The following is a 144,179-nucleotide window of genomic DNA, read 5'->3' on the forward strand; positions in this document are numbered from 1 at the left end:
GGAGTTAATGGCTAAGGCCATTCATTCCATTATGGCCTTGGTGTCTGAGAGCTGCTACAGGGCATGAAGCCAGCTTTCACTGAGACCACAGAGAGACTGGTTTGACCCCTCTGTCTGCTTGGTCAGCCATGACTCCTTAGGGTGTTTGATGTCAAGGCTGTGCTAATGTGGATTCAGAGTTTAGTGGCTTGCTTCATTCATTAATTCCTTAGTCCATCCATCCATCCATCTACCCACCATCCATCCATCCATCCATCCATCCATCCACCCACCATTCTTCCATCCACCCACCATCTATCCTTCTATCCATCCATTCATCCACCATCCATCCACCCATCCATCCACCCACCCATCCATCCATCCATCCATCTGTCCATCTATCCATTCATCCACCATCCATTCATCCACCATCCATCCACCCATCCACCCATCCATCCATCCACCCATCCATTCATCCATTCATCCACCATCCATCCATCCATCCATCCATCCATCCATCCATCCATTGTTTTCCCAATTCTTCTGTGTGTCCCTGTTTCCCCATTTGTGAGATAGAAATCCTCAGACTCCCACCTGGAAGAAATTCTCCCTCCTGGAGCATGTGAGCAGAAGCTTTTTAGCAACTCTGCCTGTCTCTGTGATAAGTTTCTATGCAAAGTGGCTTTTCTCCCCTACCCAGCTGAGGAGGGATCCAGAGGCTCAGGGCTTCCTGTCCCCTTCTCTGACACCATACATACATGGTGTTTGCTTCATCTCTCCCTCTCAGAATTAGTGAGCCTCGGCTGTGTTCTGGAGGTTGGGAACATGGCTTTGGAGGTCAGGTTGAACTTTTGTGGTTGTCATTTGGTCCACCTAGGCAACATAGAGCATGATCCCCTGTATAGTTACTTTTTTCTGTTGCTGTGATGAAACACCATTATCAAAATCGACTTATAGAAGAAAGCGCTTATTTTGGCTTATGGGCCTAAAGGTGGAGTCCACACAGGAAGGAGGCGTGGCAGGCAATAGGAGCAAGGAGCTAAGAGATCACATCTCCTCCAACCACATGCAGACAAGTCATGCAGGGCGTGCTTAGGGAGGACGGAAGTGAGATGAGCAATTGAAGATCCAGAAATGAACCCACACACCTACGGTCACTTGATCTTCGACAAAGGAGCCAAAAACATCCAGTGGGAAAAAAGATAGCCTTTTCAACAAATGGTGCTGGTTCAATTGGAGGTCAGCATACAGAAGAATGCGAATTGATCCATTCTTATCTCCATGTACTAAACTTCACTCCAAGTGGATCAAGGACCTCCATGTAAAACCAGACACACTGAAACTAATAGAAAAGAAACTGGGGAAGACCCTAGAGGACATGGGCACAGGGGAAAAGTTCCTGAACAGATCACCAATAGCTTATGCTCTAAGATCAAGAATTGACAAATGGGACCTCATAAAATTACAAAGTTTCTATAAGGCAAAGGACATTGTTAAAAGGACAAAATGGCAACCATCAAATTGGGAAAGGATATTCACCAACCCTACATCTGATAGAGGGCTAATATCCAATATATACAAAGAACTCAAGAAGTTAGACCCCAGGGAACCAAATAACCCTATTAAAAATGGGGTACAGATCTAAACAAAGAATTTTCACCTGAAGAAATTCGGATGGCGAGAGGCACCTTAAGAAGTGCTCAACATCATTAGTCATTAGGGAAATGCAAATCAAAACAACCCTGAGATTTCACCTTACACCAGTCAGAATGGCTAAGGTCAAAAACTCAGGAGACAGCAGGTGTTGGCGAGGATGTGGAGAAAGAGGAACACTTCTCCACTGCTGGTGGGGCTGTAATATGGTACAACCACTGTGGAAATCAGTCTGGAGGTTCCTCAGAAAACTGGACATGAAACTTCCAGAGGACCCTGCTATACCTCTCCTGGGCATATACCCAAAGGATTTCCCAGCATGCAATAAAGACACATGCTCCATTATGTTCATAGCAGCCTTATTTATAATAGCCAGAAGCTGGAAAGAACCCAGATGCCCCTCAAAGGAGGAATGGATACAGAAAATGTGGTATATTTACACAATGGAATACTACTCAGCAATTAGAAACAATGAATTCACAAAATTTTTAGGCAAGTGGTTTGATCTGGAAAATATCATCCTAAGTGAGGTAACCCAGTCACAAAAGAATACACATGGAATGCAATCTCTGATAAGTGGATATTAATTAGCCCAGAAGCCCTGAATACCCAAGGCACAAATCGCATAACAAATGACTCCCACGAAGAAGTATGGAGAAGGTCCTGATCCTGGAAAGGATTGATCTAGAATTGGAGGGGAATATAAGGACAGAGAATAAAAGGAGGTAGGTGATTGGAGAAGGGATGGAGAGAAGAAGGTTTATGGGACATATGGGGAGGGGGGATCCGGGAAAGGGGAAATCATTTGGAATGTAAACAAAGAATATAGAAAATAAAAATATTAAAAAAAAAGTGAGATGAGTTCTATGCTCTCTGTGTCTGTCCCTAGTAATGAACTTCCTCCAGCAAAGCTACGTCTCCTAAAGATTCCAGAACCTCCATGAACAGTAAGACCAACAAGGAACCAAGTTTAAGACCTGAGCTTATCGGGGATATTTCTCCTTCAAACCTCAAGACTCCCTCTCCTGGTCTTCCTTGCTCAAACACAGTAGTGAAGAGCCGATAGGAAATACACATCTGTATTCTCCCCAGATGCCAAGGCTACACCCAGGCTCCTGATGGCTTCTTGTCCAGAAGAGCCGCCCCTTCCTCCCCCATCCTGCCAAAGGAGACAGTTTGCTATCCTTTGCCCAGAATTGTTCTAATGGAACGAACTAGACATCTTTTTATTCCCTTAAGACTCGTTGACACTTGATTGATGGCCCAACCTATTATCCAGTTTGGCAAGTGCTGGACTTTTCTGTGTCTGTTGGGTCCATTTTTCCTGTGTGTTTCTCTGAGTTCAATTTGCTATTCATGTTCTTCAACGTTCCTCTCCTCGGTGACCTTTTTCCCCCCCGCTTGCTCTCTTAGCTCTTAAGACGTGTGTCAACAGATTCGGGTTGGTTGTAGGTTTGTCTATTCTCCTTGTATTTCCATTCGTTTTTATCTATCTGTTACTTGGTGCGTGGGAATTGGGAGTTTTTAAAGCTGGATGCACTGAAAATTTCATTGTGAAGTATTCCTCTCCCTTCCCAAAGTCCACTTCATCTAATAGCCACACCATACAGGGGCTTTGAAAACAAACACACATGCACCAACCAAACAATGTGTTGGCTGCATGATGAGCCTTCGTGGGTGTAGACCTTTGTCTTCCGTGGCTGCCTTCCTCAGCATAGTGGGGTCAGCCTTGTTTTTCACACTGAATCAGCCTCTGGGTCTGGAAGGTTTGCCTTTGACTGGTTCCCTGACTGGCTGGGTGGGTCACATGATCGGGTGCTTTCTGCAGGCCCCGACCATTCCTCCTTCCTTCATTGCCACTTACGGGTTGTATATTTTATTATTTATCTTCTACCAATGGCTCCAAAATTCAGATACCTTAATATTCTTTTAGTGCTTGCTCAGAATTTACTAAAGGTGGATCTGGATCAGTTATAGATCAGTTGAAGATCTAAGGCCATGTAAGGTCTATTTGTTTGCATGGCTTTATTATACGTTTTAATTAAGGCAGATTACACACACACACACACACACACACACACACACACACACACACACACACTTGCTGTTTATGTCTTTTCCTGATTCTCCCCCTGCTGCTTAGTTTTGGTCAGTCTGACAAAGCTAGATTCACCTGGGAAGAGGGGATGCAATTTAGAAAAATTACATCTATTAGATTGGACCAAGAACATTTTCATTTTTGTTTTTGTTTTCTTATTCTTAATCTTCCTTATCTGATTTATTTCTTAAAATGAAAATACGATTACATAATTTTTTTCCTCCAGCACCTCCCATGTCTCTCTCGTTCCCTTTCAAATTCATGGTATCTTTTCCTGTAATAGTTATTATGTAGTACATGTATATATATATATATAAAATATTGTATATGATTATATAGTGTATTATGCTATTATAATTATATATTATATATAATATACATGAAATATGTATATATCACACATGCATATTTATGTATAACCTGAGTCCATTTAGTATTGCTTGTATGTATATGATTTCAGGGATAACGATTTGATACTGGATAACCATTAAGGGGTTCATCTTTGGGAAAGACCAGTTATCCCACATGAAGCATTCCTTTGTGGGTTGTAGTTCTTTATCTAGGGGTGGGTCCCCTGTGAGATTTTTATGGAGCATTTTCTTGATTAGTGATTGATGTGGGAGGGTCCAGTCCACCTTGGGTGGGGCCATGCCTGGAGAGGTGTCCTGAGTTGTGTAAGAAAGCAGGCTGAGCAAGCCATGGAGAACAAGCTAGTAAGTAGCACCCCTCCATGCTCTCTGCTTCAGTTCCCGTCTCCAGGTTCCTGTCTTGTCTTCCTTCAGTGATGGACTGTGACCTGGAAGCATAAGATGAAATGAACCTTTTCTCCCCCAAGTTGCTTTGGTCAGAGTACTTAATTTCAGGACAGAACTAAACAAACCATCCACATTTCAGCTGGGATATTTATTTAATTTTATTTCTTTCTTTATTTTTTTAACTCTGACAGTGTACTTCCTTTAGTGAGATCTGTTGGTCATAAATTTTCTTTTACTTGAATAAAAATGTATTTAGCCTCAATTTCTTTCAAAATATTTTATTTGTTTATTTAGTGCATGTGTGTTGGGGTAGACATCTGTGCCACAGTCTCATGTGGAGATCAGAGGACAACTTGTGGAGTTGATTCTTTCCTTCCACCAAATACATCCTAGGGATTGAACTCAGGTCATCAGGTCTGGCAGTCGTGGTTTTACCTAATGAACCACCTCACTAGCCCCTAACCTTAATTTCTGAAGATAATCCAATGGGTGTAGCATTCTTGGTTGGCTGTATTTTCTCATTCATTGTACTTCAGTTTCTGTTGTTTTTGTTAAGATGTCAGTGGTCACTCTAAAAGATGTCCTTTGAAGATAACTCATATTTTTTTTCTGCTTAAACATAATGCCTACAGGATCTGGAGAAATGGCTCTTCAGTTAAAAGCACTGGCCATTCCTGCAGAGAGGACCTGGGTTTGATTCCCAGCACCTACATGGTGGCTTACACCATTTGTAACTCCAGTTCTACCCTCTTTTAGCCCCTGTGGAACCAGTCATGCAAGTGGTACTCAGACATACATGTAAGCAAAGTACTCACACCCATAAAAAATTAAAACCAAAAACTTTTTAAAAAATCCCTTTTGCATGATTATTAGCATTTTTTCTGTAATTCAGCTTGGTAGAGATAATTTATTTATACTGAGTTTGATAGGTTCTTGTCTCTGTGTATGGCTATCTTAAACTCTCAGCCAAGATTCCTTAGCCTAAATCTTTGATAATCACTCTCTGTTACCTTTTGGGACTCCAACTGCATGTATCTCACAAGCCTACTGATTCTTCTTACCACCATGTGGTATCCATAGTTTTCATTCTTCTGGACATTTCGTTTGGACTTACCTTCCATTTTACAAATTCTCTTTTCAGCTATGTTGAATCTGCTATGTTGAATGCATTGTTAGAAAAATGATAAAGTTAGTTTTTTTTCTAAGAACACTTGCTAGTAATGCCCGTCTCTCAAGTTCTGATTTTTTTCATAGTACAATTTTCTGCTTGGCCTGTTGTCCTGTTCTTCCACGTATTGATGTTGTAATCTTTTAATGTTGGTTGTAGGAATAAGTGGAGATTTATCTAGGACTGTTGACACTGACATCATCTCCTATCAGCCACTCTATAGATCTTGAGCTCTTCTCAGGTTCCTCTAGAGTTGCTTCTAGGTATAGATGTGATGGCATAAGAGCCCTGTTTCCTTCTGATGCGCTTGGTATTCAGCCCTTTGCTTGCTAGGGCCTTGCCAGCTGTCTTGGCCAGTGTACTGGCTAGTTTTGTGTGTCAACTTGACACAGGTTGGAGTTATCACAAAGAAAGGAGCTTCAGTTGGTGAAGTGCCTCCATGAGATCCAGCTGTGGGGCATTTTCTCAATTAGTGATCAAGTGGGGAGGGCCCCTTGTGGGTGGTACCACCTTTGGGCTGGTGCTCTTGGGTTCTATAAGAGAGCAGGCTGAGCAAGCCAGGGGAAGCAAGCCAGTAAGAAATATCTCTCCATGGCCTCTGCATCAGCTCCTGCTTCCGGACCTGCTTGAGTTCCAGTCCTGACTTCCTTTAGTGATGAACTGCAACATGGAAGTGTAAGCTCAATAAACCCTTTCCTCCCCAACTTGCTTCTTGGTCATGATGTTTGTGCAGGAATAGAAACTCTGACTAAGACAAATTGGTACCAGCGTAGTGGGGTATTCCTGTGACAACCTGACCATGTTTTGGGGAGGATTGTGGAAGGACTTTGGAACTTTGAGCTAGAAAAGCTGTGGAAAGTTCTGTAGGCGCATGGAAGACAATGTTATGAACAGTGCAGAAGATGGAGGCCTGGCTTGTGAAATTTCAGAGGGAAGATTAAAGACTCTTAAAGTTGCCATGCTTTGGTTGTGAAGATTCTGTGGTTTTGGTTAGCTGGGGCCGAAGAATCAGCTGTAAGTAACAAGATACCAGAACCAGTAAAGCAAACCTTTGTGTTACTGGGACTATTGATGCTGGTTAGCTGGAGCTAAGAAATTAGTGGCAATTAAGAAGAGACCAGCATCACTGACATGAAATCTTCTTGGAAGTGTTTTCTGAGAGCACAGAGAGTGTGTTCCAGAGATAGCCACAGTTGTATTTTGTGCTGTGGCTGGACTTGGTACTGTGTAAGCGTCACCCAGGTGGTCCTGGTTTTGAAGGCATGAAGGGGTCATGAAGAGCAGCTGAGGCTCTTGGCACAGTGAGAGGCCAAGGAAGGCCATTGGTGAAGGTGCAGCCTCAGTTGTAATTGATGGTCCAGGACTTGAAGGGGTCATGCATAGGAGCAGAGGCTTGTCACCATGAAGAGAGCCTATGAGAGGCTATTGGTGAAGCCTAATTACAGTGGAAGACAGCAGTGCTTTGGAGATGCCAGTACCATGAATGACCACCAAGAACAGCAGCAGCAGTGGAGTACAGGCAGCTGGAGCCTAGAAGACAAGCTGTGTGCTACAAAGGGCAGAGCTGGAGAAATGACCTATGCCCTTGGAGTAGCCTGGAAGATTGTGAGTTGGATCCCAGACATTGAACCATTGGAGTTTGAGTTTTGCTTTTGTTTGTGACTGCCCTGATATGTTTCCCTCTTGAAGGAAGAAAGTATTTTAGTGGAACCCACAGTTAAAAGACTTTGAATTTTTAAAAGACTTTGATTTTTAAAGATATTGGAGATTTTAAGGTGATTGAGCTTTTAATGTGTAAAGACTGTGGGACTTTTAAAGTAATTTAGATCTTGGGGATGAATAAGAAAGTAAGGGTTGAGGCTTAATAGTGATGTCTTTGTGTGTCAAGTTGACAAGGGGCCAATTGTACTGGCTAGTTTTGTGTGTCAACTTGACATAGGCTGGAGTTATCACAAAGAAACGAGCTTCAGTTGGTGAAGTGCCTCCATGAGATCCAGCTGTGGGGCATTTTCTCAATTAGTGATCAAGTGGGGAGGGCCCCTTGTGGGTGGTGCCATCCCTGGGCTGGTAGTCTTGGGTTCTATAAGAGAGCAGGCTGAGCAAGTCAGGGGAAGCAAGCCAGTAAGAAATATCCCTCCATGGCCTCTGCATCATCTCCTGCTTCCAGACCTGCTTGAGTTCCAGTCCTGACTTCCTTTAGTGATGAACTGCAACATGGAAGTGTAAGCTGAATAAACCCTTTCCTCCCCAACTTGCTTCTTGGTCATGATGTTTGTGCAGGAATAGAAACCCTGACTAAGACAGCCAGATATGGTGTGAAAGTTTGATTGAGCCTCCCAGGTTCTTCTCATACCAGCACAGGGCCCCTTGGGGAAAAGTCATCACACCACAAGAGACCTGGCCTCCATATTCCTGCATGTCCAGGGTTGGAAAATTTCACTATCTTACCATTTATCTAATGGCTTTTAAGAAGCTGTTTCTGACCAGACACCCTGATTGTGTTCCATGGGAGATATGGTCACAATACTACCCTGTCCTTACCAAAGAGGAAGGCATGACTAAGGTTGCCTTCTGTGTGTTTGCTGCTGGATGGACATTTGGCCTCTGCTTTCCATGCCTGAGTCCCACACTCCTTAGCTTCTGAGACAGGTCTGTCCAACCTTGACCTCAGTGAGAAAAAAGGGTGCCAGAGTGGGAGATGGCTCTCTCTTTCTTCCCTCTGCTGGAATTCCCATGTATAGTGTTTACCTGAGTGTAGGACTGAGGGCCAGCCAGAACCACCAAAGCTCCGAATGCTGTGGGGACAGGAGGAACTTACACAGGCAGGGCCCCTGCTTTGTGAAGCTTCTGCCACATGGAGGATGAGGATACCCTGAAGCTGTACCTCAGAGACTGAGAAACAGGGCAAGAGACAGAGATGGGATGTTGCTTAAACACATAAAAGAAGCTCCTGGGACAGGGAGCAAGGCAGACATGTGTAGGACCAGCTTACCAGGCTAGGAAGAATAGTGGCCCAGGGAATTACCAGGATCAGAAACACACTGGGATGAAGGGGTAAAGAGATGTCAGTTCTGGGTGTTGGTGAAGGATGATCCACTTCAGGTCAGGATACAAGCCAGGTGACACATGGGCCTGGAGGAGCCAGGAGGAGCCAGGAGGAGCCAGGAGGAGCCAGGAGGAGCCAGGAGGAGCCAGGAGGAGCCTGGTCTTTGGAGCACCAATATTCCAGGTATTCTACCTTGTCCTATCTTAGGGCTCAGGTTTGGTGAAGAGCTGCTGGCAATGCTTTCTAGTGGACCTCACAAACTCCCTCAAGTGCTGTGGGGTAATGCCTCACTGGTGACTAGAGATTTGCTACACATGAGTCCCTGGCCCTGAAATCTCCTGAGTTCAGCGATGGTCAGACAGCTGTTCTTTGCTTGGAGCCAGAACAGCTAGTGCATTCAGAAGTGGCTATCGCCAGTTATTCTGGGGACTTGGAGATGTGGCTGGGATTTAACTGTTCTCTGTTAACATCTCTGTGTGGCCGAGCCTTATCTGATCCCTGGATTTCAGCTTTGACAGAGATGCCTTCATCTTGCTGTGGGCTTGACATCCACCCCAGGGGCCAAGGACAACTCCCTACTAAGGCCTTCCTGCCTCATTTAGAGCCTTGGGATGAAGGTCTTAGTGCTATTGCTGTCAGGCTTTAGTTGTCAGCTCTGCTGGAGAGATGTGGTATGATGGCCTCATAGACAGAGACTTCTGTGGATCCAGCTGATGGCATACAAGAGACTAAGAGGTGGAGAAAAAGAACTTCAATTCTTTTTTCTCCTCCACCCTGGCTGTCCCAAGATTCAAACTCAGGGCTTTGGTCATGCTACAACAGTGTTCTGCCACTAATCCATAGCCCCAACCAAAGAGAACTTCTCTCCTGTGTGTAGAATGTGCCCTAAGAAAAATACAGGGGCTTTTTGGGGCTTCATGACATCCCTGACACCCCCTTATGATCAGAGGAATCTGGTAGGGGGGCATACATTGCTCAACTCGGACCTGTGTCTTTGAGCTGCTGTGTGGTCACAGGCGGTAGTAGCCACGCCTCTCTGTACCTTCTTGGGTGTGAGGAGCAGGGCAAAGCCTGTCTGGTTCATCCTTCTTGCCTCTGTCATTGACAGCACAAGTCATCAGCTTTTCTCTTCCATGCTCAGAAATGCAAAAATGTCAAAGACTCTTCTTAGTTCTTTGCTTACCTGGTGGGTTCCTTTTCTCTCTGTTATCAAGGGTGAGGAAGAAGGGCTCATGTACTGGTTGTGGAGGCTGGGCTGCTACTGAGCTGCTGAGCCCTGCTCTCAGCTTGGGTGTGATCAGCTCTGGTCCCTGCCCCAGGGGTGGATGTGCCAGGGAGGGTGGTGTCTTCCTCATAAGGTTCCTGGTCTGGTGATACCTTCAAGGTGCAGCATGTGAAAGAATCTGAAGGACTTGGGAAGACTAATATTTGGGTTCTGGGCTTAGGCCATCTTAAGACTGTTGGGTTTAGAGATAAAACAATAGAGTGAATGCCAGTATGGTCAACAGAGATGTCAATGTCCTGGCTCTGGAGTCTAAGAATCTGTCAGGTAAGGTGTCGATAAGAATGAAGGTTGTCAATAAATCAATGCCACTACCCTCGCCTTGATGGGGGTATATCCTGTATTAGACAAGTGTGTCCAGTGTCACAGGGCCCTACAGAAAGGAGGAAGGTTGAGGAGTCGGCCCCAGCTGGAAGGGGCAGCAACCTAAGGAACTTGGCTACCGTACGAAGCTAGAAAAGGCAGAAAAGGGGCCCTGGAATTTGGAAGGAACCTGAAAAGGAACATCGCTATGCATACCTTGACTTTTACTACTGTTAAGACTCTGGCCTCTTGACCATTGGCAATAGTTGATAGGGGATGGGGTGGGTAGAACACTGTATTCTGTGTTGTAGACAGGAAGCTGCACATATATGTTATTGGGTAGCTTAGCTATAGGATAACATACTGATAATGTTTTTTGGTTCACTCTTCAGCCTGATGTCCCTAGAGGAACATAAGACTGATATTAGTGGAAACCACCTAGACTAAGTGTTTTGGGATGCCTGAGCCTGGGTATAGAGAGAACGAGGGAAGAGAGACCAAGACAAGACAACCTGAAACTCAGAAACATGCCTGACACTTGAGTAGAGCCGCATGCCTCCTCTCCCTATAAAGCAGTGTTTCTCAGTTTCCCCGGTGCTGGGACCCTTTTACAGAGTTCCTCATGTTGAGGCAATCCCCTCTCCCCCCAAACATTGACTTATCTCATGGCTCCTTCACAATTTTCATTTTTACAACTATTTATTCATATTTGCTACCATTATGATTCATAATATAAATATTGGATAGGCAGAATATATATCTGATAGCCAAGCATGTGTGGGTCGCACCCCGAGGTTGAGAACCGCCGCAATGCCTGCAGCATCAAGGAAATGAGAGGCTGATTGTTTTCAGGGTGTCAATCCACTGCCTTCTCAGAGGACAGGTTTTCTGAATAGAGCCCAGCTTAAAGATCAATTCCTGGGCCTTCGAGATGGCTCAGGGAGTGCTATGTCTGCTGAGTTTGATCCCTGGTGATCACATGGTGGAAGGAGAAAACCAGCTTCTGAATCTTGTCCTCTACATTCCACAGATACACAATAGTGTGTACAACCCACCCGTCCTCATCCCCACGATAGCTAGCTAGCTAGCTAACTAACTAACTAAGCCCAGCAGACTGTGCCCCACACCCGCTCTGGCTTCATCCCTGCCCCACTGCTATGCTGTAGGGGCAGCCCTCACAGAAGTGGTTTTGGTCCCATCCTCCCGAGGTTCCTCCTTTCCAGCTGGAGTGCTGACAGGCTTGAACTTGCCCTGATCTTGGGCAGACAACCATATCTAAGAAGTCATTTTTGGGGCTCTGGAAATGGCTCAGTGGTTAAGAGCACTGACTGCTCTTCCCAAGGTCCTGAGTTCAAATCCCAGCAACCACATGGTGGCTCACAACCATCCATAACAAGATCTGATGCCCTCTTCTGGAGTGTCTGAAGACAGCTACAGTGTACTTACATATAATAAATAAATAAATCTTAAAAAAAAAAAAAAAAAAAAGAGGCACACTCCCAGATCAGTAACTTCATTTCTTTAAAAAAAAAAAAAAAAGGCATTTTTGTTTTCTTCTGTTGTTTGCGGGACTGGGGATGGATCCTAAGCTAAGTGAGGTGTTTCCCCAGCAACCTTTTATTTATTTTCCTTGCCACAGGCTAGGTGGGCTTCCTAGACGGTGCAGGATATCTGCCTTCCTTTCTCCCTTCCTCTCTGCACCTCTCAGTCCTTCTCTTTTCCATCCTTCTTTCCTTCCCCTCCTCAGGTGTAAGATCCACGCCCCCATGTCACAAACACAGGCACAGGCTGTGGCGCTCACTCCCCAGGGTCCCACGTCTCTCTGCAGCACCCTAGGGCTTCCTCCTGCTTAGTCCTTGGCCTGGCTGGTTCCACCCTCATTTGTCCCAGGTCTCAGGGGGACCCCTGTATCCCCTGGGAAAAGCCCCTTATCTCACTTTACAGATCCATGGAAATACATTGCTGTAAGTAATTCTGGACATTTTCTTTGCCTCCCTTGTACCTGAACAAAGACACAGAGTCCTGGTATTTTATTAATGAGCGTCTTGCACTAACAGTTGGGCAGATACTGTGCTATTCTAACCTGACTATGCTGGCCTGGCCTACTTCCCAGCCATGAGGGATTACCTGCCATCTTACCCTGGCTGTTCCTGGACCATCTGTCCTCTACTATGATGACCTCATGGTGAATCTCAATATCTCTCTGTCTCTCTGTCTCTCTGTCTCTCTCTCTCTCTCTCTCTCTCTCTCTTTCTCTCTCTTTCCACCTGAGGCCCCCTCATTGGGATCGGATGCTCTGCCTTATTCTTTCCTGACCAGCTATTGGTTGAATCAGTTCTTTATTAACCAATCAGAGGTGGTGGAGACCAATATTTACACAACATTATGACAGGAGATGTCTGACAACACCAACATCTGAACTGTAACCAGCTCTCTGGGCATAGTAATCAGCATCTGAGTACACAGTACCCAAAACCAACCCCAACACATTGCCTGGGCCCCTCAAGGTATGTTGTTGGGTATGAGCTCCCACCCTTTGATCTGTACCTGGGGCTGTCATGTTGTTTCCATGTATGTAGGTGACATTCTGGCTGCCCTAGGATGACTGTCTTCAGTGTCTTATGATTTGAGCCTTGAAAATAGGCTTTCTCTTTTTGAAGAGTTGATTTGGAACATCTTGGATGCTAGGATTGACTGGACTTGAGCAGCTGCTGGAGGATGAGGGCCTTTTCAGCCCCAGACATCCTCATCTGTCCTGCCTGCTGAGCTCTGCATGGGGGATCAGTTTGCTTTGCTAACCATGACTAATTTCCTACAGTGGCATTGCATTCTGAGGTGGCTTGGTCCTCACCGCTGCCTCCTGCCAAGCTATTGACAAGGCATGTTCTGTTTTTCTTGGCCCTGCCTCCTCCCCACCAAGCCACCATCGGGCTGCACGGAGACCTACAGGGAATGGTGATGACCCCATGCTTGGCATTCTAAGGCAAGCTGAGAGCTTTGATTACTTGCGCCCCATAAAGTGTTTCCAAGTAGCTCTTCCTATTCTGTTTGCCAGTGTGCTACCCCAAATCCTTACTGTAGCACATCTCATCTGTTCCTTCCCTGCAGTTTAGGGTTTAGGGATGTTATTGAAAGAGACCAAGAACCCAGGAGGCTCAGATATGCTGCTGGGAGACTGACCACTGGCCTCACCAAGTACCAGCCAGGACACTGTGGCTTGTGTCATGGTTGAATGAAGAGACTGTACAGACAAATGGACAGACAGGTACATGGACAGAAAGCATAGTCAAGCAAACTCCCAGCCCTTCACTCTCTCTGTAGCTGAGGCACTAATGTCTCTGCCCTCCCCTTGCAGTGTGTTGGCCATTTTAATGGCTGCTTTAAGGAAATCCAGGTATTTATTCCGTTCATGAATATAGGACTTCCTGCCCTCCATTCCCTGTCCCCTGTAGTGTGGCTTCTGTCAAGTCTGATGTGTACATGCCAGGCAAGGTCAGGTTCCAGAAGGTTCCCTGGGATGGAGGGGTAGAATGCAGTGTTTGCAGACAAGGGTCTGGCAGCCCCATATACCTGCCTCAGTGTGGTTGCTATGGAGATAAGGTGAGGAAAGGCCCCATGCTTTATATAAGAAGTATGGTCCTGGGGCGCGATTGGGAGACCTGGAGAATGGAACAAGAAAGGAGGGCTTCAAGCCAACCAACTAGGACAGTGAGCCACCCAAAGCCATATAAGTTTGTCCTTGGCCCTCTAGTGGCTCACTCTGAAATGATCCTGTCTCCAGGTCTCTTGGCGCCTGGAAGACTTTGGAATGGCCTCAAACACAGCTGAGTCACAAGTTATCAGCTAGTCCTGGGTCCTGGTGACCCAGAATCTGACTTTTCAGAGTGACTCTGAAAAGGTAAGGTGACTCCGTTGTCTCTGCGCTTCAGCCCCTGCTGGTCACATCCCAATAAACATGGCGAGCAAGCCAGTCCTGGTCTGGTGGTGCAGACCCATGGAGCTGGCCTCTTCCCTTTCATCACATGCCTGTCTCAATCCCAATGAGTGTTCTAAGCTGCTGCGACCGTGGGGTGGAATGTCTACGGCCTGTCTGTGCTTTATCTTCTCAAGTGCTTGGGAGCTCGTGGTGCAGTTGCATCTGTGTGCTGTGTGGGACCTGCGGGGTTTGCAGCATTGCTTCTGCTCAACAGCCACACCATGTTGTGAACACTCTCAGAAAGTTCCTGTATCCTCACTCCCCTCTTCTCAGCTTGTACTCCGTTAGGACTGCCTGGGAGCATCTCTAGACATGAGTTCTGCTGTCTGGGGTATTGCAGCCTCAGCTTCCTCTTAGCAGGGCTTAACTTAGGTCCTGAGGATCAGAAACAGTGCTTAACAGGATGGCCTCCCAGAAGAGGTGATGCCAACGCTCCCCCACCCCACCCTCATGGTCTGGATAGCTTTCTGGCTGGTTTGCCTGGAAACTCAATTCTTGAAGCTTGTCTATGGTTTGTCTAGGATAAAGCCAAATCTCGTGTGTGTGTGTGTGTGTGTGTGTGTGTGTGTGCGCGCGCGCGCGCGAGCGCTTGCCTGTGCACACTATGTACATGCGAGCATGCGTGTTTCTCTGATGTGTACATGTATGAGTGTGTGTATATGTGTGTGTCTGTGTCTGTGTGTGTGCCTTTCTCTTTGGGTGTACATACCTGTGTGTCTGTCTCTGTGTGTGTATGTATGTGAGTGCCTGTGTCTTTCTCAATGCATATGTATGTGCATGTCTGTGTGTCTGTGTATGTATGTATGTATGTATGCACATGTGCATATGTATGTGTGTCTGTGCCTGTTTCTGTGTATGTCTGGGTGTATAAGAGTATGGTGCCCTCATAGGTCAGAAGAGGGCATTAGATCCCCTGGAGCTGAAGTTACAGGTGTCTGACAGCCGCTCTCCATATGTGCTGGGAACCCAAATCTGCTCCTCTGAGGGAACAGCATCGTGTTCTCTTAACATCAAGCCACCTCTGTAGCCTCTGACCTTTTCTGTTTGAAAAGTCAGAAAACATTTACTCCAAGTACCAACTATCTTGAACCTCTGTTTCTTATCATCTGTAGGATGAAATTAAGGATGCCTAGCCTAGGGTCTGTGGGTGAGGACACACATGTAGAAGAGAGTGGTTCATGCTTCCAAGGGGGGCCTTGGCAACAGTGCTGTGACTCTCCCTCACTGGGCTATGTGTGACTTACAGTCAGTGCAACCAAGGGAATTGGTGTAAGCTGCTTCCCTGTGCTTCAGACGTGCAGTAGTGATGGACACTGTATAATGGAAGCACATAGCACAGCTCGGGAAACAATAGAAAGCTTTGTTTATCGGAAGTGGGTGGAGCCCTGTGCTGGTTAGTTCTTTTTGTTAGCTTGACATGTTAGTTATCTGCAAAGAGGAAACCTTAATTGATACCCCGCACCGCACTACACACACCAGATTGAATTCTAGGCAAGTCAGTGGGCATTTTCCTGATGAATGGTTGGCATGGGAAGATACCACCTGTGGGCGGGGCTATCTCTGGTCAAGTAGTCCTAGGCGCTATAAGAAAGCAGGCTGATTAAGCCTATACTCAGCATTCCTCCATGGCCTCTGTTTCAGTCCCTGCCTCTAGGTTACTGCCTTGATTGAGTTCTTGCCTTCCATCTGTGATGGACTGATTGGGACTTGTAAGGCTAAGTAACCCTTTCCTTTCTAACTTTGTTTTGGGTCCTAGTCTTTATCACAGAAATAGAAACCTGATTGAGCAGGTTTTAAATCAATCGAGGGGTGTGAGTTTTGAGGTAAGGTTTGTTCAGGATGAGGTAAGTCTGTCTGCAGGGAGAGGAGGAATGAGTTACAGTTGTTGTCCCTTTATAAATTGGGCCTTACAAAGGCTGTCATTTCCTTCTGCTGAATTTCTGATTTTAGGATGTTAACCTGTGAGATACTGAGTTCATATATTTACTAGTATGTGTAATCAAAATCATTTGGTCCTGGTAGACAAATATACCACCTCATGGCTATCTCAGGATGCCTGGGATTCCCACAAAAGATATACATATTGTACTGGCGGGTTTTGTGTGTCAACTTGACACAGGCTGGAGTTATCACAGAGAAAGGAGTTTCAGTTGGGGAAGTGCCTCCATCAGATCCAACTGTGAGGCATTTTCTCAATTAGTGATCAAGGGGGGAGGGCCCCTTGTGGGTGGTACCATCCCTGGGCTGGTAGTCTTGGGTTCTGTAAGAGAGCAGGCTGAGCAAGCCAGAGGAAGCAAGCCAGTAAGGAACATCCCTCCATGTCCTCTGCATCAGCTCCTGCTTCCTGACCTGCTTGAGTTCCAGTCCTGACTTTTGTGATGAACAACAATGCAGAAGTATAAGCTGAATAAACCCTTTCCTCCCCAACTTGCTTCTTGGTCATGATGTTTGTGCAGGAATATAAACCCTGACTGAGACAAATTGGTACCAGCGTAGTGGGGTAGTCTGTGACAACCTGACATGTTTTGGGGAGGACTGTGGAAGGACTTTGGAACTTTGAGCTAGAAAAGCCATTAGGATATTAAGAGCTCTGTGGAAAGTTCTGTAGGAGCTTGGAAGACAATGTTAAGAATAGTGCAGAAGATGGAGGCCTGGCTTGTAAAATTTCAGAGGGAAGGTTAAAGACTCTTAAAGGGGCATGTTTGGATTGTGAAGATTCTGTGGTTTTGGTTAGCTGGGGCTGAAGAATCAGCTGTAAGTAACAAGATACCAGAACCACTAAATCAAACCTTTGTGTTACTGGGACTATTGATGCTGGTTAGCTGGAGCTAAAAAAATTTAGTGGTGATTAAAAAGAAACCAGCATCACTGAGGTGAAATCTTCTGGTAAGTGTTTTCTGAGAGCACAGAGAGTGTGTTCGAGAGATAGCCACAGTTGTATTTTGTGCTGTGGCTGGACTTGGTACTATGTAAAAGTCACCCAGGTGGTACTGGTTTTGAAGGCATGAAGGGGTCATGAAGAGCAGCTGGGGCTCTTGGCACAGTGAGAGGCCACGGAAGGCCATTGGTGAAGATGCAGCCTCAGTTGTAATTGATGGTCCAGGACTTGAAGGGGTCATGCATAGGAACAGAGGCTTGTCACCATGAAGAGAGCCTATGAGAGGCTATTGGTGAAGCCTAATTACAGTGGAAGAAAGCAGTGTTTTGGAGATGCCAGTACCATGAATGACCACCAAGAACAGCAGCAGCAGTGGAGTACAGGCAGCTGGAGCCTAGAAGACAAGCTGTGTGCTACAAAGGGCAGAGCTGGAGAAGTAACCTCTGCCCTTGGAGGAGCCCGGAAGATTGTGAGTTGGATCCCAGACATTGAACCATTGGAGTTTGAGTTTTGCTTTTGGTTGTGACTGTGCCCTGATATGTTTCCCTCTTGAAGGAAGAAGGTATTTTAGTGGAGCCCACAGTTAAGAGACTTTGAATATTTAAAAGACTTTGAATTTTAAAGATATTGGAGATTTTAAAGTGATTCAACTTTTAATATGTAAAGACTATGGGACTTTTAAAGTAATTTAGATCTTAGGGATGAATAAGAAAGTAAGGGTTGAGGCTTAATAGTGATATGTTTGTGTGTCAAGCTGACAAGGGGTCAATTGTACTGGCTGGTTTTGTGTGTCAACTTGACACAGGCTGGAGTTATCACAGAGAAAGGAGTTTCAGTTGGGGAAGTGCCTCCATCAGATCCAACTGTGAGGCATTTTCTCAATTAGTGATCAAGTGGGGAGGGCCCCTTGTGGGTGGTACCATCCCTGGGCTGGTATTCTTGGGTTCTGTAAGAGAGCAGGCTGAGCAAGCCAGAGGAAGCAAGCCAGTAAGGAACATCCCTCGATGGCCTCTGCATCAGCTCCTGCTTCCTGACCTGCTTGAGTTCCAGTCTTGATTTCCTTTTGTGATGAACAGCAATGCAGAAGTGTAAGCTGAATAAACCCTTTCCTCCCCAACTTCCTTCTTGGTCATGATGTTTGTGCAGGAATAGAAACCCTGACTAAGACACACACACATACACACACACACACACACACGTGCGTGCGTGTGTGTGTGTGTGTGTGTGTGTGTGTGTGTGTGTGTATGTATATGTTTATATGTATGTATATGTGTATGTATAAGGCATTCCAGAGTCCAGAGCCCGGAGCTGTGGTGGGCACATCTGGAACTTTAGAATAACCATGATTCCATGTTGTTCCAACAAATCAATGGAATCCTGCTCACAGATGAAGTTCCTGCTTGTTATAAAGAAGATGTCAGGTAGTTTAAACAATGAATCAGCAGGAAATTACCGGATTATAAAATGTCATTAAAACCAGAGTTTATTGCCCATTCTTGTTCTTAAGGTGGTTATTCATTCAAAGCACAAGAGAGTCTCCACCTCCAGTCTTCAGAAATGAGTAGGGGAAGAGTAGGGGGCTCAGCCTTTGCTCTGCTCTCCTCTATGGGCTCATCATCCAAACATGAAGTGAGGTCTTGGTGTAAAAGCAGCATGGAATGTTGCTTTCTGCCTTCCACAAGCAGTTTCCTGGACGACTCATTGTTCCAGAGCAGAACAAACCTTACTCACCGAGCTCAGAAGGCGCATACACTCACTATGTGCTCTGGGTAGCTTTAGAGTGGACATCTTTCATCCCCATAGATACAGCAACACCTCAACATCTGTGGTGAAGCATTTGGTATTGGACCACTGCATCTCCAGAGTCATAACGGAGTCATGAGGGTCCACCTGTGGCCATCTTCCCCCATACCAGCCCTGGGAGCTATATCCCCATTTGGGCCAATCTCCCGGAAGCATGAGCATTAACCTGGTTAGTGATTAGCTTACTAATATTTAGCAGTTGCCAAAGGCTTCCTTTTGGGCTTGGGAGGACAGTTGCTCTGTCTGGACTCTCTTTGCATAGCCACTGACTTGTTAGCCTTGGCACTCGGACACAACATCTTCCTGAGTGGTCACCTGCGTCATTCTCAGTATGAAGTGTTTGTGGCTAAGGGCATGTTCTAGGACACACGTTTAAGTCCAGCAGCCAGTCCTGTTGGAGTCCAGGGGCTCCAGGGGTTACCATGCCATTTGTCATTAAGCTTTCCTGACCCACCTGCTGGTACAGTGACATCCATCAAGTGAATTGATCAAACTTCAGAGAGCAGGTCAGGAATGTTCCCTGACATGGCATTTGGTGGACTTAATTGTAATTAATGACCAAGTATCCCTTTAAGAATTCATAACTAATTTAAAGAGACATGTAGGGATGCAGAATCGGTTCAGCCATCTTTAAATGCTTCACGTGTAGCACCTAATTACCAGAAGTGCTTTTCCTCTGACATGTGATGGGAAGGAAGGTTGAAAGCTGCACCCGAAATATCTCAACCCACTCCCCACAAAGACGGGGAAGAGATGTGTTCCACCAGCACAGCAGAAGAGTTTCCAGCTGTCTGGCTGCTGGTCCTTCTGCTATCTGAGAGATGGCTTTGGGTTTGAGGATGTGGGATGAGGTGGAAAGGTTTTATCTGAAACACACCAGACATCTTATTCTAAAAAGGAATGAGACCATTTGATGGGCAGAAGAAGGAGGAGTCGTGACAGCACTCGAATGCTCTGCCAACAAGAAGTGTAAGCATCAAGAGGATGGGCAATGAAGACTGTAGTTCTGGGCCTTGTGGGTGAGGGATGTCCACAAATCCTGTGATAATCTCTGTTGGAGGCGTATGTATCTGTATCTCTTCTCATGAGCTCAGACCGTCTCTGCGATCATTACACTGTGGCTTTCTGACATAGTCCTTGACAGACTGGTAGCTTCTACTCACTGTGGTTTGAATGCAGGCTTTGGTCCAGAGCTCACACACTGTAGGCAGGTTCAGTTTACCCACATGGGAAGAATCGAGGACTGGCTAATAGGCCCTCTGAGCCCCCTGCCCACCAGCACAACCTGCCAGTCAGACAGTGCATGGTCAGAGAAGTACCTCATCTATTCTTACAGCTATGCTCACTGACCACAGGGGCCATTACTACCAGACCCTGCCCAGAGCACACATTGATACTCAAAGACAAAGGCAGCCAATAGCTTGAGTCAGGAGCTGGGTGGTGGTTTCTTATACAAGATCAGATGGACAGAAAAATCCTGAGATGAGCTGTGTAGGGAACTTTCTCCACTTAGCTGCATGGATTCATGATCAAGTAAAAATAAACAAACAGTTCTTATTTATTTAACAAAGATTCGTGTCTTCACCAAGGACATAGTTTGAAAGCAGTGCCGGGGGCTCCCCGGTGATTGACGGCTTGATAGCTCAGGCGAGCAGCAGGGATAAGAAGCTCCGTGCACATCCCAGTCTACCCACTGAAGAGACCAGTCATGGTGGGAGGCAGAGAAAGGAGATTTGATAAGCATAGGATACTGGTCCCAAGTGACCCTAAATTCATTTTGGGGTGCTGACCTGACAGGAAGCAGGAGTGGATGGGTTGGTGAGCAGAGGGAGGGGGGAATGGGATAGGGTGTTTTCAGAGAGGAAACCAGGAAAGGAAATAACATTTGAAATGTAAATAAAGAAAATGTCTAATAAAAAATATCTTTATCCACCAGACTTGTTATTTGTTCCTGGGATCTACCACGGCTGCAGGCTCAGGACAATGACCTGGGCGCCTTTCATGGGTCAAGAGCACAGTATTTGGAAAGCTGTCAGTCAGGTACCTAAAGGAGATAGATGAAACCCAAAGGCAGGGGCACCAGGCTATTAAAGTCTTAGTCGCTTTGGGGACCAAATGAAGAGTATATGCTTCTTAGCAATCACAGTTTCTAAGTGTCTTTTACAAGGGCTGTGCAAACCAGACACATGCTTTAGGACCTTCAATGCCTGCACAGGGTCTTCAGGTGTCCTAGTTAGGGTTTCTGTTGCTGTGATGAAACACCGTGACCAAAAGCAGATTAGGCAGTTCATTTGGTTTACACTTCTACATCATTGCCTATCATTAAAGTAAGGGCAGAAACTCAAACAGGGCAGGACCTGGAGTCAGGAACCGATTCAAAGGCCATGGAAGAGGGTGGCTTACTGGCTTGCCTACAGCCTGACCTTGTGAAGGCATTGTCTCAATGGAAGCTCCCTTCGTCTTGATGACTGCAGCTTATGTAAAGTTGACATAAAACTAGTCGGTATACGAGGGCAGACTGGAAGATCTGGAAAATATCATCCTAAGTGAGGTAACCCAGTCACAAAAGAATACACATGGAATGCAATCTCTGTTAAGTGGATATTAATTAGCCCAGAAGCCCTGAATACCCAAGGCACAAATCGCATAACAAATGACTCCCATGAAGAAGTATGGAGAAGGTCCTGATCCTGGAAAGGATTGATCTAGCATTGGAGGGGAACATAAGGACAGAGAAAAAAAGGAGGGAGGTGATTGGAGAATGGATGGAGAGAAGAAGGTTTATGGGACATATGGGGAAGGGGGGATCTGGGAAAGGGGAAATCATTTGGAATGTAAACAAAGAATATAGAAAATAAAAATATAAGGAAGGAAGGAAGGAAGGAAGGAAGGAAGGAAGGAAGGAAGGAAGGAAGGAAGAAAGAAAGAAAGAAAGAAAGAAAGAAAGAAAGAAAGAAAGAAAGAAAGAAAGAAAGAAAGAAAGAAAGAAAGAAAGAAAGGGGCTAGCTGGGTGGTGGTGGCGCATGCCTGTAATCCCAGCACTCTGGGAGGCAGAGGCAGGCGGATTTCTGAGTTCAAGGCCAGCCTGGTCTACAGAGTGAGTTCCAGGACAGCCAGGGCTATATAGAGAAACCCTGTCTCGAAAAAACCAAATAAAAAAAAAAAAAGAAAGAAAGAAAGGGGCTAGAGTTAGGGTTTCTGCAAAATGCTCTGGTGGGGGTTGGAGGCCTTGTCCAAACCATGGCAGCAAACAGAACAACAGCTGCTCGATGCAAGGAGTGGGCAAGTACAAGCTACCTTGGGCAGAGACTGTTTCTCTCAAGCATCAAGAGCCACAGGCTCTGGCCATTCTGGAAGCTAAATGCTTTGAAGGCTGAGTGTCTGTAGCATAACAAATATGGCAACTCAGCCTAGCCAGGTAACTAAGAAATCCCGTCTCAAAAACAAAGTGGACCTCTGAGCTCTACGCACGTACACCCGCATGCACAGACAAACACACACATGCATATTGCACACATATACATATGTGAGAAATGCATACTCACATATACAAATGTGTTTAATATACCTGATCTAGGGCATGCTCTAGCTTAGCCTGACCCATCTTCAACAGGGTCAGGGCAATCAGAGGTGACCGGGTCCTCTAGGTTAGAAAAATCACAGGCAGAATGCTCTAGCACAGTCATATGAAGAAGCACTGATTGGCTCATTAGATTGGTTCATTGACTTTTGCCTTGACAGAGGAAGCCCAGTCTATGTATGGGTGTGCTGTCATGCTGTGATGAAGCCATGGAATGCTAAGTGAGGCATTGCTGTACGTGGGGCCATCTGTAGGAGAAAGCTTTTAGGAATGAACTTTCATTCGGGGCCAGGAGGATGCCTGTGTTCTCGTGGTTGGTGCTACCACACCCAACAAACTCGCTGGCTTCAAGCAACACAACTCTAGTGTCCTCTGGAGACTGGAAGCATATGGGAAAGTATTAGCCAGGTTGCTCTCTCCTTCTGTGGGCTCTTAGGGTCTGCTCTTGATTCTCTTGTTTTTGTTCCTTGACCTGGAATAGAGATATCTCACTCCAATCTTTACTCTCGTGACCACGGGCCATCTGCTGGCTGGGAACCTCTCTCCTGGTTTTAGGATGACCTTATTTACAAGTTAGGTCGTGTGACGGGGGAGGGACTAGCAGTTATGAAATAGTGAGTCTCTTTGAGGTGACACCAGTCAACCTTGAAAAGGAAGGCCTTCGTTATTTCAGGAGTTCCTCCTGTAAGGAATTGGGGTGTCACAGGTATTTGTGCTGACCCTGTATCTCTTTGGTGTAGCTGGTTCTGTAGCCCGGTGCCGTCTTCTGTCCCTTGATGTCTTGTCTGAACTGTTGTCAGTGCTCTGATTGGTAATGGCTCCCACCTCAATCCCAGGGAGCTACTCTGTTCTCTTCCTGGAATCTTTATTTCTTTATCTAAATGGCACACGGGTCCCATCACAACCTGCTCCGGCCTTCTGGAAAAATAGCACACGTGGGATTCTACTTACCTCAGGCACTGGCCTAGTCATGCATGATCTCATCTGACAAACTCAGGTGGTGGGTTATCTGCTGTAGTAATGTCAGTGAGTGTCTGCTTGGAGAAGGGACCAGGGGCTCCGAGAGCTCAGGTGCCTTGGAAGTGGGGTATGTAGTATGGAAGCATTCCTTCCCGGGACATTCAGATAGCAACTCTAGGAGCCCAGATGCAGAAAGAGCCCCAGAACACTTCTGCATACAAACAGGCAACAGCTTGTCCAGGAAAGACCTCAGGGTACTAAAGTCCCCCAGACGCTAAGTTGTGCCTTTTCTGTCACATGCAATGCTCTCTCCAGCCGGTGACCATTGCTGGGTGTGGCCCTCTCCAAATCCCCACCTGAGCCTATCCATTCACATGCCCTTCAGTGACCTCCGTGGTGGCTTTGATCACTCAGCTGGTGACAAGAGCCATCTGTTGCTTTTTCAACCCCACTCCCCTCCCCCTTCCCCTCCCTTGCTCCCCCTCCATTCTTTCCTATGTCTTTCTTTCTTCATTTTTCTTATGTGCTTGTATAGTGTGCACGTTTACATGTTAATGGATGCACATGAGTTTGTGGGGACACATGCATGCGTGTTCAAATGTGCATGAAACCTGAGGTTAATGTTGAGAGTCTTTCTTCATCACTCTCTAGCTTGTTGAGGTCAGTTTAACTCATTTGTCTAGTCTGGCTATCTAGTCTAGTTTCTACTGGAATCATGGGTAGGCCACTAGGCCACCCAATATTTACACAAGGCTTGGGGTGTCTCAGGTCTTGTCCCCAGTCTTGTTTGGCAAGCTCTAACCATTGAGCAATTTCCTCGGCCCTCTTTCTCCATTCTTTCGCCCTCTGCCTCTGTAAGGTTGGGCTAGCTGTATTTCCCGGTCTTAACATGAAATATAAGCTCTTTCTTCAGAAACAAAATCTACTGTATTTATTGGATACTTAGGTGTATGCTTATTCATGAAGCATTGTTTAAAAAGTTGTAATTTATTGGGCTAATTATTTTTAAAATAAATGTTACTCTACTGAATATAATCATTAAAAATGCTTGGGACCTTGACTCTTTTGTTCAGTATTTTTAATTTCTGGAAATTCTGCGAAAACATAATTTTGCATATCTTTAGGAAACTTTAGCATGGTGGCTGTTGAAATAATGGAGTATTTGTTCTGGGGAAAAAAACCCTTGATTATCTTTTAAAATTGAGGTTTATTAGACAATTAATATATAACACACAAATAATATATGGGACTGGCCCAAGGAGTAATAATTAAGGATACAGCTGTGTGCACTGTGGCACCGAGGTAGCTCACTGCCCTGTGGAATGTTCTTGATTGCTCCCTCTCTCTAGGAGGGAGGAGCATTACTTCCAGGGAAGTGGTAACCACTGCTTTCTTGGCTATAATATGTAAACAACATTTGTAGCCTTGCATGGCTTTGGATTTATGCAGTGGGCAAACACTGAGTGAGTTCTGCCCTTGCCCCTCACCACTGGAGCAGTGTGTTGCAGAGACTGTGACCCTGAGAAGTGGGGTGTTAAGCATACAGAAAGTGGGGCCAATGGGGGACAACCCCCATGGAATGGGAAAAATGTTGCCCCTATTCCTGACTCTGACTCCCCCCCCCCCCCATGGCTAAGCCCAGCTGGAGATGCCCTCTGGTGATGTGGAGGTTGGGTTCCAGCAGCAAAGAGCTGGGCAGGTTGGGTCTGGGCAGTTGAGTGGACATACAGAACCCAGCAAGCATTTTTTCCGCCTTTACAAGCTGGGGCCAAAGGACTTCTCGGAGTGATTTTTACTGATTTCTGTTCTTGAGAGCAGACAAAGCTGGAGCTGCTTCTAGACCACAGCCACAGGGAAGGCTGCCAGGAGCTGTCTGGCTTCCGTTTGTGTGTGTCCAGTAGGCAGGTCCTGTATCTCAGGGCTTCCATGTTCAATGGAGTCTGCATTTCCTCTTTGGTGTGAAGTGCCCGCTGAATCTGTTGCATGTGTCCCTATGACTGTTTGTCTTTCCTTGTATGACCAAGTGACCTACCCACAATTCTATATTTTTATCTTAGTATAAATTGAAAATGTATGGCCGTGTTTATTTCTGCGGTATGAAGTGATGATTCTTGCACACTTATACAGTGTGCAGGAATCAAATTAGACGAATAGCCTGTCCCATACAGAAGAACAATGAATATTTTGTAGTGAGACTAGGTTCTCACTAGGTCCTCATAAGTTTTAAAATGTACATTGTATGTTGTTATTAATGGCATTCTCTATGCTGTGGACTATATTTCTAAAGCTCCCCTTCTTCCTGTAGAAGACATCTACCCTTTAGATATGCTCTCCCACCCAAGGTCCCTAGACTCTGGAAAGCACCAGTCTGCTCTCAGCTTCTGGAAGTGCTGACTGGGCTAGCATGGCACATGGGTAAGGGCAGGGAGCATTTGTCTTTTTGTCCTTGGTTATTTATTTCATTCAGCACAATATTATTCTCAATCACATTGTTGCAAATTCCAGAACTGACTGTACTGGCTGGTTTTGTGTGTCAACTTGGCACAAGCTGGAGTTATCACAGAGAAAGGAGCCTCCCTTGAGAAAATGCCTCCATGAGATCCAGCTGTAAGGCATTTTCTCAATTAGTGATCAATGGGGGAGGGCCCCTTGTGGGTAGTGCCATCTTTGGGCTGGTAGTCTTGGGTTTTATAAGAAAGCAAACTAAGCAAACCAGGGGAAGCAAGCCAGTAAGGAACATCCCTCCATGGCCTCTGCATCAGCTCCTGCTTCCTGACCTGCTTAAGTCCTGACTTCCTTTGGTGATGAACAGCAACGTTGAAGTGTAAGCTGAATAAACCCTATCCTCTCCAACTTGTTTCTTGGACATGATGTTTGAGCAGGAATAGAAACCCTGACTAAGACACTATCTTTTATTTCTCAGGCTGAATAATATCCCATTGTTTGTATGTATCGTTTTGTTTATTTGCTCTCCTGAGGATGGATATTTGGGCTGGTACTGTAACCTGGTGGTTGCAAATAGAACAGTGATGAACATGGAGGGGTAGACATCCTTTCAAAATATCAATCAAGATCTCAGAGTAAAGGACTGTTAAATGAGGTTTTCCTGGAGAGATCTGTACAAATATCTACTCATCCTGGAGAGGAAACAGACTGAATCAAAGTAATGAGTCCACCAGTGTTCAACATTGTGAGCGGTGAGTTTACTGGGGTATAGGATCACTAAACGGCATATGTATCACTGAAAGCCCACCACAGCCTGGATTCCCTTTAGGCAGCTCCACAGTTTAGGGAATTACCCTCTGCAGAAGTCTTTATCGCTTATATACCCGTTGGGAAGGAGGGGCCTGTGAGCATGATAAATTTCAGGAACTTTTTAAGACTTACGAATTGTTTTCTTCTTGAATCTTAAGGAGACTTCCTTTAGAATTTTTGAGTTTTAAGGGGTTTTCCCTTGGGATGGAATTGTTTTATATAATATTTTATTAACTGAATTTCCTAGAATATATTTTGATTGTATTGGCTCTTGCTTTTCTGCTAACTTCTACCACATCTGTCACTGTCCCCCACCCACTCCTTTCTACGTGTGTGTCTTTTTTTTTTTTTCTGTTTTATAACCCACTGCATCCAAGTTGTGCTGGTTATATATGCAAGTGTGTGGGGGGCCATCCACGGAAACGTGTTTGACCTATCAAGGGATACATCCTTAAATGAAACTCTCTTCTTCTCCTAAGAAGCCATCCGTAGCTACTCAGGGAGGTGGGCTCATGAGTACCTACCTGCTCTGTGCTGGAATATGAAGTGGCTTAATCTTTTGCAGGCAGCCAGAGCTGCTGTGATTCCTGAGTGCAGCCCTGTAATTCCCAGAAGCCACTGCTTCATTCCAGTCCACCCTGACCTCTGGCTCTTACAATCTCTCTGCCTCCTTTTCATGATGGTTTGTAAGCCTGGGGGACACAGGTGTGATGTAGATGTCCTATTTGTGGCTAAGGACTTTATTGAAACTTATTCTCTGAACTTTGATTAGTAGTGAGTTTTTGCATTAACCACCATGTACTGCAGAAACTTCTCCAAGGAGGTAGAATAGCTGTAAGACTCTAGATCAGGGATACAAATTTAAACAGCAATTTGATACTGTGTTTTTTTTATCAGAACAATAGCAGTACCTTCTCCTGTGGAGTCTATGATCTCAAACCCTGGGGTTTGGGCTTAATTTTCAATGTCAAGTATGTGTTTCTTCTGGGGAAGGGGTCTTACATAAAATCAGAAGTTGGTTACTCCCATAACATTGATGCCACTACTACACAAGTGAGTCTACTTTGCCACACCAGTCAGTGTAGATGAAATGTTTTTATTTGGAGGAGATTATTATACAGGGACCCAGGAGTAAATTTGTTGGGTTTTGTAGTAATTAAATTTTAGATTTTGAGTTTCTCAGCTTGGGGGGAGTCTAATTTATACTCTCACTGATAGGTTATTTCTTCACTGGTGAAATGAGCCCATTCGAGACAGATTAGATTATATTAAACACAGGTTTATAGGGTAGCTGCTCTAGGGCAAGTGAGTTCACTGGCTCCAAGGAAGGAGGCCATGAAAGTTGCCATGGGGTGGGAGGAGAGAAAGAGAGAAAGGACACACCGAGAGAGAGAGATAGAGAGAGAGAGAGAGAGAGAGAGAGAGAGAGAGAGAGAGAGAGAGAGAGAGAGAAACAGAGAGAGAGAGAGAGAGAGAGAGAGAGAGAGAGAGAGAGAAAGGACGAGAAAGAGGAGGAGTCCAAAAGGAAACACTCATCAACAGTATACAGAAGTTTCTATTTCCTAGGCATGTTTTTATGTTTCTCCTTCTGGATAGAAGCAGTTCTAATAGGGGAAATAGTATCTTACTATAATTTAATATGCATTTTTTCATTAATGATGCAGAATACATGGTTTTACTGCAACTATTGGTAATTTTTATATCTTCTTTTAAGTTCTGTCTATGCCAGTCTTTTGCCTGTTATATCTGGTTTTTGTTTTTCTTAATATCTAGTTGAGTTCCTTATGTATTTTGGAGACCCACCCCTTATCAACATACAGCTTGCAAACACTTTCTCTCAACCCATAGGTCATCCCCTCAGAGTATCAACTTCTTTCTTCTGTGAAGAAGCTTTTCATCTTGGTGTTCCCTATCGGTCGGTTGGTCTAGGTGTTGCTTTTGAGGCTTGTGTGCTCTTGGGGTCAGATCCCCCCCCCCCAAATCATTGCTCAGAGCGAAATTGTTTGACTTTCCCTTTATGTTTCCTCCAATATTTTTATACCTCTTAGCTTTCCACTTAAATTTTCAATCCATTTTTGCGTTGACCTTGTATAGGATATCAGATAAGGTTCGGTTTTGCTCTTTTGTATTGGGACCGTCCAGTTTTCCCAGCACCATTATTAAAAAAGGCCATTCTTTCTGCACTGTGCATTACTTTTAACGTGTGTGCATATGGAGTTAGAGGACGACTCGTAGGAGATGGTTCTCTCCTTCCAGTGCATGGACCTCAGCTACTGATGTCAGGTTGTCGGGCTTGGCAGAGGCATCTTTCCGCGCTGAGCCATCTTGCTGTTCTCCCTCCATTGTGTATATTTGTATTCCTAGCACTTACATTTTTTTATTGGTGGGGGAAACCATTTATTCTGCTCCACTGGTCAGAGTGTATTCTTTCTATAATTGCTTTATTGATTCAATGATTATATCATTGCAGTGTAGTTTAAAATCAGGTAAACCGATGCCTTCTGCTTTATCCTTTTATTGATTATGATCGTCTTGCCTAGCATGTCTTTGTTTTCATATGAATTTTAAGTTTGTTTCAGCTTTTATGAAAAATAATACCGGAATTTTGATGGCAACTACACTGAAGCTATAAATTGTTTTGGGTAGTGTGAATGTTTTAGCAATATTAATTTTTCTACTCTGATAGCTTATGACACCTTTCCATTTGCTTTTCCAAATTTCTTTCACTAATGTCCTATAGTTCACAATGCACCTTGGTTAACCTTATTCCTCATTTTATTTGCTGTGTATATCATAAGTGGTGCTGTCCTCTTTATTTTTTAATACTTCATTGTCAATATATAGAAATTCTACTGTTTATGTGTTTACCATACTTTCCTGGTATAGGCATTTTTATTATAAACTTTCCTTTTATATTTGATTTTGTTAGACCTAGTACTTTCTTGGTAGGCCATATTCCTCCTGTTGTAGCTTTATTGTTTTATACTATTGATATTAAAAAAGATAGTTGACATTAAATGAGTCATTATAAATTGGTTCGGTGACTTTTTTGTGATACATCCTGGGAAATGTTCTGTCTGCTCCTGAGATGTATATACTGTTATTGGATGGAATTGTCTGTATATATCTGTTCATTTGTTGATCTAAAAACCTCTTCTTCCCCAAAATTTACTTATTCAGTGAGTATTAGAGTTCCCTACTATGTTTCTATCCTGTTCTGTCCCTTCCTTAATATTTGCTTTATACATTTAATTGCTATTGGTAGCTGCATATGTATTTATAACTATTGCAGTTTCTTGATGAGTTGACGTCTTCCTTGGCCTTTCTTTATAGTTCTTTACTAAGTCTATTTTTTTTTTGTTTTGTTCTTTGTTTTAGACTTTGGAGTAGCTACCTTTGTTTGTTTGTTTGTTTGTTTGTTTGTTTCCTTGTTTGGAAAGCATTCTCCATCTTTTTAACTTCAATCTATGCATAAAAGACTAAAAGCTATATGTTAAATAAGTCTCTGTAGACAGCACAGAGTTGGATCTGTTCAGTCATGGCTTACTTTTTTCATTGGGGGAAATCAGTCCATTTGCATCCAAAGCTGCTTGTGATATGGGAGCACTTCCGACTGTCACCTGTTTTCTAGTATAGTCTTTGTTTCTTCCTCTCTATCCCGTTGTTTTTTCTTGTGGCTTGGTGGTTTTCCTGCTGGCATGGTTTGGTTCATTTCTCATTTTGTTTTATGTTTAGACTAATTGTTTATTCGTTGTAGTCACCACAATTCTTACATGGAATGTTTTATAAAAACATATTTTAAAACTTTTAAAAAGTGTATTTGTATTTGTGTACTTCTGTGCCATGTGAGTGCAGGTGACCACGAAATGTAGGAAGGAGTATCAGGTGCCCTGGAACTGGAATTATGGGTAGTTGTCAGCTACATGATGTGGGTGATGGGGACTGAATCAGTATCTGCTGCAAGAGCATCACACAGTTTTAATTGCTAAGCTATATTTTGAGGCCCTAAAAACACATTTTAACAACTTACGTTGGAATGAATTTAGCTTGAACTATGTAAGGCAACTCTATTCTCTTACCCCCTCCCCATGCGTTTTATGTTTTTGATACTGGAATTTATACAACACGTGTCCACCCCTGGACAACTTATCCATCCAGAATATTCCTAATAGGTTTGCCTTTTTGTCTTTTCCTCCTCATACTTGGAATAACACCACATCACACACCTACAACCCTAGAACATTCTGAATAGGGCTCTGTTTCCCACCATCTCTAAGTTTTGTGAATTTGTGTGTTTTATGTCAGCAATCACAAGGTTTTGTTTCCAGCTTCAGGAATTTCCCTCAGCCCTTCCAGAGACTCAGGCCTGGTGGTGGTGAGCTGCCTTAGCCTGTGCTCATCTGTGAATGTTGCCTTTCTGCACTATTTTGAAAGATAGCTTTGTTAGGTCAAGTATCCTTGGCTAGTAGATTTTCTTTTTTTATCATTTTGAATACTTGAGTTTATTCTCTCTTGCCCTACAGGGTTCCTGCTGAGAAATTTACCTGTGTTCAAATTATCAATGAAACTTTCTATGTAATGCTTTTTATATATTTTTGCTCTTTAGAATTTTGTCTTTGATTTTATGTTTTTGTGAGTGAGCTTCTCTTTAACTGAATTTGTTAAAAAATTTCTGTGCATCCCACACTTGGATGCATGCATTTGGCCCCCAAATTAGGGTACAGTTTAGCCATCGCTTGTTTAAATGTTCTCTCTCTCTCTCTCTCTCTCTCTCTCTCTCTCTCTCTCTCTCTCTTTCTCTCCCTCCCTCCCGCCCTCCCCCCCTCTCTCCCTCCCTCCCTCTCTGAATGTTAGATCTCTTGAGAGTTTCCATTATTAGACTAGATTTCCCATTTTTGTTCATTCCATTGTCTTTTTCTTTCTCCGATTGTACACTTGCAACTAATATATTGTAGAAGGCAGAAACTTACAGATAGTATTAGGAAAACCAGGATGGCTAAACATGCAGGCAATTTCCTTCAATGGAAGAAACTGAGACCTGTTTTTCACCCAGAAGGCTGTGAGTGCATGTGTGCACTCATAATTTTTGATACTCTGAAAAGCCAGCCTTCATAGAATCCCCCCCCAAAATTCTGAGCATGGTCTCTCAGACAATAGAACTCAAGCTCACGAAAGTTTCCAGGAACTTTGCAAAAAGGTTTGCTATTATGTTTATTCCTTCCTAGGTCTAGAGCATTGTCTCTCAGACAACAGTACTCATTCTTATGCTTATTGCAAACCCTTCCTTCCTAGCCCTTGTCCTGAGCACTATTTATCAGTCAATAGAATCAACTCTTGTGAAAGATGTCACAAGTACTTTGCTGAAGAGTTGTACTTTGAAAAGGAGCTGCCACGTAGCTGAACCTAAAGTCTTGTCATGTGGAAACTTCCTTCAAAGCTTTACCATGTTTAAGTGTATAAGAAATAAATCACTTGGCACCAGACTCCAGAAGTTTTGGCTCAGCCCTGATAACTTGAGTTGAACTCCCAAGTTTCCTTCTCTCATCACCCAGATCTTTTCCCCTGCAAGGCCTGCAATGTATCTTTAGACTACTGAGTCCTTGTTTTTGCTTGGTTCAATTGGCTGTTAAATCAAGTTGTCCATCAACCGATGAGTGGGTAATGAAATTAATATATATATTCATTTATTATTTATATCACTTAATTTTTTGTTCAACTACTCTTTTAAAGTATATGTTTACTTATTATATTCTCTCTGCATGTGCATATGTGTGTGTGTGTATGTGTGTGTGTGTGTGTGTGTGTGTGTGTGTGTATCAGAGGACAACTGTAGCAGTTGTTCTTTCTCTCCTTCCACTGTGTAAGTCCTGGAGATTGAGGTTATGCTTGGTGGCAACACACCTTCACCTGCTGAACAATCTCACTGGCCCTTCATTCCAAGTCTCTTGCTTATTGAGAATTTTAAGGAGAATTATTATTTTTTGGTCAGATATTTCACAGGCTTCTATTCTTTTAGGACACACTGCTGGAACTCTGCAGTAGCTTTCAGAGATGTTGTAATTCCCCAATTCTCTGCATTCCCCTTTGTTACTGTGTTGCTGTTTTTGGATCTGAGCAGATACATAAAATCCAAGTATTTGACAGGGACACACTCTCATGGTTATGTCTAGTTGTTGGTTCTGGAAGGACCATCTGGTGACCACCGCACAGACGGATCTCTCTGTGAGCTCTTAGTTGGCTGGGCTGTTCCTTTTGCCCTGATGCTGGGTGGAGCTGCTTGCTGGGTTCCATTGTCTGCCAGTGCTGACTGGGTTCTACTGCACTAGGGCTGGTGACTGAGCCATGGAATGGCTTCCTGGTCTGAGGTTTTCAGCTATTTGGTATCTGCACTTGAGCAGGATTGCAGCCTGTACAGTGATCGTAGCTGGAGTCACTGATTGGGAAGAAGCAGAGGCAATGGTACTCAGAGATGCCGGGTTGAGGTAGCCTTCTTGTCATCATAGAGCCATGAGGAGAGTTTTTAGTTTAGTTGAGAAGCTGTTAGGCTTTTGGCTTAAGCAGAGCTAGCTTGATATGCCTTCAAAATACACAGTAGTAGAATCCTTGCTAGAATAGGGTTGGTTGGATCAGGCCTGAGCCTGAGTATGGAGACTAAGCCATGAAGGTAGATGAACTTCCCACCACACTTTTGAGGGCAGCAGGCTTTATGGATGCCATGAAGGTGACTCATATGTAAATGGTAGCACTCTTGGGTAGGCACGGTTGAATCACTGATAATCAGTGATGTTCCTCTGACCTCTGAGTTCTGACCTCTGTCTCCTTTCTTGTCCTTATCTGACCCTAAGACATTTACCACAGCCTTCAGCATTGCCCCTGAGGTAAGGCAGATAGGTATGTATATTGGCAGGTTAGCCCTCTGCCTCTCCATAGAAACTAGAGCCAGGAAATCATCTCTGTTGGATACTATGATGACCTAGGGAAGGTGAAAGGTTGTCATTGTGGAAACAATGCCTTTCTTCTTTTAATTCAGTTTTCATTGAGTACTACTGACTGCACAAGTCTCACATGTTTGCTTCTGAGTATAAAAAATGATGTTATAATCGTGTATGATTGCAAGTTGGATCTTTTGTGGATGTGGGAGTTGGAATGTGAGCCTTCTCACTACCATCTTGCTGACCTCAACAGCCTCTATTTCAACAGCCTTTATTTCATTTTACTTTTTGAGTTGGTCTCATGGATCCAAAGCTGGCCTTGAACTTGCTATGAAGCTGAGGATGACCTTGAACTTCTGATCCTCCAGCCTCAACCTCCTGAGTGATGGCATATCACCACACCTGGTTTTATTAAGCATTGCTGGGGGTTGAACTCAGGGCTTCATGTATACTAGGCAAACACTCTACCATCTGAGCCACACTCCAGCCCTGACCCCTACATTGTGTCCCAAGCACCTTGGAAGTACCTGATCCTTATTTAGCTATTCTAGACGTGACAGTGAACAAAAGTGACAGTAACCTGGTCCTTGTGGAGCTCACACTCTGCTGGAGACAATGATTAACATAAACAGCGTGCTAGAAAATGAAGAGTTATAATTGCATTAGAAAGATTATAATTATATATGTGTGTCTCTTAATTATATTGGAAGTGTTATTGAGAGAATTAAAGGGAAGAGGGGATGTGTGGGCGTGGCAGATTGTAATACTGCTGTTGAGGGGGACTGTGCAGAGGTAGGAAGGTGCATGTGTCTACTACTTGAGTTCAGAAACTCGCCCTGTTTCTGGGCCATTGTTGTCCCTCTACATGGCTCCCTTGTCACCTCTTTCAACACTTCTCCAAGGTCACCATTTCAAGGCTGGGGAGATGCTCAGTCAGTGAAACGCCTGCTGCATAGCATGAGCACCTGCACCTGGGTCCACAGTGCCCATGGCTGAGATTGGGATTATGGCACCTACCTGTGCCTCCTGTGTTGACAGGTGGATCCCTGGCGCTCATTGGTTAGCTAGTCAAGCCTATCAGTGAGCTCCTGGTCCAGTGAGAGAGCCTGGCTTAAAAGGTAAGGTGGCCAGCTAGTGAGAAAGCACACCACACACACACAGAGGTACACACACACACACACACACACAGAGGCATACAGACACACACACAGAGGCACCATCACAGACACACACACAGAGGCACACAGACACACACAGAGGCACACAGACAGAGGCACTCCCACACACAGAGGCACACAGACATACATAGAGGCACATACACCACACACACAGAGGCACAGAGAGAGAGAGAGAGAGAGAGAGAGAGAGAGAGAGAGAGAGAGAGAGAGAGAGAGAGGGAGTTAATTAGTATCTTCAGTGATTTGCTTGGAAGTAAGTTGGCCAGCTAATGAGAAAGCACACACACACACACACACACACACACACACACAAACACACACACACATATGCACACACAAAACTGGCATTGGTTAATTAGTATCTTCAGTGATTTGCTTGGAAGAAAGTTGGCCAGCTAACGGAACACACACACACACACACACACACACACACACATGCACACACAAAGCTGGCATTGGTTAATCAGTATCTTCAGTGATTTGCTTGGCTCTGAAGAAGGTGTCTACTTTCTGGTCATGAATTGAACCTGTTGGTGTAGTTGGGTGCTCCTTCCCGGCTTCTGTTGGATACACACTGCCTTTAACCTTTCTCATCTCCTAATAGAAGCAGTCAACGCTTTAACCTTCCTAATGTATCAACTTACTGGAAGCTCATAAGTCTTGAGATTTCATTATTTACAATTTTTCTTATTTACTTCATAATCCTTTTATTTTACCCATGATTAATTTAGAAGCATATTTAAAAAGATTTTCCAAATATATGCAGTCTCTCTTGTCATTATTTTCTGCTTTGCTTGGTGTTTCCTGAAAATTGGTCCATATTACCATCCTATAGAGTGCATTAGGATTGTTTTATGGTTTAGTGTCTGCTAATTAAAAAAAATTCAACATATTCTTGGAAATAATGTGTAATCTGTTGTTTTTATTTTTACTTTATGTAGTGGTTAAACTTGTCAAATTGGTTGTAATGGAAGTATCTGGCGAGTAGCACACACTTAACTCCAGTGTGTCTGAAAGGGGTTTACCAGAGCAGTTAGCTCATGAGGATTCTGGCTTAAGACATGAATCTCTATTCTACTGATGGAGTCAAAATTTTCATACACTATTGGGAGGTGGTATGGGAGGAAGGTGGAGATTACTTGAAGGAGTGGGTCTTGGGTGCCAGCCTTCAAAGGGATATATTTTTTCAACTTCTTTCTGTCTTGATCTAATTTCCTGGCTCCCAGAGACTAGCAGCTTTTCTTGTCCTCTATTCCTCCCAAGATGCTTCTGCCTCCCAGAGCCTGAAAACCGTGGAGCTAACCCACCTAGGACTAAACTGAGAGCCAACATAATCTCTCCAGTTTTAAGTTGTTTCTTGCAGGGATTTGTCAAGTCCTATTCTGACTGACAGGCCAGGAAAGCTCACCGAATGTGCTGTCCCAGTATCCAGGTGTTTACTAACTTTCCTCTTCTTCCTTTCTTAGTAACGACATGAGGTTTCCTCCTATGACTGAATACATTTTGTTAGCTTTAGTTTTATGTAACTGGAAGCTCTTACTGGCTAACTGGCTCTTTCTTGGCATTGTACCGTATATTGCCGCATTTAGCCTTGTACCACTTTACAGTGACAGTTTTGTGTATATTTTCCTCTAAATCCAGTTCCCTTTGATTCGTATTTTATCCACATTGTGTTTTCCTCTGGTCCTTCCTACAGTGAGAACTTTTATAAGGTTTCTCACGAAAGTCAATCTAATATATATCTCATATAAATCCTTGTCTTTCAATGGGTGATTTTGGACTAATCATCTTAATATAATAAATAAGTCTGGATTCACATTTATCGGGTGTGGTGATTTGAATGAGAATGTGCTCCACAGGCTCAGACATTTGAACATGTCCTCCCTGGTTGGTAGCACTGTTATAGGAGACCATGAAGCCTTCCTGGAGGAAGTATGTTCCACTGGGGTGAGCTCTGGGAGGATACAGTCCCACCTTATTTCCAGCTCGGAGTTATAGATGTGAGCTCTCAGATCTCTGCACCGGCTGCCTACTGTCAGGCCTCCCTAGCCATTTTAGATGCTAGCTCTCCTGAAGTGTAAACTTAAATAAACCCTTTGCCTCGATCAGGGTACTTCATGACAGCAACTGAGAAGTAAGCACTATACTTTGCTTTTATATCATATTTCTTTCCTGGTTTTCCATTTTCCCTTTATTGTCTTTGTATTTATCGAGGTTAGTTTTATTTTATTTTTTTCTGCATTCATTTTTACTACTGCTTTGGAATGTTTTGCCCTTCATATGTATTTTAGTTGTTACCTTAGAATTTTTATTTCATCTTTTTGTAATAAGTTCTGGATGTGCAGTCTAAACTAACTTGAAACTTGTCGCCCTCCTGTCCCAGCTTTTCATGTGCTGGGATTATAGATATATACCAGCACACCTAGCTAGAACATTTTTTTTTTTGATATAAGATCTCACTCTATAATCCAAGCTGGCCTGGAACTCATAATGATCCTCCTGCCTCAGCTTTCTGCCTGCTAGGATTATAGGTGTGAGCTACTATTTCGAGTTAGAGCTGGTGAGATGGCTTAGTGGTTAAGAGCGCTGATTGCTCTTCCAGAGGTTCTGAGTTTAATTCCCAGCAACCATATGATGGCTCATACCCATCTATAATGGGATCTGACGTCCTCTTCTGGTATGCATGTGTGCATGCAGAGACAATACATAAAAACTACCCCAGCTAGAATGTTTTGCTCATAGGAAGATCTCACTCTATAATCCAAACTGGCCTGGAACTCACACACACACACACACACACACACACACACACACACACACACACACTAACAAATAGTGGAAAAAAAATAGACCATGAATTTGAAGGAGAGCAGGGCTGGGTTTATAAGAGGTTTGAAAGAGAAAAGGGAAGAGGACGAAATGTAATTAGACTATAATCTCAAAATAAAATATGAAAAGCTCCATTTGTAATTAGCTTACAGAATGTTAATTTGGTTTCCATTCTTTTCTAGCTGTAGTTTGGGTAACTATCCTGACCCTGGGTGATTTCCTGTCTCCCTGCCCCATCCCTTCTTATGTCTTTAACCCCCAATATTTCCCATCCCATCTCTTTTCATATTTTAAGTGTTCTGTTAACCCCTTCTATTTCATTCTTAAACACAACAAAATCAAAAGCATTTTCTTTCTTCCCAGAACTATTGAGGATGTTGTAGTATTTGGCTCCCAGAATTCAGGTCTTATATGCACAGTCTTGTCCATTTTATTATATTTGATCAGTTTTTAACATTCACCTTTGAACCTCCCTAGTTACATTGTTGCTGTTCCCCATGTAGTCACAAGATGGTTTGGGGGAGGATGTCCACCGTAGGCTTGGAGATTTACCCACCTGGTCCTCAGTTGGCAATGCTGTTTAGGGAGGTCCTCACCCGGGTAAGTATGCCACTGGGCTTTGAGAGTTTATATAATTGTATCATTTCTAGTTTGCTATCTCTGGGTCATGCTTTCAGTTCAGGATGTGAGCCCCCAGCTTCCTGCTCCTCCTACCGCCCTGGCTAGTTTATTGTCAATTCAACACATACAAGAGTTATTTGGGAGGAAGGATGCTCTATTGAGATTCTGTCAATAAGTAAGACTGCCTGTAGGCAAGTCTGTAGTACGTTTTCTTCTTAGTGACTACTGTGAGAAGAGACTGGCCTGCTGTGGGCAGTGCTATCCCTGGGCTGGGTGCTATTAGAAAGCAGGCTGAGTACGCAAGCCTTTAAGCAGCACTCCCCCACTGCCTTGACCCTCCCCAGCCTCTGCTTCAATTTCCACTGTGACTTCCCCCCATGATGGAAATGTGTGGAAATGCAAACTGGAATAAGCCCTTTCCTCCGCAGTTGTCTTTGGTTGTGGTATTTCATCACGGCAATAGAAATCCAGCTAAGACCACAGCCACCCTGCTGCTTTCTCTACAGTCGTGGACTTCCCCCACACCTACCCCCAGAACCAGGCACCCAAAGAACTCTTCATTCTGTGATTTGCTGGTCCTGGTGTTTTAGGAACACAAGGGAGAAGTAACTAGGTTTTCTGCAGCCCGGCTTTGCCAAACCTCAGTTGTTTACCATCATTTTTTGCTCGCAGGTGCCTTTTGTATTTTTCTGACTCCTTCGTGTGGTTTTACTTCTGTCTGAGGTAAATTCCTTAGAATTGCCTGTTGACATGCTGATGGATGGAAAACTATCCTATTAGGCGTCTTCATATCTAGGATGCTGGTGCTGCGGCTTCGGTGAGGATGATAGCTTTTCTCTGCGCTCAGCCCTGCTTGCTGCAAGCTGGGCACTTTTCCTTGGTCTCTGCCTTCACTGCAGAGAAACAGCTCTCTCCCTCACCTTTGCCCCTTTCCGGTGAGACTTGTTTTCTCCCTCATTGCATTTACTAGCTTCTCTGTGTGAACTTCTTCTGCAGTTTAACCATGACCCATCTGCCTGGATGTCTTTCTTTCTCATTTCTCTCCTTTCTTTGTTTGTTTCCCTTCCTTCCTTCCTTCCTTCCTTCCTTCCTTCCTTCCTTCCTTCCTTCCCTTTCCTTTCCTTTCTTTCCTTTTCTTCCTCTTCCTCTTCTCCTTCTTGCTTGTTTTCTGGTTATCTGACCAATCTGCCTCCCTTTGAGCTCGGAAAATTCTTTTTTATTTATTTTATTTTTTATTCAATATATTTTTATTTACATTTCAAATGATTTCTCCTTTTCAGGCCCCCCACTCCCTGAAAGTCACATAAGCCCCCCTTCCCTCCCCCTGTTCTCCCATCCACCCCTTCCCACTTCCCTGTTTTGGTTTTGCCCTACACTGAGTCTTTCCAGAACCAGGGACTACTCCTCCGTTCTTGTACCTCATTTGATGTGTGGATTATGTTTTGGGTATTCCCAATTATCTAGGCTAATATCTACTTATTAGTGAGTGCATACCATGATTGATCTTAGCAAATACCTAATGAAGCTGTTTGTGTTTGCCATTGTGCTGGCTAGTGCTTTGCCGAGATTTGACACAACCTTGAATCATCTGGGAAGAGAGAACTGCTGTTGGGAGAATGCCCCCATAAGACTGTCCTGTAGGCAAGCCTGTGGGGACATTTTCATGACTGGTAATTGATATGAAACATTCCAGGCCACTGTGGGTGGCGCCACCCCTGGGCAGGGGTCCTATAAGGAAGCAGGCTAAGCAAGACAGGAAGAGTGAGCCAGGAAACAGTGTTCTTCCATCGCCTCTGCTTCGGTCTCTGTCTCCAGGCTCCTGCTTGGAATTCTCCCTCCAGATGGACTTAGAAGAGGTAGGAAAGGTGTGATAAACCCTTCCTCCCTAAGTTGCTTTTGCTCATCGTGTTTTATCACACTGATAGAAACTTCACGTAAGACAATTGCTTTTCTTTTTAAATGAATTAGGTAATTGTGTAAGTGTAAGTGTGAGTGTGGGTGTGCCCCAGTGCATGTATAACAGTTGGAGAGTGACTTTGAGGAGTCTGTTTGTTATGAAATACAAGGTGGTGAGGGCGTACCTGGTGGACCCAGAGGAATTACGCTGTGCAGCAGGTCTGGTATAAAGGAGTTTATTTGGGGGAAGAGAGGGGAGTGAAGACCTGGAGAAGGATTAGAGGCAGACGAGTGGACATGTAGACAGACAGACAGATGGGAGCAGAGCCACGAGGGCAGAGAAGATGGGAGACAGAGAAGGACAGAAAGGGGGAGAGAGAAACCAGCTGGGAATACCTGGTAACAGAGAGAGAGAGAGAGAGAGAGAGAGAGAGAGAGAGAGAGAGCTCTGTAGTGGTGAACAGGCATTCTATACACAGCCCACACCTGACACAGCAGGTAACAGTGGCCGATGATGACAAAAGCTGTTGCTAGGTCCATGGGAGAAGCTTAAGGGACTCTCCTGTAAGCTAACACTGTTCTCTCCAGTTTGGTTTTGTTGTGTACTCCAGGCTTAGCTGGCCTATGAGTATGCGGTGCTTCTGTCTCTACCTCCCATCCCACTGTAGATATGCTGGACTTATAGTACCATCTCATCAAACTTGTTTTGCAACATAGATTCAGGAACTCAACTGTACTGGCTGGTTTTTTGTGCTTCAACTTGACACAGGCTGGAGTTATTACACAGAAAGGAGCTTCAGTTGGGGAAGTGCCTTCATGAGATCCAGCTGTGGGGCATCTTCTCAATTAGTGATCAACAGGGGAGGGCTCCTAGTGGGTGGTGCTATCCCTGGGCTGGTAGTCTTGGGTTCTATAAGAGAGCAGGCTAAGCAAGCCAAGGGAAGCAAGTCAGTAAATAACCTCCCTCCATGGCCTTTGTATTAGCTCCTGCTTCCTGACCTGCTTGAGTTCCAGTCCTGACTTCCTTTGGTCATGAACAGCAGTGTGGAAGTGTAAGCTGAATAAACCCTTTCCTCCCCAACTTGCTTTTTGGTCATGATTTTTGGGCAGGAATAGAAACCCTGACTAAGACATCAACCCAGGCTAACAAGCCTACGTGGCTGAAGCCCTAACTTCAGAGTCATCTCAGGCCTCAGTCATGACAAAATACTTGACAAGACATACCTTAAGGGAGGAATGATTTTCTTCCTTTTCTCTTTCTTCAGATTCCAACATGGTGGTGGGAAAGCACAGTGGCTGGAGCAGGAGGCATCTGGTAACATCATGTCCAGACTCAGGGAACAGGAAGTAGGGTAAAACTATAAACCTTCAAAGCCCTCCTCCAAGGATATGTATGTATGTATGTATGTATGTATACTTTCTTGAGCAAGGCTCCGCCTCCTAATGATTCCACAACCTTCCCAAACAGCACCAGCAGCTGGAGCCCAGCAGTATCTCCTATATCTTAACTCTTTGTAGAAGTGGACTAGAGTTCCCCACCAGCTCCGCATTCTTTTCTTCTAAGTTGTCTGTCTTGTATGGAAGTTCCATCCATCCATCCACCCATCCACCCATCTATCCATCTATCCACCCATCAATCCATCCATCCACCCATCCATCCTTGTATCCATGTGGCATAACTCACTTCAGTTCAGTGCTCTGTGTACCACCTGCTAAAACCCATCACTGAGTTTTTAATTTTTTTAAATAATACTTGTTTTAGCTAGGATTTTACTGCTGTGAACCGACACCATGATCAAGGTAAGTCTTATAAAGGGCAACATGTAATTGGGGCTGGCTTATGGGTTCCAAAGTTCAGTCCCTTATCGTCAGGGCGGGAGCATGGCAGCATCCAGGTAGGCATGGTGCAGGTGGTGCTGAGGGTTCTACATCTTCATTTGAAGCTCATTAGCTGAATACTGGCTTCCAGGCAGCTAGGATGAGGATTTTAAAGCCCACACCCAAAGTGACACACCTACTCCAACAGGGCCACACCTACTCCAATAGGGACAGGGCTTCTAATAGTGCTATCCCCTGGGTTGAGCATATAAAAACCATCACAATACTTTTATTGATTCTTTAAGAACTTTATACAGTGTATTTTAATCTTATTTAGCCTTCCCTAACTCCTCCCAGATTATTTCCACCTCCCTGTCCACCCAACCCCATGCTCTTCTATGTTTTCTCCCCTTTCTCCACTGAATCTAACTTATATTTTCTAAATACTTTTGATAATGGGGCAGGCCCCAGAGAATGGTTGACCTACAAGGATCCACACCCTTAAAGAAGACTGGCTTTCCTTCTTCCAGCTTCTACCCAGTGTTAACAACTTTGTAGCTTGGGGTGGACTTTAGGCTCCACTTCATGTTGGGATTTTGTTTGGCTTGAGTGTAAGCAGGTCTTGTGTATGCTGTCCCAAGCACTATAAATTCATATGTGTGACTGCCCCATCCCCATGTTTTCCAAACACCATTTTGTTATAGTTTCCTACCACTTCTGGCTCTTAGATCTTTCTACCAGGTGGGGAATAACAGAAATGTCCCATTTAGGGCTGAGAAGTCCACGATCTCAGTCTCTGCACCTTGATCAGTCATGGCTATTCGTGTTAATTACAATTTGCTACTGAGAACATCTGTATGATGGCATCATTAGGAGCCAGTGACAAGGCTTTTCTTTCTTTCTTTCTTTCTTTCTTTCTTTCTTTCTTTCTTTCTTTCTTTCTTTCTTTCTTTCTTTCTTTCTTTCTTTTGTTTTTTCTTTCTTTCTTTCTTTCTTTCTTTTTGCTTTTATTTCTTGAATTTCTATTTTGTTTCTTATCAAATCTACAGCACCATTTTTAAAAAAAATAGTTTCTCACACTATATATATTCCAAATTTTTGTTTCAGAGAACACATCTCTGTCACCTGCCTTACATTTTTAGCTTGTTTTATTGTATTTGCTAAGACCTCGCGATGGGGTTCTTCTGGGCTGGCTGTCTCACAGGCAGCCAGGTTTTGTGTGATCTTCCTTGATCACAGTTCATCATTATAACTTGATATTTGAGAGTGACTTGAGACCTGGGCAGAGGTGTGCTGCTGAAGTAAATTCTCTTTACATTAGAGTCAACTTGGGGTTTTGGGTCATCACTGGCTCTAAAATAGTTTTATAGTTTTCCCAATCCTATTAACATGATGGGTATGAATGCAAGAAAACAAAACAAAACAAAAACAAAAACAAAACCCAAAATCAACCAACAACAAAACTGCACAAGAACCAGCTTGGGATTTCAAATCATTACAGGAGGGCATTTTTTTTTTGTTGTTTTTGTTTTCTGTGCTTGGCAACTTAGCAGCAAGTCCAAAGAGATAAATGAGTGACTTTATTGCACTTTTTACTTAAGTCTTTGTGTTTCCAGGTCACCCACATACTGAGGGGTAGCTCTTTGAAGCCCAACTCATGTAACATTGTCTTATGACATGTTCTTTGAAGTGACTATGTCTTAGCATCTGTGTTTGGGTTTGGGTAACACTCAGGCTAAAAGGTCAAGGCCTTTGAGGGTTGGCAGATGGCCAGCCTCACTTCAGGGCTCCTTTCTCTTTCTGAAATGCACTCACACACTGGGTTGGTCGGCTTCTGTTGTCATGATAATATATCCAAGACAATCAGCTTATAAAGAAGAGAGATTTATTTTGGCTCAAAGTTTTCCAGCTTCTCATTGTGTCAGTTGGTTCTCTCTGGCTTTGGGACTGAGGGGAGATGGAACAAAATTGCCACTACCAAAGAGTCAAAGAAAAAGAAGGGGCCGAGGTCCTGTTACCTACTTCAAAGTCCCTCAGTGCCCTAACTTCTACCTGATGCCATCCCAAAGTCTCTTGTCTGATCGTGAATAGCTGTCCATGACTGCAACAAAATGCAACTTTTGTTGCAAGAGACTCCAACTTCCAATTGTCCAAGAGAAACAACTTCAAATGAGGAAAGGTTGATTTAGTTCATGGTTTCAGAGTTTTCAGGTCAAAGGTCACTTGGTCCAGTGGCCTTTATGACTGTGGTGAGGAAGAATGTAATGGTGGGTGTGTGGATATAGGAAAGGTCCTCCTCACACGGTGGTCAAGAACCAAAGAGAAATGGTGGAGAAAACAAGAGTCTCTTCAAGGTTGTGCTCCAGTGACCCACTTGCTGAGATTCACTTCCTAGAGTTTCCAGAGCCTGCCAATAGCACCACTGGCAGGGAATCAAGCCTTCTACACAAGGGCCCATGGGGCGGGGTGGGAGGGGGTACTCAAGATGCAAACTGTAGCGTGCAGGTCAAGTGGGCCCATAAGCTGAGGACTGGATGTTCTTTAGGGGCCACCTGGGGGAGCTTACACTTAAGGCAGAGGAAGACAATGAAAGCTTAGAAGCAAAGAGAATCTTCAGCAGATGCCCAAAGAGAGAATTCGCCTGGAAGAGGCTGGAACATCTGGCAGGTAGATCAGAGATGAGCCCTGCCCTCCTCGGGACTCTTACAGCAGGCTCTGAGCAATGCCGACCCAGGATCTCTGTGTCACAGGAAGCCTCCGTTCTAAATCCAGGAAGCTCACTACACTGTGGCACCTGGGTACTATGGCTGCAGGGTCCTTGCAGCTGAACTCAGGCTAGAATAGATTCTTCTTATCCAGAGGTGCACACCAGTTGTTTGTACCCATCCTTCCAAATCTTCAGCTCACGGCTCCACCCTGTTCTTCATAGCAGCCAGGTCATGGTGAAGGCTGATGCAGAAAGGGGACATGTACATAAAATGGAGAACCACAACATTATATGTATATACGTGTGTGTGTGTGTGTGTGTGTGTATGTGTATACGTGTATGTATGTATATATGTATATATAATATATATAATATATTTTATATATATATAGAGAGAGAGAGAGTAAATGCTCAAATGCACAAGTGTGTGGGTGTATGTGTGTGTGTAGAGAGGGAGACAGAGACAGAGACAGAGAGACAGATAGAGAAGCAGAAAGACAGAGAGACAGAGAGAGGACTTAATTTTGTGAATTAACTTACACAGTGTGGGCACCAGCAAGGCAAGTTCAAGTGTGAGACCCCAGGACACAGGGTCAGGTCTGGGACTTGAAAAGCTGCTGTTTTAGCTTAAGTTCCATCTGTAACACATGCCCTTCTGACTGGGGGATGACAGCTTTTGTTCTCATGAGGCCTTTTACTGATTGGATAAGCCCCACCCACAACATGGAACATAAAGGGACCTTCACTCTAAGTCCATCTTTATATATCAATCCTATATAAACACTGTCTGTATAGAAACACCCAGAAAAATGCCTGAGAAAATACCACAGCCCTCTTAACTCATGAAATGAATTCTCATGTTCTTGGCCCATATTTATGTTTGTAGTTGGGGTAGCAGAATAATTGCAGCTCACTGTTCATGTCCCTCAGATAGTAGTGATGGGGCCACACCGAGGCGTCTAATGGTCATGATTATTTCAGCTCTTTTATCTCAGTAAGTAGAACGCCCTTATGGACAGGCTCTCTGTCAACTCTGGGTGAGGACCTGCACAATGGTGTTAAATATAAATGCAGTCTTGGAACAGGCGACCTGGGCTTCCAGGTGCTGTGAGGTCCCTGTGCTCCTGGGCTCACTGTGCACAGGCTTGCTGAACCCAGCGTCTATACAGCAGTTCAGCCCAGCCTAAAGGGAGAAGTTTGTTTGGGGTTAGGCAGGAGCCCGAGAGCCCAAAGGGAGGACCTAGGCTCATATCTTTTTCTGCTTCTGATACCCAACTTCCACCCCCACCCTTATGCACTGCTGACTACACTGCTGGCTCCGTGTTGTGACAGGGGTCACAGTTGTGGACACAACTGCTTCTTGTGTTCCTTGTTCTCGTTCCCAGATGTCTAGATGGACATTGGGTGAGTGGATGTGAATTCATGATCATGTGGCCTTGAAAAGATGTGAAGTCACCCTAGTTTCACTCATGCCTGTTTCTACTTGTCAAGCAAATAGGAGAGGAGCCATGGGCCCTAGACAGTGCTCTTGTGCACAATAACTGGCCTGTCACCCTCTGCTTCCTGCAATTTACAGCGTGGCCCAGGTTTCTAAACGTTATCCTTCTGCTTTTCCTGCCTTCCCTCGGGAACTTTCATAGGGCTGGAACCCTCTGTTCTTGGCACCTGTTAGAATCCTGCTGTGCTCTCCAAAGTGAATGTAGTCACCTGGGAACTGTCCCTATGGAGTGTTTCTGGCTCTGGTGATATCCTGCATGCCCTCAAGGATGACAAGTTACTGCTTTCTGTCTGGTGACCCCAAGTATGGAACTGTACATCTGGCTCTCTTTTCCAGTCAGGGTCAGCTGTGCTGTGCTCACATAGCTGAGTAAGAGTGGGTTAATACTGTGTCCTATGCCCCATGGAAAGAGATAGCCACCTTCATCTGGATGTTCCTTCCCTCTGAGGATGGGCTAACAGGGATGAAGGAGGCCTGGAAACGCTCTCCAGGGTGCTGAGTACTGGAAACGCTCTCCTGGGTTCTGATCACTGGAAACGCTCTCCAGGGTGCTGAGCACTGGGTCTTTCTGCTGCCTTCCCTGTACTGTGACTGCAATTTGGGAAAGATGTTTATTTGTCTCATATCCAAGAAACGGAATCTTCTCTATATTTATGGGTACAATGTCCTCTCAGGTTGTTCAAAAAAGCAGGTTTTAGACCATTAACTTTTTAATTTTACCTTTTATTGGAGTTTAAATAACAAGGTGAGTGAGGCGCCCAATGCAGGCTGATTATGAAGCAGTAAAAGGTGTTAGAGTACTCCTGGGGCAGGCAAGACAGAGCGAGAAGACAGTCTGGCTATGGCGGCTCCTGGCACCAGCCTTTAACTAACCCTTTTTTATAAAGGGAATAACTTGTCAATAAAAAACGAAGAGAAATCAGCATTACAGACATGGCAGAGCTGTAAGCTGGCCTGTGCCTGGTGACCAGGTACTGTTAGAGATTCCCCAAAGTGGCAGTTGGATTTTGGGGCACATAGTTAGCTTCTAGCAGGTGTATCCCAGGCCTCTTGATGGTACTCAATGCAGCTCTGTGACTACATGGGATGCAGAGAGAACCCTAGACAGTGTGCGGCATGTAGATCCTGATTGTAGGTCCCTCTAGGTGCCCAACCTGGGTTCCTTTAGTCTAATGGGAATGAGCTATCATAGTGGTATCCTGACAGACAAATCAGGCAGTAAGAGTAGGGTTGCCTTGATGATAAAAATCTGCAAAGGTGAGATACCATTTGGAACATGGTTTGGGCTGGGGGAATGGCTGGGTCGGTAAAGAGGGTGCATTACAAGGAGGAGTGCTTGAGTTTGGTATCAAGAATCCGCATAAAAAGCCAAGTGTGCAACTGTAATCCCAGCACTGAGGAGGCAGAGATGAGGATCCTTGGGGTTCACTGGTAAACCAGATTAGTCTACTTGGCAAGCCCCAGGCCAATGAGTGACCCTATCCCCAAAAGAAGTGGACAACACCTGATGAATAACACCTATCTATCCATTCATCCATCTATTCATCCATCCATCCTCTGTCCATCTATCCATTCATCAATCCATCCATTCATCTATTCATCCATATATATATTCATACACTCACCCACAATCCATATATCTACTAGTTCATCCATTTAACTATTTAACTATCCATCCGTCTATTCATCCATCCACTTACCCACACAAATATCCATCCACTTATTCATCTATCCACTAATCTATACATATACCCATCCATCCATCCACCCACCCACCCATCCATCCATCCATCCATCCATCCATTTATGTCTTCGTCCACCCATCCATCCAATCATTTACCTATCCATTTACTAATTTGTCCTTCTTTAACACGTATTTGCTAGTTCTATTGTGGTCATTGCTATCCATGAATTACAAAGATAAATAGTGATTCTGCTATTTGAATAAGTAACCTCAATAAGATAAATGATCCTGGCCAGCTTTAACCTGGGTAATAACTGGGTGAGTTTGTGTGGTTAGGACCCACTGAACTCCTTGCATGCCTATGGAGCCATTTGAGCTATTTGCATGCCCATGGAGCCTTTCCTCAAGCTCTTGGTCTCCTGGATAAGTCTCATGCCATGTGAGACAGAGGTGTGTTTTAGGAGGAGAAAATTAGAAGGTGAAACTGTGGTGACTTTCAGTGACCTTTGGAAGGAAAGACGGGAAGATAAGGAGGGGCAAAGGAAAGACAAACGGAGAATGAAGATTTCTCAGTCTGGGATAATATGAGGAATAGACAGGCAGATATACAGAACACGCGGACAGCAAGAATGTCACAGTTAATAGTGTCCAGTAGATAATGTCATTACAATGTGTAAGCATGACCACAAAGGGGACTCTGAGAGCCAGAGGATGGTAGAGGGATACCAGTTCTGCAACTGACAATGATTTAGGATCCAAGACCTTTGAGGAGTGAGAGCAAGTGGCCAGAAAAGAAGGCTGGTTTTGTGTGTCAACTTGACACAGGCTGGAGTTATCACAGAGAAAGGAGTGTCAGTTGGGGAAGTGCCTCCATGAGATCCAGCTGTAAGACATTTTCTCCATTAGTGATCAAGGGGGGGGGGGTCCCCTTGTGGGTGGTACCATCTCTGGGCTGGTATTCTTGGGTTCTATAAGAGAGCAGGCTGAGCAAGCCAGAGGAAGCAAGTCAGTAAGTAACATCCCCCCATGCCCTCTGCATCAGCTCCTGCTTCCTGACCTGCTTGAGTTCCAGTCCTGACTTCCTTTAGTGATGAACAGCAATGTGGAGATGTAAGTTGAATAAACCTTTTCTTCCCCAGTTTGCTTCTTGGTCATGATATTTGTACAGGAATAGAAACCCTGACTAAGACAACAGTCAAGGGAGGGGCGAGCAACTTCCTCAAGGAAGGGTGGAAGACAGAGCATTCAGGCACCCAACATCCCAAACTTGTGTGCTTTGTGGAGGAGAAGCACGGTTTCAGGAGGGATGAGAAAAGATGCTTCCTGCTCTCCTTCCTTCTCAGACTGGAGAGGTCACACAGACTTTCTTGTATGGAGACAGGAAAGCAAGGTGTGGTGGGGGCTGCATCCTGCAGGGGTGAGCCTTAGTGCTTCAGGTGTGCAGGGTGGTATCCCATTGGGAAGGGAAAGATCAGCTGTGTAGACACAGCTTCCTGAGTGGCCTGTAGACACTAAGGATCTTTGGAAGCGTCTAGGTCATCAAGCCAGCAAGCTCTGAGTCTAAAACATCACTTGCTTGAAGATGGGGCGGGGTTGTAAGCCTGGATTTACCAGTATCGAGGCAAAGCCATTGAGCTTTGTCATCTAAAATTGGAAAATGCTCCCTCTTTTCTGGAACTGTCACAGGTATTTTTAAAAAAAAAACAACCACCTTTTACTTGGTGTTTGTAACTAATTTTTGCTAGTTTCTGTTCTGTGACCAGGTTTCTTCATGCACTATAGAGTGTGCTACAATAGCGCACATTTTGGCTGTTATGGGAGTTAAATGAGTTCCCGTTTTCATCTGGTAAGTGGCATTCAACAGTCTATAAAGTTAGCCCTCATTGTTCTAAATCAGACTCCTGTTTATTAAAGAAAACATGCCCCCCCAACAGAACCACTCCAAACCCACTGTTTATCTTAGCACAGTCTCTCCAAACTGTACTTACTAAATTAGCAGCTATGGGTTTTAAAAAGAAATGCATGTGTGCACATGCATGCAGGTAAATGTCTGAATCCTTTATGATAGTTGTGCTCAATGTAATTGAAATGAAATTGGAGTTGATTCAATTATTGGCATTTAGAAAACTAAATTTTTCCCGATACATGCGTGTTACGTGGGAATCTAAAAGAAGCCGAAAACTCCAGTAAGTGATTAGCTCATTATGTAGACTAATTGCTTTTACAGTTATAAATAAATTCCAAACATCACAGCTCTAAAGCACACACCTGTGCACTAATTGCTTTTCTGAGAGCAGTTTCCATGGCTGCGGAGCAGACATCCCGCCACCCACAGATCGGATGGTGCAGGTGGATACTGGAACTTGGTGATCCTGCCAGCCATCAGCACCGGTGCCAGCCGTCAGCACCGCGTGCCTCTGGACAGCTCCACCCTGGGAGGCTCTACTAACTCGGAATTCCAGAAGAATAGTAATTGGGTTTGAAAAGGGTTTTCAGTACTGAGAGCATTAGCTTCAGAGACTTCAAGATCATCTCTAGTGCCCCACAGCGGGTAAAGCTGCAATCTGGAGCTGGTGCCCTGGCTCATTTGAGCCCACATCCTTAGCTCTCCTTCCAAGGCAATTGGTGGAAACAATGCCTTCTTGGGAACACTTTCAAAAGAAACTAATGACCAGAACTCTGGATGCTTTAGTTAAATATGTGCATTTTAAAAAGCCTACTTCTGCCTGGAATTTGCATAATGGTTCTTTCCCATAGGCCAGAGTTACCTTTCACTCTGTTTAATAGACTCAATGCTGCCTTATTAACAAGCATATGCAGAAAGATGACCTCAGGAGGCTCCTTCCCCCAGCATGCCTCCTTCCCTGATTGCCCACCTGTGACCTCAGCGGCCCTGCCAGCTTCTAATGGAGTGGAAGCCAGTCTTCCACCTGGTGTCTGAAGGGAGCCTCATTGCCTGATGACGCCCAGGGCTGGAAGAAGATTCTGAGTGACATGAGAATGACCTTCCTTCATGAACCTCCGGTGCACCAACCCTTCTGTCAGGATTTGGCAAAGTAGGACATTCAACCCCATTTGTGCTGCTGTAACAGAATGCCCAAGAGCAGGAAAGTTATAAAGAACAAGAAGTTATTTCTCACAGCCCTTCTGGCTTGGAAGAACAAGATCAAGGTGCCAACAGGTTGTTTGGTGAGCACTTCATTTCAGAGAGGGAGGACCACTGTGCCCTCCTGGGCAGTAAGTGGACTGAACAATGCAGAAAGTCTCTTTTTATAGGGTTCTAAAACCACTATCCCTCGTACCCTCAACTCTTCACTCTGTTATGCTTACAGACAGCAGCCTAGCATGGCTGTCCTCTGAGAGGCTCTACCCAGCAGCTGACTGAAACAGATACAGGTACCCACAGTCAAACATTGGACAGAGGTCCGGGGACCCTTATAGAAGAGTTGGGGGAAAGGACTGAAGGCCCTGAACGGAATGGGAACACCATAGGAAGACCAACAGTGTCAACTAATCTGGACCCCTGGGAGCTCCTAGAGGCTGAGCCACCACTAAAGAGCATACATGGACCTGACACATATGTAGCAGAGGGCTGCCTTGTCTGGCCTCAGTGGGAGAGGATGTGCCTAATCCCGTAGAGACTTGATGCACCAGGATGGGGGGATACCTGAGGGGTGGATACCCTCTCAGAGGCAAAGTGGAAGGATAATGGGAGGAAGGACTATGGGGGAGGGACCTGGATGGGGAGGTAGCATTTGGGATGTAAACACATAAACTAATTTTTCACTGTCCAGCAGCCCCCGAATTTCAAGGGACCCACATATTGGATCATTCCTATGTTTTTCCTTTTATTTTGAAACATCTTTAAACTTACAAAATAAGTGGCAAAAATATTGGTGCCCGTCCCTTGGAGCTCCTCCTCAAGTGTCCCCATTGTCTCAGTAGTGTCCTCACCCGAGATCACATGCTTCTTGTCACATTCATTCTGATCCTCCTTAGTATTTTCCTGGAAGCTTGGCAGGTTTGACGAAGACAGGCCAGGCATGTTGCAGGTGCTCCATCCATCCTCGTGATTGGACCCAGAGCCTGTGTCTTCAGTCAGAGCATTCCACACAGTACTCTAGTGTCTACAGTGGTTGTCACCTTCTCTTGAGTGTCATGTGAGCCTGGACTCTCCTATTGTCAGGGATGTTGACTGCCATCACTGTTTGACTGTGTTGTGTTCTTTAAAAAAAGAAAAAGAAGTCAGGGCTATGTTTGGTAGAGGCTGGGGATGGTGTGGGGGAAGGGCGTACCTCAGGCAGGCCCATGCTGAGGTATCCTTTCCTCCTGAGGTATTAGGGAATGGGGAGGGGAGTTGAGGGAGGGGAGAGGGGGGGAAGGGGAGGGGAGGGGAGAAGGGAGGGGAGGGCAGAGAGGGGGGAGGGAGAGAAGTAGAGGCCTGCCATTAGCATGTAGATAGAGACAGGGATGGAAATGCCATGGATAGAGACAGGGGAGAGGAATCAGGAGAGAAAGGACAGAAGGGGAAGAGGGAAGACAGCAAGAGAAGAGAAGGGAAAGGAAGGGAAGAGAAGGCAAGAGAGTGAGGAGGGGGCCAGCAGCCTCTTTTATAGTGAGTCAGGCATACCTGGCAGTTGCTAGGTAACTATGGGGCAGAACCTAGATGAAATGACAATGCACTGGATCCCTCATGTAACGAGCGTGTAACTGAGTGGTGTAAATATATTCCACGGTCTTAGTGGCCTGTGTGTTCTAGGGGTGACAGATGTTTGGCATGGAGTCTTTAGACTGTGACTGGAAGCTGGTCCTTTCCTCTCTCTCCTCACAGAGGTCCTTCAAGCTTTCCCTCTGTCCCAGTGAACTTTGACTGTCATACTGACACAATCTAGAATCATGTGAGAACGGAGTCTGAGTGAGGGATGACCCGGCTTAGATTGTCCCGTGGTTGTATCTGGAGAGATCGTCTTGATTGATGAGTGATGCCGAGGGGCCCACCCCACTGTAGGAAGTACTGTTCCCTGAAAGGCTGGGCCTGGACTGCATACAAAAGCCAGCTGACGAAGGTCTAGCAACAGGCCCAAAGTGGGATCCAGCTCAAGGGGAGCTCCCAAGGCCTCTATTACTGAGGATGTAGAGCACTCACAAAAAGAGACCTAGCATGACTGCACTCCAGAAGTCCCATCAAGCAGCTGAAAGAGTCAGATGCAGAAAATGGCACCCAACCAATAGACAGAAGCAGTTGACCCCTGTTGTTGAATTAGGGAAGGCTGAAAGAAGCTGAGGAGAAGGGCGACCCTGTAGGAGGACCAGCAGTCTCAATTAATCTGGACCCCTGAGATCTCTCAAACACTGGACCACCAAACAGGCAACATACAGCTGGTGCTGATATGAGGCCCCCAACACACCAACAGCAGAGGACTGCCCATCCTCTGGGTCCATTCAGAGATGATGCACCTAATCCTCAAGAGACTGGAGGCCCCAGGGAGTTTAGAGGTCAGGTGGGGTGGGGGTGGGGACATCCACATAGAGACGGGGTAGGGAGGAGATATGGGATGTGGAACAGGCAGAGGATGGATGGGGGTGGGGGGAATAAAATATGGAGTGTAAAAAAGATAATTAATTAATTAATTATAAAAAAAACCAAGCTGGTTGAACATGAGCTTGTGAGCAAGCAGCAAGGAGGAATCCTCCATGGTTTCCGCTTCAAGTTCCTGCCATGGCGCCCTGTAATGATGAACTGTGACCCGGAAGTATAAACTGAAACAATCGCTTTCCTCTCCTAAGCTGCCTTTGGCAAGTGTATTGCCACAGAAGGAGCCACAGAGTTCCACATCTGGATTGGCACGCAGCAGGAAGAGTGAGACACTGGGCCTAATTTGAACATTTGAAACCACAAAGCTCACCACTGGAGACACACTTCCTCCAACAAGACCACACCTACTCCAGTGAGGCCACACCTCCTAATCCTTGTCGGGTAGCTCCACTCCCTAATGACCAAGCATTCATATATATAAGCCTATGGTAGCCCTTTCCATTCAGACCACCATGCACATAACAATAAAATAAGAAAAATCTAAGGATGGTATCCTTGGGTGGTATCCCCTGAGTGCTGGGACCTCTTGGCTATAGTTGCTTCCCAGGGAACATATCCAAAGGAACAGATAGCAGGGGTGGGGGTGGGGTGGAGGGGTGTGACCCAGCCTCAGGTACTATTTCCACTGTACTTTGGTGTGTGAGGATGGCTCACAGACCCGCCTTAGGCTGTAGAGTTCCTCAGTCAGCGTGAAGCGCAGGAGGAGGGGCGGTCCTAAGAACAGCTTTAGAAAATAGCCTCTGTTCATTTTCTAAAACTGAGTTTTTCCCTTCTAAGAAATTTCTTTAAAAAAAAATTCTACAGATCTTAATTCCTCAGCGGCATATGTTCGCTGCACACAGTGCTGGGTTTTATGAGGACGTTCCCTTGGACGTCTCTGATGCACTTTGACCGCATTCTGCATGCGCCTTGGCCACGGCTTCTAGTGTTCCAAGCTTCCCTTCCACTGAACCCTATCCCCGTGTTTCTCACACATGGAAATATTCATCTCTGGATGTTCAATTTGGGGCACTTTTTGGTTTCCATCTTCCAGGAACATATGGAATTAATGTCTTGAACATATGGGATGCAGCTACAATGGCTCTTAATGTCCCTTCCTGACAATTCTGCTTTCAGTAGCATTCCGAGTTCGCCTAGCTGTTTCTTCATCCCGAGCTGTATCTCTTCTCTTACTCGCATGCCTCGTAATTACTGGCTGCGTGCCACGCTTGGTGTATGTTGCCTCCTTTGATGCTAAATGTTTTGTATCCTAGAACACACTTGTGGGCTCTTTTTTTTTTTCCTTCATTCTTGGATGAAGTTAAGTTACTTGAACCAATTTGGTCCCTTTAGGTCTTACTGGCAAGACTTGTTAGGTGGCAGAGTAGCTCCGTCCAGAGCTAATGGTTCTTGACTGCTGAGGGAGAGTCTTCCCAGTGTGGACTGGGCAGGTCTGTGCCTGTGTCCATGTAAGTGGAGACCAGCGAGTTCCTGTAACTGGACCTGGAAACTCTACATCCTGGGTCCGAATCAGTGACTGCTTCCTTGGTCTTGCATGGTCCTTTCCTGACCTCAATTTTCCTTACTCAGGTGTCCATTAGTATTCAGCTGAATAGCCCTGACTCTCTAGAATCTTCCTTGGAGGCTCCTCCTTGTGCTATCTATTGGGCTCTAGCTGTCTTTGTTTTCTCCCAGTCTTATCACCCACCAAAGGGAAGCAGAGATCCTTTGTCTTTTTGATGTGTCTGCATCTTTTTTGAGAAATCCTTCCTAGAGCACAGAGTGGGAGAGCTCAGTGGTGATGATGGGCAGTTGTGTGTGTGTATGTGTGTGTGTGTGTGTACGGTACCATGGAGATTTGTTAACACAAACTCTAAGTGTGCATCTCTGAGTTATGTGTAACAGCAGTTCAGGCCTCAGTGGCATTGGCTACAGACACTAGCTGGAGGTAGAGCTGAAGATTTCATACCCTACCTCAACTGACTGTATGACCTGCCCTGATAGCCACATGTCTGCAGAAGCCTCAGTTTACCCATGTGTTAAATGCTGACAGTGAGGCCAGCTGAAAGCTCTTCTTGGGGAAGAGGCTAGACCAGCTGGACGTCACAGATTTTCCTCCACCAATGTTCCCACTCTCAGGTATGAATGAGACTGTCTTCACCCCAGGTCACTTAACAATGGCGGTTCTGCTTGTCCCTTTAACAACTTCCTTCCTCCGACAATTCAGGCATCATTGTCGTGTTTGCTTTCCTGTCTTGCCCCCAGCAGGGCAGGAAGCACAGTGGTCCAGACAACAGAAGGATCCTTGCACCCCTGGTGATGGCTGCAGCTGCTTGTCTCAGGTTGCACTTGCCTGGAACACCCCCTCACTGGCTGACAGAGGCTCCCTGCCTGTCAGAGGTGCCTAACCTCTTGCTCCCAATGAGGCTCTTAGTCTCACTGCCTTTCAGTGTTAGCAGGCATCTTCAGCTTCCTTCCTTCCTTCCTTCCTTCCTTCCTTCCTTCCTTCCTTCCTTCCTTCCTTCCTTCCTTCCTTTCTTATAGTAATATATTTTTTATTTACTTTATATCCCATAGTCCCCCCCTCCTCTCTTCCCAGTCTTCCTCCACTTCTACATTCCTTCCCCATTATCCCCTTCCTTCTCTGGGGAGGAGGGGAAGCTCCCCTTGGGTACCAGCCAGCCCTGGGACACCTAGACCCAGCAGGACTAAGCACTCCCTCTCCTGCCTAGGCCTATCCAAGCAATGCAGATAGGGGAAGGGGTTCCAATGGCAGGCGACAGAGTCAGAGACAGCCCTTGCTCCTACTCTCAGGGGACCCACATGAAGACAGAGCTGCACTTCTGCTACAAATGTGTAGGGGGCCTAGGTGCAGCCCCTGTGTGCTCTTTGGTTGGTGGTTCAGTCCTTGTAGGCCCAGGTTAGTTGACTCTGGAGGTCTTCCTGTGGTGAGTGAGCAGAAGGGGGTCAAAGCAGCTTTGTTTTCATCCCCAACTTGGGAACATAAAGGGGTCATGTCGCCAGCAAGTAGCAGAATCAAGGGCAGTTCTGACTTTGGGGCTTCCCGAACTGTCCAGTGTGGATACATACTAGCAGGAAGCCCGTGAAGAGGATAGATAGTCAGTCCTGGAGGCTTGAGTGGATCTCTGCAGCTGCTAAAGGGGCAAGCAGGACTTGGAAGATCAGGAGTACTTTAGAAATATAAAGCTCTGTAAATAGCTGTAAGGAGCTGCTTCCATAATCTCCCATTTTCCATTGTATTGCAAATTCTTGTACACTTTCTTGCTCTCTGGGAAAGATGAAGGCCGCCTGTTTAATAACCATACTATTAGCAAGTTATCAAGTATTTGATTGCGTTTTACAGAAAGCACCTCAGTGGCTGAGGGACCATTTCGCATCTGCCTTTTCTGCTCAGACTCAGCAATTCCAGCCCCGCGGCCCGAGTTCCTCGGTGTAAAATTGTCTGTGTATGGTGGTTGAGGGAAATTATGTTTTACAGGGAGGAAAAGAGCATCCAGTTTACAGATGTCTTGAGTAACACAGAGAACAGGAACGACTCTTCCTGGCCTCGAGTGTGGATGGATTTAGCAGCAGTCAACAGAATTCCTCAATGCATGTCAGATGGAGGTAGCTTCTCCATAAAAGGCCTCGGTGGGATCTGTGGCTTATTTGCTGTTGTGTGGAATTTGGGGTGTGTGCCCTTCTCCCCTCACCCTCCTGAAGTGTTTCCCAGTCCTTCCTAGAACAGCAAGACCACCTCATCCCTTTCCCTACCCCTTCTCTCCCCTCTCCTCCTCTTCTACAAATGCTAGACTCCTGGTGCCCTGGGTGTGTCCGACATTTTGAACCGCTTAACTGGTACGTGTGGGTCAAATAATGTTCCCTAGCTTAATGTGCATTATGGATGAGGAAACATGAAGGCTGAGGAAATCAGCATAATGATTAATGTAGGAAAGCCCATGAGACGGTAAAGGCCCTTGCTGCCTAACCTGATGAACTGCGTTCCATCCTGGGACTCACATGGTGGAAGGAGAGAAGTAATTTCTGCAAGTTATCTTCTGAACACCACACACAGTAACACACACACAATTACACACAGAGTTATTCACACGCAATTGCATGCAGAGTTTTATACACACAATTGCATGCAGAGTTTTACACAGACACATAATTACATAGTTTTACATACACACATACACACACACATACCACCACACCACACCATACCTCTTTCAGGGATCCCTCAGCCATTGTGCCCCAGAAAGGATGTCAAGTCCATGAGAGTGTGCATGTGGGTCACACACATACAGAGTGAGTAAATAAATGTGATAATAAATTAATGTAACTAGATTAACATATGAAATGAACCAGTTGACAGAGAAAGACTGAGAAGTCCTCACCTCCTGAGCTTCATACAGCAAACAGAACATGTTCAAGAAAAGCCTAAGATATGTAAATTTGGAGTCGGTGGGGGTGGGGGGGTAGGGGGATGGGGGGTGCTAAATAGATGACCTATTAGGTGGCACAGGGCTCCTGGCCTGAGTGTAGGTGGATTTAGCTGCTGCGGTCGACAGAACACAGAACACCACAATGTGCCTTGGAAGCCCTGTTTCTCCTCAGTTCACTTGCCCTCCCCCATCTTCAGGATGCTCCTTTAATGAATTATCTCTATTTCTGTTCCTAACCATGTGACCCTGGTACAGTTCTTGGTCTTGAGAGATAGCAACTTGGAGATAAACACCGTGTGCCTGAGACACCTCTGGCCTCTCAACTACACCTATGGCCATCAGAAGCCTTGCGGTATGGTCTTTGTACTTGAGTCAGCTGAGAAGAAGCCATCTTGGATTTAAGTCCAATGAATAGCCTCAATGCAAGGAGAGAGACAAGGACAGAGAATCTGGAGAACTAGCCATGGGAAGATAGAAGGCTGACATACTGATCAGGCCTGGGACTCCGAGCTGCTGGAGACAAACCTGGACAAATTCTTTCTCCATTTACTGTTAACTTTTTCCAGCCTCCTGCCCAGGAAGTCCTGGGAGAAGGGAGGTTGGGGATCCAATCATTTGGATTTTGGTCCTTTGTTATGTAACCCTCAGAAGACCAGTGCAGCCAATGACTTCAAAGGACCTTCTGGTCAGAGCTCTACCCTCCTCTGGCCCTTTCCTGTCATGGTCACCCAGGCTGGCTGTGTTGGGCCTCAGGACACCACATTCACAGTGAATTATCACCCGGCTTGACCCAAGGGATCCCTCAGCCATAGTGACCCAGAAAGGATGACTGATCTACTTGCAGTTGTGTCCAGTTTACATCTTGAACTAAACACAGGGACTGAGCCTAAGTGACTCCATGTATGATACTTTCAAGAAATCTTAGAATTAGTCCCATGGACACAGGGGACAAACTGACTCTCAGAGTTCTGCTGAGAACCTTTCAAAGACCCTATTGGCCTAGGGACAAGATCTTTCCTTCCTATCACTGCCTTCCAGGCTCTAGGGAACAGACTCCACCTTGTTCTCTGATATCACCCCTAGACCCCCATGGCAGTCCTAGGAGACTGCATCTACTTGTCATAGATCCTGTATCTGTCTGTGACCTTGGGACCCTTTCTGCTTGGAGCGCACTAATCTGATCCAGGAACTATTGTACAGGCAGACTCAGGGAGGCTGCGTCTGAGCTCATAAGAAGGCTCCATGTAAGCTCATTGGTGTGAAGTACCGGTTCAAACAAGTGTCACTGTACATAGCATCTGTATATAGGGGTCATGTTAAAGTAAGTCAGATTAAGTTCCTCCCTTCATGACCCAGCTATCTACTGCTGGGGAGAGACAAGCATACAGGTGTATCTTGACTACAAAGGCAGACACCACATTGAATGGGCAGGTGCCACCCAAAGCTGAGTCCTTAGGCTCTGGGTGAGCCTACCTGAGCTTATAAGCTATAAGATCAATTCACTTTAAGCTGCCTCCCTACAGAGACCTTTCCCCCAGGCCTGTGGCCTCAGCCATTTCCTGGCTCTGTTTTTCTGACTCAGCCTTGAACTCTCCATCCTGTGCTCCTGCGGGCTCTGCTCTGTCTGTTTCTCTACAGGAGCAATTTTCACTTATGTGGTATAGAGTATCCTTATGGATCTTTAACTTTACAAGGGTTAAGGCTATGTTTTCTAGAGACAGCGACATGGGGTGGGAACACACTACACTGGTCCACTGTGGGTGGACAGAGACAGTCAGGGAAGCCTCTGCCGCCAGGGAAGCAATCTTCCCTGGGTGGGGCTTCTCTCCAGCACTCTGGGCTGAGTCCTTCTTCAGTGAGTCAAGAAGACATCATGATGATGCCTTTATCCCAGGATCATGTAGATGTCTCCCCTCCAAAAAAAAAAAAATGACTTCAATATGTCTACATCAAGATGTGCATAGGGCTCAGGCAGAAGGCGTACGTAGGGCTTGTTTTCTGGAAGGGATCCTGAGCCTGGGAACTGACGGCAGCTTCCTCCTGTGGTTTACTCTTCCTGCCTCGCTTATGAAATCAATGTATCTCCTTATGATAATATGTAATCAAAATTCAATGAATAAAGTAGTGAACTCTCCCAATAAAAAGCAATGTCTGCATCAGCAGAACCCACAAGCCGACACCGGCGGTGGCTCCGCGCGCTCCCCAGGGATGGTTAAACAGTACCGACGCTGCTGCCAAATGCTAGCAGAGCCGTGAGCTGGTGTTTCCGCTGAGCCCAGACTAGTCCATCCTGATGGCTCGCTGGCTGGTTTCATTTTGATGGCTTCAGCTTTTGCTGGGTAACCCCATAAAGAAGTCTCTTAAAATGCATCTTTGAAATTCTGGCGCTGTCGTCTCCAATAAAAGCCGTAGAAGGGAAATTTCAATAAGATAACTCAAGAACATTTAATTTTCTGCTCCTCTGGATTTGCTATCTTATTACAGCCATTCAGTTAGCTAATAAATGTCCAATCCTGTCCAATCTTCATAGCGAGGAGAGAGGCTGGGATTTAAATAATTGGATGGAATGTCTAGGGGGCAGCTTTTAGCTGAGGCTGCCAACAGAATTGGTGGGTGCGCTGTCCGAGTTGATTCTAGAAGCTGCCTCATTTTGTCCTGGTCTGTCAGTGTCCTTCTTGCCCCTGGTCACCTCTTCTACTCTTACTATAAGCCCCAGAGGCCTGTTCAGAAGGGTTGGGGACAGGAGCAGAGGCAATTAGAGTCCTGATTTCATTTTGAGAAGAGGGGACATGTCCTGGCTATGGGCTGAGTGGCTTCTGATGGCCAGCCTTCCCAGAAAGGCCTCACAGCTCATCACAGTGACAATCATACCATGTCTCACTAGGTCCATTGGCTATGGAGTCTGGCTGAGCTGTGACTGCCCATCTGGTAAGGAGACTCTACTCTCAAAGACAGCAAACTGGTTAGATCTTAGGGTGCGATTTTCCTAGGAGTCCGAGGACGCCAGCTGTGTATCAACTGATCTTTGGAGCTATGGTGGGGTCTGGATTTGATCACGCCTTTGCACTAAGAATGACCTTACTCAGAAGCCTCTCTGAAGGGCCTCTCTTGAGGTTACCCATACCTATGCTGTCAGCCTTGGCCAATCAGAGGTCTCCTGAAGTCTCTGATGGTGCTGATGGTCCTCGGGTGGTGCTGGCTTCTTGTCAAGGGTCCAAGGACAGAAGCATGATGTGGTCACCTGTCTGAGGTCTCCAAATGGTCCTCTGAGGTTGCCTAGAGACGCTGTGCCTCTGTAATGCTCAGTAATGTCAGAGTCGTGGCAGCAGGGAAAGGAAGGGCAAGGCTCTTACACTGGTGGAGTGACAGGCAAGCATCAAAACATTTTTTGTGGACTGCTGTTCACGCATGTTGTGACCAGGGTCATCTTGAAATCAAAGCAGCCATAGTGGCCTGCCTGAGACCTTCCTAAGAGTGTCCTACTGACATTCTCTCGTGGAAGGAGGAAGACTCAGGAGATGCCCCATCCTACCTTTTGAAGACCTGTGAGTTGTTGTTAGTTGTTGGGTAGGGTGTGGGAGACTTTTCTTTGGTGGTATAGTGCCTACAAGTGGCCTGAGATCCTGTGGTTAATCCCAATTAAACTCACTGTTCACTAATCTAGATCACTTCTTTGGTCTTTTACTCTCTCTCTCTCTCTCTCTCTCTCTCTCTCTCTCTGAAGTAGATAGAAATTGACTTTCTAAGGAAAGCCACACAAAGCTTCCTCATGGCTAAAATGCTAAGACCAGCTAGAGAGGGAATCTCATAACCAGGGCCTTGGTCCTGGAGGTGTGATAGGAGTTCACTGGTGTTGCCATGGAGAGAGCTTGTTCCAGAGAATGGTTGAGTGGGATTCATGTGCGCCTAGGACAAGACAGCACTGGGTAGTGGCTGGGAGGTGAGTCTGGAAATAGGCAGAGAGTTTGAAACAGATAACCTGGGGCCAGGTGAAGGGAAGACAGAGGAGCTGTTAACTATGAACAAGAGGCGTGTGCACTTGTGTAGGGCACGTGGACCAAGCCACAAGAGGAACCGGAGTGGAACTGGAGAAGTTCAAACCCTGGAAATCTCAAAACTTGAGACCAGCAGGAGCGAAACTAGCTTCCTCCATGTTTCAGTGTCTCGGAACACCTAAGCAGGCAACTCCCAACCAGGTACTCAGTCACATCTCTAGCACCTGGAATGCCTCTCCATGCTAATGAGGCAGCTCAGAACCTTAGCCTTCAGCCAATGATCTTTCCCCTCCTTGGATATTCCCATGCTCCTCCCCAAAACTATATAACCCTTGGTTCATCCTAATAAAGTATACCTGTTCAAACCCACCTCAATAAAGAAATATGAACAAGCTAAGACAGCTGCTTCATTAAAGATTGTAGAAGGCCTTCACCTAAAAGAGTAGTAACACTCAGATTCTCAGAGAAAGCCTTCTCTCTCCCCACCGCACCTCCCAACTACACTGGGATCCTGCCTGTTCCAGACTCCTCTTCACTGTCTTCCAGCTTGGTTGGCAGGGCCATCTGACATCCAGGAGGGAAGAGACAGACTGAGGACACCACCCATTCCAGACTTTTCCCTGTTCTCTCTGAGCCAGTGAAGGACAGCCCACAGAACTCATAACCACACATTTGAAGGTGTCTCCAGGACTCATGGTATTGGACACATTGACTGCCAACCTTGGCTCTCTCAGGAGTGCCACTGGAAGGGAGGGCTCTAGCCTTCAGGCTAAGGGTGTCCCTTAGACTTACAAAACCTTATACCCCAAAGATCCTAGTAGCAGATCCTGTGACTCTGACTTTAAACAGTGGAGGGGAGTGTTAAGACCTGATGATTCAAAGGGTCTGGGGATGTGGAGGTGCCCTGCAGACTAGTTGAGTCAACCTTACCACAGGACTTCTGAGGACAGAAAGCAGAGGGATGTCAGGCTTCATAGTGCAGCAGAAGCTGTGGTGGTGTGAATGGGAATGACTCCCATCGACTCATTTGTTTAAATGCTTGACCCATGGGAAGTGACACTTTTAGGAAGTATGGCCTTGTTGGAGTAGGTATGGCCTTGTTGGAGGAAGTGTGTCACTGGGGGATGGGGGGAGCTTTGAGCTATTCTATGTTCAAGATCTGCCTGGTGGGGAACACAGTCTCCTTCTACCCCCTGAGGGTCAAGATGTAGAACTCTCACTCCTCCAGCACCGTGTGTCTGCCTGCAAGCTGCCATACTTCCCGCCATGATAATAATGGACTGAACTTCTGAAACGGCAAGTCAGCCCCAATTAAATGTTTTCTTTTACAAGAGTTGCTCTTGCCAACCGAATCCAAGAACACATCAAAACGATCATCCACCATGATCAAGTAGGCTTTATCCCGGGAATGCAGGGTTGGTTCAATATACGGAAATCCATCAATACAATCCACTACATAAACAAACTCAAAGAACAAAACCACATGGTCATTTCATTGGATGCTGAAAAAGCATTTGACAAAATTCAGCATCCCTTCATGCTTAAAGTCTTGGAGAGAACAGGAATTCAAGGCCCATACCTAAACATAGTAAAAGCAATATACAGCAAACCGGTAGCCAGCATCAAACTAAATGGAGAGAAACTTGAAGCAATCCCACTGAAATCAGGGACCAGACAAGGCTGCCCCCTTTCTCCTTATCTTTTCAATATTGTACTTGAGGTACTAGCTCGGGCAATTCGACAACATAAGGAGGTCAAAGGGATACAAATTGGAAAGGAAGAAGTCAAACTATCATTATTTGCAGACGACATGATCGTCTACCTAAGTGACCCAAAGAACTCCACTAGAGAGCTCCTACAGCTGATAAACAACTTCAGCAAAGTGGCAGGTTATAAAATCAACTCAAGCAAATCAGTGGCCTTCCTATACTCAAAGGATAAGCAGGCTGAGAAAGAAATTAGGGAAATGACCCCCTTCACAATAGCCACAAACAATATAAAGTATCTTGGGGTGACTCTTACCAAACATGTGAAAGATCTGTATGACAAGAACTTCAAGACTCTGAAGAAGGAAATGGAAGAAGACCTCAAAAAATGGGAAAACCTCCCATGCTCATGGATCGGTAGAATCAATATAGTTAAAATGGCCATTTTGCCTAAAGCACTATACAGATTCAATGCAATACCCATCAAAATCCCAACTCAATTCTTCACAGAGTTAGAAAGAGCAATTATCAAATTCATCTGGAACAACAAAAAACCCAGGATAGCTAAAACTATTCTCAGCAACAAAAGAAAATCTGGGGGAATCAGTATCCCTGACCTCAAGCAATACTACAGAGCAATAGTGTTAAAAACTGCATGGTATTGGTACAGTGACAGGCAGGAGGATCAATGGAACAGGATTGAAGATCCAGAAATGAACCCACACACCTATGGCCACTTGATCCTCGACAAAGAGGCTGAAAACATCCAATGGAAAAAAGATAGCCTTTTCAACAAATGGTGCTGGTTCAACTGGAGGTCAGCATGCAGAAGAATGCGAATTGATCCATCCTTGTCTCCTTGTACTAAGCTCAAATCCAAATGGATCAAGGACCTCCACATAAAGCCAGACACTCTGAAGCTAATAGAAAAGAAATTGGGGAAGACCCTTGAGGACATCGGTACAGGGAGAAAGTTTCTGAACAGAACACCAATAGCGTATGCTCTAAGAGCAAGAATTGACAAATGGGACCTCATAAAATTACAAAGTTTCTGTAAGGCAAAGGACACCATCAAGAGGACAAATCGGCAACCAACAAATTGGGAAAAGATCTTCACCAATCCTACATCAGATAGAGGGCTAATATCCAATATATATAAAGAACTCAAGAAGTTAGACTCCAGAAAACCAAACAACCCTATTAAAAAATGGGGTACAGAGTTAAACAAAGAATTCTCACCTGAAGAACTTCGGATGGCGGAGAAACATCTTAAAAAATGCTCAACTTCATTAGTCATTAGGGAAATGCAAATCAAAACAACCCTAAGATTTCATCTTACACCAGTCAGAATGGCTAAGATTAAAAATTCAGGAGACATCAGGTGTTGGAGAGGGTGTGGAGAAAGAGAAACACTCCTCCACTGCTGGTGGGGTTGCAAATTGGTACAACCACTCTGGAAATCAGTCTGGCGGTTCCTCCGAAAACTGGGTACCTTACTTCCAGAAGATCCTGCTATACCACTCCTGGGCATATACCCAGAAGACTCCCCACCATGTAATAAGGATACATGTTCTACTATGTTCATAGCAGCCCTATTTGTAATTGCCAGATGCTGGAAAGAACCCAGGTATCCCTCAACAGAAGAGTGGATGCAAAAAATGTGGTATATCTACACAATGGAGTACTATTCAGCCATTAGAAACAATGAATTTATGAAATTCTTAGGCAAATGGATGGAGCTAGAGAATATCATACTAAGTGAGGTAACCCAGACTCAAAAGGTGAATCATGGTATGTACTCACTAATAAGTGGATATTAACCTAGAAAACTGGAATACCCAAAACATAATCCACACATCAAATGAGGTACAAGAAGAAAGGAGGAGTGGCCCCTGGTTCTGGAAAGACTCAGTGAAACAGTATTCAGCAAAACCAGAACGGGGAAGTGGGAAGGGGTGGGTGAGAGGACAGGGGAAGAGAAGGGGGTTTGCGGGACTTTCGGGGAGTGGGGGGGCTAGAAAAGGGGAAATCATTTGAAATGTAAATAAATTATATCGAATAAAAAAAAATTAAAAAAAAAAAAAGAGTTGCCATTGGAAAAGGGGGGGGGGATCGTCTGGAGAGATGGCTCAGCAGGTTAAGAGCACCGACTGCTCTTCCAGAGGTCCTGAGTTCAATTCCCAGCAACCACAAAAATGGTGGCTCACAACCATCTGCAATGTGGTCTGATGCCCTCTTCTGGTGTGTCTGAAGAGAGCAATGGTGGTATACTCATATGCACTAAATAAATAAATAAATGGAACTGTAGGGAAAATTAAAAAAAACAAAACAAAACAAAACAAAAAAACAAAAAACAAAGAAAGAGTTGCAATGGTCATGGTGTCTCCAAGAGAAGTCTGTATGAAGACTTAAACCATGGGCTTGAAAGTGGAGGAGGGGCTGTGAACCTGAGAAGGCTAGGAGCCAGCTCATAGTCTTGACAGGGAAATGGACCCCAGAGGGAGACAGCCTTGTCTACATGTCTTCTGTAGCATGGGGATTCTGACTTTGACATGAGGTTTTTCAGGCATAGAAGGGAACAATGTGTATCTTTAACGTGTTTAGTGTGCGCCTTTGTGATAATGGAGCTTATGATGAAAAGGATTCATATACTCTGGTGTTTTTGAGGAGAGATATGGGGAACCAGCTAGGTAGAGTGGAGTTGTCCTTATCACTTGGAATTCCAAGTCTTACATGTTCCTTCAGGAGCTCAATCAGAGCTGAGGCAGGTGACTTTGAAGTGGAACACGTGCCCAGGGTGTGGACCTGTAGGTTCCCTGCAGCTGGGAGGTCTGTTCAGGATGGGAACAGGACGATTACTTCTGGATGCTCAGGTAGGAAATGGGGAGGGGGGATGGGAGGTAACAGAGAAGCACTGGAAGCCAGTTCTGAAGCAGTCACAGTTTCCTTCATTGGGACTCCTGGGGCTCTGTGTTCCCAGTACTAGCTGTAGGCTCAGTGCCACTGACCAGTGTGAGTGTGTGTGTGTGTGTGCGCGCACGCGCACCTGCAGCATCTGTTTTGAATGTGACTGGCAAGTTTGCTTCTCTCCTAGCACTGAGAACTTTTGGTCATTTGAAACCCCATTTTACAAATAGGGAAACTGAGACTCAGAGTGGTGACCCGACCTTGGCTGTTGTGGCTAATGTCTCAAGGGCTAGAACTCACATCTGTGTAAGCTCGTCCAGTCTTCATAGTGAACTCACGCCATTTCCAGGAAATCGATGTGTCCCAGGAAGCCCCTGCAGGGAATAAGATGCGAAACTGACTGCTATATGTTTTTGTTCTTGGTCAGGCTTTTCAATAACCAAGTACATAATCAGCTGATGCATTAAACAAAAATCAATGCATTTGTGCTCTGCGAAGATGCTTAATGCTCTGCCACAGCCCCTGCTATCTGTTTGGGCCAGGAGAGAGATGGCTTTATTTCCCTCATAACTCTTGGTAGCACAATCCCATTGTTTACTTTGTGACACAACGGGCTGTCATTAATCACCCAGGGAGAGAGAGAGATGGGAGCCCAGCCACTGGCTGGCTCACTGGCTTGCTTGAGAGTTGGCTTTGACGGGTGATGCTCCTGGGCTGAGGGACCTCTTCCTTTGTGCGGAGTCTGAGGACAGGGGAAGGGGAAGAATTTCCATGCCTGCTGCCTCCTCACCCTTGGCTCTGCAGGTCCCTATCCTCACTCAGCCCTAGAGCAGAATCTCTCGAAGTTCTAATGGGTAACTTCAAGCTTTCCTTACGGGAAGTTTCAGGCTTTGCCGGGCTTGTCCTGGGGAAGCCGATACCATTAATTTGCAATCGTCTCAAGTGTGGTGGAGACATTACTGCTAATTGGCAATAAGAAATGCTAAATGGAGCAAAGTTTCATATTAATGAGCCGTTTATCAATACTAATCGGACTGGTGGCCTCCTTCGATCACTTGATTGACGCTGGCTGATTTATACTCACCCCCTGCCTCGCCAGCTGATCCAGCTGCTCGCTGCTCTTCTTGCCAGCTGCCCTTGGATGGCCTGAACATCCCCTCCCTTCTCCCCTGTTTATCTTTTGAAATCTCTAGCTACACTGTTGCCATGAACAGAATGAGTTGGCCCCTTCAACTACATTCACGCTTCCTAATGAAAACTCGTACATAATAGAGGTTGGACGTGGTCACTCAAGGTATAAAACACCACCAAGATGGGCACCAGGCCTCTCCTGGCACAGCCTGTCTGGAAAGCCGAAGCCCTTAGGGCACCAGATGGAGGTGTGCAACCTTGCATTTGATTTTGGTTAGATTCCTCCCAGCCAGCTTCTAGCTGGGGACATCCTTAGCCATCACTGTGATCCTGGGCATGTCAGGTGGCATACCATGGCCATAATAACTTATCACAAGCGGGATGGCTTTCAGTAGCTGAAATTTATTTGCTGTCAAGCCTCTGAGACTGCAGGCTCTCCATCATGGTGTCTCAAGGTCTTGTTCTCTCCACAAATGCTGGGAGAATCTCCTCCTCATGGCTCCCCAGTCAGGATGGTCTGTAGACTCAAGATATGTCTCTGCTGGTCTTCACCTGGCCTCCTAATGTTTCTGGGCTCTTCTTATCTACCTCTGTTAAGGATGCTTGGTATTGGGTTTAAGACCTCTTAGATGGTCCAGGGACCTCATGTCAAAGTCTCTAATTCAGTAACAGCTGCAAATACCCCCTTTCCAAATAATATCATGTCTACTGGGGCATGGGTATAGCTTCTGAGGGGTTACTATCTAACCCACTGCAAGAGGGAAACCAGTGAATGATTTATGCCCCCCATTACTGGAGAGGTAAGTCAGGCTTCAAGAGCAATACCTCGTTGCTACTTCATCTATGGAACTTTCTAGAAGGCTCATAACCCAGTCAAGTACTAGTCCATCCATTCAGTCAACATTGGTATCTATGATCAACTTTAAAAGATATATGTGAACAGTGCGGCTGGGCAGGGTCTTTAAGGGGGAACACAAGAGTTATGCTAGATCATAGATCTCCAATGGCCAGTGCTGGGGATGCCATGTACACCTTAACAGTCTAGTGCATGCTGGACTCTTCCATGTTGAAGAAGCTCTCTCTCCCCTCCCAGTTTTAACAGAGGAAGGACAGATGCCAGGGATGGCTCAGAAAGTGTTTAGCTGCTTGGCAATGTGTTTGGGTCTTAGCAACGCTGCCAGACGGGGATTTAGAAGCAGAAGGGGCTGCACACCCGGCCCAGCCACTTGTCGCCTGTGCATTGAACTGCGATGATTTTGTAATTTGGATGTAATTCCCACATCCATCAAATGAGACTCCAGCCCTCCTCCCTCTTGCCCCAGCTGGCTGTGAGGCAGGAAATTCACAGAGAATCAGTAGGCCATGGCCCCCAGCTGGGAGCCTGGTGTACATGCAACAGATGTTCAGTAGATGTTAGCTGTCTTCTTGTGCAGAAGAAGGCTGTGGAGGAAGGGTGCTGGTCTGTGGGTACTGGATGACCTGGAGTGGAACCAAGGGTGCTGTTGTACAGGTGCTATATGATCTGGAAATGATCCAGAGGCTCAGTGGACAAAAGGCAGACATAGATTTCTGGACAAGGCTTCCCTGGTATACTGGCTGGTTTTGTGTGTCAACTTGACAGAAGTTAGAGTCACCAGAGAGGAAGGATCCTCAGTTAAGGAAATGCCTCCATGAAATCCAGCCATAGGGCATTTTCTTAATGATCACTAGCTAGTGATCATTGATGGAGGGGCCAGTCCATTGTGGGTGGTGCCATCCCTGGGCTGGTAGTCCTGGGTTGTATAAGAAGGCAGGTTGATCAGGCTGGGGCCAGCAAGTCAGTATGCAGTACCCCTCTATGGCCTCTGCATCAGCTCCTGCCTCCAGGTTCCAGCCCTGCTTGAGCTCCTGTCCTGACTTCCTCCAGTGATGGACTATAATCTGGAAGTGTAAGCTGAATTAACCCTTTCCTCCCCAACTCGCTTTTTGGTCATGGTGGTTTTGTCCAGACAATAGAAACCCTAAGACATATCAAGAGGGACCTTGTTTCTCTGTGAATCTGGGCTGGCCTTGGCTGCTCTGCTCAGTAGGGTAGGGTGGGTAAGAAAGCATCTGTTCTAGACCTAGTCTGTAATTGACTGGCAGTTAAAATTGGTTTCCTGGCAAGTTAGACTAACCAGAGACCAGCATGCTGGAAAGAACCCTTGCTAGACAGCTGGAGATAGGAGATCCAGTAAATAACCGAGGTACAGGATACGACTCCTTAAACTTAAGACATCAGGCCCATTGTGAACTTTGCTTTGCTCAGTCCCAGCTGAAACCCAGGCCTGACAGGGCAGAGGTGAATTCTGCCTGTTGGGCCCCTCTCCAATCCCTGCCCCACAGAGTCAGGGGAGGAAAAAAAATGGCGTTGTTTGGTATTGCTGCTTGAAGAAGCTGTGTCATCCAGCAGTTTGTGCACAGAACCAGGAGTTGCTCATAACTCAGGGGCAAATAAGTAAGTAAATAAAAAAGTAAATAAATAAATGCATCTCCCTTTCTGTTCCTTTCAGAGCAGTCAGCTCTGGCTTATTATCAGTAACCATGACTTACACTGTGAACTGCATTGTGGCTAGCTACGGCAGAGTAAATGACTTGAGCTGACATATAAGGGGTAACTCGTGTGCCAGGCTGCAGGGGCATGAGGGCTAAGCAACCCCACAGCCTTCTGCATGGGGTTACACTCTGCCTGCTCATACAGAGAGCAGCGATGGCAATAGCCAACTCTTCTCACTCCTACCCTTCAGCTCTGCATCTTGATGTGACATTTTCCTCTGATGGACAATTTCCATGGAAGAATCATCCCGGGCTCATCTCCTCACCCTTCATTGATGTCTCCATTCAGATCCGCTTTTTGGGTGCTGCCTGAGTCAGGCTAAGGGCCTAAATGTAGGATTAGTATGTGTGCACTATCGTGTATGTGTGTGTGTGTGTGGTGTTGCACATATGTGTTATATGTGCTTGCTTAGGGTGTGTGCAAATAATTCATGGTGGTGTGTTTACGTATTTGGAGAGATTGTGAGTACCTGCATTTGTACCATGGGACAGGGAGAGTAAAGCTAGGCTTTAGTCACACCAGGCTAACATGTAGGAGAGACAGGAAGAGCAGAGGGGCCTTGGGTTGGACAGCAGTGAAGAGGGTAGACTAGCCAGGCCTTCATCTCTGCCCCAAGGGGATCAGTGAGTATGTGTACAGTCAGGTCTTGCTTAGAAGGCGTTGTAGGTTCCCCTGGTAAAATGAGATGCCACGTGGATGTCAGTAAGGGTCAGAGGAAGCCACACAGCCACCTGTGCCCACTGTGTCTTTAAGTTGCTGTCATCTCCCGCAATCATGTACTGTTTGGAGTTTCTTCTCTGGAGCTTTCAAATTCACCATCTCAATTGAGCATGTTTTATGTGTGCAGACTGTAATCAACATCATTTGCCATCATCGGAAGGCGTATTAAAGAAATATCCCCCAGCCCAGCAGAGGCAGAGCTGGATGTACAAAGATTCTTTCTCATCACACACCTGGCCAGGGTTTCCACAGATAGCAGAGAAAGGATGAACGGGTGTGCTTCTTTCTCTCATCATACAGAATGACGACCAATTCAGGGCATTCCCCTGCTGCTGGGTTGGAAAGCAGTCGTGTTGAGAGAAGGGGGGGGGGGGTAGCAGGTGTGGAAAGTGTGGGTGCCCACCTGAAATGGTTTCAACAAGGGCATCACAGGAGGAGGGATATTCTGTGAAAATTCAAATCAGTGGTGGTAAGAGGTGAAAGATAAGACAGAGAAGTAACCACGGGGAGGAGATGGAATGGTGGGGAGACATTTGTGCTGAGGCATCCTTGAGGATGGGGAGGAGAATCCTGCCTACCATCTCTATCCAGGCTGCCAGCTGGAGCCAAGCACTGCTTTGCCTTCCTCCTCATTCTCTCTGGATCTTTCCATTGTCTCAGACTTGGGAGGGGATGAGAATGCCTGTCTCTTTACCATCGGCACGAGGAGGAGGCAGGTGCTGAGCATCTCAGAGTGGAAGAGATTTTAATCTGGCTTGAATTGGCTCATTTCATCTGCCGGGAAATAACTTGCCAAATTCCACTGGGCCAGCCTCCCTAGTCTGCTCTCTTGTGGTTCCCCTACTTTCCCCTAAGCCTCTGGATCTCATGGATGAGAAGGCCACCTTGGGAAACAGTGGGACTCAGCAAAGCTGGATACAAGGCCCAACATATCGCTGCGGCACCACATCCTAGATACCTGAAACTTCTCTCCCTTCTCAGTACCAGGTGGAGGAGGCCACACCTAGACATCCCTGCCCAACTCCTTGCAATCTGAGAACATCAGGTACTTGGCAAGGTGGACTCTGTAGATGTGAGGAAGTTAAGGACCCTCTTACAGGGGCAGTGTCTTCATTATCAAGTTCAGCCCAATGGGGCCACAAGTCTCCCTTACAGGTGGGACAGTTGCCTGAAGGAAAGAAGCAGAGGTCAGAGTCATGTGATCTCTACCTTGCCGATGAATGAGGCCAACAACTCAGTCACTGTTCTCTCTCCGAGGTTGGCAGGTGCTGGGCACATTCACAGGAGGCCTTGGTATGTCCATGTTGAATGAATGCCCACTGTAGTCTGAAAATGTCCATGTATTAGTGAGGTTTCTCTAGAGGAACAAAATCAACAGGATCAATACATGTTACTTAATGAGAAGGGGGTCTGGAGGTATGGCTTGGCAGATAGGATCACATAGTGCTTTTTCAGAGGACCCGAATTCAGTTCTCAGTGCCCACATCAGGTGGCTTACAAACACCTCTAACTCCAGCTGATCTGTCGCCCTCTTCTGGCCCTTGCAGGTACCTGCACTCACGTGCACATTCCACCCTCCCCTACATACAAGTAACTACAAATAAAAGTAAAGCTTTAAAGGGGGATTGACTAGACTGGCCTACACAGAAAGGAATAGATAGTCCAACAATGACCACCTGTACCCTAGAGAGGCTAAGAACCAGGTAGCTGCCAGTCTTTTGATTTTGAACTTCCTACCCTCAGATTCAGTGGTTAGCTCTTGGATTTTCATGGGCCTCCTGGTCTCCTGTTCCATTGCAGCATCAAAAAAAAAGGGGGGGCAGGACATTGATCTGGCCAAGAGCTCTGTCCTGGAGATGACAAATCCTAGAGGATAGTGCTCAGGGGTGTGAGTCTTATAGTTTGACCTATTGAAACTGTCCAGAACCCAGAGGTTGCCAGAGGTTTGGACCTGCATGGACCTTCAAGGCACTACTGGCAATAAAAGTATGAAACACAGTCATGGCTATTATCCTAGCAGAGCCTCCAGAAGACAGAGGGACAGTTAGACTGCCCTTAGGTTCCCTTTATAGGCCTTCTGTTCTCACCCTAGATACTGCTCCTTTCTACCTCTGGCTTTGAGGCTGGTTGACTGCTGGGCCATGGGAGGATCTTATTCAGGTACCTGGCAGGAGAAGTCAGTAAAATGGGCAGGGTCAACCCATTCCTCCCCTTCTCTCAGTTTGTGTCCCTCCTAGCCATGAGGGGCAGCAACAGTAAGCTGCTGGAGTCCAGGAAATAAATCTGAGCTGGAGCACAGAGAGCCCAGAAAGGAGAACTCAGCATCAGCATGTATGGAGGAGGTGATGCTCTTAAGACAAATGGATTGCAGGAGCGGGAGAAAGCAGAGATTGCAGGGATGGAGAGATGCAGGCTTAAACACTGAGGGATGTGGGGAGGCCTGGCCTATGGCCATTGTATGCTGTGTGCTTCTCAACAGCCCGCAGGCTGCCTTACAGGCCTGGTGCGGGAATGCTATCCAAGTCATTTGCAGGGCAAACTAACTCATTGCTGGGGCTTAAATAAATACCAGTGCTTGAGGTGCGAAGCAAAAGCTTCATCTTCCCCTCAGAGGCTTGCAAGACAGGCAGTGTACCCTAGCCCTGTTTGCTCCTTAAGGGACAGGACAAGTCAGTTTCTAGGTCCCATTTGTGATGTCTTATTTCCCGGGTCTTCAGGCTGAACTGTGGAGAGGCAACGCTCAGACAAAAGATCTAGACTGGCAAGTCTGAACCCAGAATTAGGGCTCTATGGTGGAACAGCCCTAACACCTTCCCCAAGAAAGCTCACTCCCTGACCCTTAGACAATTTATATTCCAGCCACTGACCAAATGGGAATCTGGATAATTCATACTCAGCTCTCAGCCACCCTCCTTGGGGACCCTCCCCCAGCATCCCCTGTTAGGGTTTAGTTGGTATAGCTTTGATATCCATCCATCATCATAGTGACCTTGGGGGGCCCTTGCCTTCCAGGGGCCCTCGAGCCCTAGGGGCTGTTGGGCAACGTGATAGGGTGCCTCTGGCCTCTGTTAGGGATGCCCAGCCTCTCTGGAGTTAACCCCATGTTTTCCACATGAGCAGGTGGCACAGATACTCTCCATCTCCCCCAAGATCCATTCCCTACAGTGATTTCGCCAAGCTGGTTCCTCTAACTTCCGACTCAGCTCTGCCCATGGAAAGTCCTGGGAGGACAGAATAAGAACAAATGGTGGTGGGGTCCTCCCGTGTGGGCTGGGATTGTAGTTCTTTCCTGGCATAACTCTCTGCTTCTTTCTACAATTACAAGAGTTCTTGCTTCAGTTTTGGCCCTACCCATCTAGAGGCATGGAGCTGCCTACTGCGGCTGGGACCTGTGGAGTTTCTTCGGGTCTCCATGGTTTCTATAGGTAATCTTTTGCCCCACGCTCTCCAGTTACTCCCCAGTGCTGCTTCCTGCTGGCAGAACCCTCCCTACCTGGACCCCACTTTTCTTATCCCTTCTCATTGCTCTGGGACTTTAGCCTCCTCTGGCCCATCACCCATCAATGGGTCCACTGGCCATGGAGCCTTTCCTGCCTGTGTCCATTCTTTGGCTCAACTGTCTATTGTCTCCAGTAATGGTGTTCACTGTCTCTGCCCTAACTGACTTCACTGGGATGAAGTCATTTTCCAACTTGGTCCCAGAGTCACATGCCTGCTAGTGTTGTATTCATTAAATGCTAGAAAATTATCACAGTTCTTGCTGACTGCAGGTCTCCCTGGCTCACCTTCCCTTGGAAGCATCTACATACAACCACATTAGAGATTCTGAGAAGGCCTCTCAGGAAGTTGCTGTGGACTCTGTTTGGACCTTCTGTTCCCTAAGTGCCCCTCCATTTAGAGGTTTCCCACATTCTCATCTCACTGAGAATACCTAACGTGACAGATGGATGCTAGCCTGGGGCCACCCATCCATAGTCTGTTCTCAGTGTTTCCCTGCAGGGAAGCTCCTCCCTCCTGGACCAGCTGCTCAGCAGTTTTCTCTTCACTGGAGTTGAAGCAGCTTCTCTTCTTATTGAGGTGCCTTTCCCAGGCCACCAGAGTGGGATGAACCCACTTTTTAGATCAAGATGGCCTTAGTCTGGGCAGGCAGTTGCCAGGCTCCCTCCATCTTTTCTTTCATCTTACAGAGACTGTGAGGGGTGAATTCAGCCTTTACTGAGGTGCAGACCCATCGGTGAGATCCATATGCCCTCCTCTGAGAACTCATAGGTTCCAGGAGAGCGACACTCAGCATCCAAGACTCTGAATCAGGCTGTGGGGATAGAGAGGTGAAAAACATTGCCTTCCCTTTGGGACAGTGAAAGCAGCTGGCAACCAGCCCCATGAAGTCTTCTTTCCCAGTCTTTGAACTCTTCAGGGAGGAGGAGGAGGAACAGAAGGAGGAGGAGGGAGGGAGGGAGGGAGAGAGAGAGGGAGAGAGAGAGAGAGAGAGAGAGAGAGAGAGAGAGAGAGAGAGAGAGGACTCCACCTCTCTTCTCCCCCAATAAGGTTGTACAATGGAGCTACTTCTCTAGGGAGATTTGGGTTTATACTGCTGTGTTAAAACACCATGACCAAAAGCAACTTGGGGAGAACAGGGTTTGTCTAACCCTACAGCTTTTAAGTCCATCACTGTGAGAAACCAGGATAGAAACTTGGAGGCCAGGAACTGATGTAGAGGTCATGGAGGAGTGCTGCTTACTGGCTTGCTCCTCATGGCTTGCTCAGCCCATTTTCTTATAGCACTAGGTACCACCAGCCCAGGGGTGGCCCTATCCACAGGGAGCTGGGCCCTCCCACATACACCTTCAATCAAGAAAATGAATTACAGACTTGCCCATAGGTCAACCAGATGGCACGTTCTAGATTCCCAAATGACACTGGCTTTTGCCAAGTTGACAAAAAACAAAACAACAACAACAACAACAACAACAAAAAAAACATAGCTAGCAAGAGGTGGGATGCTGTCTTGGAGATTTGTGTCAAGACGGGAGATCTGACATCAGGGACCTGTCTAGAGACTTCAGAAACAGCAGGAAATGAATGAATGAAGAATTCATATCTGTCATGAAAGTTGCTAGGTTCCTGTCTGGTCCCCATCATGGACCATGCAGTGACAGAAGTACAGCAAGTGGTGGACTTCCAAGCTGGAATTCAAGTGTCAAGTCTTGGTCTCCTAGCTACAGATCACAACAGCCCTGATCACACCATAACTCTCAAAAGTTTTCTACTCTTTAGTGGGGTCTTATACCCTTTCTTCCTGTTGGTCCTCAAGTCCAACACTGCCCCACAGCCAGGGCCCTATGAACTACTGTTAAGACTTAGCACATTTCATTGCTGTAGGGATGGAGTAACAGCCTTGACTACTTGAGTGCTACTCACTGAAGAGTGTTTAGCAAGGTGCTCACTCACACACATACCGCCATCTCATGTCCTAGTTTAGCCTCTCTGATCAGAATGTCTGAGATTGCTGTAGCTCCTAATTACCTACCACAGCCTAGTCTGTGGTAGGGTCCTACTGGTCAAGTGGTTCTAACTGGAAACCTCTCAGGATTTCTTTTCTGCTTCCTCTGCACATGCCTGGTAGCTCATTAACTGCCCAAATAACTTACATACTGGACTGATACATCTCACATTTAGGCTACCCAAGATGTCTGGAGCCACAATTCCAGTCAGCTAGTACAGAGCCGAGAGGCACCAATCTCTTTGGCTAACAGGAGGCCATGACTACACACTGGTTTCTCAGGTGCCACCCAAGATGGCAATGCTGGTGGGAGGGCTACTTTGAGTCACGACACCATATGTTTGCCTGGACTCCCTCAGTCTTCAGTTTCATGTGACAGAGTGGTTCTGAGTCACTGTGTGTGGGAGGACCCTGCTGGGCCAAATTTTCGCTGGTTCTGGTCCGGTCTCCCTTTGGCATAATTGGTCACGAGCCTTCTTTCCAGGCCAGTGCCAAGTAGCGCTTTGCAGAATGGATAATCAATTTCAATAATAAGTTAAATGGGTTTGCTTTTGTTCCCAGAAAAACCCTGCTGGGAGAGGGATTTTTTAAAAAGACTCCCTGGTTGAGTTTTACTTCTGAACTTGGGCCTCCAGCAGCTTCTGAGCTAATTGAGTGGAAGACATGAATAAACATGGGTGGGGTGTGGTTCTTCACACCCACACAGACGCCAGGGCTAAAGACTCTCTGGCTGCCTTCAGGGAGTCTCCCTCCCAGCAGGAGTTCCAGCAAACACTGCTATAACAGGGACCGGTCACTGCTCTCCACATCTGTTCAGGGGTCATCTCTGAGCCAGTTGCTTCTAGAAGGGTGATACATGGGTACGGGACACACTGGCACACACACACACATACCTCTGAGTATTTATTAGCTGCTTTTTGTGTTGGTGGCACATAACACCCTAAGAAGGAATTATTTGGGTCCTCAGTTTCAGAAAGTGCAACCTGTCACTGGAAAGGGATGGCATCAGAAGTGTGCAGCAGATGAGGCAACAGAGAAAGACCTTCAAAATCCCACCCGTGGTGACTTCTGCCACGCAGGCCCTGCCTTCTAATGGCTCTGTAGCCTTCAAAACGCCACACAAGCTGGATCTAGATGCTCAGACATTAGTCTTAAGGAGACATTTCTGATTAAGCCATAACATCATTTAACTGCACACTGAAAAGCCAAGATGAGAAACCTGTTGCATTCTGGGACAGACCCAGGGCTCTGCTGTGTTTGTGAGGTGCCAGATTTTATGTCTCGTGAGTGGTGTGTCCTTTGTTCCTGGTGTTTAAGCTTATAACAGAACGTGGTCTATAGTGTTCGATCAGTGAGTGTTTGCCTATTGGATGAATGATGGGCAAACAAAGTTAAGCTTCTCCGTATCATTTGGTGCTTCAGTTTGAGGATGGACATCCCCAGGGATGCTGGCCAGATGTGCCAGGGCCAAGCTGGACAAGGGGTTCACTTGTAGGTTTGTCAGTACGCTTGTGGCATACCTCACAGACTCGATGCATGAACATCAATCAGGTGCCAGTCAGGGACCCTTTCACGAGGACCTTCAGTTCTCTGTGACCACACGACAGAAGCCCGAGCTGCTCTTTGATAATTCCTCAAAGCACTTATAAGCATCTTTGCAGTGTGACATCTGAGAACTCCTGGCGCTGTAACCAGGGGACCTTTCTTTGGCTGAAAACGAGATCAAGACGTTGTTTTGCATGTAGGGCCATTCTGTATCGAAGCTCTGTGGCTAAAGACAGTGTGCACACATAGCCGACAAGCTGCTAGGTCTGTGAGGACTGTGTAGGGATGAGGGGGGGAGATTTGTCCCCTGTGTCTGATCACCCCAGTAAGTGGAAAGGCAGGGAAAAACAACCATATTGCTTGGAGTTTATTCTCTCTGCTTTTCTTTGAGTGCCAAGGAAATAGAGTTGAGATGATATAAATGTGCACAGTATGACTCCCCACAGATGCTCCATTGACTAGCTAGGGTAGCCAGAATATTACTTGTTGAATATGGAAGACTTTAACATTTAGAAATACAGCTAACCAGCTCACGCACCAACTTACTAACTAACCAATGCACATACCTACCAATGAACTAACCAACATATCCAACTGACTTACCAACCCATGCATCAACTAGTCCAACCAGTCACCAATTTACCAACTAACAAACCCACCCACCAACTTATTAACCAAAATGACCATAAACCAACTCATCCAACCAACTAATTAACCTACCACCACTGACTAAGTCATCCACCAACAAAGTAACTCTTATTAGTTAATTCACCCACAAACTAACTACCTAACTTACAAGTTTACCAGCTAACAAATCTACCTACAAACTAACCAACTTACCTACCCATCCACTAACTTACAAAGTAATCAAACCACCTTCTTACCAAATGACTAACTTATCCATTCACCAAAGTACTAATTAACCCCCTTTTCCCCAACTAACCAATCCACCTAGGGAGGTCAGGTCCTCATAGGGCAACCTTCCTCTAGTTTAACACACAGCCAGCTGACTAGGGCAGAGTTACACTGCCGGCTCCTTCTTGCTGTGTAAACTAATCTGATTATACAGTTGCTAGACAGACACACTGACATGCTGCTCACTTGAGGAAGGAATTCTGTAGAGTGCATTACTGCAGCATGGAGGCTGTCAGGTCACCTTACAGTTCAGCCACCATGTCTGGGCTGCTGATTCAGACACATCTCCCATAGGGCAGGTCAGAGGAAGACTTCAATAGTATGTGCCTCACAAGTTCACAGGCCCATGGGTTTTAGCCCCTTATACCTTTCAAACAGTTCCTTGGACAGAAGCAACATGGAGGGATCTTGTGACAATGGATGTGGAATTTTAACACACCAACAACACTATGAACAGGGCAGGGCAAATTCTCATGGTAAGCACCCACTTTGCATGACTTTGGCGAAGGGCTTGGGTGCAGTCCAATGCCCCCAAATGGACCAGATATGTGGCACCAGATGAAGGAGTTGGTGTTGGCTGTTGCTCATGAGCTAAAGGTTTTGAGCAGTGGCCTACCTAAGAACAGCTCCATCCTGGCTTCTAAGACCTTTCCCTTCCTCCCCGGCTAGCAAGCACAGGTGTAGCAGAGGCAGATACCAGCAAAGCCTGTGGGTCCCAAAGACCACCTCCTAGGGACAGTAGAGGGACCCATGTGTTTTCACTCTGGGAGGTTCATCTGTAGCTTTCTCCTCTCTTTGCTCGGGACTCCTAAAGGACCTCAGCCAGTCACCAGTCACCAGGCACCCACTAGCTCCTTGCAGACCTTGATTATGCTGTTTGAAGCGTTGCCCATAAGAGCAGGGAGTCGGTCTGCCATTCACCCTCCCTCTGATGGTGCTCTGAGTGGCCTGTAGGCACACCATGAAGTCTCCCTGAGCTTGTATAGGGTTCAGCGAAGGACCTTCGTAGGGCAACTTCACATTTTCCTCAGTGGACTCTGAGAATTCTTGGCAAGGCCATTGGCTTCATGATGAATGCGTCCTCAGTACTCGGGAACCTGTCCTTTCAAATCTGACTGTTCATTCAACCATGCCCATCCCACATCCCAGCCTGGCCCCTCCATGCTGAAAATAGGATAGGATGGCATAGCTGTGTATGGTAGGGGCCCTGAAAGAGCTGGGGAGAGCAACAGGTATTGGTACTAAGAGGTGCAGCTGTGGTGTGTCTGTTGGTAGTCAATGGTCCCATCTCACCTTTTCTGCCCTTGCCATCTTTTTTAGCCACTCTCCATGTGGCTGGCTTTTGGTCTTATCTTTGTAATGCCCCCAACTACCATCCACCCACCCCTACTATCACAGTCTGTGTCTGCTTGGACCATCAACATTGCTGATGTATCTCTGCTGTCTTGTCCTTGCAATCATCCTTACCAACCTGCCATAGGAGCCTTCAGTCATATATGACCACACCTTGCTCATAAGAGCATCCTCTGCCTCCATGTGTCCTCCAGGCTGTTGGAGATTTGGGTACCGCTGCCTAGCTTTGCTACCTCTCCTCTCTGGCTGCTTCTTTCAGTATGGTTCTGCTGCACACAAAGCTGCCCAACCCCTCTGATGGCTGCTTCCTGCCTGTGTCACCGCGAGTCATGATCCTTGCTGCCCAGCCCTGACTTGCCCTCACTCCATTTGAAGAGTCTCTTGAAAAATCCCACACAGAGATAATAATCAACCCACTCTATTGTTCCTCTATGCTGCTACCCCTGGGGTCCCCACAGCATCACTTAGGTACAGTGTCTTGTTTACAGTGGAGTGCATCTTGTGAAGAGCCTGGTTCTAAAGTTGCCCGAGAGCTGAAATCACCAGTAATCAGAATTACCCCAAACGCCCTTGAAGTACTTCAAAAGCCATATGTGAGACTTGGTGTCGATAAATACACACACACACACACACACACACACACACACACACGTGTATGTGTATTTGTATGTGCATATGTATATGGCTATGTATATGTGTATAGGCACATGTGAGTGTATATATTTGTGCACATGTGTATGCATGTGTATATGTACAAGTATGTGACTGTGTCTTTCTTTTTACACCTGAGGATTCCAAGGTGTGCCTGTACCTGAGGGCTTTGCCATCTGAGTATCACCAGCCCATGCAGATCTTATCAGTTCAGACCAGAGCTTATGTGTTCAATATTCCTAAGATCCTTTTGGATCACTAGAAGCTGGGACTGACACAGCATCTCTCTTCAGGTCCTTTTAAGTGGGCAGCCTTTACATCCTTTTCTGACTTGTGTGGCCCGGTGGGTGGATGTACTTTGCATAACTATCTGGTTTTGCCTAGGACCACTGTGTAGATCGCAGCCAACCCAGAGACCCCTCTGCTATCCAGTCCTGGAATGCTGGTTTGGCTTCAGGTGTATGGTATCTCTTGCCGTCTTTCAGGCTAGAATATGCTTGCAGCTTTAGCTATCACACATTCTGTGTTATCCTGGTCAGCTTTTCCTGATGTCTGTCTGTGTATGTATGTGTGTGTGTGTGTGTGTGTGTGTGTGTGTGCAGTAGAGGGGGTGGGGCTCATTCTATAGAGCACATGGCTGTGTGTGTATAGGCGCCCATCCTCTCTTGGCGCTCTAAGCTCTACACGAGCAGCAAGTGTTTATGTCTCAGCTGCCATCATAGCCTTTTGGACTCCACACAGTGCCTGCCATTCAGGGGACCCTGTTCCTGTTTGCCAATAGACGAAATAAATGAAAATTTTCAAAGAAAGTTGTTGGTGGGTTGGAGCACCCACGGAGGACACTGGCTGCGTCTGTACCCTCTGAACCTGCTTATGCCTCTCTTCCCGTCAGGAGAGCACTCACGGAGTTGGCTTTTGCAGGGGTGGGGTGATGAAGGTCACTCACGCCTCTATAGTCATAGGCTTGTTTGGGGACACATTTAGGGAGCCACTCTGGACTTTTCTTCCTGGTCATTTCCAGGGTGGCCAGAACAAGGGATGAATGGGCCCCTGTTGTAGAAGCCCAAGGAGATGTTTGAGAATGAGAGTGCTGGGGGTGGGTGGGACGGGAGAGGATGCCCGGGATGGAGGGCTTCCTGAACAGAGCATCACCAAGCTGAGTGGTCCAAACTCTGTAAGCTCCCCAGATGGCCGTGGGCCCTGGGGAGAGAGACTGGGTGCTAAAGCTAGGAACCACACACAGGCTGGGCTGGGCACTGCTGTGTCTAGCCTGTATGTGTGTGTGCATTTCCACCTACAGCCACTGTTTTCCTGTGGGTCCTCTCTGGTCTGTAAACAAGTGATTCTCCTATGGGACACTCTGTGCTCAGGGAACGAGTCACTTCTCAGTCCATGTTCTGGATGCTCCAGATGTTTCTGGAACTTTCCAGGTTGGCACTCACTCCCGGTACCCTTGGGTCTCTAAGATCTGCAACATGGAGTGCATCCATGGGCTCTAGCTTAACTCAGGCCTTTGGAAATGGGCGTCCCTGTGCATGTACCCAGCAGGGTTTTCTATTCCACTGAGACATGTATTACATCTAAGTGTGCATGCCCTTGAGACACGAGGTTCTTGCTTTTCAGTATTGTTTTTGCTGGTGTGTTTTTCCCACTAGTTTTACCTTTTCTTCCCATCCTTATGAAAGGATCCACGCTTTATTTATTTTGCTCAAATCCATATGAGAAATGCTAGGCTCAGTCCACCCACTGCCCCTCCCCTGCTCCCAGGGCTCTTGGGACTCGTTTCAAATCCCCTGAGTAAAGGAAGGATACCCACAGTCTTCTTTCAGATCTTTCCCATAGTGCATCACTCTCTCACAGGCAGGGGAGGAAGCCAGGAGAGCGTGAGGTAATGGAGCTTGCACACAATTTATTAACTCTGACTTGTAAATTAAAACACCCAGTGGTACAAATTAGGGCTGAATGGAGAGCAAATGAGACTCTGCCTCTTCTCTCCTGGCCTGGGGTGGAGCTTCAGCCTGTCTAAGTCAGCGTGTGAGCCTTCCCAGGACTGCGCATGTGGTTCAGGGCTTGCTGGCATCCCTGAGCTCTGAGTCTCATGAGAAGAGACCATGAGGTCTGCAGGGCTACCTGCCTAGAAACACTGTGACACCTGGCATGTGTGGCCCACTTCATCCCAGAGAGGGTAGGCTGAAGACAGACTCCCCCTGGTCCTCTGTCCTCTTTCCCTTCCGAGACTCAGCTCAGACTTCAGCCGGGAGGACTGCTTCTGCATGTTCACCAGCTACTTGTGAAATCATGTTCTGGATGGCTGGAGCCTTGGACCAGGTACATTTGTGTCTGGAGTATCTCGAAGTCTGAGTAGTTGCTGGCACCACCATGGGGTGGCAAGGCAGGAGGCCAGGACTCTATTAGCAGGCAGGCGCTCTGGAGCAGAGTTGGTATCTCTATCAAGCTCCCCTGGGGTCCCCTTGCCTGCTGCCCTTGATGAGTTTAAATCACACCAATCAATTCTGGCCCCAGAGGCCCCAGAGGGAGGCCGTGACAGAGCGGTAATCACTCCTTGACCTGGACTGCAGCTGTTAGGGCTCTGTTAACCCAGGACAGAGGATTTGACTTTGCACCAGGAGACTGCTCATCTTAGCTAGCTTTCCTTCTCAATAATTGGTGGGGTCAGGGGAGTGGGGAATATGGTCCCTGCTACACCCCAGTTTCTTTGATCACCTCTCATTCCCTTGCTTGCCTTCTGGAGCCCACATGCTGGGGCTCTGGTCTTATCTCACAGTCCTAATACTCCACAGATGGAAAGACTTCAGGCTTCGTGACGTGGGGAGCAAGCTTGAGCACAGGCCTCTGTATATAGCCAACACTGAGCCCTGCTGTAGGCTAATGATGGCTCCTGAGTTGTCTCAGAGATACTCCTGTCTGGTGGGATGGTGGGAGGGGCCATGATAAAATGTGATCTCTAATTGCAGAGTGACTGAAGCCCAATGAGAACGGAGAGAGGATGGCACTGGGCTGGCAGACAAGGCAAGTCAGACGCTGAAGGAGAGGGTTCTGGAGAGCACAGTAACTAGCTGCTTTCTCCCATACCTGGAGGGACCACCCAGGATGCTCTGCTCTTCCCCCCCTTCTCATCTCTGCCCACATAGTTTTTGATGACATGGAGCTTGTAGACTGCCACCCTATAGCCACAGTTAGGGACAAGGTCATGGTATCTCCGGGCCACCTCTACCATTCAATCATTCTGCATGATGCTCAGTACATACTTCCTCCTGCCTCTGCACACTGTTTAGAAGTTCAACTGGGTCTCTGAGGTTCCTTGAACATAGGCTTAGCCTCATATGTAGTTTTCTGGTGGAACAGAGAGACCTGAACCACCATTCACTCTGTGTACTCAGTATGTCAAGGGATCAGCGGACTGTTTGTTCCCGTAAATGGAGTGGACACTGTAGTGTTAGGCCTGTAGCAGATGGACCTCAGGGACCCACCATCATCATTATAAAGGGGTCTGAATGGAGTGCTTCTGTTTCTTCTGAAGGCTGAGTATTTTAGTGGTGGTGGGAGTAAGGGATGGGCGTGGAGCTGAAACTGACTGGTGCTGAAAACAGCTGGAGCTGGCTTGAGATGGAGTTGGCTTGAGCTGAATAGAGCTGGTTGGGGCTGGAGCTGACTGGAACTGGCTGGAGCTGGCTGGAGCTGGCTGGAACTGGGCGGAGCTGACTGGAACTGGGTGAGGCTGGCTGGAGCTAGCTGGGGCTGGTTAGAACTGGAGCTGGCTGGGACTGGGTGGGGCTGACTGGGGCTGGCTGGGGCTGGCTGGGGCTGGCTGGGGCTGGCTGGGGCTGGCTGGGGCTGGCTGGGGCTGGCTGAGGCTGACTGGAGCTGGAGCTGGAGCTGGAACTAGAGCTGGGTGGAACTAGCTGGAGCTGGCTAGAACTGGCTAGAGCTGGCTAGAGCTGGCTGGAACTGGAATTGGCTGGGAATGTGTGGGGCTGGCTGGAGCTGGCTGGAACTGGAATTGGCTGGGACTGGGTGGGGCTGGGTGGAGCTGGCTGGGACTGGCTGGAACTGGAGCTGGCTGGGACTGGCTGGGGCTGGTTGGAGCTGGCTGGAGCTCAAACTAGAGCTGCCTGATGCTGGAGTTGGCCAGAGCCATTCCAGGAGTGGCTGGTTAAACACCTGAGAGATTTAGTAACTGCCAATGTCCACCCATGAGCTAGAAACAAGAGATGGTGGGGCCTTGCCCTGTTTACCCCAAAGATGTTTCATGATCCATCCCTACTCTCTCTCTATAGAGTCTCGGTCTTGGCATCCTCTGTGCACCAATGTGGTGTTTGAAAAGCTCATGACTTGTAGTTGTGTCTCCTGTCCATGTCCATGTTTCCCTGGCCATATCATCTGCCTGCAGTGGCCCTTGGAGGGAGAGCAGGTAGGAACAATCTTGTCATTAGCTAAGTCTTGCCCAGTGAGTCAGTCCTTGGGGGTGTGATAACATGCCAAACAGAGGTCAACACACTGACCATCCTTCCCATTTCCAGGCACAGTGGTCTCTGGTGGCTTACAGGGCCTGGGTTTGAATCCATTTTTCCACTTTGAGTCCTGGCTCAATCGGAGATTGCCCGGAGTACCCAGCCTTGTGGCAGGCTCAGCCCCTCTCCTACCTCAGGCAGCTTGGCTATCTGTGATTTTCATATAGAAGCTGTGTCTCCTTAGCTTCTAGAGCCATTTGGGATGTGGCATGCATCTGCTTTTTCATCTTTACAATGTCCCCAGCTTGGAAGCCTGGGCTGGGCACTGAGAGGCTTCTCGGCATGCTGATGGAATCCACAGTGACTGTGTGCCTGTCTGGAATCAGTGACTGTGTGACTGTCACAGCTGGTATGAGGCACTGCATACTGTGTATATATATTCATGTCTATCATCACATGTGGTCAGCTCTCCCCCTGTGTGATGTCACTGTCCTCTTGTGTATGGTCACATCATCCCTATGACATCACATCACTTAAGCATTGTCACGAGTACCTTACTCCCAAGTTACTCTCGTGCCATCTGTGTTGATACCCGATGTATCCCCAGGGAGGGCTTTGGCTTGGGTCACTGTGCCTGGCATTTTTCCATCATGACTAGTTTATATTCTCACCCTGAGGTTTAGCCAAAAAAAAAAAAAAAAAAAAAAAAAAAATTGAATCAATTGTTTTTAATTATGTCCATCTTGTATCGTTTAGGTTACAGGCACCGTTCAATATTGCTTTACAGTCCAGCAGCCGTGGGAACATTGCTCAATATCCCGATGTGGAATACCAGAGTTTTCTTTCTGTTTAACTCATAAACTAGTCTAAAAAGTGCCATATTTTTCTGCTTCGATTGCTGTCCTCTCCCTTTACAGCCCTGCTCATTGCGCTGGCCACAGAGCAGGGCTTTGAAAAATGCTAATGATGGGGTTTAGTTTACTACCCAAGGGCCTTCTGAACAACAGCAGCCAGCCAGTGGGAGGGGTGACACGGAGCCCTGGGTAGGTGGGCAGGAAGGCAAGAGGGCCTTCTCTACCCTCCTCTGGCCACTTGGGGCGCCTCTCTGAGCTATTGCTATTGCTCTCCTGCAGGGAAAGAGCAGGCAAAGGGGGCTGGACGCTAGCACCCAACTCTCTTCTAGAGAAGGCATGGGCCAGTACTAATGGTGGGACAAGCAGGGACACAGGCCAGTTTAGATTTTTCCTGGCCAGCTGAGTTCTCTGAGTTCAGGTCTCACCATTTATAAAGTGAGCCAAATAGGTTGAGCTTGCAGGGATTTGGGGGGTGGGAGGGAGGAAGTGAACTCTGGTCTGTTTCTTACTTCATGTGGATCTGCTTGGAGCCTCAGAGGACATCAGTAGACAACCAGAATCCACTAGGTGCTGTGCGTACTCTGAGATGCCACCTCAGGGCATTGCATGAGTGCTCTGTTTCCTGAGGTACATAAATGCCTTCCGCCCTGCACACAGTTTGTGGAGAAGAAAGAGAGGCCGTTGCTGAGGGAGACAGAACCCTACAGACCCCCTTGACAGGATGGCCTATCTGCCTTCTGAGTCTTTTTCATCCCTCACTTTAGGACCGGTGTATTGCCTACCTTCCAACCCTTCTGTGACTCACTCTCAGCTCTAAAGACACATACTCAAACTCCCAGGGCTTGAAATTCAGCCACCCGAGGATGTGGTCTGGACTGGAGGCACAGGGTCTCTGGGACAGAAGATCTGGCACTGGAAATCCTCTCTGCCAACAGCCTTGACTACCCCCAGAGCCTGACCAACCAGACCCTCATTTTAGGGAAGAAAAATGCCTGGCTGTGTGTAAAAAGGCCCAGCAGACCCCCCACTGCAAGAGCCAGGCTGTTCAAAGAAAAAAGATGCTTCCTGAGGGCTCCAGGCGTGCTGACGAGCTAAAAACCCAGCACTGCAGATATATGCTTTTCAATAAGTACTGATATTGGGTACAGGACAGAGAAAATAATCCATTTCACCCTGCAGGAGCAGCCAGCAGGAGAGCGCCCTTCTCTTATTTATTTATTTCCTTTGGAAAGGAGGTTGCGTGTGTGGGAGGATGCATTTGCAACCTGCCTGATCCTCCCAGCACTGCAAGCCCAAGGTGGTGCTCAAGGTGAGTCCACTCCCACACTTTCAGTTGGGCACGGGCAATGGCAGGAGTGGTACTGATGGTACTGGGGAACTCCGAGGGATGGGGGTCTGCATTCTGGATCTGTGGAGCCCTCAGCTCAGGCTGGAGGGAGAAATGAACCTGCCACGAAGACCACTGTGTCTTGAGTCCTTTGTGGTTCTCCAGGTGGGCATCTGGAGGTCTCTGGGCTCCTCAGACACTGGAATCCCTTGAGCAGCTGCAGAAATCGGGGGTAGTATGGATAGAGATGATTGGAGGCTTACAAGAGTTGGAGCCTGCCTCCTCGTCTGTGCCCAGGTCTTTCAATAAAACCTCGAGCAGAAACGAGCCTCCTTTCTCAGCTTTAGCACCACTGGCGCTGTTAATGGCAATGCCAAAGAAGGAGCCACCTCCTGTGGCCAGAACTCAACCATAGCAAGATCTCAAAGATGTCCCTATAACCAGTTCTGCTGTGAAGTGGGGTCCCCCTCTGCTGAAGAAAGTGGGTCAGGATTCAGGAGGGTCACCCAACCTACCTAAGGTGACCTCTGGCCAGGATTCATCCTGACCCCAGGCTGACAGATTCATACATCAAAACAGTCTCAGGTTCTTGTTTTGTTTTGTTTTGTTTTGTTTGTTTTAAACTTAAGGACATCCTAAGGCTGTCCCCTAGCTATCAGCTAAGGTGTCGTGACTTCATGCTTCCTGGTTTCTGACCATGTGACGAATGTTATAGAGACACTTTCTCTCCTGTGTCTCCTACACTGGCACCCCCTCCCCTCTGCTTCTAACTGTTCTATTTCAGATGCTCTAACTTGCTTCTTTGTTGGAGAAGCTTTGCCTAAACCTCTCCTGCTACACCTTCATGCTTTAACGTGAGTTAGCCTATCCCACTCCATGCCTCCAGCATCCGTTGCTTCTCTGGTCCTCTGAGGCAGGGATCTGTTTTGGCCCAGTGTATTAGTTAACTTTTCCATGGTTGTGATTCAAGATCTGAGGGGAGCGATTTAAAGAAGCGCAGCTATACTGATGTATTGGCTGCTCATTCTTTTAGACATTCTAGTCCACAGCAGTTCCATTTTTTTTCTATGTTGGTGTCTTAGATAGAGTTTAACTGCTGTGAACAGACACCATGACCAAGGCAACTCTTATAAGGACAACATTTTGATTGGGGCTGGCTTACAGTCTCAGAGATTCAGTCCATTATCATCAAGGCGGGAGCATGGCAGTGTCCAGGCAGGCATGGTGCAGGAGGAGCTGAGAGATTTATATCTTCATCTGCAGGCCTCTAGGAGAATACTGGCTTCCAGGCAACTAGGACGAGGGTCTTAAAGCCCACACCCACAGTGACACACCTGTTCCAACAAGATCAAATCTCCTAATAGTGCCACTCCCTAGCCTGAGCATATACAAACCTTCACAGTTGGGTTTGGATGGAAGTGTGCAAAAGAGTGAGAAAGAAGTTGTTTGCTATGTGTTGTTCAGGAAGAAAAGAGTAGGTAGGAAAGTGGACATAGGAAAAAGAGACTGTTTGCAGATACTCCCCCATGACCGACCCACTTCTTCCAGCTTGGCCCCACCTCCCCTATTTTAGCACTTTCCAAAATAATACCACCAGCTGGGACCAAGCCTTTAACCCAAGAACACGTGGGGAGGTCATTTCATCATCCAACTGTAAGGTTCAGCTCCTGGTCCCCAAGCCATCCTGACCATCTCATAGCATCGAATGCTTCCAGCCCATTTCCTTTCCCCCAGGTCTTAATAACTCCTGCATTATTCAAAAACCAAGTCCAAAGTCACTTCTTAGATGCAAGACAAACTCTTGTTGTGAGCCTAACTTTTCTGTAAAACAAAAATTAATGATACACATCTAAGACACAATGAGAAGAGCAAATATCCCCATGCTTAAGGAGAGCAAATATCTCCGTCCTTAAAGGGAGGACTCAGAGACTGGAAAAGAAAGGTTGAAGCAAAGTAACAGAATAGATCTGAAATTCTGGAGCTTCGTAGTGAGTTGAGGTGACCCACCTCTGCCACCTTGCAGACTGTAGTTCGCAGGGCTCTCTCCTGGACTGACTCTGCTTGGTGCCTACAGCTCTCCCTACGAGATGTTCCTAGCGTCCCCAACATCCTAGGGTCCCCTCTGTAGCCCATGCTTCACTGTCCCAGCTTCGCCACTATCCCCTTCCTTGACTTTAGGTATATGATCCTGTCACACGTCTGCCCCCTACCCCAGCTTCTTCCTTGATATCTGGCTGGAAGTCTTTATGTTCCCATGACTCTTACATTTTCTGTGCCTGTAAAACCTTGGAAATCCTCAAGTTCTGCCACCAGCGTAGATAGTAGTCAGGCCCTTTGGGCTAAAGCTGCCTTACAGTTCAGTGCCTCATGGCTAAGTACAGTATAAGGAATCCTGAGAACTGTACTGCTTGTGTCAGTAGCATGTCCCCACACTCACTTCTTAAGGGGAAGTCTATATACCATTATACACAGACACACACAGACACAAAGACACAGACACAAACATACACAGACACACATATATAGACACACACAGACACACATACACACAGACACATACACTCAGACACACACACATAAAGACATACATACACACACACACACACACACACACACAAACACACAAGTCTGTATACCTATGATAGTCCTGAGATGTCCTCAGGGCATCTTTCCTGTTGTCCTGGTTGCAAGTATTTGGATTTATGTATTCATTCTTCTGTATGTGTATGCATGTTCACATATATATGCCAGAGGTTGACCTTTGTGTCATTACTAAGGAAACAATTGTAAATTATTTTGTTATGCACATGGGTATTTTGCCTGCATGTATGTCTACCATCTGTATGCCTGGTGCCTAGGGAGGATATCAGATATCCTGAAACTGGAGCTACCGATGGTTTTCTGCTGCCATGTGGGTGCTGGAAATCGAACCCAGGTCCCCTGGAAGAGCAAGCAACAAGAGCTTTGGACTGTTGGACAGAACCAACCATTTAGCCCTTGATCCCAATTTCAAAACCCTCTTGATTTTTGCTCCTGATTCTCATCGTCAACCTGGCTGAAAGCATCCAGTAGCATTCATGCCATAGCCTGGGCTTCCTTGAGATCATTTTCATCCTCCACAGGCATAAATGAAAGTGTAGACAAGCTTTTGACACCTTGCAATACACGAAGCCTCTATTCCAGTTCCTAACAGGTTTTGCTTCCTTTTGGATCTCCAGGAGCTCAGTCTTTACTACCCATATTTTTACTAGCAGTCGGTTCTTCTCCACTCCCACGACAATTCCTCACTGAACTATGCTTGCAACACTTTAGAATTTCCCTAGCCTATAATCTTTAGCCTGATTTCAGGGATGTGACTTTGTCACAAGTTTTCTGCCATTTCCTGTAAATCATTTCCAGAGACATCCTCATCATATTGCCAGACAAGAACAACCCCACTTCTGATACTATTCTCTCTCTCTCTCTCTCTCTCTCTCTCTCTCTCTCTCTCTCTCTCTCTCTCTCTCTCTCTTCTCTCTCCCTATCTCTCTCTCTCTCTCTCTCTCTCTCTCTCTCTCTCTCTCTCTCTCTCTCTCTCTCTCTCTCTCTCTCTCTCTCTCCTCTCTCTCTCTCTGTATATATGTGTGTATTTGCTAGCTTTATCAGGTTCTGGTTTTCTTTTTCAAATTTCTGAAAGGAACACTGCGAGGGAGGAAGGCTTTATTCTAGCTCATTCTTTCAGAGATATCAACCCTTTTTCAGCTAGCTCCATTGTGTCTAAGCCATGGTAAGTCAGAACAACATGGCAGAAGGGTATGGCGGTCAGAAAGCACTGTGTTCAGGCATCTGGTACTGACAAGCCCATGTATTCATAGCCAAAGATGGAGCCTGTTTTCTGTTCGAGCTTATGACAGACCTTGGTGACCTCCACGTGGTACTGGCTTTATAGGCACAAAATTATAATTATGGGGTCATGAAAGCTTCTGTTCAGATGCTAAAAGAAAGGAGGCCAGAGAGTGTATGACAGGGTCAGATCCCTAAAAGCAGCACCCAAGAGTGTTGTGTGTAAAGTCTTGGTGGGTGAATACATCAAGGATGCTGCCAGTTACCAATTCCTCTAGGAAGGCCCCACCTCTTAGAATTTCCTGTTTTTCCCCAAATAGCACAAACCTCGGTGTGTGTTGTGTGTGTGTATGTGTGTGAGGTGGGGGGGGGGGGGGAACTTCATGTTCAAAGTAGAGCGCCCAGCCCACATTCTCTATACAACCGTCAAGACTGATGAAATAGCTAAGGACTTTCAATGGCTATTATAAGTTACTGTGTCAATGCTTTGTGTATTAGATTTTATTGCCTCTTATGGTGGGAGACAGAGAAACCAAGGCACAGAGGAGCAACATCAGGGGCTCTGGGTACAAAGAACAGAAGCTTTTGATCTCTGGCATCCTAGTCAGCAAATGTCCCGAGGAAGCAGCTGAGGTGGTAGCGAGGTGCATGAGGACGAGCACATGAGTTGCCTTGGTCCCTGCCACAGATCATCGGTCTCATCCCCCTCCTCCCACCCAAAGCCCTTGTGCTGTGTGTTCAGGGGCTTCTCAGCCCCCCTCACGCATCTCCGCTTCCTTTCCCCCACCTTGTAAAATTTGTCATTTGCTATTAAATGTTGTTTATAGTGTTTTTGCAAGGATAAAAATTTTTTATTTTTATGCAGTAAAATAGAAAAAAAATCTATCAATCTTCCCTTTATGGTTGTTTGTGGATGGTGTGTGTGGGAGGGGCTGGGCTGCGGAGGCTGGGAGGTCCTTCTCTACTCCCTTCCCCCACTGTAGGGTCTGCCCACTTCTGCCCCACCTGCACATGTCATTGACCAGTGAGGTGGGGGAGTGGGCCAGGAGTGGGGTGCTCTGCAGCCCTACTGTGGCCCTCAAAACTCAGTTGATGCCTACCTGTACAATGAACCAAATCTTGGGGCAAGGGGCCTTCCTGTTACTCCTCTCCCTCCTCCCCCTCCTCTTCCTCTTCCTTCCTTTTTCCTCTTCCTCCCCTTCTTCTTCCTACTCCCTCCCTCCTCACCCTTTCTCCCCCTTCTCCCCATGTTTAGGTCATGTATGTAAGCAGGTACATGCATACAGAGGCCCAATGTTGATGTTAGGTATGTTACTTGTCTTTCTCTACCTTACTTTTTGAGACTGGATCTCTTCCTGAACCCAGAGCTCACCGTCTTGGTTAGACTTTCTGACCATCAAGCACCTAAGACCCATTTGTCTCTATCTCCCCAGTGCAGGGACTGCAGGCTGGTAATGCCACACCTAGTTCTTTCATGGGGTGTTGGGGATCTGAACTCAGGTCCTCATGCTTGCTCGGTAAGAGCCTTACCCTTTACCTTTGCCTTTGGTTCTTGCTTGAGTTCTGAATGGTTCTCATTAGCACTAAGTGGTGTGCCCTCTCCTGGCTCTGGAAATGGAGTGAATAAACAGAAATCCATTGGTCTTAGCCACAGGCACGAATGGGCAGACTCTTGTGTTGGTCTATGTCTTTACTCTTGAATGGAGCAAATGTGGGGCTCTGGGCAGAATGAGTATTTCTTTAGGACCCCACTTCACAGGGGTGAGTCTCTCTTCCAACCCCTTTGCATTCCCTGCTAGCCCATCTCAGGATAAAGCCCAGCTAGGTCCTTTCACTCCCTTCTCTGCTTCTCCCCAGCATCTGTCACCCTGACGTCTGCGTGGGTTTTGCAATCAGTATCTCATGCTTTTATGAGCTGTGTGTGTGTTCAGCGATCATAACGCTGCTTTGAGTGTTTAAAGTCTACCGATATGGCGTCATATTTTACTGGCTTTTTAATTTTTTTACTGGTATTCTGAGGTCTAGAAATCATAGTAACGACTTCATATTTCACCCGGTAACTGCTCGAAATGTACCTACTCCTTTGTTGAGTGACATTTGAGGAGACGTTCCAATGGCGGTGCAGAACGGCAGGGCAGTTTCCTGACATGCTTCTGGTGTAGACTAGGATGGCTGCTCTGGGGTGCTGCTGGGAGGGGAGCATCACATCACAGGGGTCCTATGAGGACTCTGCCAATGTGCATTGTGCTCCTCCACTTATTCCTTATTGGTAGATTGTGTCCCTGAAGTTACACCCCTCACTGATCTTCAGTGTGAAACTACTGTGGTCTCCTACCCATTACCCTGGTCCCTAGTATATGAAGCCTCATTTATAATCTCACAGGCCATTGGTGGTTCACCTGCAGAGATTCTCCCCATTGTGTTCATTCTGTATTTTATGATTAGATATTGTGCTCTTTCCCACTGATTTGGAAGAAATCTTTGCATATCATTGGATATCAATGTTGAATCTGTGACATTTGTTTCAAGTTATTTTTAAAAAAGATTTATTAATTTATTTATGTATATGAATAATCTATCTGGACATATACCTGCATGCCAGAAGAGGGCATCAGACCCCATTACGGATGGTTATGAGCCACCATGTGGTTGCTGTGAATTGAACTCCGGACCTCTGGAAGAGCAGCCAATGCTCTTAACCTCTGAATGATCTCTCCTACCCTGGTTTCAAGTTCCTTTTAAATTTTATATTTATTTTTAATCTACATATTCAAGTGTTTTGATTATACACGTCAATGTGTCATGTGCATGCCCAATGCCTGAGGAAGGAGAAGAGGGCATTTGCTTCCCTGTAACTAGAGTTACAGTTGATGGCCACCATGTGGGTGCTGGCAATTAAACCCAAGTCCTCTCTCAAGACCCTCCATTTTTTAAAAGATTAAAAAAAAAAGGATATGTATATATGCACGTCTGTAGATGGATATGTGCATGTGAGTGTGCGTATCTTCAGAGGCCAGAAGAGGCAGTAATGAGCTGCCAGCCACGGATGCTGGGAAGCAAACTTAGGATTTCTGTAAAAGCAGCAAGCACTCCTAACCACTGAGCTGTGTTTCCAGGCTCCAAGTTTTAACTTTCAAGCTCATGGCTGGTATATTTTTCTGTGAAACACTCACAGTACAACCTTTCCATCAGACTGGTTTTTCTCATGAGACGTATTCATGATATGTCTCATGAGACGTATGGTGGGCACATTCCTATCAGGAGGACATACCACCTGTAACGGGAGGTGGGGGTGGGGGGAGGCCTTTCCTAATTTGTTTCCACACTAAAATTCTGACAGCAGCTCTCTCCAAGTGGGTCAGACACCTTGGCCACAGGTGAGTTCCACCCATGGCAAGGTTCTAAGGACTCTGAGTGAGCATGCACCAGCTTGCTTTAACTACTGAGGCTTTGTGGTGACTGTCTGCAGGAACTGCATGCATCACAGAGTTGGTGTGTGCTCTTTCTACAGAATTTTACACATTGGCGGGCGCTTGCGGGATCTGTGCTCAATTTTTTAAAAATAAGGCGATCACACCGGACTCTAACATCCGTTCAGATACTGTCTTCTCCCTGCATCTAGCAGACTTGCACTTCAGATCATTTCCAACGCCTATTGTTTTTTTTACCTATGTTATTTATTGATTTTTAATTGTATACATGTATGTAATAAATTTTGACAAATTCCTACTCCCCTCTACTTCCCCCCTAGGATCCCCAGTATAGTAGTTTGAAAGAGAAAGGTCCCCCATGTGTTCTGGTGTTTTAACACTTGGGCCCCTGTTGGTGGCGCTAGAGGAGGATTAGGAAGCACAGCCTCGCTGGAGGAAGCTCATCACTAGGGCGGGGTTTGAGCACCTATAGCATCATCTTGCTTCCTGTTTGTTCTCCTTGCTTGAGATGTGAGCTGTCAGCACCTTGCTCCAGTTCCCACGTCTGCTGCTTGCTGCCAAACGTCCTTGTCGTGATGGACTCTCCCACTAGAAGTGTAACCCAACTGTACTTTTCCTTTTATAGGTTGCCTTGATCACGATGTTTTATCACAGCAACAGAAAAGTAACTTATGTCCTCCTTGACTTCACGTCTTCTTCCTCCTCTTCCTGTGCCTTGTCCTCTTCCTCCTCCCCTCTGCTGCCTCCTCCTCCTCCTCATCACCATCATTACCTCCAAGTTCACTTAGCTCCAACTGTATACATGTAAATATATGGGACAATCCAATGGGACAAGGACCAGTGGCCACATTTTAAAGAGAAGGGACTCCCTTAGCAAATATCAACTGTCAGTGGCTCTTTTGCTGAGGTGGGGCTTCGGGCATCCCTCCCCAGTTCATGCTGGAATCGTGACTGGCTTGATCTTGAATGGGTCCTGGTGCAGGCAGCTGCTATGTTGCCATTTTGAAATGGGAAACGCCATTGTTTATGGAAAAACCCCATTTTGATCTACTTGGCTTCCATTTCTTTTTCCCTTCAGCCCCCCTCTATGGTCCTGACTGGTGTCATACAGTTTACCTTGCATGTCCTCCTGTAGAGCTCTCCTGAGTCCTGTACATCTGCCATGCTTCCTGCCTGGGTGATAATCAACTGAACCTCTGAACCTGTGAGCCAGCTCCAAATAAATGTTGTCCTTTTTAAGAGTGTCCTTGGTCATGGAGTCTCTTCACAGTAATGAAATCTTAAGACAAGTCCTAATAAGAATTCTGACCTATTGTATTAGTCTACCACGTGGGAAGGTGAGGTGGTGGGGTTGTGAGGCAGTTGGTTGCGCTGTATTTGCAGTTGGGAAGAGAGAGATGAGTGCTGTGTTCAGGCTCAGTTTTCTCTTTCCTTGTAATTCTCCCCAGGACCTCAGCCTGTGGATGTTGCCACCTATGCTCACAGTCAACCCTAGAAACACCCTCCTAGACTCAGCCAGAGCTGTTCTGGGTGCTGTTTAATACATTCAGGCTGACCATGGCCATCTGCCATCACACACACCATTACTTTGCAACACCTTCGTGTTGCTTGCTAGCGGTTCTACCCTGGCACCAGGTGGGGCTTGAAGAGCATAAGCATGCCCTTGGCTCACCATGGCATCCTGCCCACAGCATGTTTCCTGGTCCTTCTCAGGATCTGCAAACACGACAAAGGCACAGGGCACAGTAGTAGAAGGATCTTGCCCACGGCCATGCTAGAGTGCTGCCGTTGCCATAACCTTAATGCCTCGCTTTGCAAAGCACTTTAAAAAGTGTTCTCATTTTCTTTTCATTATGGTAAAACATATATAACGAAACATACCATTTTATCCACCTTTAAGGGCACCATTATGGGTACTAAGCATATTCATGAGGTTCTGTAGACCTCACTAGCACCCATCTTCAGAGCCTTTATACCCTGCAAAACTGAAACCCCACTTATTAAACAACTATTTCCTCCTCTTCCTTGTACCTCTTGGCAGCCACTAGCTACTTGTTACTGCTATGGATTTGTGTATTCTAGAGACCTCACACAGGTCAAATCATTCAGTGCTTGTCCCTGGTTTATTTTGCTCAGTATAGTTTCAAAGCTTATCCATCTACAGGGTAGTGTGTGTCAGACTACATTTCTTTTACTTAAATAGCCATTAATGTTCCAACCAGTTTTGCTAGGTATTGATCTGTGGGTGAGCATGTGTGGTGCTTCTTCCTGCTTATGTAACTGGGTTGCCTGGAACCTTCCTGTGCCGCAGATCACAGAGTTTCCAAAAATGGTGTCTGCCCTTGTTTCCACTGGACAGTGGAGATCTCTGATTCTTGGGGACTGTGCTGATATGTTTCAAGGTGATAGAGAGCAAACTGGAATGACTGCTGGAGACCCAACAAGACCTTTACTGCCTGGACTCAGGGATTCAGTCTGGCGTCTGCATAATGGCTTCCCTGGTTCTAGAACAGTCCCCTGAAAATGGTAGCTATTCCATGAAGATCTGTAGACAGAGTGACTGACCAAGCTGTGACAAGCTCCTGACATCTTGTTCTGGAAACTTCTGTAATTGCTGTGCCTTGGGTGTGTGTTTGTTGATGGAGGTCTTTGGCTATTCCCTTGATGGAGTTATGTAGCCAAGACAATGATTATCATCCGTGAACTCTAGCTGTGAGTCCAGGGACTGACCAGAGGCACCTTGCCCAGGTCCTCAGGTAGACACTGCCTTCCTGCAGTGTGGCTACATGTGGACTGGAGGTCACACCTTTGTACTGCTCTGAGGATAAACACCTGAGCTCGCAGAGTTCTTCTTGCAGATGGATGTTGGGATGTTCCTCCCTTAGACAACGGCTTATTAAACTAAGCTTGGGAAAGGTGATAGGCTTGGGTCAGACTTTGTATTCACCCCCCCCTTGGAGAGGCTAAAGAGGCCTGGTGGTTTCCATGGCAACCAACAACTGCCTTCATGGGTCTTAAATGCTAGGATGAGTAGAGACAGAGGCACACCAGGCCATCACTGGCCTGCCATCTGCCTCAGGTGGGAGCAATTGCTTTTTCCTCATGGCTTCCCTGTTCCACTTGCCTGTTCATCAGTCAAAACAAGGTAACTCCAGCCAGACCACTGCCTCTCACACAGGAGGGGCGGCTCCCCTCAGGCTTGCTGGCTTGATTACCATGTTTGTTCAGGCTCAGAATGGAGGGAGAATTTTCACATGGCAGAAGGCCCTCCCTGTAAGCCAGAAAAGTGGAGAGCTGAAGTCAGAGAAAAGTCTGAGGAGCCCCTCCCACCTGTCTCCTGCTGCCTCCTTCCTCCAGTGGGCCCTCTCCTCCACTCTTCCTTCTGACCCCTCTCCCCTGTCACCCCATTTCTCCCTGTGACCCCCTCCTCCATCTCTCCTTCTGACCCCTCCCTCCCTCTGACTCATCTTTCCCTCGGCCGCTCTCTCCCTAGGATGCCATCTCTCCCTGTGACCCTTGCTCCCTGTAAGCCCTCCCTTCCGGTGACTCCTCCCTCCTTGTGACCCCTCCCCGACCCCTCCCTGTGACTCCTCCCTACCCACCTTTTTGCCCAGCCCTGATCCAGCTCCCTGCATGACTCATTGATAGGATTCACCCTGCTCTGCTTCTCTAGGCAAGGTCCACAATGCATACAAACATCAATGCATCCCATCGTACCCCGCGGGTACACTGAGCATGCGCTGCTCTTCTTACGCTAACCATTACACTGTTCTGTGCTTTGTACTTCCTGTTCTGAGTGTGGCCCACTTCCTGTTCTAGTGGGGTTTCTCTTCCTGTCCCTGATTCTTTTCAATCAGGTATTTGAGTGCTAGGGATGTCCAAACCTTGCTCCTCTTCCTCCTACCGTCTGCCTGTCACCTGCCTCCCAGCATACTTTCTGTGTTGTGTCCTCCGGTTCAACTCCCTTTTGTCTTGCTCCTCAAATACACTAAGATTATCCCTAGTTCCATACTGATAAATTTTTTGCCAGAAAGTTCTCCCTAAAGATTGGCTCTCGTGAAATAGTCAGCCATCAGGCAATGTCAACTGTTCCTGTCAGCCAGCTCCTGTGGCTCTCCATCGCCCTCCCCAGCTCAGAGCCACGGGCAGTTTCTGAGCCACACCGTGAGTCTGATCTGCCCTGAGAAGCTCTATAAATAGCGAGGACATTTTGCATTTCAAGATTTACATGGGAAGAAAAAAAAAATAAAAGAAGTAGAACGACCCAATAATTTTTTTTTCATATTGGTTCCTTATTACAGTGATAATACTTTGGATATATTGGGCTTAAAGAACTATATTTTGAAATTAATTTCACCCAAAGAGTGTAAAGTTTCAGTTAGTCTGAGGAATGGGTTCTAGACATCTATTCTGCACCTAGTGACTGTATTATAAAATGTCTTGAAATGCATCTGAAAATTGCTCAGAGCACAGACTTTTAAGTACTCTTACCATGAAGATGGCAAGATGCAAAGTTATGGATATGCTAATTATCATGGTTCATCATTCCACGGTGCATGCACACATACATCAAAACCTCACATAGGGTGCTGTAAATAGATACAATCTTTATCTGTCAATTAAAAAAATAAATACATTCAAAAGATTAATTATATCAGTTACCTTTTGCTGCTCATAATGTAGCTACTGTAAGATTTAAAGGTTCTCCGGGGAGAACCTTACATCTGTGGCTTGCCATGCCTGTACCTGGAAGGTAGCTCTACAGTCTGGCATCTACTGAGCCAGACTGTTCATGGCTAGTCCACATTGAGACAGGCTGAATGAAGAGATTAGACTCTGAATTTCAAGATTTGCTTTGAAAAAGTATTACAGAAAGTAGACTAGCTTGTCAGTAATGGGACCTGATAATACCTTGACTGTTCAGATGGTATGAAGGGACAAGTCCACACAGAGGCGGGCTGGTTCAAACCCCATGACCACAGCAATTATTGGTTTAGCTCATACATCTTAATGACCTTTCTTCTCTGTTCATCACCCTCACTGAGCTCTGAAAGAGCCTTCTAGTCATCATACATTGGCTCACGCTATCTCTATCAATGGAGTATCAGCTCTGGGAATGCTGGCCATGGTCTGTCTGTATTGCTCAGCCTGGCCCCAAGCCTGTCTCAAGATCAGCATGCAGCAAGGGCCTAAGCAATGCACACTGATTGAATGAATGAGTGAATGAATGAATGAGGGAAGGAAGCTGAGCTGCAGGCCAGTGGGACACTTTCACCCATTCTGCTGAAAAGAAGCTGCTGGTCCTGGTAGTTAGTACTTCATGCTTATAATGCCAGGACTTTGAAAGATTAGGGAGAAGGATGGCTAGGAGTTCGAGGCTAGCCTGTGCTACACAGTAAGCTCTGTCTCAAGAAAAGAAATAGCAATTGGTTTGTGAATAGGGTGGCCATAGGTTGAATACAGGACCAAAACAGGAACGTGTCCATCGGGCAGAATCTCTGAACATTTATAGGACGGAAGGCTCCTAGATTCTGTGGCCTCATGCCTGGGACATCACACGATCTCAGAAAGACAATGGGGCTGCTGGGCTTGGGCTTGGGATACTAGGACATATGGTCCTTCTGGTCAGCCTCACTTGCTGCTTAGAGCCCCAGAGGGACAGACCTGGCTGTGAGCATGGGAATGAACCTGGGCGTCTGAGGATGGCTTGTTCAGTCTGCTCTCCCATTCATATCTGAACTCCTGAGCTCCACTAAGTTTGTGGGCTCTGTTTGGGGGCATGAACCTACCCGGCAGGATCCTGGAACCCAGCGCCTCTCTGGAGAGCCTGAAGCCTGGTCTGTTTAGTTTTGCTATAGTGAAACACGGGAGACAGCTATGGCTGCGTTAACTCATGGTTCTGGGGGCAGAACATCCTGGTGGCATATGTAGGCTCTGGTGGAGGTCTGACTTGATCACATCAGTTCATGGATAATAACAATGATTAGTGTGTATGATGGGCCACTGGAAGCCAGAGGAGCTGGGTCTCAACAATCTACTTCAAGGGCATACCCTTCCTTCCTTCCTTCCTCCCTTCCTTCCTTTCTTCCTTCCTTCCTTCCTTCCTTCCTTCCTTCCTTTTTTAATTTCTTTTTTATTTTTCTTTTTTACACACAAACATACTTGGCAGGCATTCGTATGCACAGCACGAATGTGCAGGACAGAGGGCAACTTGAAGCAGTTGGCTCCTTTCTTTCACTGTATGGGTCCAGGGGGTTGAACTCAGATGGTCAGGCTTGGTAGCAAGGACCTCTAAGCCGTGCGTCATCTCCTGGGCCCCCAAAGGCACACCTCGTTAACTCCAGGACTTTATTCTGCCCATAGCACCATTCAGTCTTCAACATGCTAGACACCTGGAGACTCCCTTCAACCGCATTCACACAACAATGCTGACCAACCCAGGCCTCCTGAGTCCCTGCCTAGCTAGAGGAAGGATCCCTAGTCCATGGAATGTAAGCCCCATCTTCATTTTGTAGAGAGAGGACTTGAGACAGGGGAGAGGGGTGTCTCAGGGAGGCAAGATGGTAGAGTACTTTGGAAAAATGTGAGTCAGAGTGGTAATAAGGCAGACAGGGAGGCTGTGGTCCATCCTCGGTGTGGTCTGATGGGTCTTGAGGGGGAGGGGGACTGTGGACCACGCTTCTCTCCTTGACCAAACTTCTTTCATGTCCTCTAGACAACTAGGCTTGACCCTTGACCTCGGATTGGCAGACTGTATTCTGCCCGTGTGCTGCTCCAGCTGCCTCACAGTGCGTAGCTGTCACATTCTCTCCTGTCACGGGAGCCCTGATATTGATCGCCATGGTTCCATCTTCAGCAAATAACCCAGAGTGAATTTTCTATTACAGTGTCAAGGGGCTAGGGATTGTAGAAAGAAGTGCAAGACCACATATGATTCTCTCAAAACCCATGTGCCCAACCTTGTACCAAATGTACGGAAGCTTCAGGAAGAAGCAGAGTCCAGGCCCCTTTAGGGACACCCTGATTACTTTAATAGGCTAGTTGAGTTCTATGTACCTACAAGCTTTCTGTCTGTAGGACCGACTGCTGTTTGTCTGTGACATAAGACAGCAACCAGCTTCGTTTTCTTATAACTACAATTTACCTCAGCTCACCAGACCCGGGGGCTCCAGTGCAGTGACAGCCATCTCTGAGGCTGCCTTTTACTGTGTCCTCCCTGATGTGGGGGCAGGAGCTAAGAACTAGGACTCTGCTCAAGGTCACACAGGCATTTAGTGGCAGGGAGACTGGGGGGCAGGACCTTGTCCAGCTGCACGGTCCTCCTTATCGCCTTGGGCAGATGTCTCAGAGCCTGGCTCTGCTCTTCCCGCCAGGCAGCGTCTGACCCCAGGAGCCAGGTGCTTCTTAGTAACTGCACCAGAATCCTTTATTCCTTTTGAGCCATGACCCAGAAAAAACCCCATTTGTGGAGCACAAAGCTTGCTGCCTGCTCAGAATACAGGAGCAAGTAATAACTCCCTCTGGACCTTGGGCTTCCGGTGGAATGGGAAACAGCCACAACTGTACCTGCACTCAGGCTCTGGGGCCTCTGGGGGCTCTGTGGTATCTGTGGGGGTTGGGGTGGCTTCTGGGGGCTCAGGCCCATGTGTTCTCCAGTCAACAACATTTGTTTTAAATAAATCAAAGAGCCTTGAATGGAGGCTGGGTCCTCTTGAAGACGAAGCCTTGACACTAAACCCTTCTGGGGGCAGCTTGGGGCTTGTGTGGGGGCCACAGGAGGGCTAGAAGCTTCAGAAGGTGGTCTGGGAGTCAGAAACGCCAAGGGGTTGGTAGATCAGGTCATCTGTTAGTATCTCTGGAATCTCAGGAGCATGGGCTCGGTAGAGCTGGAGGGTTTGAGATATCTGAACACTGAGAAGTACTGAGTGAAGGTGCCACCCTCTCAGACAGGAAGGCATTATGTGTGCGTCCCTATTTGGTGATAGCTCAGCAACCCCAAGCTTTATTTTTGCCTATGAAGTTGCCCAGAAGGAAAATCACAAGCTGAGAGATAAGACTCCAGCTGGGATCAGTCTAGTCCAGTCTAGACAGCAGGGATCCAAGAATAGTAAGATGGGAGGCCAGTGTCTGGCAGAGCCTGGGGTGCTCCAGGGTCAGAGTTCTCATGGGCTTCCAGGAGGAGACAGGTCTTGGCCCTCTTGAGACAAGAGGGTAAATTTACCATATTACCATGCTTTTAAAAAGAACACTTTAGATTAAAGAGGTTAGTACAGACACGAGGGGAGGTGCCACGGTGTCAAAGTGGGGCCGTATAGATAGAAGGTGGGACAAGGGTTACCAGATTAAGCTACAGGGAGAACCTGGGCTTGATGATTCACAACCATCATGACCTGGCTGAAGGGGTGTGTCTTCAAAGAGAGACCCCAGTCATAGCTCTTCAAGAAAGTTGTATCTCTGTTCCCTGACTGATAAGTTCTGAGTGACAGGATGGAGAAACATTAGTAATAGAAGGAGTACTGTCATGGACAGCAGTTCCTGAGGGCCATTGGAGCACCTGTTCTATCAGTTAGTACCCTAGGATGCATCTTCAGGATGTATTCCAGAAATCATCCAACTTGCTCCAGGATCCCGAGTCACTTAGGAGGTTTCTCTGAGGCCCAGCTTCCTTACTTGCAACATGGTAATGGCCATTTTTATCTAAGATCCTTAGAAAGTGAAGTCTGTCATTATAGGATACATTTGGAGCCAGAAGGATAAAGGCTTGCACTGTGTCCTCCCAGAGATACAGACATTAACCCTCGGCAAGAGGGCACTACCTTGTGTCAGGATGTGGGGGAAGGCAGAGGCACAGGCCTAAGGCAAGTTGGGTGTGGTGGACTGGAGTGGAAGGAGGGCAGGATGGTGGTGGCATCGACTGGTGTTTTCCTTGGGTGTCCCACAGGTGTCACTGGAGGCAGCATGAAGCATAATGGCCTGAATGGTCACAAAGAGGAGGTTCAGTGGGAAGAGCCTGGCTTTTCTGTCTGATTAGTGGATCAGAGTCTCAAAGGCTCCTTAGCATTAGTAATATAACAGAATGTATTCTCTATTTTATGTAGCTAAGTAGGCAGTTGAGCAAGCAGGATCCTACATTGAGAGCTAGGAGCAAAAAGGCCATTTAGGGCTGGAAGGAGAATAGTTAACCAGGGGGAACCAGAAGAACAAAGATTGGTACCAGTTGTTAAGTTCTTCCATTTCCTTTCTTCCTTCCGAAGGCTTCTCTTGGCGATGGCTGAACTTTCTCTAATGAATCCTGCCTGATTGGCACGGAAGCAGCAAGTTTCTCCCAGTGCTATACAGAGACCTCCTTTGTCTCCTAAAGAGGAGGTTCAATGCTCTTCGATTTTGAAGAACAACCTCAGCTAAGGGGCCCAACTGGGCTTCCAGATGGGAAGCAGAGTTTTCTAGATGGCTCAGGTCTATGTCTAGTTGAACATGTGTTTCTTAGATCTTTATACCCCATAACTAGGGTTGAAGTTTCAACTGCAGCAGAGCCCATGCTACCTGTTTCTACCAATAGGAGATTGAGAATGGGACAGCTTTCAGGACATGGGGAATCTTAACATCTAGATTTAGGTGAGCCCTGTCCTCCTCTCCATTATAGATCAACAGCTGGTGTGTAACATACACAGATGAAAAGGAGTGGGTTTTCCTTCAGTGTACACAATTTTAGGTTTATGAGGGGATTAGTGTATCACCAGGGGGACTTGGTTTTGGAAGTCCACTGAGCAGAGTCCTATTCTGGCTTCTGGAAGCTTGGGGGCATGGTGGGGGCGGGATGACATCAGCGGGCAGGCACAGTACTGGATACATCAGAGCTCCTTTTCTTCACCGATGGATCCACAGCCCTGGGGCCATGCTTCTCCCCAGGATCGAGCACACTATTCCCCAGTAGCCTCTGTGGAAGCAGTATTTTACAGAAATCTACCTGGAAGGTGCTCAGCAGATAGATTCTGAACTCCCAAGTTCCTGTCTCTTTAAATTTCCATCCAAGGACCCTGCCTGTGCAGGTTTGGGACCTTTCCCATGGAGGGACAAAAAAGACAAAATAGAGTCACCATAATTATAGTGCCTGTATCAGTCTTACCTTTAGGGTGTCAGAGGACCCATCTGTCATTTTCTGTAGCCCCCTTTAGCTGGGTGTACTGGATCTATAGGTGACATTGGTAGCTGTCATTGCTATAGGAGTGGCAAGGACCATAGGGTATGGGCTTTTTCTTGTTGGATCTAGGTTCTGGGTCAAGATTTTCTTTTTTCATATAAGGTCACCAGGCTGAACTCATGGGCAGGTTCAGACACAGACAAAGGCACAGCCTCCTGAACCACTCCATGACTGGTCCCCTGGGTCTGATGCAGGGCCCACAAGGACTTGAGGAGGGAATGGTTGACAATATGTCTTATGAACTTCTAGACCTTAGGAATGCAAAGGGTAGGAGGTTGGCCCAATGTTTGCTGGCCTCATGGACATATTTAGTTTACCTGTCCTGAGTTTTTACATAGTCCTCTAGGCACAATGTAGTTTCCAATAAACATTTAGGTCCCTTGCCAGATTTAGGAAAACTTGGGCTGTGAAGTTGAGGCCATTGTCAGACCCCAGTGAAAGGGGCAACCAAGTTTTAGTGTAATATTTGGGCCTGAGAACAGTTTTAATTGCCCCCAGATGGATGGCCTAGTGGTGTTTGGCCACCATCTGTTTTCTGATAAAGGTGGGGAATATGGGCCTTTTGTCCGGCAAGAACCAGCATCCATTTGTTTCCTGTTGGCATCTTCCCCTTTTTGCTCATTTGGTATCTTTGGGTACAGGTGAACTCTGGAGAAATTCAGGTTCAGGCTGTGTAACCAAGATCTGGAGAGGCCCCAGAAGGTTCTAGGGTCACCTTCTAGGTAGTCAAGCCTGCTGTTATGTTCCCTTGGGCTTCTGGGGATCCCTCTCTGGATACTCTTTGCAATGGTCAATGGCAGTCATATGACCTCTAGTAGGACCCTGATTTCTTCTTTGTTTTCTATTTCCTTTTTGCCTAAGGTGAGGAGCTGTGGTAATTTGAATATGCTTGGCCCAGGAAGTGGCACTATCAGGAGGTGTGACCTTGTTGGCAGAAGCATGTCACTGTAGGTGTGGGCTTTGAAACCCTCCTCCTAATCACCTGGAAGACAGTCTTCTGGTGTCCTTTGGATGAAGATGTAGAACTCTCAGCTCCTCCTGCCCCATGCCTGCTTGGAAGCTGCCATACTCCTGCCTTGATGATAATGGACTGAACCTCTGAACCTGTAAGCCATCCTCAATTACTGTTGTTCTTTATAAGAGCTGTCTTGGTCGTGATGTCTCTTCACAGCAATGGAAATGTTAAGACAGGCACTACTTCTCCCTCTATAGAGGACCCCATGGACATGGGCAATGACAAATACATACTGATTGCCCATGTACAGAATGATGACTTTGCCCTTCCCCTAGCAAGAAGTGCCTGGGCTCAGGGTAGAAGCTTAGCCCTTTGTGTTGAAGTCTCTTGGCTAAGGGACTGGGTCTACACCATCCCGCCCAAGGTGATAACTGCACCCCACCATACCTGATTTCATCTTGAACAAACTGCTCAGATCAGTGTATGGTGCCTTTTCCTCTTCTCACAGCAGGACATCTGGTAGGTCAGATGTGACAGACTGGACAGCATCAGTCATTTCCAGGCGAAGTGGGGATTAGGGAGTTCAGATGGAGATGAAGATGGGAGGCTCCCTGCCATCCAGCTCAGGGGTTGATGGGAGGATGCAATAGCTGTAGTCTCAAGGGCAGCAACAGCCTGGGCAGACCCTGCCTGAAGTGGGAACGGAAGCTGCTACAGTCATCTTTCACTCAGTACTTTGGCATTGTGAGCACCTGCCTGGATGAGGCGGGCTGAGATCCTGCTGGTTGGAGCCAGAGGGACCAGGGCATCTCTCCTTACAGGGATTGGTGCTGCAGAACCCTGTTTGTATCTACTGTGACATCACAGAATCATACCTTGCTGCATCCCCCCTCTGGTTGCTGGAGTCTGATGATCATGACTTGGCTGTTCTCTTACAGCGAGGCTCTACTGGTTATCTTTGGTCAGCAGGCTGGCTGGGCTGATGCTTGAAGTTGTATAGAATCAGATATGGGCCTGGTCCAGGAGAGGTGCCCAATAATGTACTATGTACTAATATTTCACATGTACCTCTCTGGAGTTGCCCTTGAAAGGACTACTATAACAGATGGATTGGTTAGGAACAGTTCCTGACCCGAAATCGGTTTGTTACATTCTTTTACTAGCATGGCTGTAATGGCGACTGCCCCCAAACAAGTCAGTTAACTGTTAGAAACAGGATCAAGTCTTTTGTACTGATTAGTCACTGGCATCTTCCAGGGTCCTAGTGCCTAGCAAGGGCCCTCTTTGTATCACTCATGTAATTTGGGCATCCTTTCACCCTCTTTTTTCCTGGTCTCTCTGGCTTTTCCTTCTGTGATCTCATTTTTTGTTTTACATTTTTTTAAAAAGAAAATAGAGTCATAGCTATTATAAACCTCTTGAGCAATCTACTTATATTTTCAAACCCTTTTAACTTCTGAAATTTCTTTCTAATCTCTTAGGTTGACTGAATAACAAAAGATATATATGCAGCTGTCTTTAATCCTTTAAAAAGGGCCTCGCGGAAATTGTTCCAAGTCTTCTTATGTTGGTGTTTGTTCTTGCTTTAGCTGGTGTTTCTGCTTATGTACTTGGTTTCAAGGCCAGAATGGTGCTTCTATTACCCTGTCACTTGATCTGAGGTGTGGGGACTTGCTACAGAACCTCTGGAAAGACACCTGAGCACAGCTGGATGGCCCCAACCTGCTCTCTCTTATAAAGACAAGCTCTCTGGGTATAACAGCAAAGAAAAAAGAAACTACAAAGAGCCCACAGGAAGCCTTTGATCTGGAGAGCATAACAAGTTGAACATCTGTGTGTGCTCACTAGCAGACTCGGGGTGAAGAAAAGATTTGGTATATAGTCAACAGAAATGATGTAGTCTTCTGAAAATCCATGGGGAACAGGAATGACCTTGAAACAATAGCAAAAAGTCTGCTATCCCTGTCATCAGAGTCCTGGAAGGAGAAGGGTAGTGCAGGGTGCAGAGTCTGTGTGAGAGAAATATTGGCTAAGAGCTCCTCAGAATGGAGAGCCTAGAAAAGGTTCAGATTCAAGGACCGAAATGAACCCAAAGAGGTACCTGACCAGAAAAGTAACCAAACCAATGAAAACTAAATACAAAATGAGAAAGCTCTGGGCCTGGTGGCTGTAATTCCTACTTGGAAGGCTGGGACGGGAAAGTTGAGAGTCCGACGAGGCCCATGTGGGCAATTCAGGAATAGAGTTGGAATTCTGTGGAAGAGCACTTGCCTGGCATGCATGAGACCCTGGCTTTAGTCTCTACCACTTCAAAATCAAAAACTGAAGGAGGGCGTAGGAAGAGGGAAGTGTGTGGGACAGAGCAGTAACCTGGAAGAGAATTAGGTGACTGCAGATTTCTCATGGGAAATCAGAGAGCCAGGAGAGTGCATGTAACATTTTAAAACTCTGAAGGAAAAGGATGGGTGACCCCCAAAAAAACGATGTTCAACAAAAAGTCTCTTCTAGGAGAAAAAGTGGAAAGAGACAGACCAGAGGAAGCTGGGAGCGCTAGCTGCAGGCAGCTCTCTCTTTTGAGAAAGGAAACTACACTGGAGGGAGCCTGAGGCTCTTGGGTGAGGGGAATAAGAGGTGCCTGTGGATAAGGGTGACAGCCAGTTCAGCATTCTCTAAGCTTTAAAGTCTAATGTGAGTTGGGCCATGGCCCACCATGGGTGGGTTGAAATGTAAATGGCATGGTGGGAGTGGTAGCATCCAGGTTTCTGCCCTCCACTCCGAAGTGGTGAATATTAATCCAGTCTCAGAAAGTTAAGTGTTCACAAGCATGCTCAGAACAGACGCTGAAAAAAAAAATTACACTGAAAAGCTAGAGGGATAAAATGACTAAAAGCATTTAAAGGATCCAATCGGAATGTGGGAATTGGTGGGGGTGGGGGACAGAACCAAAATGGTAGAAATGTTATGCAATTAAAAAACAGAGATTAGAAGGGAATCTGTAAGCTTTCCCTAGCATGGGAAATGTCCTGAATGGGAAGATTCAGAAAGAGAGAGAGAGAGAGAGAGAGAGAGAGAGAGAGAGAGAGAGAGAGAGAGAGAGAGAGAAGCACTAAGCCGTGATCCCAGACTGTCATTCTATCTATCTAATCTATCTATCTATCTATCTATCTATCTATCTATCTATCTATCTATCTACCCTTTTCCCCCAAGTCTTTTAAAGAATCACATATTCTTTGATAATGTCATACAGGTATATAATGTATTTTGATTATATTTGCCCCATTCCCCTTTGTCACCCTCCCACTCACTCTGGACCTCTTCTTCATGCCTTTCCTATTTTCCTGTCTTTTGATTTTTGTGATCCACTCAGTTTAGTGAGGGATGTTTTCATGAGCATGGGTGTCCAGGTTTACACTGGAGCCCAGGCGTCTTACCAGAGATCACACTCGGAAGAAAAACTTACCCCTTTCTCTTAGCAGCCACCAAGTACCAATAGCTCCTCAGCTAGGGTGGAGCCTCAAGCGCTCCTCCTCCATCCATATTGGAATGTTGACTGGCTTCATCCTGTGCATCCTATGGAGGCGACCATAATTTTTACACGTTCATTATGCAACTTCAGTGTCGTGTCCAAAAGACAGCATTTCACAGGGCGGCTCCCCTTCGTCTGGGTCCTACATTCTTTCTACCTCATCATTTTGTGATGATTTTCTCTGAACCTTGGAAAGGGGATTGACACTGATGTCATGTTGGGGTTGAGCAATAAACAGTCACCTTTTCCTAACCAGTTATAAGCGTCTGTATCAACCATCTTCTGCAACCAAGGGTGAAGAAGCACTAACATGGATACAAACATAAGCATACAAGGCAGTTTAACAGCATATCCATTTAATGATTCCCCCAAAGGATCTCTGGGCATGAATTCCCTCCTGAGGGACAGGCCTCAAATCCTGTCAGAGAGTGCTTGGCTACCCCTGTAGCAGTCACGCCACTATTGCATCAGCAGACACAAGAGTGCCCTGGCAGGTTGGTGGTGTAGCTACAGCTTCCTTGCTGTAATGCCTACTGGCTTGATATTTCACAGGTCTTGTGCAGGCAACCATCACTGCTGCTTCCAGTCCATGAGTGTGACAATCCTGTCATGCCCAGATGTCACTGGTTTTCTCTGGTCCTTCTGACACAAGGGACCACCACAATGGTCCCTGAGTGTTATCTCTCTCTCATTCTCTCTCTCTCTCTCTCTCTCTCTCTCTCTCTCTCTCTCTGTGTGTGTGTGTGTGTGTGCATGTGTTATAGCTGTCCCACTTATGGCTGAGAACTCCACTGACATCTGTATCTATTTGTGAAGTTCTACACTCTCCATCATCTACTGGACAAGGAAGCTGTCCTGATAAGAACTGGGCATAACACTATGCTATGACTGCATAGTCTAGGTGTTTCTTAGAGAATTATGGCGGTGTCCTTTGACATAATTCACATTATGAGACTGAACTTAGCTTGAGAGCAAAACTAAGAAAAACAACACAAGGGCAGACCACTGAAAGTTGGCGAAATTCATGACCAGAGGTACAAAAACAAGTCCCCAAACTGAGTCTAAGGAGATAATATTTGCTGAGCATCCAAAATCGAGGTAACCCAGTAGAGTAAATGGGAAAAGGAAGCAAAAAGAATCAAGTAAGTATTGTAGGAAAACATTTGATGAAATTCAGTCTAACTCATGACCCAAAGTGTCACCAAGGTATCCACAGTCACCTAGTAAAGGGAACATTCTAGAAACTTTCAGCTAACACTACATACTCAGGTGAAGGTCATAATACATTCTTCTACAATCAGGAAGAAAAGACAGATGGACACTTCTACTTCTCATTACAGCCCCAGACAGAGTCCCAGGCTGGCATTGAAATGGGAAGGATGAGGATGCCCAAGCTTGGTAAAAGCCAAAAGAAAATGAGGGGCAGTGCCTGCTAATAAAAGAGCTGATATTACCAGAAAATAGAACAAAAAATATAGCATATATAAATATATAAAATATACCATACATAGGCTATAGAAACATTTAACTGTATTAGTCACTCGAAAGGAAGAAATACGATGATCACAGGGATGTGTATATAATGTGATTTTGTATGCACATAAAACCCAAGGACCCTGAAGAGGCATTGTTCAAATAAGTTGACTCGGGGCTTAGTAGACACAGAATATAAAGGCAACAGAATATCCATCCTATTTCTACACACTGAGAGCGAACAAGCAGAAACCCAAATTATTATAAAAATCCATCACCTTCCACTCAAAGCAAAATAGGTGTCTTTAAATACAATATATATGAACAGAATAGTATCTGAGACAAATATATAGAAGCAGAAATGAAAAAAGACATAGGGAAATGGAGAGATACGCCATGCTCACCACTGGGAAGGCTCTGTACAGCTAAAACGTCAATTCCTTCCTGATAGTCCTATAGGTTTAATGCAATTCCAACAAAAGAATCCAAGCAGGTGATTAACACAGAGGCCCATGGTTAGTCAAGGTACAGAGAATAAGAGACTAAAAATGCCCAGCTCTAAATGGGGGCATCTCTATCATTCTTCATCTTAGGTCAAGATTTGCATAAAGGAGGGACCAGAACATCTATAAGAGCCACAGGCAATGCACAATCACAAGGAAACTGTGTTTTCCAAACACAGCAGGGCAGGTGCACATGAGACTTTACCTTGGTTGTGATGGCATGTTCAAAATCAGGGTAAGCCCAGGCCAGACAGAATCCCAGGTAGAGAGAGGAGATGAACACAGAGACCCACCTCTAAATGAGGAGCCGTTGACTGTTGATCAATGCTGGAAGTCAGATTGCTTTAAAGGTGTGATCCTGTGCTCAGTGGAAGACAACACAGCCAAGAGTATATGGCTATCCCAAATTGGAATCTGGGTTAAAGGGAATAGAAGGAACAAAATTGGTTGGGTAGGAAAGGGGTGTGCATCTGGAAGAAGCTGGAGAGAGGGATGAATATCATCAAAACGCACCTTGTAAAATTTTTGAAGAACCAATGAAAGTGAGGAAAAATTAAAAATACATATGGGAAAATAAAGAAAGCAGAATAAATGAAATGCCTTCTCAAGTGAAGGGAAAAAAAACCCTTTGGACCCAGCCTTGATATTAACTTCAAAGCCATGGTCATGGAGACGGTGGCAGGCATGGTGGAGATGAAAGTCTGGGTCAAAGGAACAGGATAGAAGTTTTAGAACCCTCCTTCTCAGTTATGTTGACCCCATTCAGCACAGCTGCCTTGAAGGGGGGCTCTCATTTTCAACAAGTGGTGTGGGCATAACTGGGCATTTATCTATAAAAAAATCTGGATTTAAACTTTATGCTTTGGACAAAAGCAGAGTCAGGGAGGGTCACAGAACCAATCGCCAGAGTTAAGCTGTGAGCTGTTGTAGAGGAGACATTTAGGAGTGAATAAGGGGACCTGAGAGGCAAAGATTCCAAGAGGATGAGCGAGAGAAGAAATAGGGGAAAACCCTGTAAAACTAGTAACTCTGGCCCTGGGGGAGGCCCTGTGAAAATAATAAGCAGACAGCTGTGCATCACATCTGGTAGAAGATGTCTGCCCACAGTATTTGAACTCCCAGTCACAAACCAAGCACCAGGAATAGACAACTCCATAGGTAAAAGGAGTCTAACCGCTGAACAGGCACCATGTTAGATAAAGTGTGTGTGCAATGCATAAAGAGAGAAACAGACTCTTAACATCATTAGCCGTTAGACAACACAAATCAAAATGGCTAAGCAATGCCTCTGTGCACCTGTTATAGAGGCTAAAACAAACAAGACATGAATAAGTATGGGGGAATGCAGTCCTAGCACACATGCAAGGAAGAGGGGGTTCAGAGACTTAAAGGGTTTCTGTGGTTTTCAGTCTTGTAGATCTGTCAATCTACCTACCACACAATACTTTTTAAAGGAATTACATTTTAGAATATATAGGGGTAGAAATATATCAGGCCCATCACTGTGCCTGATACCTCTTGCTTTCATTCCTGTTTGGGGTTAAGTTTAGCACATGTCTCTGAGGCCCTCTCTTGGGGTTCACTATAGGCAGAGGGGCAGCTGCAGCTATTTGACAATGATCTCCCAGGGTCGGGACAGCCCAAGACACCTCAGCTGATGAGCGGATGAGTTATAGCACTTCCATGTAATGACAATGACTTGCCAGGATTGTGAATAAATATTGACACCTTAATGTGGATTAGTTCCCTAGGAGTCTCTGCCTGTGACATCTCTGGAAAGACAACCATGATGCCCAAGAGAAGGTCAGTGGTTGCTAGGGGGATAGGTTGGGGAGATTATAGCTACAAAGGAGCAGCTTTTGGGAGGACTTAAAGAGTCTCTGTTGTTTTCAGTCTTGTAGATCTGCCAATCTACCTACCACACAATACTTTTTAAAAAGATACTATTTTATATTTTAGAATATATAGGGGTATATATATATATATATATATATATATATATATATATATATATATATATATTAGAATATATAGGGGTAGGAATATATCAGGTCTGTCACTGTGTCTGGTACCTCTTGGTTTCATTCCTTTTGGTGACCAGAAGACTACTATCTTTCTGTGGGATAAATGAATGGCAGTACCCAGACACAGAGTTTGGGTGCCCAGGCAGCACCCTATTGGTGGTTACCCTGAAGGGTTCCCTAAGGTTCACTTACCTCCCTGTGACCAGCTTCTAAAGGGTCCCACTCAGTATACCAGACCCTTTTATCCAGCATCCTGGCTCCTGAGGGGCCCTGGTCAGCCACCGCACACATAGGGCCTTAGTAACTGACTGTGCCCAGGCCTAAGAGTATCTATCTACATGGCAAGGTCAAAGACCCTGACCCCGACGCCAGCTCTCAGTCTGGACCACTTGCAATGTCCCTACCCCTGTCTTACCCTCTCAGCCTCCTCAACACACTAACAGGGCCTCCTGTGGTGAGTGTGAGATTTGTGCTCTGCTCCTTACATGTGCCTGGGACCCAGGCAAAAAGGTAGATGTGACTGAGTTCTGCGCAGCTCTGAGAGTGTGGCAGGACCCTCATACCTAATGAGAGATCTTTGGGCATAAGACAGTATTCTTGCTGGGCAGTGGTGGTGCACGCCTGTAATCCCAGAACTCTGAGAGGCAGACACAGGCAGATTTCTGAGTTCGAGGCCAGCCTGGTCTATAGAGTGAGTTGCAGGACAGCCAGGGCTATATAGAGAAACTCTGTCTCAAAAAAACCAAATCAAAAAAAAAAAGACAGTATTCTTGGGTTCACAGGCTCGTGGGAGTGCACAGAGCTAGAAGGCATGGTGCATAGGGTACTGTCCTGCTCTGCTCTGGGCTGGGATTGAACCAGTCCATGTCTGTCCATGGTGGAGCTGTCTGTACTCCCAACAGAGGATGAGCCCCCAAGGTGACCCTTGCTGCAGCATGGTAAAGTAGGCTTTATCTAGAACCATCAAGAAGGGGCAGGGAGCGTGGGAAGGGAGAAGCAGAGATAACCACATATCCATAATGGACAACGAAGAAGTGTGGGAAGCCAATATGAGGAGACGCCAGGAGAGACAGACTCAGGCTAAACTGATGTTGCAGAATTGATACCGATTCTCCATACAGATACTCCTTAGGGGCAATAGAGGATGAGGACCCCTCAGGTATGGATCCTGGTGGTGGTGGTTGCATTGGTTCACTTAACTCCTCACTAAAACTGGACACTGAGGAAGGTTGCGAGCCCCTCTGTTCTTCAGTATTAGCAAAGCAATCTTTGTGGGAGAAACAATTTCTTTGCAGGGCCCAGCCTGTGCCCCCTCCAGGCTCTGATAATGAAGTGTCTTTGTGCACCCTTGTTTCTCTTTTCCAAGTGGGAGTTGGAGAGTGGGTCAACACGTGATGGCATTTGCACTGAACCCTGGCTCTGCTGCCCATGAGTCTGTAGCGAGTTACTCAGGGGACCTCCAGGACTGGCCCATGCATGCTGATGCTGGCTCATGCCAATTACAGGCTGAGTGATGGAGCAGCCTTGTGTCATCTCACTGGTGCATAGCAACAGCAGGTGAATGCTATAGTTTATGATTTTCAATTATAAATCAAATAGGCTGAGTTCTCGCTTCTCTTAATAAAGGCTGTAAAAGCACCGAAGCGTGGACGGCTTCTGCCAGGGGGGAAGAAAAAGCGGGTTGAGTCTAGCTTTGGAAGGAATGTCTCTAAACAAGCACGCAGGGGAGATAGATGTAGAGGGTCCCTTTAAGGACCTTGGAAGGGGTGGATCATGCAGCCAACAACCAGCTTCACCTTACATTCCTCTACTAAGTTTAATGCTAGCTCTTTAGCCTGAGTGGGTTCAGCAGAGGCCAGGATAGTTATCTTTGGCTTCTGGGCACACATCCCTGGGGACCACAGGATGGTTTGAGTCTTTGCATGTGTTGGAGATCAGAGCTCTATTCAAGATGGTGGGTGGTTAGATGGGAGCAAGGCTAGATTGGTCCACCCTGAGATGCTGATGATTTCCTTGGAGAACCTGACTTTGCTTTAGCTGTCCAAGGCTGCACTTGTGTGGTTTGACTATGAGGTATCCCTCACAGGCTCCTACGTTTCAACATTTGGTTGAGGCTACTAACAGTTTTGGGAGGCTGTGGAGGAAGTGAGTAATTGGGATAGAGCTCGAGGTGTTAGAGCCCAGTGCCACTTCCTGTTCTCTGCCAGATGGCTGCAGATGCGATGTGACTGGTCAGCCTCTGACCCCTGCCTCATGTCCACCAGGAACCTGCATGTGGCCTGTGGAAGCTGGAGAGCAGAACCAAGGTCATTTGTGTCTATTGATGAGTTTGCTGCTTTGGGGTAAACATGGAGGCCATGGGAGGTGATTTCTCTTCCAAGGAGCAGATTGTAGAGTGGGAGAGCAGGTTCTGCTTAAATTCAAAAGAGCCACACTAGCGGGGAAGGGTAGCAAGAAGTTGTCATTATGTGATGGAGAAGGTGGGCCTTTACTAGGTGGAGAGGCTAGGGGGTCCTCCCTGGGAGTAGGATTCAGGCTTTCAGGAAGGTTCTTCTTGAACCACAAGGCCAGGGTCCTGACTGGGCTGCATGTTTCTACCCTATGAAGTAGAAGCTTGATCTTGGACATCTCAGCCTTCAGAACATTGAGAAATCAATTTCCTTTGTGTGTTCATTATTTAATCTGCTGTGTTCCATAACAGCAACAGAACAGAACAGAGCCAGGCCCATCGGTGAAACTTTGAGTCACAGTAACTAAGGGAACCGTTCTGTAAGCATGGGGGTGAATTTTCATAGCAATGGGCCAAGGACCTAGGAATTTCCAAGTGCCACAAAGGGCTTGGTTAGGGCTGTGGATGAGCAAAATGTGCCAAGGGAGTTTGAGGTGCGGTCCCCAGGTAGGTATCTCTGAAAAACAGATCAGGGCAGCCCCTGCTATACATATCCTCATATTCAGTATAGCTAGGATAATGGAGAAGGGACTAGGAGATGCACAGAGAGGGAAGAAGACCCATCCAGTCCTGTGCAGCTCACTAGGTGAGCCAGGATGCAGGAGAGTATGCAAAGATGCCTAACCTGGAAATTATGGGGACTGGGGACTGTTGGGGGTTGATTGTATCTCGTCTAAATTTTTCTTAAATATGTAAACACAAGAATTGCAAAGTGACCCTGTTTGGAAATAGAGTTCAGATGGATCATCCAGTGGGATTCATTGCTATCATGTAAAGAAGATAGGGCTGGCGAGGTGGCGAGGTGGCTAAAAGCACTTGCTGCTCTTACAGAGAACCAGAGTTTGGTTCCAAGTATCCACACCTGCGATCTGGACTTCACAGTCGCTTGCTCTCGTGTGCATATACCCACATACAGATGTGCACATATACACATAATTCATATTTTTTAAAAGGTGGGACTTGGGCTCAGATACACAGAAGGGATGGCGTGTAGATTTGGAATGGAGGTGGGGGTTACCTCTGTGAGACATGGGATGCTAGAGTAGAGGAGCAAACCAATAGGAACCAGAGAGAGAACCAGGAACTACAGGCTCACAGGGTGCCAGCCTCCAGGATAGAATGTCTTCCTCTTCTACCTCAGCCTCTACTATATTGTAAGGAGCTCTGGATCACTGTCATTTTAGCCAATGGGTTTATGGTGCTTTGAAAGGATTATTCTAAGAAGGAGATTATTTGCCTCTGTGCTGAAGTTCCTCCTACATGTCTCATCTGAGGAAACAGTACCCTGGCAACGTCATAGATGTCACAGATGATGTCATAGATGTGAGTCCTGACCTGTCATCTCAATCATCAGATTTCTAGAGAGAGGGGAAAAATAAAAGAAACGTGCCTTAGTTCCATTTCTATTGCTGTGATAACTCATGGGATAAAGGATTCACTTTGGTTCATAGTTCTAAGGTTCTGTCCATCGTGGCATAGAAGTCAAGGCAGCAGGCGGTGGGAGCAGAGGGTCGAGTTGTCAGAAGCCTGGAGACGAGTGTTAAGCATGCTTGTGCTTAGTATAATGCAGAAAAGTTTTTGATCTGAGAAGCATCTTGAACACATTTGTGTGTGGTTGACTCCTGGAGATGGTGAGATTTGAAATGAATGAGGCATCTGTGAGTCCAGGGAGGAGGTCAGCGTGAATAAGCGGCATCTCAAACCCGACAGGAGTGAGTGGACTTGGACCAGGGCTAGACATGGGATTGCTGCTGAAACCAGTCTACACTTACAAGAGCCTCGGGGCTCTTTCATTCTTTGATGTTGAGGTCTGCCCTTCCTTTTATTTGCTCAACTAACGCTGAGATGTCGGTGAGCCTTTGGCTAAGAGGCTCGCAGCATCCAAAATGACTCAGGGAGAAAACCACCAGATCAGTGGTAGAAAGATGTTTAGATCCTCCCTAGAGATGCCCATTCTTCAAGTTCCACGCAGCAGCCCTGTCTTCCCTTCATTGGCTTAGTCACGCCATCCCTACCCAAAGCAAATGTGCTTTTCTACTGTGCATACCAGTCTCATAAGCATTGTTTCTGTTTGTTCATCAAGGAGGAGAGAAGAAATCGAAGTGGCCCCCTCCTCATCACAGCCATGGAGAGACAAAGGGTTGCCAGGGTCTTGAGCTTGACTCCAGATGGAGAATGATGGCCAAGGTATAGATTTGACACGGATGGCAGCAAGCCTCAGAGATCACTATCAAGAAGAAGTTGTCGGAAAGGCTCTGGGGTGGGCTGGGAGAAGCCAGCAGCTGCAAGCTGTAGCCAGAGTGGGAAGATATCCATTCACTTCCCAGATCATTAGCATGATAAATCATCACAGCCAATCATAAGTGACCCCAGTAAGGCATTAGTCACTAATAATACTAATTAGTACCATGAATTAGGCTCATTCAGCCACACAACGAATGAATACTAATTTAGTACCTACTATGAACCAGACAGTGTTTGCATTCTGGGGACATGGTGCAAGGCAGACAGCTCTGCTCTCCTCCCTACCCCAGCGCTCCCCGCACCCTGGTATTTTAGGGAAGGCTGGTTCAAGAGACTTCGCAGTTTGGACCTGTGGAGACTCTGGCTTCTTTCCGTGCCTCAGGTGAACTCCTTTATATACTTACTTGACTTTCTAAGGCACAAGGTAAACAAGCCCTCTATTAGCAAAGGGAGACATTGTTCAGGCTACTATTGCAAACTCATGTCACAAAGCTAGAAGATAACGAGGTGGTTTTAGGAAAATGGAATGTGAGTGCTCTCTTAACTATTGTTTGTGAGGAGGGAAAGAAGAAAAATAAAAGGAAGAAAGAACCAGCCCTGTCAGTCACAGACTGTTGAATAAACTCGGACCGCGGCATGCAGCCAGAACAGTCCTCTGGGGGAAAACACATGACTGGAAATTATGATCTGAAGATGACTTTAGAATTATGACAATTATGTCTGTTAGCTGTGGTTGCATAACAAACCTGAAGCTTAATGGTCTTAAAAGCTGTGGCCTTGGGATCTGTGAATGGCTGGGTCAATTCTCTGACCTGGGTTGGTATGACTGGTTCCTCCAGGAGGCAGCTTCTCTGTGGTCGGTGGACAGTTCCAGAACTGATGTAGAATTGTGTGACTTGCTGACCTGGTGGTGGGTAGGGGCACTGGCTTCCCCAAAGGTGACTTGGATTTAATTTTATACTGCCCTGGGCTTCCAAGTCAGTAAGAAAGAGCAAAGCTGGAGATGGAGGACATTACAGTCTGAGTCACAGTTGCTGCTGACCTACCAGCCCCTGTAAGTCACCAGAGTCAGTGTGGGAAGTGACTGACTAAGGGAAAGAACCCAGGGCCAGTATTGTGGCCAGTTTTGCTGAGGAATCTATTGTGACTTAAGCTAAAACACATAGAAAACACAAAATACAGTGTTGCAGTTGGGAGGATTGGTGAATAGTAGAGCTACAGCCGAGACCCATGATATGAAAATGAAAGAAAGGGTGGCTGGTGAATGCGTTCAGGAACATGGCCACACCATGGAACCAATGACGTACAAGAATTAATGTCAGCCACAGAAGCAGACAAAGAATTCAACACAACACTGCCAAGAGCTTTGCATCAGATTAAATGTTTGAAAATGCAAAGTCACCTGAGAAGACCGCTTTTTTTTTTCTTTTGAGACAGGATTTCATGTAGCTTGAACTTGCTATGAAGCTATGAAGGGTGACCTTGAACTCCTAACCCTTTTACCCCAGTGCTTGGAATACAGGTGAGTACCAACATACCTGGCTATCAATATTCAACCGTGGTTGTGTGTGAATATGTTTTCTGTTGGATACATTTCCAGATGTATTGTCACAAAGCTTAGTGAACGACGTTCTGAACATGTGTACCAGGGAAAATCTCAAATCCTAGAGTAGTGAGTGAGAAGAGAGGAAGGAGGCTGAAAGGGCAGGGCCCAGCAGCAGACTCAGGCCAGGAGAGACAGATGGGTTGGTGATGGCAGACAGGCTGGGCAGTGTAGGACTAGGAGCTGGTCATGCCCCAAGTCCAGTCAGTTTTCAGAAAGCAGGGAAGAAACTATACTCTCGTCTGATTTCCCTGCTGTCAAAGTCCTTGGTCACAGTACACATATTGTTACACATATTGTTAGTATAAATAGATCCTCATTTGGCCCATTTATAACATCCTGTACAAAGTAGGCTATCCAACTGGGATACAGAAACATGCACATGCACGCATGCATGCATGCACGCACACACGCACGCACGCACGCACTCAGGCACTAAAGAGAAAAATTATAAATGAATACGCAAGTATTAAAAAGAAATAACTAGCTGCCCTTTGAAAGTAGGATATATTGAACTGTAATATATCAAACAGTCATGCATCCTAGATGTGGGGACTTGATTGGTTTGATGGCATTTGACTCCGCCTCCAGCAAGATTCACCTTCCCATCTTCTCCAGATGCATTGTCACAAAACTTAGCTTGCCTGCTGTCCCCTAGCTTCATCTTTGATACATAGGATTTCTTTAAGTCGCCTCTGTCATGCTGGGTTAGTTCACAGATCCTTCGGTTACTGCTTTTCACTAGAGGTCTTTATTTTCCTATATTCTGAAGGATAACCTTGTTGGACATGGTGACCTAAGTTGGTGGTTACTTTCTTTTAAGCCTTGACACACATAGTTCAAGGGGACGTGGAATGTGGCAGTGTGCCCAGAGCCCTAGGTTTGATCCCCAGCACTGCACGGCAACAACAAACAACTTAAAATGTTTGCGTTTTCAGATGCCATTATATTAATGAAAATTGTGTGAATGTTGATCATATACAGTTTTTCACACATTTGGGATTTCAAGAGACCTGTTTGGCTTATTTTTTGACCACGTATCTTATGTGGCCTACTTACAGTTGTTTTTAAATGATGTTAGAAAGAGCAGTTTATGTGGGAAAACACAAGAAGCCCATTGCCTCCTTACCTGTATTTATGGGGTGCTCTTTGGGTAATGGCTGCATCCTGTAGCTGCAGGCTTACAGCTTTCCCATGGTTTGGGGTATGTTTGGTTATTTTGGTGTGCAAGATTTCTGTGCCTTTAGCCTCTGAGTCGATTACTTCATCTATTCTGATTAGTGAGATTTGGTTCTTTATTAGTGTCTAATAGGTCTTCTGGGCTCTACATAGTCTTTGTTTTTCTACATTACAGTTGGAAGCCTGTGTCTGAGCCCTGGGATCATTCTGCTTGGTCTAACCTATCACTGAGGTTTGACTGAGGCCATTATTAACTCTCCAGGCTTCTGTAAGGCTCCTTTGAAGAAGCTCTGGCTCTTCAAAGGCTCTGGTGAATCAGACGGTCGTGTCTGGAAGCATCTTCCTGTCTTGCAAGTTCACTTGTTCACTGGGGTCATGGTCATTGAGTTCCTTGTCCAGAGTTCCATCCCTACCATTCACTGAATTCCGTGTCCAGAGTTCCGTCCACACCATTCATTGAGTTTGTTGCCCAGAGTTCCATCCATGCCAGTGTCTCTGGAACTCATCATGTAGTGTTCTGAACTCTTGGAGGAGTCGAGTTATTATGTTTTCTTGTTTTGGTCTCATATTTCTGTTATGAGGTTTGTGCACCTGATGGGTAGATACTACTTCAACATGTATGTAAAGCTTTCATAGGAAAAGAGGCTTCCTTAGATGATGTTCCTGGGTTATTAATCACTGCACACTGTAGGATTTAATCCCTAATGGACTTAGCAGATTCCTTTTGGCTGTGGTTGGTGGGTTTCAACCCTGTGTATATGTCAGAGCCTGGGTAACCCATATACTCTGTAGTCTCTCCTGAGTGGGATTGCTGTGGTGGCTGGAGCAGATGTATTATAGAAGCTGGAGTATGGGGTATCCCTCTATGGTTATCTGGTGTTATTTTTAAAAATATACTGTCTGTGTGTGTATGGGGTTAGCCTATGATGAGGTCCCTCACAGAGCAGTGTCCATGACTGTAGTTAATGTTTTCTGTGCTGCGATCGGATCAGTGTCCAACGGACATGGCTTAACGATGACTGTTGAGCTGGTCCTTCGCTTTATGTCTTGTTGAACTGAAGTGTCTACCATGGGTCAAGTAGGACAAGCTGAGGCTGTCACAGAGTTTGACTCCCACGAGAGGGCTACTTACCAACCTGTTATACTAGTCACTCTGGTTTTGTTCCTTGTTCAATTGAAAGGCAGACAGCAAAAGACTGAGACACAAATATAAAAGAAGCCAGACACAGAGAAGGCAACAGAGTTGATTGACCCCAGCAACAGTCATAGCACCAGCTGCAGAAGGGTAGGAAGGGACAAAAAACAAGCACAAACAAAACAAAACAAAAACAAATAAACAAAAATAAAAATACCCAAAACTTCCAGAAAAAGCCAAACAGCTTTAAGTGAATATGAGCAAAACTATTTCAAGGGGGGAGGAAAAGGGACAGTAGGGTAGGGAAAAAAAGTCATGTTAAAGTACAGTGGAAAGTAAAATTAGAGAAAATAGCAAAATAAAACTAGGAAAAGCATAAACGGAGAGGAGCAAGAGGAAATCCATCATTCTTCCTGCTCAAGTATTTTGAGTTGAGGGCAGTTCTGAGTAAGCTCCACTCTCCAGCAGTCCTGGAGCTGTGTCCTGCTGCCAGGCTCAGTATCTGGGCCACAGCGAACCCTTTCCACTATTGAATCCAGTGTTTCGTGGACCAGTTGCTTGCAATCATCTTGATGGAGCCCATTCCATTAGAATTTGCTCTGTGTCTGGCTCTAGATGAAAGCCCACAGCTATGGAACATCTTCCTTCACCAAATCAGGGACCATCCTGTTGGCCTCAAACACTTCCTTAATCCCCCTTTAGTCCATCATACTCCCTTCCCTTTGCCTGAAAGCCACCCATTAATCTGTGTCCATCTCCTTAGTTTCATTTTTTCCAGGCTCCATCTTGAGCAAGATCACACCGGGCAGAGCTCTGCAAACCTGGCTTCTCTTGCTTGCATAGCACAACTGAGATCCTGCATGCAATGACTAATCTGTTGAGACTTGTTTACCTTCTCAGCACGTGATTAGTGTTCAGGTTGCTTACAGTGTGTCTGAGGGTGTCAATGAAGCTGTTGTAAGCACTCATGTGCAGGTGTTTGTGGGGCCATATGGTTCCGCTACACACAGAGATAAACACCTAGGAGTGGGACAGTTGTATTGTTTGTTAATTGTGCCTGAAACATCACAATGAATCATTAGACTCTTTCCCAAAGTGGCTGTGTCATGGCACATCGCCACCAGCCATGCTCAAGGGTTCTGGATGGTTCACATCTTTGCCTGGTACTGCTGTTATCAGTGTTAAAAATAGCCGCACAACCAATAGTTTTATGGCTGCATCTCATTTCTAACTTAGATTACCATGACAATAGATGAGAGATGGTGGCAGACATTGTTTTGTGCTTTTCACACACGTGCACACACACACATACATACACACACACACACACACACACACACACACGTGCAGACAGAGACAGAGAGATGAAGAGGCAGGGTGAAAGAAGGAGAGAGAAAAAGAGAGATGCTTTTTATTGAAATACATTATTTAATTTGTTTGGTGTGCGCGCGTGCAGGCCATATAGATGGCAGAGTAGGTCAGAAGAGTATGTCGGATCCTATGGAGATGAAGTTATAGGTGGTCGTGAGCTACCTTGTATGGGTGCTGAGAGCTGACTTATGCCAAAGCGTCAAATGCTGTCAGTTACCTGCCCCATCATTTGGAATCATCTTTGATGAGACCCAATTGCACAACCATTGGAGTGGTCCATATTCCAAGACAGACCATGCAAATGTTTTGAGTGTGTAGATCTCCTGGAAGTTTCACCGTAAGTTGGCAGTGGCACCCTGAAGAGGATGTGCCCTGGATAACAACAGGGGGCTTTCTTACACACTGGTCAATGTATACTTACAGTGTGCTTCCAGAGACAGGCGTTCTCAGAAGAGAACCAAAGCATGTGGTCACATGGAGAACATGTGTGTCTTTGACAGCTTTATGCAAATTTGCCCAAATCTTGAAACAGTTCAAATGTTTCAGTGAGTCAATAAATTGCAGAACATCTGTGTAAGTGGAATCTCATACAATACATTTAAAACATTTATTCTTTGAACATTTTATACATGCATACAATGTATACATTTATAAATGAATACAAATACAACTACATAGTCATCATAAATAATCCTTCTACTTCTTGACCTCCATAGCAACCTCCCAGCTTCATCCCCCCATCCTTTATTTCCTTTCCTCTTCCCCCTTTTCCCTTTCTACTCCCTTCCTCCTCCCCTTTCTTTCCCCCTCTTTCCTTTTCTTCCTTCTCCTCCCTTTCCCCTCCTACTCTCCCTCCTACTACTACTTATTTTCCTCTTCCTCTTCCTCTTCCTCCTTCCCCTCAGCTAAGTTCATACACACATGAATGTGGGGCTGTGGTCTAAAATCACAGTTAACTAACCAGTAGCCACATCCTCAAAGAATGTGTCCCCCTCTCTCAGCAGCCATCATCAATTCAGCCTTGAGAGCTCCTCCTCATCTATAGCAGAATTTTGACAGTGCAGATGCACTGATGAATTTCTGATATAGTCAATGGTGCAAGTGGGAACAAGCATCCTGCTAACTAAAGGGATCGACTTTCTTAAGAGAACAACCTATGTGGTTACACTTATGTATTACCAAATGCACAGTTGTTTGGGAGGCAACAGATTTTGACAGTTGTCTGGGGGAAGTGGTGTCCATTGCAAGGATTTATGAAAGAGATTTATGGTTGATGGATTTGATATTTTGATAACAGTGTTGGTCTTATAGCATGTGTATTTATCATTCCAATTGTCTTCTTAATATAAAAATCATTTTCTTTCCACTCATGGTGGCTTCCTTTGTTTTGGACCATGCTTTTTTTCTAATAGCAAAAAATTAGGGAAAATATAAAATCGACTTATTTGATCATTATAAAACTAACCTGCTAGGATTCAGGTGACTAAAATTCTAGAGCAAATTTTTAGGGAGAAACAAAAGATAGCATTAGGGTGTGGGGCTTGACAAACATTTCAGGATATTTTGTTGAGGCTACAGTGTTGGATGCTGTGGATGGGGCAAACTGGGAGGGGGCTCATAAAGCCTCTAGTCTTCTTTGAAGCATCTCCATCCTAGTTCTGCTTCTTGCACTGTCTGCTATGTTGAATACCAATGCTTGTATGGAATGGCTGTGGAGAAAGAGGTTCAGGTATGGCCTATATTTGATGTTGAACATCCAGGAATAATGAATAGATATCTAGTGTATGTTAGGAGACGAAATGGAAGAAAAGGAAGAAGAAGAGGAGGAGGAGGGTGGGAGGGAAAGGGGGAGGGGGAGGAGGAGAGGGGAGGGGGAGAGGGAAGAAGAGGGGAGGGGAGGAGGAAGAGGGGGAGGGGAGAGGGAGGGGAGGAGGAAGAAGGAGGAGGAGGAGGAGGAGGAGGAAGAAGAAGAAGAAGAAGAAGAAGAAGAAGAAGAAGAAGAAGAAGAAGAAGAAGAAGAAGAAGAAGAAGAAGAAGAAGAAGAAAAAGAAGAATTTCTAAAAATCAGTCACTGGTTGGTCAGAAATAATTCTGAAATACCCCAGTTTAATGTGATCAATAAATTAAAATATCAAGACAGTATCAGCAAAGAAACATGGGAATGCATTAAAAAAACAAAATAAAAAATTGAGAACTACAAGGATATTTAGAATGACTCAAAAAGTATTTTTTCCGCAATTTCAAAGTGGCTTAAAAGAAAATTAATGAAGTAGAAGATTGACTATAATAAAATAGGCAATATATTGAGAAAATATGAAAAACACAGACTCCAGTTAATATCTGACCGGGGGTAGGATGAGTGACAGACATGTCATTGTTGTCCCAGAGGCAGAAGTAAAAGAGCAGAGCAGATGCAGATGTCGGAGACATTTCCCACTCAACACAAACGTTAATGGCTAGCTCATAAAGTGCAGGAGATCTCATGTAGACTAGATACAAAAGAAAACTAAAAAACGATGCCAGTTCCATGATGGCAAAGCTGTTGATTACGGAGAGAGACTTCCCAGCTCATCAAATGTGGCCTGCACCACCTTGCAAGCAATCACAGTGCTTCTGAAGGAAGAAGAGTTAAAAGAAAATCTCTTTCCTGAGCCTTGATATAAAGTCACCGAACAGAAGATCAGCAAAAGAAGATGACCCTGAAGTGGAAATAGCAAACACTGCCCCTCAAGCCGCTCTCCTCAGAGTGTTGTGTGGACCTAACGTATGCCAGTCATTCCCTGTGACTTTTCCTGCTCCCTGGACAAATGCCTGGTAAACAGCTTAAGGGAGTTGGGTGTAGCTTCGGGCTCGCGGTTTAAGTGGCCACAGCCCACTGGCAGGGAAGGGATGACAACCGGAGTGTGCGGCAGCTGGTCACACTGCCACCACAGTCAGGAAGCAGAGGAATGTGAATGCTGACACTCGATTGACTAGCTTCTTTTTCTCTTCTTCACTCAGCCGGGGATCCTAGCTGTTTTGCTCCCTCTAGAGTCATCTGAAAGAAGGCAACCTCGGTTGAGAAAATGCTTCCATAAGATGCAGCTCTAAGACAGTTTCTTAGTTAAGAGATTGATGGCGGAGGACCCAGCCCATGGTTGGTGGTGTTAGCCCTGGGCTGGTGGTCCTGGGTTCTATAAGGAAGCAAGCTAAGCAAAGCCATAGGAGCAAGGCAGTAAGCAGCACTCCTCCATGGCCTCTGCATCCACTGCTGGCTCCAGGCTCCTGCCCTGCTTGAATGTCCGTCCTGACTCCCTTCAGTGATGAAAGTGAAAACTTTTGCTCCCTGAGTTGCTTTGGTCATGGTGTTTCATCACAGCAGGAGTGACCCTAAGACAGCAGGCCACACAGTGGCACTGCTCACACTCACAGTATGTGTTCTCTTCTCAGTAAACCTCCCTGGAGACAACCTCACCGACACACCTGTGTCTCCTAGCTGATCCTCAGTCCTGCCACACTGTTGATGACATCAAAACCTGAATAAGAGAGGCGCGAGTGACCAATAGCATTTGCTACTTCTCCAAAGGATCTGAGTTCGAATCCCAGCACCCACATAGCAGGTCATACCATTTATAACTTAGTTCTAGAGGAGCCAGTACCTTCTCTAGCCTCCATGTTCACCAGGTACACATGTGGTGCACAGACATGCCTGAAGATAAAACACCTGTATACGTAAAATCTTTTTTAAAAAACAAAACGTGGGTTGGAGAGATGGCTCAGTGGTTAAGAGCACCGACTGATCTTCCAAAGGTCCTGAGATCAAATCCCAGCAACCACATGGTGGCTCACAACCATCTGCAGTGGGATCTGATGTCCTCTTCTGGTGTGTCTGAAGACAGCTACAGTGTACTCATATATATATAGCTCAATGTACTCATATATATAAATAAAATCTTTAAAAAAAAAAAACCAAAAACCAAATTTAAGAGCTGAAAGTGATAGGATTCAGTAAATAGAGCAGAAATATTTGACAGATTTCAACCCAAAGGCAATATAACATTTCCAGAAGATGAAGTATACTGATTACATTTAAACATCATTTTTATTAGCATACAAATAATTAAGTTCTATTGCATCTTTTTTTTCCAGACAAAAATTGTTTTAGCTGGCTGGGGAGGGGCTCTGAGACTCCCAGCCTTAGATGAGGTATTGGTAACTGATAGCTGCGTGCGGAGTGGAAGCCACCTTTCCTTAGGCACGTGGCTAGTGCGTTCCCATCACTTAGTGGATGGCTCTACACCTATGTGCACATGGGCAGCACAAACTGGACTCAGTGGGTGAAAATAAATATACAAAAGAATAAACAAATAATGATAAAAGGCAGACATGGAGTTTGGAGGGAGATGTGATGGGGAGACATGAGGGAAGTTGAAGGGGGTCGTGAGGGGTAGACATGACCAAGATACACTGTATACGCGTATTACATTTGTTTGTGTGTTTGTGTGTTTGTTTTTATTAATCATTTTATTTGTTTACGTTTCATATGATATCCCCCTTTCCTGTTTCCCCTCCACTAACTCCCCCCATCCCATCTCCCCTCCTCTTTGGCTCTATGAGGGTGCTTCTCCACCCACTCCCTCACTGCTCTAATATCCCCCTATGCTGGGGCATCAAGCCTCCACAGGACCTAGGTCCTCCCCGCCCACTGGCGCCAGATAAGGTAATCCTCTGTCACATATGTAGCTGGAGCCGTGGGTCTCTCCATGTGTACCCTTCGGTTGGTGGTTTAGTCTCTGGGAGTTCTGGGCGATCCGGTTAGTGGATATTGTTCTTCATATGGGGTTGCAATGCCCTCCAGCTCCTTCAGTCCCTCCCCTAAAATTCAAAATGCTTTTTCTATTTCTCCTTCCCCATCTTACCTGGCTCCTTTGTGTCCTCCCCTCCCCCCACAGCCTTTTTCCTGCTTTCAAGTTTCATGAGTCTTTTGACACCTCCCCTTACTCCTCATTTCTTGCTCCCCTCTCATAGTCTTGTATCTACTCTGACACTCATTTATACAGAAAAAACCACTTGTTGCTCAGTTTATAAAAGGGTATTTACTGAAGTAACCTACAGAAAACATGGTGCTTATGGATATATATATATATATATGTATATATATATATATATATAATGACCCCTGAAAGGACACAGGCACACTCATTATTACCAAGTCTACGCAATATTTTGCTTGAAACTTCAATCAGAAAAAAAATGCAAGCAAGAAAGACTGGTTAAAATAATTGGAAGGCATGAAATAAAACTGTCATTATTTGAACACAAATGCTTTCTGCATAAAGAATCCAGAAGGAAATCCAAATAAACCCAAGAATTAACAAGCACGGCTGGCAAGGGCTTTGGAAACGAGTCAACAAGCAAACATCAGTACCGCTTCCCTGGGACTTTCGGTGTCTGGAAACACTGATAGCATTACCATCTTCTGCGCTGTAACTGAGGATCCGTGACCCGTGGTGACCTCAGGCTAAATCATATGCCTAAGCTGCACACAATCAAGAAAATAAAAAACCAGAACATCACTTCAAATCGTATTTGGGGGACATCTGAAACCCAAAGCGAGCTTGGAGCTCTGCGCTTGGGAAATGACCAAGTTCTGCTGGGAGAGACCAAAGAACTGAGAAAGAGTGGTGAGTTCACAATGCCTTAGGAGAGGTGGTTCTAGGTCCCTGCCCCGGCTCTCTCCAGTAACACCCACCATAGCTAGATGTTGGCCTTGGTTATAAAGTTTACACCATAGACATGGGCAAATGCTTAAAGACAGCTTCTCTAGGGGAACTTAGTCACTATTCACCAGCACACAAATGTCTTACGGCGCTCAAGGGTCTATAAAACTAAACATCTATTTGCAGGCTTCTACTTCAAATGAACTATAAAAGTTTCAGCAAATTTATAAATGGTTTAAAATATCCACATGGGAATTTGGGGCCAGGGATATGGCTTCCTCCAGGCAAGGAGGATGATTCCAGTTCAGATCCAGGCACCTACTTTGCAGCATATGCTTGTAACACCAGTGCTGAGACGTGTGGGAAACCGGAGAGTCCTCGGCCTCAGAAGGCCTAGAACACACACGACCATCATCATGGCGGAGGGTGTGTTTGACTGCAAGGGCATGAATCTGGGCCTTCGGTAAGGGAGGACACACACTTTTATAATGACACCTATCCTAGTCTTATTCCCAGTTTGCTCTTCTCTTCTCTCCTCTCCTCTCCTCTCCTCTCCTCTCCTCTCCTCTCCTCTCCTCTCCTCTCCTCTCCTCTCCTCCCCTCACCTCCCCTCCCCTCCTCTCCCCTCCTCTCTTCCCCTCCCCTCCTCTCTCCTCTCCTCTCCTCTCCTCTCCTCCCCTCACCTCCCCTCCCCTCCTCTCCCCTCCTCTCTTCCCCTCCCCTCCTCTCTCCTCTCCTCTCCTCTCCTCTCCTCTCCTCTCCTCCCCTCCCCTCCCCTCCCCTCCCCTCCTCTCCCCTCCTCTCTTCCCCTCCCCTCCTCTCTCCTCTCCTCTCCTCTCCTCTCCTCCCCTCCCCTCCCCTCCCCTCCCCTCTCCTCTCTTCTCCTCCCCTCTCTTCTTCTCTCCTCTCCTCCCCTCCCCTTCCCTCCCCTCTCCTCTCTTCTCCTCCCCTCTCTTCTTTTCTCCTCTCCTCTCTTCTTTCCTTCCTCCTCCTCCTTTTCCTCCTCCTCCTCTTCTTCCTCTTCCTCTTCCTCTTCTTCTTCCCCCCTCCTCCTCCTTCTCTCTCTCTCTCCTTTTTTTATAAAAAAAGTTTAAGTACACTGTATAATGTAAGTACACTGTAGCTGTCTTCAGACACACCAGAAGAGGGCATCAGATCTCTTTACGGATGGTTATGAGCCACCATGTAGTTGCTGGGATTTGAACTTAAGACATTTGGAAGAGTAGTCAATGCTCTTAACTGCTGAGCCATCTCTCCAGCCCCTCTCCTTTTGTTTTTGAGACAGGATTTCTCTGTAAAGCTCTGGCATTCCTGAAACTTGTTCCAAAGACCAGGCTAACCTCAAACTCACAGAGATCCACCTGCCTCTGCCTCCTGAGTGCTGGGATTAAAGGTGTGTACCACTACTGCCCAGTCCTGAAAATGTCCAGTTCTCAGTCCCCCAGGTCCTCCCCAAGCCTCAAAATGAAACAGAGAAGGTTGGTAAAACAAATGAGTACCTTTAACTACCAGCACTCAGATTCATGTTAATAATGGAGGAAGTAAAATTTTAGCCCATGATAACAAGCACAGGGTTGGGGAGATGGTGAGAGATGGTTGCCGTCTGTAGCTCTAGTAGCACAGACAGGATAGTGGGCATGAGATGAGAAGCACGCTTCAAGGGAGGCACGAAAGGAGCACTGTCTTGTGCGCCAAGGTCCGGTGACGTTGGCTGACTCTGCCTTCTGACATGTATCATTTATTTCATTACCTCACACATGAAAGGTCTTCGGTTCGAAACCAGGCAGAAACAGTTGGGTTTTTTTGTTTTTGTTTTTTATATATTTTTTTTTGTTTTTGTTTTTAGATATATTCTTTCAGAAACAGTTTTAAATGGTTTTCTTTATGTCCATGAAAATCTGTGTCTTGTTGGAAAAGATGTCCCTAGGAGAAATACAATGGATCTGAAGTTAATTCAGCAGTGCAAGGTAAATTCATGTTATTCCTCCTGTCAGCTGTGCCACACTGACAAGTACTCTCTTCTTAGGGTCCCGGTTCATTTTAGCAGTTGGCAGTTGTATGGACTGCAGAGGCTGCGTGGGAATCCAGCCCTTCAGAGCAAAACTCCGTTCTGGGAGCCAGGAGTCTGAGAGGAAGGAGGATAGGGTTGTCAGGGAGAGAACGCCCCGCCTTCTCCCATCTCCAACAAGCATCTGGTGAGTTCCTGGGCCTGCTAAACTGTCCTTTTATCCTCAATAAAAGCAACGCATCCTAATGAGGTCCCCAGGCAGCACCTCCGAGGCAGGTGGAGTAAGCTGAGCCTCATTATCCCTGAGACAGAGTGGGGGTGCTGACAGGGGAGAAGGGAGGAAGGACTTCACTTTAGCCTGTTCACCGTCTGTCTGGCTGTCAGAGGCAGGGGGAAGGAGAGCGTTGACAGGACAGTCTTTGCTGAGACAGGCTAGAGACCAAGCGCCAAGGAAGCAAGCATAAAGAATCTTGGATTGAGTACCCGGCCTTAGCTAAGCTTTCCAGAATCTCCTCTTGCTAAACCTCCGACTGCCATCAGAGTTGGCAATGCTTGTGTAGGCATTGTCTCCCGGTGTGGTTTCTTCCTGGGATCCTCAGATTTAGCTTCCAGTAGGTCACCATTAGACTGTTGGGCACTAGCCATAGTGATGTCTGGGGCCCAGAAGGCCACTTTCCAGTTGGGAAATCCCCCTGCACTGGGGTTCATGGTGGGAGGGAACCATATGGTCTAGGGTAGTGCTTCAACCTTCCTAATGCTGTGACCCTTTAATACAGTTCCTCGTGCTGTGGTGATCCCCTAACCATAGAATTATTTTATTGCTAATTCACAACTGTAATTTTTCTACTGTTAAGAATCACCATGCAAATATCTGATAGGATATGTAATATGTGACCCCCCATAAGGGGGTGGTGACCTAACAGGTTGAGAATCACTGGTCTAGGGGCCCCTGGTTCACACTATCCAGACACTGTCCCAGAAGGTGAAGGGTTACTGTCTCCAGGTCCATCTGACGCTTGCTGGGCTGAGTGGCTTGAACTAATTCCTCAGGGCCTTTGCTGCAGTGGATTAGTTCAGATCTGATCAGGACTAGCTCATGCATGAGGGCGTGGTCATCCCGGTTAGCTTTTCTCAGTCTCCTTTCTGGAGCCTGCAGAAACACCTCTCTCTCTCTTTCTCTCACACCAGCTTGTTGGCTCGTGGACTCCTCAGAGCTGCTGCCTTTTAAGAAATTAAAATAAATGTAGGCATCACCGCACATTTTATCATTGAAATGAGTCTGTTAAAAATCCACAAAGAAACATCTTCCTGGCTTCTGGGAAAACAGTGAACAGCACGTGTCGGCTGAACTACCTGGGAAATGCATCTTAATTAGCACGTTTTCCTCATTTTCCAAAGACGCCGGCATTCATCTTTTCCATGGGCTCTGCCCCCCTTCTGCAGTTTTCTAGCAGTGATAGTCTGCTAGGCATTAAATTTCTGGAACTTGGGCAAACAAAAATGTCACCCAAGGATTTCTCCTGTTCAGGAGGCTGCTCAGCAGCATGAAAGGGAGCAGTTGGAGGCGGGGTGTGGAGGGACGAGGCTGGAGGAGCAGGTTCTCCTTCCATCTAGGATCCAGCTTCTCCCATTCCCAGACAGATACCCCTTAGTTCCTCATTTTGCCTACTGTGTCAGCTGAGACAAGATACATCCACTGCAACGTTTGCCATGTTAAGGGCCTAACAGGGCACAGGTCAGAAGCAGCAGGCGCACTCACTCTGTGGTACGGTGCCATCATCTATAGAACATAATCAGCTCCTCCAGTCCTTTATTACCTCATCCATCTGCAGCCCAGATACCAACCACTCTGCCTCCCATCTCTCTGAGTTTGCTGCTTCTGTAACTGGAATCCTGGAGTGCATGTTCCTTTTGTGAGTGGCTTAGTTTACTCAGCCTAGGGTCCTCAAAGTTCTTCTGTGTGGTGGGAGGGGTCAGAATTTCCTTCCCCTTTGAAGTCAAATCCTTTTTCGTAGGCCACAGTGTGTCTATCCATCCATCCATCATTCATTCATTCATTCATTCATTCATTCATCCAAGTGTCCATCTATCCATATATCTATATGTTCATCCATTTGTCCATCTGTCCATCCATCCATCTATCATTCATTCATCCATATGTCCATCCATCCATCCATCCACCCATCCATTCATCTATGCATACACACACACACACACACAACCCAGACATTGGGCCACTGAGACTCTTTCTGCAGGGTATGGCTGTTGCCTCTTGGCTTTTACAGTATACTCAGCTGTGTTGCTCAAAATCCTCATTCCCAGAGCAGACCTAGTTTTGTCCGATCCCATGAATACTAGTGACACAGTGCAAGGCATGCCCACTACTGTGAAATAAAACCAGAAGACAGAGAGATAGAGATAGCAATGCCAGGTTACTGTCTACTGGTACAGGGAACACACTGCCTTGCTTTGTTTTATTTGCAAATATTATTTTAAATTATGTGAATAAGGGTGTGCCTCTGTGCATATGGTCAGGCGAGCAAAGGATATGGTATCAGCAGAGTCTAGAAGAGAACATCAGATCCCCTGGAGCTGGAATTACACATAGGCAGTCATGAGACACCTGATGTGGGTGCTGGGAACAGAACTCAAGTCCTCTGTAAGAGCAGCAAGTGCTCTGAGCTGCCGGGCTGAGTCTGCAGCTCCTATCTTGTTTCATTCTTTATTTAACAGGCAGTGAGGCTGAAAGCATCTTATATATCCTAATCTGAGGCCTATGTTTTCTCTCTTGGGATTTTTTTTTTTCCACCACACATTGTAAAGAATTTCCAGGAGCCCTTCAAACATGAGCAGACCACCCTCTCCTCGTCTGCTGTTTGGCTTTTTCATGTGGACACTCTTCCTTTTTTCTTACATGGGTTCTGGCTATCATGGAGCTGAGTCACACACGCTTGCTACTTCATAGACTTGCTGGTGGAGACGAGACGAGAAAAGCGATTCCCACAAGCCGGGGATTGAAGGAACACACTGGCTCCGCAGATTACAAAAGTAAATATTGCCTGGCAGATTAAGCTTTTAAAAATACTTCAAATCTTCTATTCATCTGGGACCTATTTTGGTATCAGTGCAAAAGACAGATCTGCCTTACTGTTTCCCCGAAGGGCTAATTACACTAATTATATTGATTGAAATATTTGCTCCCTTTCCCTTTGATTTGAAATAGCACTTTATGCTAATTCTCTCAGTCTCCCTCTCTGTCTGGGTCTCTCTTTTCCAGCCTCAGGTTAACATGTTCTTCTAGCTACTAGAAGCTTACTAACAGGTTTCCCATGCTGAGAGGGAGAAGCGAGCCTGCCAATGTTCTGACTTCATGCCCATGTACGGGTCTTCCTTCCAGGGCCTGTCACCTGCAGAGACAGCCTCCCCTGTAACCTAGACATGTCTGCTGTCCCATATGCTCTCTTGTTTGCTGCTGTGCAGCGCTGGGGGCAGGTTCAGGAGTGGGACTCTACCTCTGGCCACCCTATCTCAGGCTCTGATCCATGCATGGGTTTCCATTTCAACCATAACCCTGGCCTCCAAGCCAGACAAAGTCACCGTACTTCAATCCAGAGCATCCAATTCTCCTCTTCATTTTGTTAGCTGTATCTGTGCACACAGTCTCAACACAGCCCTCACCTGGCCCACCCTACAGTTTCCCTGATTCTACACTAGGCCAATATAATCAGATATTCACGGTGAGCAAGTGGGGAATCTTGCCTGGACCCATCTTTGTATATGGTACTGCATTGCCCACCCCGTGTTTCTGGAAGCTCTATTTCAAGCCAAACTTAAATTATATGGTTGCACTTTGCAGCCTCCCTCACCTTCCCCCTCTCAGAAGAAAGACACTTGCACATCTTGCCAGCCATGACCAGCCACTGCTTCCATTGCTTAAAAGCCCTCTCCCTACAAGAAGCTGTAGGTGGAGCTAAATTTTCCTGGTCTGAATGTTTGTGTCCCTGTAAATCCTATGTTGGCTTATTCATCCCAAGGTTGGAATGTGGTCCCTTGGGAGGTGGTGGGGTCATGAAAGGGTGACTGGGAAGGGTTCATCACTCTTCTATAAAGAGGCCTGAGGAAACACACTCACTCCATCAACCATGGGACTCAGATAGAGGACTCAGGGGAAGGTGCCATCTATGGACAAGAAATCAGCTCTAGCAAGACCTAGATCTGAAGCTGTGACCTTGGCTTTCCAGACTGAAACTCTAGGAAGAGATGTCTGTGGCATGTACATGTACTTTCTCCTACACATGTATATTATTCACATATACATGGGCACTTACATACAACGGACACACTCGTATATTGTGTGCACACATATTTGCTTATATACAACACACATATGTAGTTATTACACACAGCATACACATACACACACACACATTCAGACATGGTTATTCACAGCATAAATAGTCCTACACATGCTTAACATGTATATACAGCCACACGGTTAACAAAGCATGAACACGTGTACATCCACACACAGAGATACACACAGAGACACATGAGCACACACACAGCATATTCATATACTCACATATACACACATACAGAAACACATGAGCACACATAGCCCATTCCCTAGCTCTTACATGATCCTCCAGGCAATGGTGGTTCTAAATCCTTCTTTCTCTCTCTGTCCCCTTGACCGAGAATCCTAAAGTCCCACCTCTGTCTTCCTGACTAGCCATTGGCTGCTGACAACTTGATTTGCCAGTCAGAACCAACTGGGGACAGGGACCCTCAGCATCTTACATGCAAATTCTCATGAAATTCCGGGACCCCAATTAACATAATACAAGCATTAGACCAAATCCACAACACACTTGGGTTTTTCTCTTAGGTACATGATTCAGTTCTGTGGTCACAGTCCGTGTCATAAGTCAAGCAGCTAGGCTGGACCTGCCCCATCTGCCCTTGACTTTTTGTCACTGGGTGGGTGTGCTAGGATGTGTACTGTGTGGAATAAACATGTAAGCTTGTGTTTTAGCACCCAGCCCCAGGGACCCCTGGCTACTGCGCCTTCCTTCCCAGCCCTTCCCCATGCCTGCTTGATTTAATTGTTGTGATCACTCAGAAGCTCAGGTCACTCAAGTAGAGATGTCATACTCAAAGAGCCTTGGGGACAAAGGACCTAGAGCCTTCAGGGTTGGGTAGGGAGGACTCCACCTGAGCATCACAGGATGACAGGCCCTAGAGAAGGGGTGACAGGTGAGGCCCTGCTTTGGCCAGCCCTTTTTTGTTAGCGTCCCCAGTCAGGAGGCCTGGAGGTATGTGTGTGTGTGTGTGTGTGTGTGTGCGTGCATGTATTCCAGTATGTATATGCATATATGCATGTGTGTGCATGTGTATATATGTACATGCGTGTATGTGTACATGTGCATGTGTGCCAGAGTGTGTTTGTGTGTGTGGATGCATATGCATGCACATGCAGCAGGGGCTGGTTCTTGTGTTGGAAAGGATGGGGTGGGTACCAGTCATCCTTCTAGGATGGAACACAGGCTCCAGGCCCCTTATTGTCTGGCCTCTGCTTTATAGCTGATTCCTGGGTGGCCTCTGGTGATATGTCCAGTACTTCCTCTCACTGATGGATCAGCAGAACAGTGTTGCCAGCTCACCTTAGGATCAAAAGTATGGAGTCAGGCACAGGCCCCTTCTGTAGTCTCAGCTAGCCCAGGGGCTGAGATCGGAGAGTCACTAAAGCTCTTGAGTTTGAGACCAGACTGAGCAACATAGTGAAACCCAGAATGAGACAAAAAACAATTAGATTCTTCTGAAGCAAAGACCCTTGACCTTCCTTCCTTTCTTCTTCATTAATCAAGGAGTTTGGTTTTAATTATGACAGTAACTTGACCGGATTAGAAAATGCTACATTTCTTGGAATTTCAGTGAAGCTCCAACTGCTGACCATGGCCCTCAGGGTCAGAGGTTTAGCCCTGCTGCCTGTCTGCTGACACTTGTCCCTTTATTGGGTACATAAGAGCCTGCTCACACCACTCTGCTGGCTCCCTATTCTCTGAGGCCTGCTGGCCATTACTTTCACTGCCTCTCTCTGGTTGTAGCCCTGATCCTGTCTTGTCTGAATGTCCTTCAATAATAATAATAAAAAAGTTGATTGACTCTAGGCTAGTCAATTACAATAGAACTTGCTCTTGCGGCCACACCCTCAACACCTGTCAGGAACATCATTCAGCTGTGTTGTCTGCAGGTGTGATACTGGACCAGCTGTGCTCCCCATCGTCCCTGGTGAGGTAAGCCTGGGTACATAGCCTCTGGCACTCCTTGGCATCTGCTGCTCCCACTCAGTGAGTCTCCACTATCCTCCTGCACAGGACAACCTTCCATAGGGAAAGGATGGATATCCTCCCAAGCAGCCAAGCCAAGTAGGTGCCTGGTGTTACCTGTTCTTCCTGTGCATAGAAGGAAATTGTTAACCCAACGCTCATTATATCATGCTCTGGATGCTATGGCCTTATTTACCTATTGGTAGTTTCTGTGAAGGACCTATTTCCATTCGGCCGGGATAGGTGCACCTGTGCCCATTGGCCACCCAAAACACAGCCTGTTGTTGTTGGAGCCAGTCCATCGGCGGCATCCTTGCTGGCTCGCCATGGCTAATAAAACACCCGTAACAACACCGGAAAAACCGACTTCCCCCTGCGCTGTACTCTAATAGAGTCAGTCTTCCACGGCATGCTTTAATACTGTTAGAAGCAAATCAAAATTAATGAGATTACCGCCTTTGAAATGTTATATATAATTAACCTCAAATTAAGGACAATATGTGTTTGAATTTGCCAATCAGTAACACCTCGCAATTGCCCAAATACACAGTGGCAAACAGGAGGTGTTGACGCTAACCGTGATTGAACTTGCTCTTTATGACTAGAGAACGATGGCTTTGGGGTCTATTGGTGAGTCCTTAGAGCAGTCTGGGGAAAGAGTGGGAGGCTCTGGGCAGACTGGTCTACCACTATGTCCCAAAGTAGCCTCTCCTATCCCCCCCCCCCAGCTGAATAGCTATAGCTGTGAACTTTATAGAACTCCCATTCAGTCACTACATTTTTGGACATCTTAATTCTGGCTGTATAGGTGAAGGCTTGGGAAGGCTCAAGTTAGCTGCTGTGAGAGCCTTCCAGTAGCACCCATGGTGACCCAAGTGCTTCTGGGTCTATGCTTTTCCTGAAAAACAGTAAAGCACCCATTACTAACCATATCCGCTGGATGAGGGTCCTGCTGGCAGAGTCAGGAAGATGAGTCAATGGTCAGACGCCAACTCTAATAATGTCTCTTCAGGCTTGATTCGTAGAATGTATTTCACACAGTTTCTAAAGTCCCCTCAGTCATTTCTCCCCAAAGCCCTAGGATGCATATGAAGTTAGTTTTATTTTTATACCACAAGTGAATAAACTGAGGCCTGAGGGCTGTTTGCTTGGGATTGTACTGTGGCAAAGGGGCAGAACTCGGTGTTCTACAGAAAGGATGAGCTTTCTTCACCTCTGGGGCATTCCATGAGTTTGGAGCAAAACATCACTGAGACCCTCCTGAAAGACTCAACCAAGCACAGCCCAATCCAACACATTCTAGCCTAGTCCAAATCAGTCCAGCCCAGTCCTCCACCCTCTACCTCCAGCCTAGTCTAGGCCAGGCCAGGCCAGCCCAGTCAAACTGAACCTAATCCATCTCAGCACAGCACAGCACAGCACAGCACAGCACAGCACAGCACAGCACAGCACAGCACAGCACAGCACAGCACAGCACAGCACAGCTGCACCTAATCCAGCTCAGCCCAGCCCAGTCCAGCCCAGCTCAGCCCAGACCAGACCAGCCCAGACCAGCCCAGCCCAGACCAGCCCAGACCAGACCAGACCAGCCCAGCCCAGACCAGCCCAGACCAGCCCAGACCAGACCAGACCAGACCAGACCAGCTAAACCTAATCCAGCTCAGCCCAGCAGAACTAGCACCCCCATGTATACATTACCAGTCACAGTCTCTGTGTGACTAATCTGATCCTTCCAGCTGTGTCCCATGCCAGGAGTCCTGCATCTTGACAGAGGGCCCCGATACACATAAAACATGTTTGTGTTTGGTGCCTCTTCCTCCTCCCCAGATTCTGTCACTGCTTTGTGCCTCCAAGTTCATGTGTCCATGGATTCTTCCCATCCAAAGAAAGGGATGCAGCTATAGCATCCAAGAGAAGCTCCTCCAGGGAACAGATGACAAACTTGGAGACTTTGTTCCATGTCTTCCTCCATAATGATTGCTCACCAGAAACCACAAAACACAATACCATAGACATGGTGTTATGAATTCAGTGAAGACAAAGACTTGGATAATGTCACTCTGGGTCAGAAAGTCCCAAAATCCCAAGAGAGAGTCCTCATGGATGACAGAAACCACATGAAGATGTGTTAGTTACTTTACTAGCTGTTATAACAAATACCTGATAAAAGCAAGTTAAGGGAGGTAGGATTAGTCCTGGCTCACAATTTAATGGTACAGTCTATCATGGTTGGGCAGTTATGGTGCTAGGAGTGTGTGGTGGCTGGTCACATTGTGCCCATAGTCAGGAAGCAGTGATGAATGCTTCTTCAGTCCAAACTGCAGCCTAGGGGATGGTGCTGCCCAGTTTGAGGGCGAGTCTTCCACTCTCTTGCTTACCGAATCTAGAAACTTTCTCACATACCCAGAGGTTTGTCTTTAGGGGTTACTGATCCCGTCAATATTAACCATCACATAGCTGGAGCCCTACAATGTCTAGAGTCTTCGGGAGCTATAAGAGGTGGGGCAGGAGCCTCTCCTGGGGCCTTCAGAGAAGTTAAACCTAGGGATGTCTTGTTTCCAGACTTCTGGCTTGTACTATGAAGAGAAAATAGCTTTCTGTTGTTTTCAGTCATTGAGCATGTGGTGATTTGTGTGGTAGCCCTAGGAAGCTAATACACTCGAAATACTGCTTACATGTCTCATTAACATCGATTCTGCAAGCTGCCTGTCATGTACCTGCTCCATCTCAGGTGAACTGTGGTTGGTAGAGCAACAGCGCACATCCACGCAGCTGTGCTCCCCACTCCCCAGGTGGAGCCAGCTTGTTGGGTCCCTGATGTGATGCTTACCTCCTGCCTGCTCTGCCCGGGTCTCCTTCTTGCTTTATGTCAGCTTCCGGGGCCTTTGTCTCTGCAGTATTCGTCTCTGAGGCAGCAAGCAGATCTCCTGCAAACAGTTGGCCCTGGAGGGCTGGATGGCTGGTGTGGCTGGTGCTGAAGAGGCAGATGGCTTGGTTCATTAGGAGCAGGCCATATGTCCATCAGATGGGCATGTCCAAAACTCACTAATTTGGACAAACCAGCTCAATTCAGATTGGCAAGTGTTCACTGAAGCATGGTGCTAGGGTCTGGAGATTTGAAGGCAATTCTTGTTTTGGGAAAAGACACAGCACCAGATAATGTTGAGCCTTTTTAAAAAAATTAGAATTTGATTGTATTCACTGAGCACAATTTGGAAACTAAAGGTAAGACAAACCTTAAAAACATAGGTGTCATTTATAAGTGCCTCACTTGGAAACAGTCAGATTGCAGGTGCAGGCCATGGCTGTGTAAGACTTGAGACCCTGTGACACAGGAACCTGGCAGCTGCCTCCTCACTCTGTCTTTGTTATGCCACTCAGCTCCAGTCACCTGTGTCAGTCTCCACAGCTGAGTCTGAGCTGGCTCGGGTGCTCGCTCTTACCACAGTCGATTGGATCAGTCTACTATTGTGGAGAATTTATGTTCTTCCAGGTTTTAAAGTCTCATCATTATTTTGAAAAGTAGATTAGTTTTATATTGTAAAATTACTGCCTGCCATGGAAAAATTACAACAGTACAGAAAACTGTAAGAGAAGTCACCTGCCCCACTCCTGGACTCCAGAAGAATGGCAAGATGGCTCCTTTCTAGAAGTTTTATGCACCTACAGCACCCATCATTCACCTGTATGGCTTCTCCTGTGGAATGCAAGGCATACTGGGGACAATTCATGTGTCCTCTGCTGTTTACCTTCAAATGCAAGACATGCAGGTTACAGTACATTGTGTTGTCTAACCCTTAGTAATCTTCCTCCTACCCCTCTTCTTCCCTCCTTCTTTCTTGTCTGCCTCTTTATTATCGATCAATCTATCATCTTTCATCTATTGATCAGTCAGCTCCAAATCACTTGTCATCTATCAACCTATCTGTCTATATATGCACATATATGTATATCTGTGTTATCTATTTATCTATCCATCTGTGATCTATCTATCCATACATCTATCTAATCTATCATTATCTATCGAAATCTATTTATCATCTATTATCTATCTAGAATCTATCATCTATCGATCTATCAATTATTGATCTGTCTATTTATCTGTCATCTATCTACCATCATCATCACCATTATCTATCTATTATTATTATTATTATTATTATTATATTAGTCCTTTTTCTGTTGCTGTGGTAAAACGCCATGAGCAAAGTTAAAGAAGACAGAGTTTATTTTGACTCATGGTTTCAGAGGGATTAAAGTCCACCATGGCAGGAAGGGATGGCAACAGGAACAGGAAGCTGAGATATCCTCAAGCACAAGCGTGGAAATCAGCAAACATGCAAGTGGGGCAACGTTGTGAACTTTCAAATCCCACCTCACATGACATGCATCCTGCAGCAACCTATCCAACAGTAGCACCAACTGAAGACCAGATATTAAATGCCTGAGCTAAGGGAGGACCTTTCTCATTCAAATCACTGTAATGGTCTACTGTCTGTGTGTGCACGTGAATATGTATCTGTTAGCTATCTATACATATATACCCAGGTATATGTCTCTATCATCTACTATATCATCTATGTACTTATCTGTCTATCTATCTATCTATCTATCTATCTATCTATCTATCTATCTATCTACCTATCTATTCATCCATCCATTCATTCATCATGAACTTCAGTGGATAGCCACATACCCTGGAGTATTTTAGCAGCATGAACTGGACTTGATTAATTTCTTTAAAAGGATACAGAATTGAGTGGGTATGGAAGAGAAACTAGATTTGAAGGACTTGAAGGTAGGGGTGGATATGATCAAAATCCATAGTACAAACTTCTCAAATAACTAATTTAACACTTGCTCCCCAATACAGGCTGGTGGCTTCCCCTCAGCTCATCAGCATCTGTCCTGAATGGAAATTCTGCTGCTTTGTTGAGTCATAAGCAGCCAGGTTTCTACCTTGCATTGCTAGTACATTTCTTAATTAAAACAAAACAAAACAAAACAAAACAAAACAAAACAAAACAACAACAGCAGCAACAACTAGATTTTTCCTCCCCTTTGTTCCATTTATATCATGAAGTGTTCAATGTATTTTTATTTGGGTGAATTATTTCCTGCAGTGAACTCACACTATTCTTTGGACTTAGTATGCTTTCCTGAGATTGTCGTAGTTATTATTCTGTTGCTGTGAAGAAACACTCATGATCAAGGCAGTATATAGAAAAAACATTTAACTGGAGCTTTGCTTACAGAACAAAGAGATGGAGAGAGAGAGAGAGAGAGACAGAGAGACAGAGAGACAGAGAAAGAGAGACAGAGAGACAGAGACAGAGAAACACACACACACACACACACACACACACACACAGAGAGAGAGAGAGAGAGAGAGAGAGAGAGAGAGAGAGAGAGAGAGAGAGGGTCAGATGGGGGCTTTTGAACCCTCAACATCTACCCCAGTGACATGCATCCTCTAACAAGGCCACACCTCCCAGTCCTTTCTAAACAGTTCCATCAACTGGGAACCAAACATTGAAATCCATTAGCCTATGGGGACCACTCTCCTTCAAACCAACTCAGAGATAAATGAGAGTACATTGTTTGTGACTGCCCCCCATTCTTCAAATACTTTTCTCAAATCCATAAGCACCTGTTTAATTTGGCAAGTTATGATCAGAGTGATAGTGTCACCCTCGTGGAGACATTATTCAGAATCTACAGTGTCCCATCAAGAAGAAACCTTGAAAGTCTGCACCTGTCTTCTGCTCTGATCTGTATGCTAAACCTACTTCTGCCTTCAAAACAGTATGGTCTGGGGTGATGGTCTTAGAGAACACTCCTCCATTTCCATTTATCTGGTGTTTCCTCAGCTTGGTAAGGTGGAGCATTTTTTTACTCATCCACAGCCACCACCTTCCTTTATTAGAAAGCATCCCATTGAGTGAGCATGTGGGCTTTTGTAAATGTCCTATTACTCTTCTTTCACCAATTATTTTAACCATCTGTTACTGACTCTTGCTTAAATCAATTATTATTGCAGTGGTTAATAAACAGTAAATTTTGAATCTCATTAACATCCTTATTACCCCAATCACTAGTTGGTTTTCTATGGTAGGGACCAATTAATATATGCATTTATTTATCTACCATCTATCTGTCTATCTGCCCATTCACTTACCAATAAACTAATCTATCATCTATCCATATACCCACCCACCTACTCAACTATTCATTTACCCATGTGTGCACCTACCATCTATCTAATTACACATCTATCTACCCATCAGTCCCTATATCTACCCATCCATTTACACACCATTGATCTGACCATCTATCCATCCATTCATCTGCACATCCATCCATCCATCTATCCATCCATTCATCCATCCATCTGCTCACCTATATAGCGATCCATCCACCTACCCATCCACTTATTTATCAACCCATCTATCTACCAATAAAATCATCTATCATCAATTCATCCAGTCATCCATCCATTTATCTACCTACCCACCCATTTGATCCATCCATTCAACTATCCATCCACCCACCCACCCAGTAAAGCATTCATTAGTCTATTGGTCGATCTTTGCATCTGTGTGCCCACCCAGTCACCCACATTAGCATGCACATGGGTTTCAACATGCAGCT

Source organism: Apodemus sylvaticus, chromosome 17 (assembly GCF_947179515.1).
Source record: "Apodemus sylvaticus chromosome 17, mApoSyl1.1, whole genome shotgun sequence".
In the NCBI taxonomy this organism is placed as follows: domain Eukaryota; kingdom Metazoa; phylum Chordata; class Mammalia; order Rodentia; family Muridae; genus Apodemus; species Apodemus sylvaticus.